This window comes from Siniperca chuatsi, linkage group LG21, assembly GCF_020085105.1.
Source record: "Siniperca chuatsi isolate FFG_IHB_CAS linkage group LG21, ASM2008510v1, whole genome shotgun sequence".
NCBI lineage: Eukaryota > Metazoa > Chordata > Actinopteri > Centrarchiformes > Sinipercidae > Siniperca > Siniperca chuatsi.
In genome coordinates, this window is record NC_058062.1 from 8499950 (window position 1) to 8644128 (window position 144179).

At 38.8% G+C, this 144179-nt stretch overlaps 7 protein-coding genes and 1 non-coding gene across 29 annotated transcripts; 3 read left to right on the top strand and 5 right to left on the bottom strand.

Annotated features, from left to right (window-relative positions):
* Positions 1-7018: 7018 nt before the first annotated feature.
* axin1 (axin 1) lies at positions 7019-40611 on the bottom strand. 14 transcript variants are annotated; one of them, XM_044181345.1, is made up of 13 exons: positions 40464-40608; positions 39545-39908; positions 35973-36155; positions 28566-29537; positions 21960-22100; positions 20857-20953; positions 19399-19536; positions 15542-16083; positions 15305-15469; positions 14670-14918; positions 14348-14455; positions 11595-11744; positions 7019-10920 (listed from the first exon to the last, which is right to left on the bottom strand). In XM_044181345.1, the coding sequence occupies exons 4-13, from the start codon at positions 29459-29461 to the stop codon at positions 10794-10796; spliced, it is 2613 nt and encodes an 870-aa protein (XP_044037280.1). In that variant the 5' UTR covers positions 29462-29537; positions 35973-36155; positions 39545-39908; positions 40464-40608; the 3' UTR covers positions 7019-10793. The 14 variants fall into 14 exon arrangements, with proteins under 14 accessions (XP_044037280.1, XP_044037282.1, XP_044037279.1 ...); XM_044181347.1 differs by having other exon boundaries at positions 35973-36152; positions 39545-40611; XM_044181344.1 differs by having other exon boundaries at positions 39545-40611.
* A 6948-nt stretch (positions 40612-47559) lies between these two features.
* Positions 47560-47631, top strand: trnat-cgu. Its single transcript has one exon. It is a non-coding gene; the product is annotated as a tRNA-Thr (tRNA).
* A 5656-nt stretch (positions 47632-53287) lies between these two features.
* On the bottom strand, positions 53288-59777 carry pla2g10 (phospholipase A2 group X). The gene is made up of 4 exons (XM_044182528.1): positions 56932-59777; positions 55759-55927; positions 54976-55082; positions 53288-54314 (listed from the first exon to the last, which is right to left on the bottom strand). The coding sequence occupies exons 1-4, from the start codon at positions 56966-56968 to the stop codon at positions 54166-54168; spliced, it is 462 nt and encodes a 153-aa protein (XP_044038463.1). The 5' UTR covers positions 56969-59777; the 3' UTR covers positions 53288-54165.
* A 249-nt stretch (positions 59778-60026) lies between these two features.
* Positions 60027-76617, top strand: zc3h7a (zinc finger CCCH-type containing 7A). Of its 5 annotated transcripts, none has more exons than XM_044181760.1 (23): positions 60027-60200; positions 61533-61635; positions 65689-65728; positions 65941-66144; positions 68109-68267; positions 69758-69838; positions 70069-70122; positions 70220-70259; positions 70351-70700; positions 70803-71055; positions 71203-71231; positions 71328-71472; positions 71581-71739; positions 72000-72205; positions 72697-72815; positions 73782-73963; positions 74157-74230; positions 74425-74558; positions 74665-74770; positions 74871-74979; positions 75087-75220; positions 75689-75852; positions 75936-76617. In XM_044181760.1, the coding sequence occupies exons 2-23, from the start codon at positions 61568-61570 to the stop codon at positions 76123-76125; spliced, it is 3000 nt and encodes a 999-aa protein (XP_044037695.1). In that variant the 5' UTR covers positions 60027-60200; positions 61533-61567; the 3' UTR covers positions 76126-76617. The 5 variants fall into 5 exon arrangements, with proteins under 5 accessions (XP_044037695.1, XP_044037693.1, XP_044037697.1 ...); XM_044181758.1 differs by having other exon boundaries at positions 60028-60200; positions 74422-74558; XM_044181762.1 differs by having other exon boundaries at positions 60028-60200; positions 72715-72815.
* A 447-nt stretch (positions 76618-77064) lies between these two features.
* rmi2 (RecQ mediated genome instability 2) lies at positions 77065-80340 on the bottom strand. Its single transcript, XM_044181763.1, has 2 exons — positions 79929-80340; positions 77065-78084 (listed from the first exon to the last, which is right to left on the bottom strand). The coding sequence occupies exons 1-2, from the start codon at positions 80215-80217 to the stop codon at positions 77933-77935; spliced, it is 441 nt and encodes a 146-aa protein (XP_044037698.1). The 5' UTR covers positions 80218-80340; the 3' UTR covers positions 77065-77932.
* A 2064-nt stretch (positions 80341-82404) lies between these two features.
* ubfd1 (ubiquitin family domain containing 1) lies at positions 82405-87467 on the bottom strand. 3 transcript variants are annotated; one of them, XM_044181240.1, is made up of 7 exons: positions 87388-87467; positions 85243-85515; positions 84958-85166; positions 84816-84881; positions 84573-84678; positions 84395-84477; positions 82405-82802 (listed from the first exon to the last, which is right to left on the bottom strand). In XM_044181240.1, exons 2-7 carry the CDS (start codon positions 85496-85498, stop codon positions 82692-82694), a joined length of 831 nt encoding a protein of 276 aa, XP_044037175.1. In that variant the 5' UTR covers positions 85499-85515; positions 87388-87467; the 3' UTR covers positions 82405-82691. The 3 variants fall into 3 exon arrangements, with proteins under 3 accessions (XP_044037175.1, XP_044037173.1, XP_044037174.1); XM_044181238.1 differs by lacking the exon at positions 87388-87467 and adding an exon at positions 87177-87208; XM_044181239.1 differs by lacking the exon at positions 87388-87467 and adding an exon at positions 87177-87200 and having other exon boundaries at positions 85243-85532.
* Positions 87468-88820: 1353 nt separating this feature from the next.
* LOC122868851 (UNC93-like protein MFSD11) lies at positions 88821-101456 on the top strand. The gene is made up of 13 exons (XM_044181234.1): positions 88821-89327; positions 89992-90047; positions 90170-90277; positions 90373-90452; positions 91180-91276; positions 93308-93366; positions 93572-93716; positions 95995-96044; positions 97758-97823; positions 97913-98038; positions 98128-98302; positions 98395-98530; positions 100674-101456. The coding sequence occupies exons 1-13, from the start codon at positions 89238-89240 to the stop codon at positions 100824-100826; spliced, it is 1341 nt and encodes a 446-aa protein (XP_044037169.1). The 5' UTR covers positions 88821-89237; the 3' UTR covers positions 100827-101456.
* A 2078-nt stretch (positions 101457-103534) lies between these two features.
* Positions 103535-119132, bottom strand: kdm8 (lysine (K)-specific demethylase 8). 3 transcript variants are annotated; one of them, XM_044181236.1, is made up of 8 exons: positions 118996-119132; positions 109842-110315; positions 107363-107535; positions 106486-106618; positions 106317-106367; positions 104013-104162; positions 103818-103910; positions 103535-103733 (listed from the first exon to the last, which is right to left on the bottom strand). In XM_044181236.1, exons 2-8 carry the CDS (start codon positions 110289-110291, stop codon positions 103569-103571), a joined length of 1215 nt encoding a protein of 404 aa, XP_044037171.1. In that variant the 5' UTR covers positions 110292-110315; positions 118996-119132; the 3' UTR covers positions 103535-103568. The 3 variants fall into 3 exon arrangements, with proteins under 3 accessions (XP_044037171.1, XP_044037170.1, XP_044037172.1); XM_044181235.1 differs by lacking the exon at positions 118996-119132 and adding an exon at positions 112054-112285; XM_044181237.1 differs by lacking the exons at positions 103818-103910; positions 118996-119132 and adding an exon at positions 112054-112290.
* Between the last annotated feature and the right edge of the window lie 25047 nt (positions 119133-144179).

Below are 144179 nucleotides of genomic sequence, written 5' to 3' on the forward strand. Positions count from 1 at the left end.
TGATTGGAACTATGTATGCAGGGGAAATAGAATAGAATAGTAAACGTACATACTGTATATATACATTTGAAAACGGCTGACATCAAGATCTGTGGATTATACTAACAGGGGAGACTTTCTCTCTACCATTGTTTTTCACTTAAAGTTTTGTTTGTTTTCAATGCCAAATTTTATTTTCAATGCCAAAATCTAAAGTCACTGTCCTGGCTCCATAGAAGGTCGGGTGGATGGGTGGGCCAACAAAACATCTGACTTTAACACAGGAGGCCACTCTTTGTTTACTAAAGACAACCAACATTTTAAGCATGACCACAATCGTTCCCAACCCTTAACCACATGTTTACTACTGTAACTAGACAATAAAGCTTTACTAACCTTGACAAAGTACTTACTTTAACCCAAACCATGATCTTTCCCTAAACCTAAACCTTGTGGCTAAACCTAACCAAATCTTAACCAGTACATTGTCAGATAAAACAGATTTATTTTTGCTACTTTGATTTGTAATGGTTTTGTAAGGCACAGACAAACAATGTAGTCCTGCCTGTAGGGGTGTCAGATCAAAAAACATTTCTGTGTGCTGTTCGAGAGGGCATGGACAAACAATATATTTTGACGTTTCATTTGGAAGACTTGTTGTAACAAGGGAAATGTTTCTGGAAAGAAACAAATATTTAAAAATATAGTTTTTTGTGATTTCAGTGAGACGACCCTTTAAGCTTAGATCCATGCACTCATGGTTATCTGCTGCTTACCAACAGCAGCCTACAGTAGTATTTTTAGAGAGGTTGTTTGCTCCAAGCAATGGTTTAATATACTTAAGATAGCAATGATCTCTAGACCTGCTGCTTCATTTCAGATGGATTCCGGGGTTTAGATTTATTCGTTCACCACATGGACGTCGCAGCTATTATATGAGGTCCCACCCACATTTTAAAATAATTTAGACCCCCACACACACTTTTACCATGTTTTTACCATGTCAAAAATCAGTGCATCGGTCTATCCACTTGGCGCTCTTTTCAGAGTGATGTGTCAGTGCTTCATTATCAAATCCATTCCGCTTGCTTATTGACAGAATGTCCAAATCAGTGAAATTCCATACCACATTTTCACTGCTACCTTGCACACAGGCATGAAATCACACACACACCAGCGGGCCGCTAACGTTAGCTCATCATTGATGCCAGGAAGCTGAGTTGGTGGGTTACACACTGTCACCACAAAAAGTTCAGGAAATTGTTAACTGCATTTAACTAAATGTTCGTAATTTGTTCGCCTGTTGCTTGTAGCCTTCTTGATTTTGTTACAAAGTCTCTATACTGACAGCGTCCTCACTGTTCGGTTAGCTAACTGTTAAGATTAACACCTGCTAATGAACCCTCTCGGTAGCAGTGTTATGTGTGTAAAAAAGGCCTCAGGTCCTGGTGATTCTTCATAGTAGTAGAAATGATGTATGTAGAAAATGCATGTAGTTTATTGGAGAATGCATAGGGCAGGGCTATTCAATTACAAATTCGATTTTAAAACCAAAAAATGTAGATGGGCCAGACATTTTCAGCAGGTATTTAAAACCTTTTCTTTAGTTTTTGGTAATGACAAATTTTAAACAAATGCAAATAAATGTAATAAAAAATAGCAGGCGTTTGAAGATGGCAATAAAATAAACTTGCCAGTCCAGGCAGGGTTAAACTGACTGTTTTCATTGTCAAATTTACGCTTCAGGGTTGACACAGACATATTTTCAGGAGAACACTAGTTCTGACTGTTAATAGCCAGATGTTTTGAAAAGCTACTAAGCGTGATCGGAACTCACACGAGAAAACGTTGATTTGTGAAAGATATGATTGCCTGCCTGATCGGCACTGCGCATGTGGAACTCTCAACAGAGATGAGAAGGAAGCAAGATGGCTCACTCGATAGCTACTTCCATACACTATTTATGTAGTTTACTTATTTCTATTTTATTATGTCAGATTTATGTATGCTGGGCCACTCGGAGGTTGCTTCTGGGCCAGATGTGGCCCGCTGGCCAATTGAATAGGCCGGGCATAGAGGCACTTTGACTATTGTCCTCTCCACTTTACATATTGATTTGATCAAAGAACATCAACATCAAAGAAATTAATTTAACCAAAATTGGAAATTGCAATTGCATGCAAACATGAAGAGATCCTCAAGTTTAAACAAAAAATGAGTGGTTATTGTCAAAGATGGCTCCAAATTATTATCAAATGAATTAGTCATCAAATCAGTTTCTGTACTTTTAGCTTTTTAATATCTTCAAGTATGTAATCTGGGGCAAACCACCTGTTAAAAGATACAAGAATATAGGAAATTAACTCTGTTAAAAATGTTCTGGGAGAGGAACCGTGTTACGTTGTCCCACCCACATTTTCAATGCTTCCTACGCTCATGGTTCACCATTTAATATATTCCCAACAATGATTGGTGGTGTTTTGCTTGGGGAAAGGTCACACTGCCCACACACAGAACAAGGACAATGGCCTACATCTGTTCCACAAAGACAGGAAATATCAATTTGCTTCTTACTGCATATTTACTTGCTGCCTTAGGCTATTTGCTGCTGTTTTCTGCTGCAGGATTGGTAGATGATATTAACAAGTGCAGCACAACAGAGCAGATCCACAAGAGATCACTGCTTCTCAGGGAGAGAAGCAGTGATCTCCTTCTCTGGGAGGTGAGAGCAGAGCTGGAGGCAATACAGGCCATGCTGCACTTAAAAGAAAACACTAATGAATAAATCAAGCTCTTGTCATAAGAAGCCATTGATATTACGTAATGTTCTTCAAACTTTTCAACTAAGTTGTTCTTTTATATTGGATTTCTGTCCACACAGCAGGGCAAAAAAAAAGAGGAAAATGATCAATAACCTGTGATGCTGAACAAGCAAATAACCATGTTACATGCAGCACATACACAAGCTTTGGATACAGACATGTGCTGAATGACCTTCATAAGTGATCAGAGGTGTAAGGGGGGCCATAACAATAAAGACATCTATAAGTTATAGCTGTCTTACAGTCCTTAATGGAAGACCAGAGAAAGGGACACTGCAATAATCCATTGATCCACTAGCTGCACCGCAATCAAGGGTTGTTCATTAGTGTGATAAACTAAAGGATGTTTTGGGACAGCATGTATTAATGTCTCTCACACATTGCCATCGATGTGTCCACAGGCCTGTGGAGTGTACCACTGGAATAATGATTTTAGTGGTTAATGAATCAGTCAGTGAGTTATAGTGTTTTTCAATTGCTTAAGCACATTTTCTGAAGGTTCTCAAAACATTAAGAGTAATCACACATCATTTAATTTTATACTTTCACATTTTCCCTCTTTATGAGCAGCCTGTTATCTTGTCAACAGAGAAGCAGTGTAGTACATTTCGAGCACCAAGACTCAAAGTCAATGCATCACTGGGTCAATTGAAGATATTTGTACAGGAACTCTCTCCCGCTGGATTTAAGATCTGTGAACACCTTCAAAAAGCAGCTCAAGCCCCACCTGTTTAGACTTGCCTTTGATTAGTTTGACTTATTTATTTTTTTATTTCTATTTTATCTGTAATTTCTATATTGTGTCTCTATTGTATACATTTCTTCTGTCTTTTATTGTGAAGCACTTCTAGAAAGATGCTGTATCTACTTTTTTATTAATTTTGCTTACTACAGAAAAACTTCTGCTGGTGATCTAAGATTGAAACAAGTCAGGGACAGAGTGTTTGATGCTCAGCTACTAAAATTAATGTTAAAGAGGTCTTGGTAAGTAACCATCTTGCATACAAAGCCTTTTACAGTGAGATTATGTAAGCTACAACCAACAAGAAATAAAAAATAAAACTGCTGCAAACAAGTACTAAGACAATGAAATTACAGACAACACAAGACACACAAGGGAAGGAGAATACTACAAAATAAAACAGGAAATGAAAAACCCTGAAACTATAACACTCTTGTTAGCAATATAACACAGTGGTACATCTCTGACAGATACCATCTAATGGCCAACAATCTAATCACAATCACAAGTAATTATCTTGTGATTTCAACACGTGCGTTTTTTTTTCTCGTGATCATGAAATAATATTTTTTTTATTTTTGTTGATTCTAACCTAAACTTCTTGTGATCATTGTAAAGGTTCATTCAGGATCAAAATTTGATTGACGATGATTCATGATGTCAACATAATTGTTCTGTGATTATGGCCTCTTCGGCCTTCCGCAGTTCAGACAGCAGATGACATAAAGAGATGCATTGACATCTCCATTATCAGAGAAGTTAGAAGTATTACCACTGAGGGAATAAAGCGTTTACTGAAACACACATGTTCTACTTAGATAACTAAATGTGTATCTACAAAGTGGGGTTAGAGTGGGTGTTCTTTTTTTGAATGTTAATGCCTTATGTGATGTAGCTGCCTGTTCAAATTCATACTCACATCACTGACAACCTTGACAGGGTTTGTGTCGGTGCTATGGTTGCTCTGGAAACCACACTGCAATCACTCAGAGGTTGTTTAAGGGTATAGTCATGTTGCAGTTGGTAGACAGTTTTGTAGCTGCAGTTTTTCATCAGTTTTGATGAAAAAATGAAGGTTTGAAATCAGTCTAGAAAAGCACTTATTTAATGAGTAGAAGTTTTGTAGATGCTGCTTTATTGTCTGCAATTACACTGATGCCATAAAAATAAATAAATAATTCATCGAGCTCTTCAGGTTTTACAATTTGAAAAACAATTCTACTCCCAAGGTGCCAATGGGAAATTAGATTTCTGTTAAATTACATTTGGCTGATTATTCTACCCATTGTGAATAATCTGAATTAGGCTGCAAGTGCATTGCATTTAGCAGTGGGGAAGATTTGATGAAACAGAGTGAACCTACAGCAGGCCGAAGACAAGGAAAAACTAATAAACCTTGGAGGAAGCAATTATCACCTCTGTCTGAGATGCAATTGGAGCTGTAGATGGAAGTGATTGGTTTATGAGGCAGTAGCCAGTAGTGGAGTTAGACGTGGTGCATTGATGTGCTCTATAGGTTTTGGAAAAAATGTCCACTAAGTTCTTTTTCTTTGTACAAGTATCTACATAACATGAAGACAAAGAATTTTCTATATATATTAAAGGTGATTTTTGTGTGCTATCAGCAGTTCCCTTAAACATGATATGAAAACTTTTGGCCAAAATATCTGTTGGACCATGCTGCAGTGAGAAGTGCATGGTTTGAGCATTAATTAATCAAGTTGGGTTTGACTTAATCAAAGAGTTATCTTACCAAAGATACATAAATCTCAGATCTGCAACATCAATTTATGTCACTGGGTGTGATACTGATGAGACAATTATTGTTCTGTCCAAATGAATGATATAATATCTGATGCAATAATTAGAGCATTAAGTACCTAAGTACTTTAGCATGCAGAGCGAGAATCAATACCTGACATTATCTGTGTTTTCTTCACAATCTTTTGATGACACAATACACATTTCATTAGTACACAGTCATAAAGAAACCAGTCAAACTTGGTTCAGTTTTGCCATTGTAAGTTTACTGTATGTGCACTTTAATGACGTTGTTAGAGGAATACAGAGCCAAAATCACAATTATTATCATCATCATAATTATGTTTGGCTTTAATGGGTGATTTAATGGTGAGTCATCTTGACATTTAGTGCAGTGTACTGTATCACATATGGTCTGGGTGACACTTTCAAATCTTTCTGCTTTGCCAGGAAACTGACCTGACCTTATTTAAAAACTCTATAATGTGAATATCTTGTCTTACATTTCCGTGTAGGTCACTGGAACAGCCTCCTGTTTGTCATTTTGTATAAAACCAGTATATCCATTCCAGACCAAAAGGCACACATTTCCTTCATATCCAACCTATTGCCTCATTGGATTGAGGTTACAAGTTCATGCCTACACTCAAAGGAAGAGGTGAGTGAAACGAATGGTGTTTACAGGCAGGTCAGCATGTTGAAGAGATATCTCATCAACAGTAACATTAAGGAACAACAGGTAGCAGGATGAAGTCATACAGCGTCTTCGAGAGGTGTAAAATACTTCTGCGTCAGAACACCTGCACTGCAGCTGTATGACTGTGTTTACGCTGTAAAGACTTGAGCACACAAAGATTTTAATTTAGCTTAAAAAACAGTCTAATTAAAGTCTATTTAACTCCACAAGGTGCTTTAAGGCATTGACTAACCAACATATTGATATCACCTGAAGAGGTCGTTTTTATTAGTCTGATCTGGTTAATCAATCATTAGTCCAATATGAGCCTGTGGGTGGAGAGCACAACACAACATGGCAGCAGCAGCAGAGTAGCCTTAATTGCTCCAAACATCCTGTTCATTTAAACAGCTTTCCCTAGTATTAAGTGTTGATTAGCTTGTATGAGTCAAGGTAAAAGCAGCCTGGTAATCTCGGCAGGAAATTGATCATCATTTTTTATTTTAAATCAATACGTTAACAGCCAGAGAAAGAGACAGCAGTGTTTCTAATCTGCTCAGATATGAGGTCAGTGGAGGCTATTCAGCAGGATTTCACAGGGAAACTCTCTTCTCTTCTCTTCAGAGGAAAATCGTTTCACATACACATTGATCCAAAATTAATTCTTTGTATATCATTCGATATGCTTGTCTTAACAGTTTTGGTGTAAGTATCTCTGAGATGAATACAGTATATCGAACATTACCAGTAAACTAAGAGTGCCCTCTTCAGTCTGAGACATTACACTGCAGTTCTGTTCAACTTCAAAACAAAACAGACGCTGTATATATGTAGCATTCTGTGATTTCAACATGTTGGGGCACCCTTTAAATTATCATCGACACAAATAAACTTTACTAGATAACAAAGACAAGTCATCTGCCACATTTTAAAAGCTCGTGGGTGTGCTGGCAACGCACAGCACCACTGCAGGTCCTTTAACCTGCGTTTGCCTGCAGCAAATTAAATATGACATCAAATACACTCAAAACTCAAGCGCTGGTTTATTGCATGTATTTATTGTCCAGGTACCTTTAAATGGTAACCATGCTAGTTAGTGAACAGAAACAGGTCCAGGGTACTGAATGTGCTGACTCGGCTGCTGGTTGATGACAATTTAAGTTGTACATATTTACATAGAAAAGGTGGAATAGTGACAAACATTAAACAAGACCTTGAAAATCAAAACAAAAAATTTTTTAAAATAAAGCTAGTCCCTGGTATTTATGTCCCCACATCTGTCTGAAAGTCACACTGCAGACATCATAAGCATAGTAATAAAGGCACTCTGATGTTTATTATATACATTTCATTGATCTTAAATAATGGAAGTTTACTTTTGGGGCTTTCACAGAAAAAAAAATCATAACAGATTTGATATATTTCAAAAGAAATAAACAATGAAAATCAAGATAACACATATGGTATTTAACTTGATCATGTACTCAAAAATGTAAAATTTAACGAAGGACCACTGGAGGCAAATGAAGTAAATGTATTTAACGTGAACTGATTTAAAAGGACAGTTCACCCTCAAATCAAAAATACATATTTTTCCTCTTACCTGTAGTGCTTTTATCTATCTAGATTGTTTTGGTGTGAGTTGCTGAGTTTTGGAGATTGCAGTAGAGAGCAGTAGAGATGTCTGCATTTTTGGAATATAATGGGACTATACGGAACTCAGCTTGTGGTGCTCAAAGCGCTGAAATCTCCAAAACTCGGAAACTCACACCAAAACAATCTAGATAAATAAATAGCACTAAAGGTAAGAGAAAACATATTTATTTTTGATTTTGTTTGTTCTGTCCCTTTAAGTTAGGAATCTAAAAAAAGGCAGCATCTCAAAAAAGGAGATATTCCTTACACTGGGTTTCTATGCAACGACCTATATGATACAGCACTCTGGTTTCAAGGTCCACTTTTCTTTCTGTGTATTACTCCATAACAAAAAAGTCTTATTAAAGCACATTCCTCACTATGGACTCAGCACAATCACAGAAAAAACAAACAAACAAACGTGGTGGCCTTGAAACTTAATGTCATGTAGCTTCCCCCACTGACTATATGCAATGTTTTCTAGTTTCATATCAGTTTGTGCTATTCCAGTGCAAAAGAGTCATTTACATTGCCAATTAGAGGGGACAGGAAATATAAATCGGCTTAGACATTTTTTCAGTGTTGCAATAATAAGATCTAAATGCCCTGCAAGCTTCATGAAGTGTTCCATTCGAATGTCTGATGTTCGATGTTTTCAAAGCTGATGTTCATAACAAGACGCATCAGAAAACTGCAGTCATATACACCTTGTACACTGCAAAAAAAACTTTCTGGCCTTTCATGCAAGAGCTTCAATGTTTTAACATAAAAAAAATGTATAACAAGGATACCAAATAATAAGTGCTGCCACAAAATGAAGAGAAATATCAATGTGAAAGGGTTATTCCAGAGTGTGCCTACAGTACCTACCATGTACTTTTTTCTCTTTGGTGTAACGTGATCTATCAAAAGTAGATCATTTGCACTAAACAAGTCATTCCTGCTAGGCGCGAGATGTAGCTGTAATAAGCTAGAGACGGCTACAGATTAGATATCAGCTCTTAGTGCAGCCCCTTCTTAACTGATCGATCTACTAAGCAGTGATTAAAAGTTTAAGATGGTAAGTCTTGGGGATCACAGAAATTAACATGTACGGACCTCAAAGCTGTAAAAAAAACCAACTTGATGTAAACATAATTGCAACATTTCAGTGTCTGTTAGCCCTCATCAGCTCCTGTGGAGGAACTCTACGTGATTACAGAACTTCAGAGAAATCTGAATGTGCTGAACTCTCCTCTACACTGGCTGTTAAATGGTAAAGCACTTACAGTATGTTTAAATATGCCTTTATGTGATCTTCATTGCACAAACATCAACTGTTGATAGTATTCTAATGACATTCACTGGCCTTCTCATTCAAATGCTGCGATATGACCTCTGATAAACAGGTTGAAGGGCCTCTCTGCACTGCAAGCATGAACATGAGTGTGCAAGTCTACAAGTAGAAAAGCTGCTCTTCTGTCGCATTAACAACACTAACCTCTAATGCTGAAGGCAGTACTTGACTTTAAATTCGGAATGAATATGAACCCCAAACAGTGTCATTCAGTGTTAAACTACAAATAATTAAAAGAAAATTGGCAAACCGGCCTCTTAAGAGTAATTTCATTGGCACTGACTATTTTAAAAAAGGTCAAATTACTCATCCACACTCAGATTAATCATCAGAATTGGAAAAAAACCTTTAGAGAAGCCCTGGCGGCCTTAACCCAACTGAAATTTCAGCCTGATGAATTGACTTCAATACCATCTAAACAAACACCTAAATTAAGAGATGTTTTTTTAAACAGGCTTTTAATAGACTGATTGTTCTTATGTGTAGCAAATTATTTTGAAAATGTTTCTAATGTTACTTATTTAGGTTAATAAATGCCAGATGTAGTTTTTGGATTAGGGCAACACAATTATGAACCAACTTGCATAGATATTCAACTTGTGATTTCCAAGCCAATCTTTTTTTTTTTTCTTTTTTTTTTTTTTTTTTTACAGTATTATTGCATCTACTGTTATTCCAAGGCAATTTTCTTAAAACTTCCAACTGGGTTGGGTAAGAACTAATGCAATGCAAGACTGTACATAAACATAGCCATCGGCTGCATTTACATGCAGCATACACCAAATGACCAGCAAAATCTAACAACCTGTACAATATGCAGTAACGCAACCCAAAACAGCCCTACAATAAATAATAACTTTGTTAATCTTATGATGTTCAATTCATGTTGAGACTGTGTGAGTGAGGAACTGACTCCATGGTCATTTCCTATGTTCATTTTTTAAAGTTGAGTTTGTGGTGATGTATTGGATTGCATTAGTGTTTCTTATATGTTGTATTTTTAATCCATTACAACCACCACAAAATTTGAGTCTCAAAAATGACCATAAATCACCATGATCTTAAAAGTACTATTTTAAGACACTGGGCTGTTGACTCTTCAGGGGTTTAGATTTTTCTGGTCACTCATGTTTGGTGCTGTAGAAATTCATGTTGCAGCCTACGTTGAGACATAGTCAGTGGTATATAATACAATGAAAGTGCAGCCTGACTGAATGCCACAAAATAAAGTACTGGTAAGTACAGTATTAATAGCACTAAGAGCAGAAACATTAGAACCCAGAAGGTTTACATTGAATGAAAAAAAAAAAAAAAAAAAAATCAGCCCTATAAAGAATTTTGATCGTCTTCAACAGCGGCAACACTCCTGCTTCAATAGGATTGAAAATAAGCATTTTAAATACTTAAATAGATATAAAATTTTGTTATCTTTTAACACAAACTGTACACATCTGGTACCAATACATATAAAAATTCCAAGTGTGGTTACTTTAGAAAGGACACCCTCTGATACATCTTATCAAAAATATGTAGCTTTAGTAGCACTTTTGCTCTTCATTTATCTAGTAAACTTTACAATGCTACATTACACTCCAAAGAAGTGAATGAGGTCTTTTCTCTTCTAGTCCAACGTCACTGCAGTGGTGCTACAGAGCCTCAAAAGTCACAAGTCATCCTCTGTGGCCGCTGCTTTGCTCTTCACCTCTAGATCCACTTCCACTGTATCACTTTATTCTCTGCTCCTCCAGTCTCAATCCTAAAACAGTTCCTCTTCTCCATCAAGTCGCTCCTTGGTCCATCATACGCTGGCTTTCTGACTCCTTCCTCTTGAACATACACACTTCAATCAATTTTTTCAACTTTTCCGATTATCTTCTCCTCAAAGATGGGCAAGATAGCGTCATCTTCACGTATCTCTTCAAACACCACACCACAGTCAAACTCATCGCTTACCTTCTTGAAATAATACCTAAAAAAGGGACGGAACAAAGTTAACTTCTCCAGGTTAAAAGCTGTGACCTTTACTCTTATCTCAATGTTACAACATCGGAGACTTTTTGAGACAATCAAGTTAAAAGATTTAAGATTCACTTGTAGCACCCTTATCAGGCAAATAAGTATATAATTTTTAGTAGATCATGCTATAATTCATCATGCCTCTATAATTTGTCAAATATTGGATCTGTGATGCAGGAACTGTGGCCTTTCAGAGTTAGAAATTCTAAAATTCAACTGCATCTACTCAAAGACAATTACAAATGTGTTACAACCATCTCATCAGTCAAAATCACTTGACCTTTAATCATAACACCCCTCCGTTAGACCAGTGTTAACCGACACAGCCTGAAGTTATTTTAAGGTTTTAAGCAAACCCCATTCTAAACAAGCTACCTGACAATTTTATTGAACTTGTTTGGATGTACTTAGAACTAATATTCATTGCCATATATACCCCAGACTAAAACTATAGCTCTAAAAACATTTTAAGGACTCCAAATTAGGCTATATTTTGCATTTTCAAAGCTGTTGTAGACAATACAATCTTGATACAATCCTGCTTGCTGATAATTAAAACATTAATTCCAGCTGTTACATCTCTTGAAATGTATGTCCACAGAAATCAAATAGCACCATCAATTTCACCTGTAATTTCCTTTCTTTGTTAGCAGTTCTTTGAACTGGCCCAGTGTGACGACCCTCCCTTTGACAGACGTCCTGTACGGTATCAGCTCCTCACAGAAGTAATATGCCACAGTAATGTTTTCACATGGCTGCTTTTTAGTGGCTTTATGTCTACAAATAGAAGAGAGAGAAAACAATTTTGAAAACTTGAAACGTTATTAACATGTTCATATGGACTAGAGTTTGCTAAAGCTAAGGGGAATGACAATTACAAACTGCTCATATTCATAAGCAACTGTATAACTGAGGAAACAAAGACAATAATGTTAACTTTCTTTACAAAAAAAGAAATCAAAAGACGAAAGAACTAAATAACCAAATCAAATACATGAAATGAACAGAAAATTAGGACCAACTGAAGGCTGATGTCATTCCATACTTCGCATCTTCGCAAAAGGTTAAACTTTCTAATCAATGTGTGTAATTACAGGGAGGGAGGGAGTGAAGAGAGAAAGGACATGGGCTAACATCCTCTTGTTTTCTGGTTCACATGCTGACTGAATGCTGAAAGTTTTGAACAGGTTGGACATTTCTGAGTTCTGGATTAGAACAGTGAACAAAAAGCAGTGTCTTTCAATAATCACTTCTGGAGGAAACAACACTGAGGCTATCTAAGGATAGCTTATATAGATAGAAAGCAAAAATAACATGGTAAACAAGAAAAATGACAAGCACTGTTTCAAAAGGATGTATAGGTGAAAAGTACACAAATGAACTGGAGGGGAGCTAGAAAATTAAACAAAAAAAATTTCACAGATATCACAGTGGACAATTTTTGCCATTTTCTACTTTGGGAGAAAACAGATGCAGATAAAAAGTGTTGACAGCGAGGTCTATTATTATCGATAGATATCTCAAAACCTCAGCAAATACTGGTCAACTCATAAATATCTGCAGGGCTGAATACCACCGAGGGGAATGGGAAAAAAAATATTTTTAAAGTATTTTGGGTTAACTTAACCTTTAAGATGTTTACAACTGGGCATAGGCCTGCTGATGAAGGGTAATTATAAGTCAGCTAGCCAGCAGTTTAAGTAAATGGGTGTACTCTACTATTCACAATTTCCTCTGAGTGGGAGAGGCCCTGAAATGATGATCTTACCGGCAGCCTTTGGGTGTGCCATGATGCACAATGAGATAATGTTATCCTTAGTGATCTCAAATGTTTTTAGCCTGACATCTTGTGTACCAACTTGAACCACATAACTACATCTGTTTTTGTCACTGAAAGTAACTAAATTTGCAGTGACAACAGGCTAGTCTGGGAGTGGGAGTGATATTAAAAGTTTCAGATATAAATGTATTTCTCCCAATTATAGCCAGCAGTGTAGTGGTTAATGCAATGTTTAAGACCAATATTCAGAGTTTTAAGACCAATAAAAAAGCTGAGTGATGTCAATGCCAGTACATTACTGCGGGTGTAAATTTACACAACATTACATCAATCTGTTCTCTTACAGATCAGTTTTACATCGACCCAAAGGGGCATAACGTTTTCATGATATATTCTCTTTTTTAGTGAAAGTGAACAATATAACTCAAAACACCACCGTGTTCTTTCAAAACAAACATCCTTCATTTTTTCAAAATTCCAGTCTCTCAGCTATCTTTCAGACATTTTGAGCTTGCACAATGGAGGTACTGAAAGGTGTAGTTAGTCGTGATCCAGGCCCACACCAAGTCCTGAACCCCAGTCCTCATAGGTCTGACCAGAGGCTTCACCTACTGGCAGTGCCTTTCATCTACCTCTTACACAGCTCCCCTATTCCCCTCCATCTGTTAAGTATCCACCTGAGAGGGCAGTCAAACATCAAACAGAAACATGTTTCTGACAGCACATCAAAAAGGCGAACCTCTCGTCAATACTTAATACTACCTCTGCAAGAACACAGAAAACATACACTTATACTTCCTGTGCGATCCTCTTTCTGGTCTTCCTGGGAAATAACCAGCAAAGGATCTGATATGTTTTCTACTATCAAGTATGATCCTAGTGATTTATGACAGGGTGGAGAAAAAGTACCGTTTATACCATGGACACTGAAAGTCTGAAAGTCTTTTCTCACTGGCTTCCAGGTGTCAAAATCATGGATGGCTCCAGTCAACAGTTTAACCGCTGTTCTAAATCAAAATGCTAAATACTTCAAACTTACGATACTTGTCACAAAACAAGCCACTTTCCTTTAATAAGTGGCCATAGTATAGGTGTGATAATGCCCCCAAAGTGTCCCGAATACCCCTCACTTCACATACTGCCATTCTTTGCCTCCTCTTTGTCCATTATTTTCTTTTTTCTGGACAGCTTGTTGTACATTATTGCTCACTCAACACCCTCCACTGGCTTAACATGCAACAGGCAATGTAATGGCTACTGTCTTAAGCTGATAAGGAGTATGTGGATGCTGGTTGAGTCTTATCCTCACATTATTGGATACAGGAAAAACTAGACAAGATACCACATTAAAACACACTCAAGGATAGAGTGTGGGATACTACATAATGACATTACAAATACAGCACACAGAGGAGGGAATTAGGGAAAGAAATTGCTCATTACTGATTTCTAAATGTCTCTTTTAGTAGCTCTACAAAAACAGACAGTCCTGGGTAACTAAATTACCACTAATGGAAATGGGAAGTGAACAAGGTTGCTGTGACCTATGGGGAATTTGGAGATAGTGGGAAAAGTTACTGGTAGGACACAGTGGACATACTCGGGCTCGGAGAGCTCATTGTCAGAAACGGCGGGCACCACGCTGAGCGGAGGGAACAGTGCAGGCCTGATTGCGGTGCGACCTCTCTGGATCACCTCCATCACATACCTAAGGGACCGAACAACCCCAGTAGTTAGACAGAGAACGGCCCTAAGGAGCACACAGGCTAGAGAACAAAAGGGTAACTGTTTCATTTTAACTAAAGAAAAAGAATAGATCCGGCTTCCTCCCCTTTTGGATCAAGTTAAATATATTCTGTTGAAAAACTGCACCGATTAACTGGACAGATAACCATGGTAATGGGACATGTCCATCCACTTACCTTTGCTTGGGTTGTAAAGTTCCAGACTTAATCTTCTCCTCCTCAAGCCGCCGGCGCACCTCCTCCAGCTGGATGAGGGGGCTGGGAGCTGGGTTGGGCGGCATGGTGGGATCCTGGACGAAAGGGTGAGATGGCTGCACATTGTTCCGCAGTTGGGCGCTGACGCAAGGATGCACCGACCCTGATCGCTCCACTGAGCTGAGACGGGATCCTTCATGGCCTGTGGTCCTCTTGGATCCAGTAGTACTCCTAAAATGTAAAGTCATGACTTTTTGAATATCAACAATAAAACTAAACAAAGCAAGAGTATCCTAAAAAAGTGGCTTTTTTCCTCTTCTTCCATTGTTAGTCAGTGCTTACTCTAACAGTACAAGATCATTCTCTAATGCAGGTGTGTAGGTAATCCTGAACAGAAACACACTCACGGTAGCTTTGTTATTTTTGCTTTGATTAGTGGGGGGCACAAATGAACAAAACTACTGTAGTGGGAAAGGGAAGTTTTCCTTTAAGGTGACCAACCAGTAATATTATAAACAATGGCACAGTTGCGGCTGGAGTGCATTCCTGATATTTTTAACTGTCAAGATTTAAAGCAAAATGCTTGCAGTCATATAAAGTTAACTGTCATCACTGACCCGTATGGGCTCCTCTTATGTTGAACCATTTCTTTCTGTCCTTCCATCAGCCACAAAAGGATCTTCTGGTTTTTCTCCATCTCCTCTGCAGGCCCTGGCATGTCATAAGGCCGCACTTCCTCACTTTTCTTGAACGCTCTTTTACACTGTGTGCCGCCTTTGCTACTGTACAATGGAGGAAAACAAGTAAGTAGGTAGAAAAGCAAAAAGCATTTTGGGTGCATTATTGATGCGCACCTATACCCTGTATGCTCCATAGGGTTGGATCCCATGCCTTCTGCGTAGCTGCGAGACTTTGATCCATAATGACTCGTCTCCATGCTCCAGGGAAAGCTGCCGTGCACACGCATGGCTGCTTCAGCCTCCACCTGCTCTTTGGACTTCCCGACGCCAGTATGGTGGATGTGGTGCAGGTGTTTGTGGTGGTACATGTGGCTGGTGTCTCCCTTGAGACCATGCCTGGATGGATGTTTACCCTGGCCTGAGGACAGCACCATTCCAAGTCCCATCCCTTTGCCCCCTGGGAAACCGTCAGGGGAGCGTGACTTGGGAGAGTGACGGCCTGTACCAGGTGACTGGCAGCCGGGAGTCTTCATGACCCTCTGTACGTGGTCATCCAGGATGCTCTCAGGGTTCTCCTCATGAGCATCTCTCATTAAAGGACCGCTGTAGGTGGTGTCAGCATAGCGGGAGTTGTAATTCTGCAGATAAGCACCAGGGGGGAACTTGTGACTGGATAATGCTGTTGCTGTGGACATGACTTCATCACCTTCCTCTTCCTTTGGGACAAAAATACACACAGAAAACAAAATATCATTTAGCGTAAAAAAATCGAACCTGGAATAAAAATGTGGAAAAATAAATCCAGGTTATAAGGATAAAACTAGTTTGATAAAAGCCATACAAAATATATCTATATGCATTTTTTTCTCATTATTATTCTTTCAGCTTATTTCCTAACACATTTGACAAAAGTTGACAAAAAGTGAGCATATGCTGTACTTATTTCAACCTGCAGGTGGCAGATTTTCACCATATGCTAATATGTGTCTTCTCATTGTTACTGCAGAGGTTTGAAGACAAACCCAGAATACAGCAATATCCGTCAGGTTCGGGGGATACTATTCATGCACACAGGACATTTGTGTAGTTTCATGTAATGACAAGTGCAACTGATACAGTTTCTGCTCTGAGTGACTGGGAGAAAATCCCGCTCTGACAGAATCTGCTCCAGGGGGAATCATGGGGTGGGGTGCTGCTGCAGGCATTCATAATAGCTTTTGATTAGCAGGCACTGTAGGGAGTGGAGGATGTGCAGTGATGAAATAAAACAGCAGTGGGTGGAAAAACTCAGTCATGTAAAAAAAAATAAATGTAATGGTCAAGTTGTAATCCTTATGGCACAAGGACCTCCCACCACCATTACTACAAATTCAATTGAAATTCTGAACCCAATATTTTCTTACCAGAGATGCACATTTGACAGAGTTTGTTGTATCACTAAATATTTAGTTTTGAATTAAAAAACTGTCACATAACACCATCAGAAAATGTTTTTAATGCAGCTGGAGCAGTAAGCACCATTCCGCTCAGCTTTTATCTTTGTGCCTCCTGTATTAAGTTAGAAACACTTCGGCAGAGAAGGAAGGGGAGAGAACAAAGAGATATAGTGGAAAGACAACAGTAGGTGGGGATTTCACTTTTATCTTTTAGCCAGTCCATGCCCAAACTTTTGTTAATAATTAAAAAAAACCTTCGCTTGTGAACATGCCAAACCAACTGAGTTTGCTATTGCCCTGTGCTCAACACCCATTAGCTATAACTGTATCAATGAAAACATGTAAGGGTTTCTCATCCTGCTCCTATATTAACTTAACTTCCTGTGTTATTATTGTAAAAAATGCCAACATGCCAAATATTTCTTGGCATGTTTTTAATAATTGATGTGTCTTCGTATCTCTGCACCAAATCCAGACATTTGTGTTAGCGGAGCCCAGTGGAAGTTATTCATGAAACCATGACATCTTCATTTGACCACATTTTTCTCCATTTTCTATTTGAAAATGGCAGACGACAGCAGATATTTGACGTTCTACAGAATAGCTTAGGTGGTGGATGGGGATTTACTGATAACAGTTTACAGTAGCTCATTTATACAATATCGTGTCTCTCCTTACAAGGAGTATTTGTGTACATGGTTGCATGCTCTGTCTTGTTAACACTAAATAAAAATCCAATTCAGACAAGCGATGACCATCCTGCTCACATGAGTCTTTTTGCCATTGATTTACTTTTGTGAACAGCATGTTGCTGCTCTTGTTTACGTGCATTATCCAGTGCATAGCTGGGCCACAAGGTCCACTGTTCCAAAGAATTACGTTAAGTGAAGCCATAATTTCATTCTTATCAGACTGTGTGACAGAGCTGTGGCAATAATTTAAGTTACTCATATCCTCCTGAAGTCATGTGGACCTTTTCCTCACAGCAATAAGTGATAACATCAATGTTTAACCAGATGGTGGATTTTTGAATCTGATTTTATGCTACAGAAATTCTTCATGCATTTTATTTATACGATTTTTAATACCCTTTGATATTATGGTTAAAAAGCTAAAACCTAAGTTCACATTATTTTTTCAAGATGCACAGAGAATCACTTGATGAAGGTAGTCATGTCATGCCTCCAGGTTTAATAAAGCAAACCTTGAGCTGTGTGATGGCAGCTCCTCTCCTTTCAGGGCCAAACCACATAAAATGTCTGCCTTCAGACTTAATACTTGGCTCTGTGTACTGAGGGAGATTTCATTTGTGGTAGCAGCAACCATTTCATCACCCTTCAAGTGACATCAAACAGGCGGCACACTGTTCCAGGCTTACAAGTGGCCGAGCGTGCAGGTGCTCCATCTGATTCATCGACAAAGCCAGATCGCTGACAGGCCAAGACTGGAATTCTCCAAATGATTCATGATGTTTTTTTATTCCCCATTCAAATAGCTAGCCTCATTAATTTCATTAAGGCCAGGCAGATTTAAGACTCCTTTGTTATTGAAAAACTTTAAGCCCAACGGCCAGATACACATCTCACTTTCTGGCTCAGAAATGGGTTTTGGTGGTATTACTAATACTGCTCAATATACAGTTTGCTTTTCAATGCACTATCTATGATCATAATTGATTTAATCATTCTTTTATTAAATTAAATCAAAGTTATTCAAGTGAGAAAAGAGTCATTTGAAATCAAGATTTGTGGAATGAGAATTTAAAATGAGATACTCATAACCAGAACATGTTCACTGAAACCAGCTGAAACCAGGAGCTTTTCACATATTGTGTTTTTTGAAAGTCTGACAATGCAAAAAATATATCAGGTTTCAATATAAATGTTTCCAATATAATACAAACTGCACTAGAGCTAAGTTTATTACTCAATTAATTGATTAGTTGTTTGACATAAAATTAACCTGCAACTATTTAGATAATCGATTCATCATTTCAGTCATTTTTCTCAGATTCCAGTTTGTCAAATGTCAAAAGATTTGCTGCTTTTCTTTGTTATATATGTTAGTAAACTGAATATCTTTAGGTTTTTGTACTATTGGTCATATAAAATAAGGAATTTAAAGATGTTACCATGGACCATAGTGAATTTTTTTTAATTTTCACTATTTTCTGACATTTAAAATAAGTGACAGATTAAACCGACAATGAAAATAATCGCCATAAACTGAATCTACTTTCTTTTCCCCCTGGCTACTATTATTCCGTTGGTGTCACCAGAAGCTAACATGGTGGCAGGAATAATCAGATCCTTACAGTGCCTCATATGTCTTTAACTTTACTGAGTAAAAGCAGCTCAGAATCACTCTGAGAAAAGCTGAGAGTCAAAACATGTATGTTCCTTTTCCTTCCCTGCACTGCCTCAATTGTATTACGTTAGAGGTCATTTAGTCCACAGACAGTGCTCTCCAGTGTGAACCTCTGCAACAACTCCTGAAAGATGCGGCTTATTCTCACGTTGGACCAAATTAACAAAACAGTGGATCTGCTTGTGCTTTAAACAGTAGACACTGGTTCAGAAAATATAGTAAACATACCAATCGTACTCTCTTCAGTCGCTCCTCTAGTTTCTCTTGAGCCTCTCTCTCCCTTAGTACGCCCTCCAGTCTGCTGATCAGCTCTGCAGCAAACCTTTCCGGCTCCACATGTATATCCTTTGGAATCCGGTTTGTGCGCTGGGGGAAGAAATGTCAAACTGTAAGCACTCTCTGCTAATTGTCACTGCTGCATTACTGTCAACACCACACGGGCAGTTTTACCACCCTGACCCCTTACATCCTGTCAGTGATCATATGAAGGGACTAAAACATAAGCAGGAAACATTAAAGAAGACAGTGTCAAGTGTTAAACAACCAGCTTTTCACAGACTGGACCGACTCTGCTGAGAAGAGTAGAAGACGCTGTAGTAACATTACATAAACACGGACTTTTTATTTCTTTTCTGTGCTAGCAAACACAACGCACAGCCTTTCAATAACTATTATACTGCAACCTGAGCTTATCTACACACTTTATGGCTGATTACGAGCCCTGATGTATGCTTAACCCTTGTTATAAATTCTATCAGGGCTCAACGGCATTCCCATGCCTTCTGTGTGATTTTGAAACAGAGGTTGAAACTAACCTTTCCATCAAACATATATCACCTTGCAAGCTTTAATCACATAACTGTTTACATTTGATAAGCGTGTCTACAGCAAAAAGAATGCATCCTAGATGTGATATTAACCTTTTTGTTTTATTTTACATTTCAAACTAGGAGGATAACAAATGTACTGTAATTTTAAATGACACATAATTCACTTATGTTTTTAATGGCTTATGATAGCATTTTGAATTGCTTTTGTGTATGAAATGTGCTATACAAATAAACTTGCCTTTCCTTAATAAGGACATGACTTATTGCACTGCAGTTATGACAATTCAAAGCTGTTAACTCCTGGTTTGGAACCAGTTTATATTAAAAAAAGGTTGCAAAACAAGTGCCATTTAAAAAATGTTTTACCTACAAGCGCTGTCAATCTTCCTATTACCCATGAAGTGAAGTCATGATTAATTTGTTGGGGCAGGGAAACGTGAGAGTTATGCTTTGGGGATTTGTCCTCTACTACTGTATACAGTCAATTCATGCATCCTAATAGGATGCTACGCGTGGTGTTTTAATTTGATTCTTTACTTCGAGGCCTAATTAGGGCAGGGGTTTTCCTACCAAGAGACAGCGTAAGCTGCAGAGAGAGGCATCAGGCTGTCACAGGAGAGGATTCTGCTAGGCTTCAGCGCACACAGCTTAGGAAAGCATCAAGCTGCATTTAGACAGCCTTCTCTTTCACCATCAGCTATTCTTATACTCCATCACAGGCCCTGCGACACAGCAGAGCTTAAATATGCACATCTCCAATGGTGGAGCGAAGAAAAATAAGGCAGAGACAGACAGTTAAAGAGAGGTGTAGAGGCAGAAAGTGCGAGGAAAGGGAAAGAACCCATGAATAACTCACTGGAATATGAGGTAGTGGCACTCGCCCATTTGCTTTGGCACTTTCGTGCATCTCCCGGCGATGCTGTTTGCGGTATCTATAGGGTGGAACCCCATCTCTGGAATTAACAACAAAGACATTTTCATAAAACATCCTCATGAAGAAACAACACAGGCAGCTTTTAAGTTAAAAGCTTTCCACTCCATTTTTGCCTAAAACGAACACCTCATAAATCTTGATTAATCAGTACGGCAGGACAGGCATTCTCACATGCTTATTGTGTCCCTCCTGCACCACAAGTGGTCTGGAAGATTACAGATACATGTTAACACATCCGTGAGTCTGTAATTCCATTGTGGTACTGGTCATGCTGGTTTTCACACTCTCTTGTGCTGGAAGCTCTGGACCAGTTAGCTGATAACAGCCTCTAATCCATTTAGCTTCAAACACATTTTTGTCCAGTTGCGCAAGCTTTGAAGTTTCTTTGGCAATATTTCCCCAGTGCCATTTCTGCACCTAGAAAACATTATTTTTAAAATTTTCTTTCACCAGCACATGCCTGGTCTGCACACTCAACTGAAATACAAGTCCTGTGTGCAAGTGATCCCAGAACAGTGTAAAAAACATTGCCTTTGGCCTCACGCCAATACAAAGTTACCTGTGAAAAAAGACACATTCTGCTTTGTTCACCCTAAATTAAGAACTGTAACTATAAAGAATCACTTCAACATTTCAAACCAGTTCTTGTGTCACATTTGCAAATGAGGTCAGTAGGTTAGTATTTTCATTTCTGTACATCTATCAGACATGGTTTTATGTGTGCTAAGAGTGAGTTTTTAGGATTCCTAATTAGCATTAGAGATCAATACTAAAACAGGCAAGAACTGCAATGTTGAAGCCAATTAAACTCTGTCTTCAAGCAATGCTAACTTATATGACATGCCTTCCTTTAAAATAACAGGAAATACCTAGTATAGTATTGGTTTCTGTCTTTCATTTTGATGATAAAACTCTCGTGTTCCAGCCAAAAATGCTGCCTGGCATAGCCTTTATGACCTGGTATAACAATTTTATGCATGAAATGTGTGTTTATATGTGTGTGTGTGTGATGAGAAAATACATACACACTGCTGTCGGTAAGGGAAATTGTGTCTGCGTCGCTGGACATACTCTGCTGCTCACTATCGTTGGCGCTGGTGGCAGGAGCCATAGCATAACCAGTGTTGACATAGTACGGGTTGATGGGCTCCCGACATGGTGCATGCCTGGAAAAACGAAGAAATACAGGAAATACAGAAAATTTACCGAAATAGACCATGACGTGATAGACATGCTCGTAAAAATGAATTTAGAAACAAAGATGGTACACAGTTCTTTGGTGTAATTCTTAATTAAGAACATACAGTATTGTTATATTATGAATGGTTAGATATTGTAAAAGGAAATCTGTCCAGAAGCCAAAGGTTTATCTGTTCACCATTAACATTCTCTAAAGACCACAATATACTATACACTATACCAAAGGATTATTCACTTTGTTTGTGATTTAAGACCAGCCAAATGTCTTTCACTTCTGCTCTTTTGGTTTGGTTAAATGGCTACAAGAGAGTTGGTGCTCCAGACGAGATGGATTCTATGCAACACACTTTAAAGCCATGAAAACTATAGTACCATGTAGTATGTAACATGTATGCTTAGGTAAGAAACATGATATGGATGAGTCTTGAGACCACCAATATTCTTGGTCAATGCTAAGAATTAGACTGGCAGTATACTCCAAATAAATTTTAATGTGCCATTTAGCTTCTGTCACCATAGTCTGTGTATGCAGTAGAGCTAGACCAGTAAATCAGCTAATATAAAACTATTATTATTATTTGTCAACCTTTCTGATTCTGCCACTTCCTGAAACTCCTCTGCTTCTGTTTGGCGTAATCCAACAAACCTACAGCCAGAGTGAGTATACTGGCATTTTCTATCAACACCGTATTTTATAGTATTTCAAAAGCCTTTGTGAACACAACAAATTCAATACTGGAGTATTGAATGATGGAGAATAACTGCAGGTCTTATTATGATGATTCAAGAGAGTCTACAGATATATGAGGAAGCTTCATTTGACACCATTTACATTCTCAGTCATTGACTTTGCTGAACACACTTCTTACAGGGCTTTGTATACATGAATTAAAGATGTTAGGCATCATCTCTTTTTATTCAAATTGGAATTCCCTGAAGCATTTATCCCGAGCTTTCTCCCTGTTTGGAATGCAGAAGCAAGTTCAAAATGAAACCTTTGTGACCAACTGATTTTCATTAGCATCTACATTGAACAACAGTGAATAATTACAGAGCCAGGTAGATGAAGAGTTGGGACAAATAAAAAGTGCAGTCTACAGAAAATGACTTTTAATCATTTCTGATGATGAGAAATAAAAGGAAATGACAAGGGAAAGAAGCAAACATTCATCTAATTCAATCTGGCATTTGATGAAAGACAGATGAGATGATTCCTTGAGCGAAACTGTTCTGCAACACTGCTTGCAGTTGCCGAGCCATTTTGGAAACATCGATTTCTCATAATCACAAATAAATGATAACAGTGAAGTACATATAAAATCACTGGACACTGACTTTAAAAATGGTTCAGTGCTGGGGGGTTTTCTGAACTGATTCTGTATTATGTTTCCTTTTTTATTAATCCTTTTGCATAATATCATGCTTGGAAACATAAAAAACAATATAGTGCTTACATTTTTTAATTCCAACTGATAAAAAAAACACAATAAAAACACCAGGTTTCCCATCATCACCTGAGCCTGAACACATTTTCTCTCCAGGCAGGAAGGCCATACAGTACCACTCATTAAAAATAATTAAAAAATCCATATAAACTCTCCATTTATTGCTTTTGATATTTGGAGAAATTGCTCACATACTGTATTTTGTTGCCCACATCTATGTGGATTTCATTTCATTAACTTATAATAAAAATAATTTCAAGTGTTTAAGATATAGATACAGTGTTCTCAGTTGACCTCCATGTGTAATGAAGGACACATGCCATTCCCTGGTCTCTCCCTCTATCCTGCCTGTCTCCCTCTCATGTCAACTGTTAAATACACATAATAATGCCAATTTGAGAGAAACATTGAGCACTAACACAATTGTTCATCCATATTGTTATTCCATGTTTGTCTCACTTTACTCCAGCATGCAGATTGTTAGGACCCTCAAAAGATCGCTCAAAGGAAGCAACAACTTTCATTAAAATTACAAAGGAGATGAAGTCTAGCTTTTGAAGTACACGACTTACTTGAATGAGAACAAATCTGAGCTGTTCACATTTCAAAAGGATGTTTTTCACCAAACATTAATGAATGTATAGGTCATTCTCTTTCAAGTCATTTCATTTCTTAAAGCTGATCAGAAAGATTAAAGATGTCTTTTGTTGCCGGTCTCTGAAGAGATCAGACACAACTGATGTTAAATTTAGTTTCATAAAACCTCAACGGCGCTGCTAAAAGGCTATTTAAAAATGAAGCGTGTCTTTCTGTAATTCCTGCCAAATGCTTGATTGCTGAAATAATGATGTGAAAATAAACTCAAAACTGTGTTTCACTCACTAATTAAAACTCAAGCAAGAAGAGATTTCAAGCAAACATTGGTCTCCAACGAAATTGCCTTTGGTTATGTTTTCAAAAAATAAAAAATCTAAACACAAACAAGAATTTGGTTCATCTTGTGTTCTGCAGATATCAACCAGAAAAACTGCATGCCAACACTGGAAAATGTAATGAGACACGAGACTAGACCATAGAAAGAAAATAAAAAAGGTAGCAGAAGTCTGCGGCTGTCCAGTCTATGGCAGGTCTGATTTTAGCACAGTTGTGATATTTTAACTGGTCAAACTGTAATCAGGACTCTCCACTGCCTGTACTGCACTGTGTAGTGTTTTAGTTGCAGAGAGGGTCTTATCTGGAAGGTATTGTCCATCTGTCAGCTGACGTAAATTCCTGTCCCTCTTCATAACACCGGTGCTGCAGCAGCAGAGGTCAAATATGGTAAAGGTTCTGTAGTGTCTGACAGTGACTTGATTTTCAATTATTCTGTTGAGGACCAACATTATTGCATACTAAACAATAGCTGCAATCGCATTAGAATCATAAATCCCCATTAGTTTTAGTTTGCAACAATGACGGTACATTTAGTTCCAGGCGACCTTTCAATGATGACACCTAATAAGTTGTTATTTTACTTTTTTTTTTTTTTAATTTCCTGAAAGTGGCCTTAATCCTCTGTTGAAGATGTAAACTTATTACATAATAAGCTTTATAAGGTGAAATCATCAGTGACAGTGGTGCAGTTATGGTAGTGATAATTACTTACATTTTCATTTGATCTTTCAATGATACATTTTCATTTCAAAAAGACACTTAAATCATAAGCATGTAATAAATGCTATGCCACTTTTTATTTGTTTAACATGATTACAATTTACAATTTTTTGTGCTGGGACATCACAAGTATGAAGAGTAAACAAACATCCACAGTCTGATTACTTGGAGCCCTTTAGAGTGTCTGTTCTCTCTGAGTGTCTGTTCTCTCTCTACTAGCTGCTGTGTATTAAGCAAAGACTGTATAAAACATGGACTTAGTATCCGTGACATCACCCGTAGGTTTCTGAAGAGCCGTTGTGAAGCTCAAAGTGGGCGGCTCCGGCAGTGGCCATCTTGGCAGTGCCTGATTCCGGCTAATCCAAAAATGACAAACATGTGGAGCTGAGGCAGCCGAATGAAGCCTGGTTGCTTAACCACCTAGCGGATAGCTACCTGAGAGGGCACCCAACTGTCACTCAAAGTGGCCATGTTCTTAATTATGCATAACTTCAAGCCTTAATATAATTTAAACGGGTGAGTTATAAAAAAATGTAACCCCCGTACAGTTGTCATGAATGGGGAAATTAGCTATAGAGAACAAAACCGTTTTTTTGTACCAGGCTGTAAACATGTTAATTTTGCTGTAAAGTTGGGCATTTTAACATGGGGCTCCATGGGTATTGACTCACTTTTGGAGCCAGCCTCATTCGTGGCCATTCGAGGAACTGCAGTTTCTGGCACATCCGCTGTTGCTTTTCAGCCCCAGAGGTTGCTGCTTGGTATAAAGCTGGGCAGACACTCTACGGAATAAGCCCGATTTTAAACCCGAATTGTCACCTACAACTAATTTTAGAATTTCTGCCCGATTGGTTGTCATCTGAGGCGCAGTTTGAGGTCACGACATCTGATTAATTTCCCTGATTGGATGGATTTGACATTCTGTCAAAAGATCTATTATAAAATGTAGTGTGCTTGTTTAACTATTATCGTAGTAGTATTTTACATGTTGTGGCTAAAACTGTAATCTTGAGACTGCTGTGATATAAAACTGAACTTCACTGCAAATAGACAGACCGTAGTCTACAGCTTCAGCGGCTTCAAATTTTTCTTTTTTTCTTCTTACTTTCCAATCATAGTAGAATTGCACACAGTAATGCTACCTTTCTCTCTTTAGTCAACTGTGTTGAGGACACAGCCATCTTGTTTGAATAAACTTTAATGAAATTGTCACTGGACAAAAACGACTGGGGGTTCTGTGTTTACATTCAGTGTTAGCAGCCACATGGTGGCCAGTCAATTGTACAGTGTGAGCATAAAAGTTGCAGGTTCTGGCCATGCAGAAAGGCTGATTAAAATGTGTAGTGTGAGTTAACAAAACATAAAAGATCAATAAAAACACAGCGTGTCTGCCCAGCTTTTGACAGATTCAAAGCGCAAAATACGACTCATATATCCATAGGGCTGCCGCGAGTAGCCGAAGTAATTGATGATGTTGCTGAAAATGCACAACATCAATATTTACCATACCAACGCATGGTTTTTCATTGTTTTTCTTTAATATCACAAAGTAATTGCTGCGTCATGATGACAGCGTGGCAGTGCAGGCGTGTTTATTTGTGCTTTAGAACGTAACCGCTGTGAAACAATCAGAAAATAATGTTATTTCTCTGATTCACCAACTTTCTCGCTACCAGCGCTCCCTCTCCTTATTCATTCTCTATGTCGCTCGACCACAGCTGTCTCTCTCTCTCGGTCTCTCTCTCTCTCAAACACATGAACACAAACCAAAGGACGCTTCGTGGTGTCGCTATTTTTCAGCAGAGCCAGACAGACGTTGAAGCTGGGTACACGAAATAAGTCGATGAGAAGAGTCTTAGTCGACCAAGTTTTCATTGGTTGATGAGTTGCAAACCCTCAAACTTCATTCGTGAGCTGCACCTTCTCTTTATACATCCATGTGAACATGGCATACTGCTTAAGTTGTAGCTGTAGACAGTTTTCACCGGTTGTCTTGTAACTTTGGGAGGATGATTTTTCACTTGGTAAGTAAACAATTGTAAGTAAACAAACAATTTATCACTTTAAATAGTCTGTCATGCCAAAGTCAGCACAGGTGTAAATTATGCAAAGCACCAACATTGGGTTAAAAAGAAGACTAACTGGATCTGCAGGAATCACAAATAGCCACAAAATTCAGACAACTCAGTCATCAAAGGAGAAGAAACAAACAAGGAGCAGGATAGACGCTGGTCATTGAGCAGCTGTAATTAACAAAGTTAACATCTGCATTTTGGCACTGAATGAAAAAAGCAACTGCCCATTGAATTTTAATCTCCTGCCCTCTAATTATGCATCTACATATATCAAGCTGACTAAAAGCTAATGTTTTTCAGCATCAATGCCCTACAGCAAAAAAGTCCAAAGAAATCACAAACTTCTAGACTATATTGTATTGATAGGTTGAGCTATTTGCTCGACATGACCTAGGTATTGAGTTGAGTGTTCTAGTTTAGTTTAGGAAGAATAAAACATTACTTTTGTATTGATTTGAAACAAGAGTATCAAATTATTTAATAATAATAACATTTCCATGTTTAAGGAGAGACATTGTCTTTGATTTTAAGCGCAATAGGAAGTTCACATCAGATGTGCATATTAACGTATATAGATAAGGTCAAGAAGAGGGTGCACTCTACAATGTTTCATTGCTGCAATGTTTTTCTTTTTAAAAATGTGTTTGACCAGATGGTCATTCAAGTTAATATCATTTTTGTGGCTTAAAGATCCAGAATCAGAGGAACAACTATCAAATCAAATCAATATCCATGGCTGGGACTAGTCAACATTCTAAAACAAGTTTGGGATCTCTAGATTGATTAGTCAAACATAACACATTTCATTAAGGAAAAATAAACTGTTTTCTCATGAATGCAGACTTAATATTAAGAAGATGAAGGCAAATATTACAGTTTCCAGGATAAGAGATTTCAGAAAGCTCCTACTTAAACAAAATCATATTGAACTCTTTCGCTACAAAATCCTGTCCAGTGGGAAAACATGATTCCCACAGTACCTGCACAAGAAAAACAAAGAACTCTACTTTAACCTTCTAACAAAAAGTTAACTTCTATAGCCTCTGACATTTCCTCACCCCCATAGGTGGAAATACACCATCTTCCTCTTATCTCAGCTGTCTCTTGTGCTACACTGAGACTTTGTTTTCATTTCAAACTTCAAGCAGCGTTGATGGTATTGTGGGGTTTCAGGTATATTTCTAATTCAGCAGTTTGCAGAGAAAAGCTGTGTAGTTAGAGCTGAAGTGAAGCTTTCTAGATTGCTGGGAGGATTTACCTGTACTCGTGACTGTCCTGGAATCTCGCGCTGTTGGCAACACGCTGTGGTGCTGTCTCCATCAGCAGCTTCTGAGTAAGCCGGTTGCTCGCTGTGGGGTCACACTCGGGCTGCTCCTCTGGCTCGTGGTCACATCTCCATTCCTCATCTTCGTTTAAAGTCGGTAAATAACCAGACAGCCCCTTGACATTCCCAGAAACACAGCTCTGATCGCTGTACAGTTTAGGACTCTCTCCTCCTGTCTGTGTATATTCCAAATATATGTCAGACTTAAGAAATAAAGGATAGGTGTTTTCCTCCATCATAGTCTGTATCTCAGTCTGAGCCTGGTCGAACATAGCAGGATCAATGTGAAGCTTCATGACGCAGTCTTTGATGAAGGACTTGGTAGCTGGTTTGATCTGTCTGGAAACAATCCCATTGTTGTCCAGGATGTATTTCTTGTAGATAGCTTTAGCCAGTTTTACTTTCTTCTCCTCATTACCCTCATTAGCTTCAAGTTTGCGGAAGCCACTGCATGCAAACCAGAAGTCCAACATATCTGCACACTCCTCCTGCTTGAGGAACGTCCTAAACAGATGGATGCCATCTTGGTCATCCAGGAGGGAGTGAAGAGATTCTGCCCACTTTACGTAGGGTGGTGTAGGGGAAGCACTTCCCTCCGGCTCATAACCCAGGTCCAAGTCAGGTCGCCTGGGTGTAGCCACAGACGCCTCACATTTGAGGCTCTCATTCTTTGAGGAGAAGCTGAGGTTGCAGTACTGGCGTCCATCAGTGCACACCAGCTCACCTTCTTCCCCTGGTACTGGAGGTCTGGGAGCATCCTCAGTGAAGCTGCCTCCCAGGTCTGCTAAGTAGGCCCTTTTGTCGCTTATGCTCATAGTCCCAGCATCCATAAACCACGTCCCTGTAGAGCCCGCACTGCACAACTATTAGATCCAGACCTCTACTTATGCCACTGCTAAAAAACTCCTGCAAGGAGGAAAATATATAATGAGATGCAGCTTCATCACATAATTGAAAGGTAGAGTAGTGCTAGCCTTGACAGGACACTATTATGAGAAGATAGTCTAATATCTCAAATTAATGGCAAAAAAAGTCTATGCAGCTATTTATTGATATAAAGTACAAGTGAATTCATATTAACAGATCTAGTGCTGACAAAAGATCGATCGATTATGTGCCATAATCACCATATGCCCGGTTATAAGAGGAATAGTACCTCTTGGGGAATGTTTATAATTTTGCACAGCTTGCATTTTTATCAGATTTTCGTGAAAAACTCATCATGTGGCCAGTTTCCAGCTGAACATTAAAATTAATGCAAACTCTGTGGAAATCAAGAGGATTTGAAAATGTGAGAAAAGCTACTATAAAGCTTTGAAAGCAGAAAGTAGCTTCTGGTTCAGCTTTAAATGCAGCACACTCTGTACAGTAGGCGGGTGATGTCGAGTAACATAACATTACATTCTTTGGCAACTAAACTACAGTGAATTTTAATTGGAATTAGGGAATCACGACAATAACTGTGGAAATTGGTGATGAAATCAACTCAAAAAGCGATAATCCAAGAATATACTGAAAAAACTTTTATGCACTTGATTTGTGATTGCATATTCTGCATAACATCTGCAAACCTAAGCAGAAACTGAAAACTGGAGTCATTAGGCTTATAATGTGGTTTGATAGTCTATGATTGTGCCATACTTAGTCACATTCAGAGTTATGTGGCAGTGTTGTGGTAATCCAGGCCAAGAGTCGTGGCTTCAGTGCTGTCTGGCCTTGAAGGCAGCTTTCTGCTAGGCAGTAGTATGAATATGGTGTAGTGTTAATGTAGTTTGCAGTAATATCCTCTGATTTATATGCATAAGCATATCATTACTTTACACAGCTACTCCAGTTTCATCCAAATTACTATTAGTGTATCATCACAATGATAAATTCACTTGAGGTTTACAGTATGAACTCATTAATGAAGCAGCCTTAGTCTCTCTACTATTAGCTGATATGAGCAGTACTGGAAATGAGACTTTATTGATCCGTGTGTCATATTCTCTCATTTCATTCCCCTGCTATCAGAGTGCAGGGTCAGCTGCAGAATAGCACACCTAATGATTTTAGGGATTGAATGTCTTGTTCAAGGACACATCCTGGTTCTCATGTATTGTCCCTGAGCTTTCTTACTGAGCAAAGACACAGCAGTGCCTACATCTCCACCTCTACAGACTGTTCAGACAGCTTATGATTAAGCTTCCCAGATACAGTGTCAGTAACCCTTTTAGTTCTGATTTCCTAATGTAACCACAGCTTGGAAAAAAAGAGCCAATTTTCCATGCAGCAGCCAATATTTCTTGACAGCTGTGGGCAGGACAAAATCATGGCGCCCAGTAGGCCTGTCATGATAATTATTTTATCGACTTATCGAGGTCAGTAAAAATGATCAAGGTCATGTCCATATATCGTATGATATTGCCCATTGTGTTTACATGCGTGTTTTTTTGGATAAGAATGCCACCAACATTTTAACCAACATGAACATGCTAGAATAAATAGCAGGGTTTTCCCTACATTTTAAGACTTGGGCACAACGCCTGTGTGTTTGTTTGTTTTTCAGAGTGCCTAAACCGAAAAAACTATGCTGAGTCTGAGACACATTTTGCTGTCACCTCTGGTCGCGCTGCTTCTGTCCTCTCATCGTCTGCTCTCTGTGTCTGAGTTTCACCATGGGCGTGGGCTCAGGCAGCTTAAAAGTTCATTGTTCTTTGAAAGGGTGTACTTGCATTATTATGCTATTATATTATCATTATATCAGTGGCATAAAATGTTCTTAAAATGTTAATAATATTGTTTATCGCAATTTTTTCTGTGACAATATTATCATCCAACAAAAGTAGTTATCGTGGCAGGTCTAGTGACCAGTAATGGCTCTGGCCAATCAAAACAAGGAGTGTACAAGTAAATGGTTGATTAAACGATTTTAACACAAATAGTTATATTTTGGATATAAATTAGCTTACTATTCATATCTCTGTGCACTTGGTAACTCTAATGGATAAATCTTGAAAAAAGTAGATTTATAATTTCAAAAAGGTTGACAGCTGGGTTTACTCTAGCTGTGATTTCAAAAGAAATATCTTTTAATGGTTGCCATCACATTCCCTTTAGGGCACACCCACTCTCTGTCTTGTCCAATGCAGATACAAATCATTTTCCTGATTGAACAAAGACAGTAAAGACAAAATTGGCAACAGTGCCTTTTCTCTGCACAATCCTTAAGTGTGAGCAGCACGTGCACTGTGCATAAGGCCAGGTGTGCAGAAAATATGGGCAGTTTTAATACAAGCACATTTCATGCTTAGTTTATCAGTACTGAATCTTCAAACTAGCAGTCATCTTGCTACCTGTAGCCTATGTAATGATGCATCGGCACGAGAGATGTTCCGTTAGCGCATTGATATTTAATTTAACGGTTCTGCGGTCACAGGTGTGTGGCCTGACAGGAATATTTAGAAAGGTTTAGGCGTGATTTCAGCCGGTCAGAGCCGAGTTCAGAAAATGGCCCTTTTTTCCTGAAACTATCCGTTTGTTTCTCTGAAGTGAGCCTCTCATCACATTCATGTCTTGGCCTCTCCAGAATGAGCTGAACAGCAGCGGCGAGTGGGGGAGGGGAGCCAGAAACAAACTCCGTACACACACACACACACACGCAGCCAGGCCTTTCAGCAGCCGACCGACAAGTGCACAACTTTGTCACACTATTCACCTATTAATATCTGTACTGTCTCCGCTAACAGCTGCTAAACTAAACGAACAACATGACGACCGCAAACATCCCCCCTACCGTCAGAGGACACAGAGGGAATCCCACACCAATTTCCGAATAGATTTACAACCAGCAAAGCGATGGCACATATCTCCCGACTACCGCAATCCCAATCCCTGAGCTGGGAGAGAAAAAGTGACATATACTTAACCGGTGGAAATCTTCTTGCTGCTTTCGAGTGCATAGGGCATTTGGACCTGCACAAGTCACCGCGAACAGTGTCATGGTTGCGAATTGCAAGACTTTAAAAATAACAAAGAAAACAGTCCGCTCTCCACCTCTCCATGGCTGTCTCTCACTGTCTGTGCGGAGCCGAGGCTACTCAGCAGATGATGCACAGCGCCCCGCCCGTTCACTACACAAATTACTAGTGTTTAGTTTTGGTACATGTGGTACACTTAGCTATTTTTTTTTTGTCTCCCTCTCTCTCAAGAATTAAAATGAAAATGAGGTTGTAGTATTCTCTTTCTTGCTTTTTGGATAACAATCCACTGAAATATGGCTCATCATTCAAAAAATATTTGATATTTTACAACCAAAAAAGAAAGAGTATGACATATTGGCTGATCTTTGTTATTAACCTAATTCAAACCAATAACCTCTATTGGGGTAAGAAATCAATACATTCAACATAGTAATTTCAGTACCACTGCAAGCATTGAATATGGATCATACGTAAGTAAGTATAGGCATTATTGTGTCTATATTGTTCATATACTGTATATAAACGATGAAGATGTTTTTACTAATGCAAATTAGATTATTGATCATGTCAGATCTACAGCCCACATGACAATAAAGATATACTCCAGCAACTTAGTATTGCATTTTCATATTACATTACATTTAAACTTAGTGGACTTGGAGGATAACATTGATGCACCAGAGGCAGAGTTGGCTTGATTTTTAATCCCTAGTATGGGTCAAGCTCCAAAAATGCTGAATCCTACATTTCCCATAATGCAACTCAATAGCACCTTAGATAAAACCATTCCCCAGTGTGTAATGCAGGCTTTCTATTATAAATCTGTGCTCTCCATGCCCAAGCTGAGATGATGAGATCACTATGATATCAGTTATTATATCTGTTATTTTTTCAGACTTTAGAAAGCTCCTTCTAGAGCCACAGAAGACTGGCTGATTGTATAACTGTTTTAACAGGCTGAGTAGTACTCCTTGTGACTGGTAAACTGAACTTCATGTGTAAAATCAGTTCAGTGCCTCTTTAAAAGATCCTATTTCTCAGGGCTCTACAGTGTTAACAATAGCTCTACCTCGTGTTTTGGGCCCTTTCCCAAACAAAACATAATGAGACATATAAGGTGCATATTTGCTATTTGAGTGTTGCAAATGCAATACTGTTTCAAAGTGAAAAGTGTTTATAGAGCAGGTTGGACAACAGTGTGCTTTGGTGGCAGACAGCCTGCAGGTTTTCATTCCGACCGAAGACTGCACCAGATGACTTCACTGTTTTTTTTACATGGGTTACAAGGGCTGAAGGTGCTTTGATCAGTTAAATGGACTTATCATGTTTTATCTTTCCTGTTAGGTGGTGCATTCAGGCAGCCTTTATCATGAATTTTACCACCAGGAAGTTTCACTATAACAGCTGACAAAGCCACAAATACCAGTGGTAAACTTAGAGTCTTTATTGCAACATGCATAGTGACGTAGTAATTAACAACATTTCCAGGCAATATGTAAAACAGTGAATTTCATGTCTGGTTTCCAATATACACATAAATTAGACCAATGAAAAGGTCATTGCAATATGTGTCATATTTACTGGTCACATGACCACTCAAACCCAAACACTTGCATTCAATGTAGCAATAATTTGTAATGGCTTACAACATTCCTCTTTTCCTAGCTCCTGATGTTGCCCAAAATTTTGCAACAGCCTTGGAATGAATAAAACCAGTACATCTGTGTGAAAACCAAACTAAGCAGTGACGTACCTCTTCTGTATAAACACTGCAGTGTTACAAATAGCCATCAACATGCCACTTTGCACCTTTAGACAAAATTTAAATCTTTATTTTGACTGTTTGGGCTGAGAATATGTCACAAAGCGGGCACACAGAACTACAATAATTTGCCTTTTTACATTGTAACAACTAGTACTGATGCTCAAAACAAGACATTCAATGCAATGATGTTTCAACTCTACAGAACATTGTACTACATTTTAGCAACACTGTTAGACACACTTGATTGTGTTATTCCTTTATGACTTTACAGTACAAAGACTAATGGATAGACCAAATGCAGCAATAAAGGCTGTTGTCAGTTTCTATGCTTTCATGCCAGGCAATCATTGAGCAGTCACACGGTTTTACTATGATGGGTCTATGATGAAAGGCCGATGGAACACCATAAAAACATAAACGCATTTTATTATGTAATTACATCAAACCATGAATGGGAGCACGAGAAAGAGCAAGAATATACATTTCACACTCTGTCTCATCATATCACCTGAATTACCTGCTCAAACTTAGAAACCTCTTAAAGTGTGCAGTGTACACAATGCTTACAATATGTATGCCAGCAAGATAAAATATGAAGACCCAACACACTTCAGCTTCCTCGAGGCAAAATTGATTTTGGGCAGCAACAATTTAAGCATCCTGATACTCAAATACTAGTTTTTCTTTATAGCATCAATTGTTTTCTCTGACCATCTACTGTACTCCATCTACTTCAGTGTTATCACAACATAGATGACAAAGGTCAGGATTTGTTCCACTAGAAAATCTTGACAATTTCAATCATTTCAGAACCTCAGAATGAAGATGTGATGGCCCTCTAAAACATATCACATCATCATCCATGACTTACAGCCATTGATTTATTTACACTCCCTTGTTGATCTCTGGACAGTGTTCCATTATAATCACAAATTACACAAGTAATCACGAAAACGTTTGACTTTTGACAAAATGTAAAAAGAGACTTCGGACTCATGATGTGATGCTTTCTCTCTGCCACTAACCTGGCTGGCAGATCAACTCAATCTCTGGTTTTATGATAGATACAAAACCTCCTGAATCTTACTGACAGCCTATCCCTATATTCTACTGAAACACTCGTGGCTGTTTCATGTGAGGGTGGGTGAAACTGTGCAAAACTAGCCTACTTAGGCAAAAAAAAAAAAATGCAGGTCTGGTTGCTACAATGTGCAAATTCACTTTGGGCAAACAACATTTCACCAATTCCAACACATGTCAGGCATTTTAATGGGTACTCAGAAGTTAAAGTACATTATTTATTAAAAGAGCTCTGGCAGGAGAGTCCTCTCACTGAACATTCATTTTGATAGTCATACTGGGTGTCACTGTGTCACCATCAACAGACCAGTCACACTGCTGCAAGTGATGAAGAGAGAGTTACTGTCTTCCACTTGCAAAGCAGTTGAAAGTTAAAGACGAACCAAATACTTTTGGTTTAGTGGTTTTCTTAAGTATTCTAGAAAAAAAAAACAGAAATGTCTGTGCCTTTGTGTGTGTGCACATGTACCAACTCTTTGTGTTTACATTCTGTAAATGGTTAATATGAAGATGTTGACGAAAATGTTGTTTTACCTTGAGTTTGATCGTCTTCCTCACACATCCTCCAGCAGTACATCCATTTATGGAAGATTCCATTGCATGGTTATTAAACACGGGCTGCAGTAATGGTAACATCCCTCTCATCACCTTGACGTGAGAAGGCCTGGCCAAAGCAGAATGTTGCCACAATAGTTTGTCTTTGCCATCCATTTGCTTCTGAAGAAGAAGAAATATTTGTTAAGTCAGCTTTTGCAATGTTTTAGACATTTCTATATATATATATTTTTTTTTTATTGTCAGATACCAATATTGATAATATCATCTATATTCTTCAATAAAAATGTATTTATAAAGTCGACTTTATTATTTGTGGATAAAGTTTTATGATACCAGTAAAATAGGTCAAGCTCCCAAAGCTTTTTATGCCATAAACTGATAGAGCAGCATGGTGCCCTCAATTGAAACCACTTTCCCAACAGTGGCTTTCTGAATATAATGATTAACTGGATTCAAAATGTTTTCTTTTCTCTATCCCTTTTTTCAACAGCACGCAACACTGTTGCTGTTAAAAACACACACAAATCTGGACAGAATCAAACCTGGAACAACACCCAGGATCATTTTCTTGCACAAGAGTACATTTTCTGTTTAACAACATAGAAGGCATACTGATGGAGACAAAGTATACTGCTTAATACCTCTAGACTTAACATCTGGTAAGACATGACTCATGAAGTCCCACTGTTCACAGTCTAGAGCTTTGAGAATCATCCATTACTTCCAGGTGTCTGGACCCATCAAACTTAGGATGATGTGGCTAATTAAAGAGCTGGATTAATTATCATTCATGTGAGAATTGTGGCAGTGCATAAACCACCAACCCTGACTTCAGTTTTACAAGTTGACATGGAAGAGAGTGTAGGAGTAGACGGAAGAGTCACCTGACAGGAAAATCACATATAAAGTTGAGGTTTACATAGCACCCTCTCTAGCCCATCCCAGCTTTTCTGTTAGCTAGAACAACGCTGAATTATCAGCAGTGCTGTTTTAAACATCAAAACGATGGTCAAATGGCATGATCAAATGGAGGGCAGTACTGATGAAGACAAGCAGAACAAACACATGAATGAGTGCTGCAGACAGCTGGGGTGGCGCTCATGAAGATGAGCGACAGAGGATTTTCAGACCAGTCTTTCACCAAGAGTTACAGTTTCTCAGTTAATCAAGAGGACAGCCATGGAAACTACCACACAAACTATAAACACAGCCTCAAAACGGGTGCGGCTCAAGAGGCCCGATGTGACTACATACTGTATCAGTCAACCCTTATCAACCAAAGGAATGACCAGTCAAAAGCAGTGTTTGATGTTGATAGACTTCTCACACTCAGAGGTTCAAGGTTGCATCACTAGTGATACACTCAAGTACTGCAGAAAAAAATGTACAGTATATACATTAAACTGTGTGGAATTCCATTTTTAAAGCACTCCATACCCACTCACCCTTAATATTTTATCTGTAGCCTACAGGGCATAGTGAACTCCATGGACGCAACACCTTGAACTACTATTCATAAGTGTGCACCCACTTCTTTGTTTTGTTTCAAAATTGGACCATACTGACTTACATATTTTATTTTTTAATGATTACTTTTAGGGCATTTGGGCTTTTTTGATGATTAAGTACTGAGGAAATGCTATCCATACAGATCCCTGACCGTGTCAAACCAAGGATATTGTGGATCTTACACATGGCATGCATTTTACATCACTGATCTACCAGGATTATCATAAAAAGCTTTTTCAGTACAGAGACAGTTGTGAGTACACAGACTTGAGTTAAAATTACAGCAAATAATCAAATCAAGTAATTTTTGGTAATTTTTTACTGTGCCTTTGTCCATTCTATAAAGCTTTATCGGCACCACGAAAACTAAATTAAAACATAATGGACCAGAATTCAAAATTTTAAGATAGCCCCAAATGCATTTTGACTACTATTTGCATCCTATTTAAAAACTACCTACACAAACAGTAAACTGCAGTCATGAAAGGTTTCAGTAATGCAAAAGCAAGAAGTTGTATGACCAGAAGGTTGGTAAATTGAATCTCTTGAACAGCTAGAAATGGCTGGGTGTTGAGGGTGAATGAAAAATACTCTTCCCTTCCTCAGCAACTACAAACAAGAAGCCCTTAAGCAACTGGCCCAGTAGAGCTGCTCAGCAGGCAGAGGAACAATAGAAGACGCTTCTCTGTTCAGCTCTGTGACTGTATGAACAAGACTTGGTTCATAGTTTATATAAAAGTAGTATTTTGTGTAAGAATTGTTAAAGAAATGTATTTGTAAAAATCCTTTTTTGAGTTATTTGTCAATTTTCTGTGTGTTCGCTGATCTGTGATATTAATTTCTGATAACAGAAAAATGAAATTCTTTAGTTTGTAGCTTGTCAAAAGAGTTCTTATGATCATGGCTCCTAAAGAAGGATGAATACAAATGTGTGAATGATTTCACAGTTTCTTATTAGGAATTATATTGATGTTCTAAAATATCTTCAAATTCTGAAACATCCCGCCGCAGTTAAGTGTTACCAGAGGACAACTTTATGTTCCTCAATTCAGTCCTTTCAGTTGTCTTTTGTTCCACCTGTCAGTGTGGATTTAGACTCCCTAGTAGGCCTTGGTTGAAATAGGCTTATCTCTGCTGAAGACTCTCTGATGAACAAAAGCCCATTAAGGCGTTTAAATGAATGCTCTCGTTCTAAGTGCACACAATAGAGATTTCTATTTTTCAAATTCGTTGTCTTCAAACAATTCACTAAAAGTTAAGAAGAACAAAAGAAACAACAAACAAGACATCTTTCAAAGCCCTAAAAACTTAATGTTAACATACATACATACATACATACATAAGGCTTATAGACTATGAATTGAGATACTTGAAACCATTGATATGATTAACCAAGTTATTGAGATAAGAGAGTTTTAATTGACGTGTGTGAGGCATATTAAATGCATTCAAAGTTTGTTTTAAGTTCTGAAAATGATCAAAAGAGTAATATCAAAAGAGTTGTCAGAAAATGTATTCTGGAGTCCTGCTGATGTCCTTTGTCCTGGCTGAATATATCATGACTAACAAGCCTTGGACTGGATTAGGCACAGAGGATTGAGCAATTTGCAGACTTGAGTTTATTTTGATGGATATTCTGGCTCACAGAGCACTACATTCCCACAAGAAGGGAAAAATCTTATTAAAAGGCCCATATTTCCTATGGTGATATAATACCAAAGACATACATCTGTAACCATGTACCAAACGGCGTAGGTACATTGTCAGACATCTGCTGGCTTGAAAAAATTCAAACTAATTTAAGCGTTCAGTCTATCGGGGACTTCAGTAATCTGGTCATGGGATGCACATTCACTGGTCAAATCAAATGATGTGCTTCGGTTATGATGAGAGGGAGGATGCAACAAAACCAGTATGGCACTGACATGAAAAACGATAACAGACATAATAGAACGATAAACAATACAATGGAAAGTTACTGGTAACCATAGTTTTCATCCTCAGAGATTCTAAAGCAGACATCATACCTGGTGGTTTACCTTACTGTGTGGTTCTCGGTTTTGTTGTGTTGAATCGCAGACTACTCCCACCGCTTTTCTATGGAGCGAGTATAGTCCTTCGTAGTCTGCAGTGACGACTGCCGCCATCTTTAATCACAACAGAGTCCATCTGTCGATGGTTCTTCCCTTTCTACCCTCTCTTTCTCTGTTCCAGTCTCTCTGTTCCAGCCCTCTGTTTGTTGTGGGGGGTTCTTATTTTCCATCCAACATCAAACCACTATATCGACAGGCTCATGGGCCGCCCAGTAGGGGGGCAGCTTGAACATGCTGCATTGGCTGTTGTCCTTTCCCAAGCTGCAGATTAACTGACCACATTTATTTTTCTCAGAATGATACAGATAGCCTGCAAAAAAAATTTCAGCTCTCAGGCCTTTGATTTCAACAAGCCTGGCCTCAAAGCTCCTCCATGATTGTCCCTGAACGCATCTTTTCCTCAGATGTTCTGATTGATGGGATTTGGAGCTCTATTTTATTGAGGCCACATCTGTATAACTACTTGCAAATTTGTAAATTATAGATCCTGATTTTTTTTACACCAAAAAAACATTCAGACATTTTTTTTTCTATTTCCAGCTGTTCCATCATATATTATGTAAAATCTTCCATCTTCCTTTTAAGCAAAGTTCAGCTGAAATTCTTTGATCTCACCAATTGAAACTAAATTTGACCTGAGCAGCATCTGACTACATTTTTAAGTATAAGCAGACTGTCTGTCTGCTTTCATCCAACTAATGCCTTTAATTTAAAGTGACACTTCCTTTTTGTTCCTCCTGGTCCCTTTTTGCATTCAAAGCTTGAATGCAAAGGCGTATCTTGTTTACTGTCACTATTTTGTTCCGCCAAACTCTTTCAATGAACAATAAGAGGAGTTGAATTTCAAAATGGTAGATGCTCTCACCTTCCTCTCCTGCTGTGTGGCTCGTCGGATCTTGTTTCTGTGGTCCGCCATGACTGGGTGCAGTCCCCTGCCTGCCACTCTGCAATACTTTCTCGTACTCATAAACCTGTTTCTGATTCTTACTAGTGTGTTGCTGAAAGATGAGCATCTTTACTTTATATTGCAGCTTCAGCCGTGCAACCCTATTGGAGGAAACAAGTACCGGATGATTGTCTGCACAATCGTATTGTAGCTATGGTAACAGACCCAACAGGCATGAGTGATGTGCACCTAATTGCTCCGTACACATTAAGCAACAGAAAAAAAAGAAACATAAACTAAGCAGTGTTGTGCCAAACAAAACTGGCTTCTTAGACATTACACATTTGAGCACAAAAGGCTTTTCAATGAACTGAATCACAAAGTGATATTTTATTAAAACTTTCTTATGAATGCAAAGAAAGGGGGAGAAAGATGGATGAAAAGACATTTTGGAGAAAGGGGGAGAGATGATATTGCCTTTGTTATGTAGCTAAATCAGCTGCTTACCTTTCAACTGGATTTCACACTTGCATGTCTGGTTGTAGCCAGGGTCAGATCCAGCATACCCTTCTCACAATGACCAATTTTCTCCTCACACTGCATCAGCAAAGACCCACGGTGTTGGCTGCCACTTGCATTTGTCTGGATTGTGATGCATTTAAACACATTTTATTTCCGGATTTTGACTTGTCAGCGGTCTGTACAAACATACAGTAAGTTAATATCAAAATTTATTTTTGACAAAATAAAACAATTTATAAAAGACTAGCATGAGTGAGGTCATAACACATCACAAGAAAAAACAGCAAGACACCGAAGGGATGAGCTCTTCAAAATTTATACCTTGAATGATCTGAAAAAAATAAGGATGTCTGATATGTTATTCAGATGGATAGCAGGAACAAATTGTATGTTGTACAGTATCATAGCAAATATTTCTAACTATTGCTTTAAATAATGTTTTTCTTTCTTTCATAAATCCTTGATTTGAGTTAAGCTCAGTATGAGACAGTTAACACAATAAGTTATGTAGCATTGTAGCAAAACTTTCCACAGAACAGAATCCCAGTTTTTTAAAATAGATAATGTTCCCATCAGTAAGTTTAAGATGAGGTGTTATTCTTTTCCCTCGTGGTGATCCAAGACAATGTTTCAGCTTGCTGGAAGACTATGAAGTAATGCTAACATTAGCATTATCTCTCTTATTGCTACTTAGTACTTGGTACTTTCAAGTTGTACAACACAGTCTCTTAACTTTCTAAAATAATCTATCAACACAAGTTTTTAGTTTGTTACAATCATTGTTTCGCCAGCAGTGTTCAGTTCACAGCCTGGTGTAAGACTAAAAAGGAAGAACAGGTGAGGAAGGTAACTGTAATGTTAATTTAATACTCAATACAGAAATACAAGTAGAAGTAATCTGAATCAAAAAATGGAAAACACCATACACAACCATACTCTTTATGAATTGTTAAAGGCATAGCAAGGTTAGTTCGACATTTTGGGAAATACGCTTATTCACTTTCTTGCTGAGAGTTAACATACATCATAGATGAGAAGATTGATTCTACTCTGTAACTTGTACCTTAACCTAAATATAAAGCTACCGTCAACAGCTAGGTGGGCTTAGTACAAAGACTAGAAACTAGGGTTAACATTTAGCCTGGCTGTGTCCAAAGGTAACAAAATCAGCTTACCAGCACATCTAAAGCTCGCTAATTAATGATAACATGTTGTTATCTCGTTTATTTAATCCATACAAAAAACAAAGTGTAAAAAGACAATTTGCGGTTTTCCTGCAGGTTGTGAGCCAAATTTCATGGGCATGATCAGTTGCCAGGCAACCAGCAGAAACTCCAGGAAGTTACTGGTCCTTAAGATAAATTAGCTGGCTGCTGAAATTGAAATTAAAATAGTGAGATCTTTTCTCACATGGTGCCATGAGAAGGAGCCTTACAACTAAGACAATTATTGCTGTAATTTTAAAGCAGACAATTCTATGGATCTCTAAGGCTGAAAGGAATAGAATTTATCTGATTTAATTTCAGTTTTATTTATATAGTGCCAATTCATAACAGAACTTTTCTCACTGCACTTTTCCTATGGAGCAGGTCTAGACCGTACTCTTTATAATATTATTTACAGAGACCCAACAATTCCAGCCAAGAGCAAGCACTTTTAAGAGGCAGAACCAGACTCTGGGTGGGTGTCCATCTGCTGCTGCCGGTTGAGTTGAGAGAGAGAGAGAGAGAGAGAGAGAGAGAGAGAGAGAGAGAGAGAGAGAGAGAAAGAGAGAGAGAGCAGGAGGTAAGAGGGCATGCAGTAGCACAATGCAAATTCCACATAGAATTTTTAAATAACAATAGTCCTAATGTAATGGTAGTGGTAATATTAATATTAATAAAATAATCATAGGAATAATAATGATAATAATAGTAATAAGACTAATACGTTTCGAGCAGGAACATGGGAGCAGTAGGAGGCCTGCAATCATAAATACATACTGTAGCTCTGGAGGCAGAAATACTTGCTGAAAGCGACAGAAGGAGAGAGGAGAGCGACGAGAAGGCACAAAACTACGGGAGAGAGAAGATGTTGAGTTAGTAACATCCAGTAATGGGATAAAAATGCATACAGATGGAGAGGCAGAGGAGGGGAGAGGAGGAAGGTGCATCATGGGAAGTCTCCCGGTAGTCTAGGCCTATAGCAGCATTACTAAGGGATGGTTCAGGACTCACCCAAGCCAGCCATAACTATAAGCTTTATCAAAGTGGAAAGTCTTAAGCCTACTCTTAAAGGTGGAGATGGTGTCTGCCTCCCAAACCCAAACTGGGACCTGGTGAGGTGAGGAGAAGGATTTTAAATTCTATTCTGGATTTTACAGGGAGCCAGTGCAGAGAAGCTATATTGGAGAAATATGATCTCTTTTCCTAGTTCTTATCAGTACACGTGCCGCAGCATTCTGGATCAACTGGAGAGTCTTAAGGGACTTAGTCAGGTAATAAGGAATTCCAATAATCCAGCCTAGAAGTAACAAATGCATGGACTAGTTCTTCTACATAATTTTGAGACAGGATGTGCCTGATTTTTGCAATGTTACGTAGGTGAAAGAAGGCAGTCCTTGAAGTTTGCTTCATGCGGGAGTTAAAGGATAAATCTTGATCAAAGATAACTCTGAGGTTCCTGACAGTGGTGCTGGAGGCCATGGCAATGCCATCTAGAGAAACTATATCTTTAGATAACGTGTCTTGGAGGTGTTTGGGGCCAAGTACAATAACTTCAGTTTTGTCAGAGTTTAACATCAGAAAATTGTAGGTCATCCAGGTTTTTATGTCCTCAAGGCATGCTTGAAGTTTAGCTAAGTTAGTTTCATCTGGCTTGATCGATAGATATGTCGATATTGGGTATCATCTGCTTAACAATGAAAATTTACAGAGTGTTTCCTAATAATATTGCCTAAAGGAAGCATATATAAGGTGAATAGAATCGGTCCAAGCACAGAACCTTGTGGAACTCCATGACTAACTTCGGCGTGCATGATTCATGGTTAACGTGTACACACGTACACGTAGTTGGCAAAAAAACCCTACATCAAAAGTGGGCTTTTAAAGAAGAGGTTTAATTACAGCTACTTTAAAAGACTGTGGTACAAAGCCTGTCAATAAAAAAAGATTGATCATATCTAGTAAAGAAGTGCTAACTAAGGGTAAAACTTCTTTAATCAGCCTAGTTGGGATGGGGTCTAAGAGACAGACTGATGGCTTAGATGAAGAAATCATTGAAGTTAGTTGAAGAAGGTCGAGGAGCAAAGCAGTCTAAATATATATCAGGTTTTACAGCTGTTTCTAAGGTTCCTGTGTTTGAAGATAAATTGGTACCGGTTTAGAGCGATTTTAACTGGACTACACCTGCTGAGGTACACAGCTGTTCAGGTGGGCTAGTTTGGGTGTGGCTGATGATGTCATGTTGTGAGTTATGAAATACATTCAGTTGTGGCCATTTCCTCATTAGCATGATATGCTATGCTGCTTTTGGTTTTGACAAAGTTGTGTTATTGTTGTGTGCTATTGCAGTGCAGACTTTTAAATTAAATCTGAACTTACTTCTGCTTTACCTTATGATAAAAAAACTTGACCTGATATTTCCCTGCTGTGTCCTACACACTACACTTGGCCTATATGAAGACATCTTACAGGAATCTAACTATTTTGAGATGAAATCAACACTCAATAATCACATCAACTAGATGACTACGCTAACATGCTTACAGAAATATAAAGCAGCCAGAGAGGCTTGCTAGATTAGTGCAGTATATTTTCCACTTTGCTGGTCAGTTATCAGAATTCAGACAATTCAGAAAATGTTCTTGAGTCTCACTCTTGTTTACATAACAAAAGAGAAAGCTCTGTACAGAACAAAGTGTGTCTGTTAAACCAAAAAATATCCAGGGCACAGGGGTATTCTTGCACAAGCACAGAAAAACAAGATGATTTTTCAAAGCAATACACCAATAAATAATTAAATAGATTGCTACAGTAATACTTCTTATTCTCTCAGGGAGTGAGCTGCTTGGTGTTCCCCGCATGAACAAAAATGCCCCAGATCCATGTGATCTCTGACTGGAACATATTGTATCTCTCAGGTTATGATGTTGCAGGGGTTTATGATAAAAACCCAGACCTGCTAAAAAGAATCAATTCCATGTGACATTATAAAATATGAACACCTCCAGCAATTTAAAATCCTTCAGATTCCTCATCCTGTTTTATCATCAATGGTACAATAATTTGACAGTTACGTTTTGTTCGATAAAGGATCTTAAAAGCATGAACCCTAAATAATAAAGAAAAAACAAATATTCATTCACTAGAAGGATTACAGCTCAACATTCAGCATTCATACTTCCCCCAAAAACCTTGGGACTTGGGAGATGTAGTAGCATCTAACTGCAAATTATCACTCACAGCAATAAACATAAATGCGATCTAAAAATGACAGTTTTATATAAAAGTTTTGAACAGATGGAACTTTAAAGCAAGGCTGGACTCGGAGAAACAGTGTCACATTTCAAGGTGCTCTAAATTAAATCTACCGTTGTGGTTTATTCAGGAGAAGCCCCTCTTTTGGTCTGTGTGGTGACAACTTGCTGTAAGCAGGTCAAGGTGAATACTCCACATCTGTGATTTTCACTGCTAACTCATTCCCCATGGAAATGAGTCTTATTCATTTTTCAAACAGCCTCTAGGATATCTGATCCAAAAAAGAGAGGGAAAAAAGCCCCTCAGGCAAGCATTCATCTTTGATGTTTTGAAAAGAAAGACAGAGAAAAGCTGCAGTCGGGCTTCATGCATATTGTATTGCTCAGAAATGAATTACAAGCAGCCCACTGGTTCTCATAGTTATTAGCTATGCAAGCTCAATCTCGGCCTGTTCACTACTGATTCAGAACAAAATATTTTGACGGTACTGCAAAGATTGCCTTTCATTTTTGTTTGGATATTAATGGTCCCCAGAAGATTCCTGGTGATTATCATGACCCAACCTTTTCTCTAGCACCATTGTTTGGCCAAATTTCCCCTTGACCAAACTTTGGCAAGGTATGTATTGTTTTGTGTCTGTCGTCATACATTATTGTGGCATCTCAAAAACTGACGGTCATATCACTTCAGTGGCTAAATCCTACATTTCTAAGCGACCCTCTGACCTTTTTCCCCCCACTATCAGCCTTGTAGATAAGACATATTGAAATATAATGAGTAGATTGACTGAGTCCATGCTCCCAAAAAGACGAACCTGTTCCATCATGGATTAGATTAGATTAGATTAGATTCAACTTTATTGTCAATACACATGTACAAGTAACAAGTAAGTACAAGGCATCAAAATGTGTATGTGCATAAATGCAGGATAGAGCAAAATTATGAAAATATTTTACAAGTGGTACTATGGACATTATATATAGATGGCATTACTATAAACAGAAGTATACTGATGGATATGTACAATAATGAATTGGACTGGGCAGAACGGTAGTGCAATGAATATTAAGTAGTGCAATTTATGGAAATAGTTAACAGTGCGGTAGATGAGTTATTGCAGTATTCACTACATAGTACTGGAGTAAGACGGTGTAGTCCCTCATTCGTCCAGGAGTGTTCTATCGTAGAAAAGGTTTCAGTCGTAGTCATCTGGACACTGTTTTCAGAATCAAGACGTTTCGGCTCCCATCCGGATGGACTATAGTACCTTTTCTACTATAGTACTGGAGTGCAAATGACGCAGTATATGTATAAATAAATAGTCTGGTAGTGCAAATGATCATGTGGTACATGTAGCAAAAACAATATCAATATAGCAGCATTTAAGTTAAGGTATATGAGGGGATAGTGGAATCAGCGGGGGGAGGGGGGGCAGAGTTCAGTAGGAAGGGGCACTTTTGACCAAACTCTCAACTTTGCACATTTTCAATTGCAGTGAAATTTGCTGAACATAATGCTCCAGGGCCTTTTAATTGAATGACCCAGTGGCTTTTCTTTTATTACCAAACTTACTTATAAGTAGTGGGTGTAATCACACCAGCCTGTAAGTAGAGTCACCAGTTTTGTTAAACTGGTTTGTTTCTCAATAAGTATAATGTCCGGTCGTGCACTTTAGCTAACGCCAGCTGTACAGAAATCTCGACTGCAGCAATGTAATCAGTTAATGTTTAACAAACAAACAAAGAGTAAAGACTGTAAAGAGCGAGCTCTCACCTTCTTTGTGTCTTTGTTGCCAACAGTGGAAGTAGGAGTACAGAGACCTCTGCTTGTTGAAATCTGCAAAAGATAGACACATTTTGTTCATACATGGCAGATAACAGCCTCCCCTTGTGGACGAATTATAACAATACAGCCACACCGGTGGCTGGCTTGTCTGAGCAGCTCACGTGGTTCATGTGTCTGTTGGAGGGAGGAAGTCGAGTCTCGGCAGTACATAAAGGACAACAGTTAACCTACTGCACCCTCATATTTACACAAACGTGGACAACGTGAATAATCGATGTACAAAAGCAGATCAGGACAACGGTTACAGCGCAGGCGCGGTGGCCAAGTGGTAAGGCGTCGGTCTCGTAAACCGAAGATCGCGGGTTCGAACCCCGTCCGTGCCTTTTAAATACACTACAACATATTTCGAATAGGTGTATGGACACTTGCATAGCTATACCCATATCATCCATTTTCTATACCAAATTGATATTTCTTCATTTTGTGGTTGTTATCACTTGTAAATATGTTTGTCATTAGCTCGGAGAGATTATATATATTAAAAAAGCAGTATTATGGAGATGTTTTGGATAGGTTAAAGAAATTATGTTAATACATTTAATGGTACAAGTGTCTTCTTCAATTTACACCATTAACCAAGTTTCTGATGGCCAAGATGTTTGCATGATAAGTTATCAAGCATTAAATAGAGAGTTGTAAAATCAGGTAGAAATAGGCCCAAAACTGCTACTGCAGAAAGTGGTTAATTCAAGTGGGATGTCAGTCAAAAAGAACAAAATGCGTTTGATTAAAATGAAAGAAAACTAGTGTAGAAATGGCAATCTGAAATACAGTATAGTGCAGTGCAGGCCGAGTGAGCTGCAGTATGTGTTGTGGACACAGTGTGTTTCAAAATTGCTGTTGCTCCTGCAGAGATCTTCTAAACTGAAGGTGAAAGTATATTTCTTGACACACAGTGGTTATGTTTTGAATCAATAACAGCAGATTGCAGGTAAACCCCCCTCATTTTTGTCCAGTCTGCATCAGTCAGCAGTTTGTGTGCGCATTTTTCAGAACTTCATGAAATGTAATGATGTTTTTCACAATATTCCATTAAGTCTCCTATGAAAATGTTTTCACATCACATTGTGATCATTTCACTATAATCCTGTATACTCAGCTGACACTGAACTAGTAGACTAGTACAGTTTCCTGGGTAACGCTCCATGTTGCAGCATCAATGATTCATATCTGGTTCATGCTGCAGCCTATCATCACGTTCCATCTGTTGAAGAGACCCTTTGTAAACTGACACATGATGATAGGAAGGAAACAACTGGAAGCTGCTGCAGTGGTTTGCAAAAACCCTAGTCAGCAACATCCACAGCACGGCACTGGTGGATAATGTCCAACCTCCAGTCACCATCACTGTGAGATGAAATGCTACATTTAGCACATAAATCAGTACCTTTGTCATTGAAAATAAGATCCAGATGGCAAAATGACTGGTTCTGAAGTTTATTCATTATGATGGTGTAAAAGGATATAATCCTTTACGACGCTATGAGCAGCTCTAACCATGTAAATAAACCAACCGCACCATGGTTTGATGTACAAAGCTCCCTTTAGGTTTCCTCAGATGATTGTGGTAAAGAGGTGTAGAGCAGGTTGTTTATGGGGAATCTGTGTTCAGATGGTCCAAAATTATTTTTCACATGAGCACTAAAAGTGGCTCATGTGCATCGCGCAGTCAAGGCAATTGAGATTGACATCTATTAGTAAGCTCATGCTGCAGTGCCAGCATCTTGTTTCCATAGTAACCTGTATGTTTTTTTGTGACTAGTCAATAATAATAAAAAACACTGAGCCCATAATCCATGAAAATAATATGAGAAAATATAGTACTTTATTTTTCATAGTTTTTTCCTCCCCAGGAGGATTTGCTGTCCATTGAGCTTTTGATAGATGACTTGACAAATGGTAAAAAGAAAAGAAATAGGAAATTGTTTTCAAATCCGTCAACCCTAGCCGATATTACTATTTGGTAGTTGGTCAAACAAATCTAGAAACAGTTTAAATTAGAGAAGAAAGCCATCTTGAAAGAATGCTTACCATAAAAGTATATGTATGCCTACGTAACCATATGACGCAATCTCACACTCATGGAAATGAGTGGGTCGCATAGCATTTCGTCCAACAAGATTAGGAAAGCAATTATCAGGAATCCTCAAAATAGTTTTGCGTTTCATAGCTGCTATTTAAATTCCAAATCTAGCAATAGAATACGTGTCTGCCTTCCTTATGTTTTAATGATCAAACTTTTACTGCCTTTCCCCAGTGTTTTTGTGGCACAGATGGGGGCTGTGTGGTCCAGGCCTGGAGAAAAAACATTTAACATCCATCTTCATTGAGTCTCTCTTACTTCTCCAAGCTGGTTAAAAAAGCAGAAAAGAAGCTGCCCTTCCCATTAGGAAACAACACAATACAGGAAATGTGCTGTCCTAAGCAAAACAACATGTACCTCAAAAACTGGAGCTAATTGGCCAGGCCATGGTTCATCACAAGCAAAAGTTAAAACTTCTTAACCTTTTTTCTTAAAATGTTTGACACTGTTTAACAATATTTCCCATATTTCTCACCCTGTCTCCCCTCAGGGCATTTTCTGGCTGCTTCCTTTCTTGAACAACTCATAAAATACTGTAAATTCAGCCCCCTGGTGGAATCCTTAGGTAATGATAGATGATGTCCACATAATTCTGTGTAAAACAGCTTTGTATATTAGCATTTAGTACTGACCTAAATATGTACACAAGCAAAACAGAGTTATATTACCACGTAAATGACGTGCTGAGATGTGTACAAATTTGTTGCCCTTCCCTTCCTATACTGTTATTGATAATTAGTATACTCGCATCATCACCTTGAGTATTATTATCACTAAACTGGTATTATGTCTTCCCCCTTGAAAGTTTCATAGAATATTTATAGATACAATTACATTATTATTCATTTTTACAAAACCTTTAAAACTATGTACATTTAAATCTAATTTCTGAGGCCTTCAGTCCTGAGTATTTATAGTATATGTAATATATAAGTTTATATACCTTTGTGATTGACCTGCACGACTTTCTTTGTTAATTCTTTATTTTAATCTCCTTTAATTTCTCCTGTGCCACCTGCAAATGAAAGGAGTCTTCAAAGAAAAAAAACACAAAGGTGACTAAAGAGTCTTTAACCTGCAGTGTATTGGCAGCAGGTCCAGGTCTGCTGTTGGCTGCACACACATTGATTTCCTTGTTTGTGTGGGTGGTAGCATTCTGAACTCAGTGGAGATTTTCACACAATAAATGCGGGGGATTGTAGCCCATCAAAATCATGTATTCAACTGCATTTAAGTTGTAATTTATGAATTTCATATAATAAAAAGTAGTAGATCAGACAGACCGCAGTCACCTTTGAAACAAATACAAAGAAAATCCTCTGTATTGTGACCAATCATACACAATATGCCTGAACATAGCAGTCCAAACAGGCATACAGATCTTATGCTGGTAAGAAGTCATACTTTGTTCTGCACATGGTTGACATTGTTTATGGTTTGAGCTGTTTAAGCCACGACTTCATTGTGTGCCATCTGGCTCTCGGGTGGGGAGCCAAACAGTTGATTAAAGAACGTAATTAGCGTGGAACAGGTTCTGTCAGCTCACCCGGCAGGGATTAAAGAATGCACTCATTCATTGTGACAGCCACGCTGTCATGCATATGTAGGATAGGTGACCAGCATTTCTTCGAATACAGATGGTTGCTGATGGTTATTGTGAAGTAACATTGGATTATTATGTGGCAAATTCTCAGCAGATAAAATGTAATAAACATCTGCAACTGAGTGTTGACAATTAAACTTGGTGAGGGACACGGTGCACAGGATGCATCTCTTTTGTGAACTTTTCCAGCTCTTCAGTCAGCAATTACAGACAGAGAGTCCAGTCCGAAGAAGGTGCAGACAGGATGCTTAAGGTAACGGCCAAACACTGATGCAGATACAGACGGTATGATGATGGCAACTGGCAAGTACATAGGACAAGTGAGAGATAATCGACAAAGTCAAGAGCTGCCAGAAAACCACTCTGAGGAAAAACCTCATTAACCTTCACAGGCAACAGGGAAAAGAAAAGACCAGGATTCAGGCTGCTTTCATACAGAGTCTCAGGGGTTCACGAGAGAGCTGCCTGGACAGAAATGAAATGGAAACCTTGTGTAATGCAAAGAAACATTCAGAGATTTACCATTCATCAAATTCCCCTTAAAAAAAACACACTTACAACCTAGTAAGAGATGTCAGAGTTATGTAAGTTAATGTTTATTTCGCCGCAGCTCTGATGAATCAAACTGTTCTCTGCAATGTTACTTTTGTGACATAAAGATCAAAATATTTGTGCTTGAAAAAGCACAGCGTGTGTTACACCATCAGTACGCTCAGACAGCTGGTGTATTGACTCATTCTACACAACAGCTAAGAAAAAGTGATTAAAAAAAGTTATTTTCAATTTTAGCCCCACAAAAACAAGGCATGCGCATTTTTTTCTCTCTTCATGCTTATATAACACGGGATGTTTAAATGTTTACACTTTAAATACATGACATGTAATTTATTGCAAGCATTGCAGTGCAGCAAAGCCTCAATTGCTGTACAATACTTTTTTTCTTTTAATTTGCACAGATTAGAGGTAGAACATACACAAACAGGAAAGTGGGACTATGAACCACCCTCTTGGATGAAGCGTAGGACTTCCATAACTTCAGAGCTACTTATTTCCAGCCCTGGACTTTGATCACTGCACCACGGCATCATGTCCCATTTCAGTCCACACTCATGAGCAATGCAACAAAGAAACTGTGTCGACGATGCTCAGGAGTGTGACGTTCACTCTAGCAGAAACATCTGGAGGGTTTACTGTAATTACAGAAATGACAGTGATACTGTTTCAGCGAGGAAATGAAGGTTTTGACTTGACAGCGGGACTTTCACCAATTTGATCTGAAGGAGGTTCCCAAACCAAACCCAAAACCAACTGTGGTGGACCAAAATAGAGACATTTACTGCATGTAAAACATTCAAATCCCCAGTCAATACAGAGCTCCTCGTTTAAAGAAACTTCCACACATAAAATCATTTTTTTACAAATCTAAACAATAATGATATCAGTGATTATTAATTAGTTTAAACCCATTGTTCAGGTGTGTTGCCCATGAATGCTTGGTTCCTGTAGTGTCAGTGTGCTTCAAGTTTAGTATTTGTGAATATGGCACCATCTACAGGCGAATATCTAGACTTACAAACCAGGTGATGTCCTGCTGGTTTGATGACACAATTTTTTTCTGTAGAGGCATCCCACCATGCAAAAGATGCAACGGATGTTGTAGATGTAACACGCTTCTCTTGTTTTTAGTACTGTGAGGAAATGAGCAAACTGTGAAACAGCCAGTGAGATCATGCACTTGGTCATAATATAAAGGGTATATGAGATCACTCAATAGCTATTTAGTGACTGTAACTTATTCTGTATACTCCATGGGGAAGTTCTCTTAAGCACAACAATCTGCAATCATATTGTTATACTACCAAAACCTTAAAAGGGAATGAACATGGAAGTGTAGTGAGTCATTTTTTACGACAACATTCTTCTTCTTTTCCTTTCGGCTGTTCCCTTTCAGGGGTCGCCACAGCGAATCATGTGCCTCCATCTAACCCTGTCCTCTGCATCCTCTTCACTCACACCAATTAACTTCATGTCCTCTCTCACTACATCCATAAATCTCCTCTTTGGTCTTCCTCTAGACCTCCTGCCTGGCAGCTTCAACCTCAGCATCCTTCTACCAATATATTCAGTCTCTCCTCTGAACACGTCCAAACCACCTCAATCTGGCCTCTCTGACTTTATCTCCGAAACATCTAACATGAGCTGTCCCTCTGATGTACTCATTCCTGATCCTGTCCGTCCTCGTCACTCCCAAAGAGAACCTCACCATCTTAAGCTCTGCTACCTCCAGTTCTGCCTCTTGTCTTTTCTTCAGTGCCACTGTCTCTAAGCTGTACAACATCGCTGGTCTCACCACCGTCTTGAACACTTTTCCTTTCATTCTTGCTGAATTTTTTAAGACAACATTGACATTTTTAAATAAGATCTCAGCTGGTTGTCATGTCCCTGAAATAGCACTGACAATGCAGCTGACACATTTCATAGAAAAAGGAAAGAAACCTGTTTATAGCAGACTTTAAAATAGAAAAGCAAGAAACCTCAGTTTGCCTATTAGCTCACTAAATTTCCAAATAGCTTTTTTTAAAACCCCAATGAATGAAGTGTAGTCACAGACATTCCCAAAGCACAGGGAGTCAACTTCAGTTGTAAGGAAGCCAATGCCCTGCATAGTATTTCAACACATAAAAGTACTGTTGTGAGGACCGGCTATCTGATCTTTCCCTCACTGATTAACATTTGACCTTCTGGCTGAGCCTTGACTAAGGTTCAACAGAGGAATGCTCAAGTTGCCTTTTCATTATGAGAACTACAGTTGTAATCCTCAGGACTTTTCAGGCGGTCACGAGGTGTGTGTTTGTGTGTGTGTGTCAAAATGTAGTTTTCATTTACTTTAAACGTTTTATTAGTAGTTTTGTCTTTTATTAAAACAACACATTTGATATAAAGGTATCTGCAAAACCACAACACTGTTTTACTCCTCACACACCTCATTATGTGTTTTCACGATTTCATTAAAAGAGCCTGATAATGATATGAAATTGAAAACACTAAAAGAAAACTAAAGCTAAATATTTCGAGTGTCTTTGAGAATTTTGCAGCAATGCCATTCCCATTATTACTGTAACATGTTATATTTACAAAAGGAAAACGTGACATGCAGATGCATTTATTGTGTCAGTAAATATTACACGTTGGTTGTTCATAACCACAGAGGAAATCTGGCCATAGGGCATATTTCCGGATGAATGGTGCTTTTCTCAAACATTTGGCAGCGTCTCTGTCACACTTGCACAGCAGCTTTTCACATCTGTCCTTCAAATCATCTGCAATGAAGAACATAGATGTCTCCTTTCAGTGACAAGCTGAAAAGAGGATTTTCACTAAATATGCAAATTTTGGAGTAGTTTTCTCATTAACATTGTGTGATTCTAATGCTTGCAAAGTCTTGGTTGTTAGTGCTACAAACAAGTCCAGCTCCTTCATTTTGCTTCCTAATGGTTAATTTGGTGCACTTGCTCTTAAAATTTGTGAATTCTGGCTACTGAACAGAAACGTATAAGGAACAAACTGTCATTCTGGATATTCTGAACTAATTTTACATTGATTTATTTAAAGAATATCATAAACAACCCACTATTTTTGGTACTTAAATCTCAAAACCTCATTAAGGCTGTTGCTATTTATGTACAGAAATTACTGTGGTTTATGGGGGCTTAATAAATACTGTATATGTTATATACATCCTGTCTTTCCCTTACAGTCACCTGCCTGCTTACTGTTTTCATAAACTCCATGGATATTTGTAGATCACACATAGCCTGATCTGTGTCTCACTTTCAGGTTTACTCATGTCAGTGTGTTATACTGGTCAGCATCATGTTTCCGTGTGCTGCCACTAAAAAAGAAAGCATCGTATACCTTATTTTCCAAATAACAAACACAAAAATGTTTCATATAAACACAAAAGCATTAAAAATGCAATACCACACTCAGCTGTCTTGTCCTCACACGTCCACTGATACTGATCTGTTTTGGTTTGGCAGCCAAGACGTTCTGCATCTCCATAACAGCAATCATGTCTGTGGCAACACCTACATACAGAAAGATTAACAACAAGATAAATGTTTTATTTGGAGGGCTGAACTCCAGACTAGACAAGGCAGGGTCAAGAAAGCAATAGGTGGATAGTCACAGCACTGTGGTTTAAATCACACCACGGCTATTTTAAAAGGCAGGGCAGGATCACCACATGAGTTTTCACAACAGATAGTTAGCAGTTAACTGGTTTGAGGGGGTTTGATGTCTTGCGGTGAAGCAGGAAAAGAAGGAGACGGCAATTAGGATTTGGGTGTGGAATTTTTGGACCTATTTTGAAGTACCCATTGGAGCATGTGAGTCTGCTGAATTTGGACATTATTCCCTCCTCCGTCCCATCGCACAGCATTTGTGGTTGAGTCGACTCATTCAGAAACGGAAACTGTGTGTACACAAGCAAGATGTAGGATGACTGGGGAGAACCAAAAGCTTCCAGGAGGAGGAAATAATGTGTGCACACGAGCTGTGGAGTGGAGGGTTAAACATCAGCATTGCCTGCTGAATTATATCTTTTGCATCACATAATGTATAGGTGGGCCATATGTAGAGTGTCAACTGAATGTTTACATTTTGGTACACACTATCATCAGATGTCCAGGTGTGATATCCTTGACAGCGGCGTATTTTCTTCAGTCAGGTTTGAGAAGAGTGTGATTAAAGCTGGTGCTTTACCAGTCTGCCTTGTCTCTGGGCCAGCCTTGACCACCCAGTCCACAGTAGCATCCGTACATCATGTAAGCCAAGGCAGATCTCCCTGTGCTGCATTTGATGGCTCCTGCCAACTCGAGTAACCCTCTTTTTGTCCGCTGGGACCTGCGTGTCGCCACAGAGGCCACGGCCACTACAAAGAGATATAGACAACAAAAGAGGAAGAACAAACTCATCTCTCTCCTTCAAAGTCTCAGTTTCTTTGCACCCATCCACATTATTTAGTACAGTTCTGTCCTCCTGTTTTTGTTCAAAGATTTTGATATACAGTAGGGTATTCAGGGTTGGACACAATAATAGAAACACTACTGTCTCTGATACAGTCTTAACACAATCATTTTCTTTGCAGTATTATTGTCTTGCATTAGACTGTTATGTGTTCCTTTTTTTTGTCCACTCAGTTACCAGTTTATTAGCTACACCTAGCTAAACTAATGCAGTCTATTACAACAGTCCTGAAATAAACCCGACCTTTGTGACGGTTATAATGTTCAGTTTTTGTTGAAACTGTTTTAGAGAGGTGTTAATTCAACTTTAGGATTATTTTGGAGGCTGCAGTTTATGGTGCTGTTGAACTGCAACAAAAACTGAACATTATATCCTTCATGGAGGCAGGATTCAGCCTATTACAGGACTGTTCTATTAGACTGCATTACTTTTGACTAGGTGTATCTAATTAACTGGCATCTGAATGTATGTATAAAGTTCCATTTCTAAGTGGCTTCAGAATCTGAAAAAGAAATCTGAGAAGCCACATGCACATTTTTAGTGTTTCAGCAGTTACTGAAACCCACAGAGCCCCAGTACAATAGTAAATAGGACTCACACAGGATTGACTTTACACTCACATCTCACACCTCATGAACACCAGAAAGCTACACTCAGATACAGACTTGAAATGATGGGAAAGTAGATAATGTTGTAAATAGGTAGGTAGGTAATGTTGTTGCAAAATCAATTGACTTTGTTTGCACTTGCTCCCTTAGAATAACACTTTCACTGAATACCTGTGCACATAGTTTCCCCTGAAGGCTGTTACCTGCACTGACTCGCTCTGTGTCCTTAAAATAACTTCTCAAGTCTATTGCATTTCATCACTAATTGGAGCTGCACTACAAAGATAAATAATCTACTTACCAGATAACAGGATAAGTATCCGGTAAAACGAAGTCATGGCACGCAACAGGCAGCTGAACCCCACACCAAGTGTCGCTCACTTACACTCTGTGAATGTAGCATTGAGTGGAGAGCTTTTTTTAGATGCTGTTTGAATAATCTCCTGAGCATTGCCAGAGGCTAATCCAGTGTTTGTCAAACTGTACGCCCCCTACAGGAAACAGCCTGAAGCTTTTTACTGCTTCTTCACAGCTCTATAGGACCAGTGTTTGTGTGTTTGCATCTCGCATCTGCAGGTTTAATGCTGCAAAAATATGTTTTGTACCAGATCACTGTTATCACTGTTTCTTCTCTAAATGTTCTTTTTGTCCAGGGCCTCTAAAAATCACAGACAGAGAAATTGGGGGGTTGGTGCAGGACTGGGATGTTGCACCAATGGTGCCCCAAAAGCTTGAAGAGATGCTAATTTTAATTCTAGATTAATGGTTCACACATAAAACTCATTTTATGCTTTGTCATTTTGAGCTTTCCAATTATCCTATGTTCATACAGTATATACTGGGTACAGAATAGATATGGGAAACAAATTAAACATATAACAGAAACTTAAAGAAACGTAAAGAACACTCTACTTGAGTTTAGATACAGAAGATTTAAATAAACTTCTGGGCTAATTGCTGCATCTGTTACATATTTGGTTACTGCAAACAACACAATATATGGTTCCACTTCCACACAACAAATGCACCCAAACTTGCAGATTATGGTAATTGTACTCTAATAATATAGTTTTCCCTCCAAACTCATGCCTCTCATCTATCTTCTTCTTCTTGGAAATAAACATGTCAGTGGGGGGTGAATAGAACAGACCTTCACTCCATAAAACAACCACTCAGACATACTGTAGCTATCATTATTGTCAGTATGATTTACTGAGCAGCACTTCAAGTGTCTAAGTTTAACAGCTGAGATTGTTTATATGACAAATTGCAGACCTGATTTGAAAACGGCATGAATTTATGTCATATCTTTGCTTTTCATCTTTTTATTATGTTTACTGAAAGTATATTTTCAGCTCTGTCACACTGGACTCTATCGTCATTCATAATGTGGTAATGTCAGGGCAGCTAAATCATAAGAGACACACGCTTTGGGTTTTGATAACAGGGGACAAAGTCACAGTTTTTTGTGATTCAGTTCCTCAGTTATCCTTCTGCACAGTGTGAGATAAGCGCCTCCTCCTGGCAGTTATTATAGCTGCCAGGATGACTGTACTGCATGAGAGGAGATGCATCCCTCAATCCATGTATATCTGATTGTTTTTAGCTCAACCTATCCATTGCCACAAAACATCCAGTCAACATTTAGATCATATCAAGCTGAACACACCTGGCTTAAAAATTGGAATGTCAATGTGAAGCCTGAATAAGCTAAAAATGTGCAGTGAACTGAACAGAAAGCAAAATCCCAGACAATCTATGGTGTTTATTACTGGTTTTCTTCACATTAGCCTTCCTGAAGGCTGAGGGTGAGATGATATGTGAATGAGAGTAAGCCTGTAGATAAAGAAACAATCCAAAAATAAATTTTTCAGATTAAATGAGAAACACTCGACAAAAGGCGAGATGAGTTTCCGCCTGAGAAACATCCAGAGGATTATGATTTTGATTTAAGAACAAACTGAGTGTGCTTGTGGAAAAAACACGCTTCAAAATACTACTCTGATCCAATGCTGTTAAAATGCAAACTGACTAAACTCTGGACTGTTGTTTTCACTTTGGCATAATGTATTTGACATTCCACACACCACTTACAAGATGCAGAAAGAGGAAGGCACTCTTCAAATTAACAGTTTGTTTGTGGTACCAGAGGACAATTACTGCTGCTTTACTGTTGTTTTTATGTTTGAACTGTTTTTTATCAGTCCCGCTGGGAGTCTGTGGATTAATCCTTCCAGAATGAGAATCAGACAGTAGCTCCAAGCTAATTTGGGGAAAGAAAAATAAGTCAGGAAATGATGAAAAATAAGATGAAGGCAAGTAGTTGGCTGTCTGCCTCCTCACACAGATCTATAGACAGACATCTGCTGCTCATATTCATACTTGTTTTGATAAATCTCACTGAACAAAGTGTAAACCTAATTTGTAGATGACAAAATGAAACAGAATCAAATGCATTATGGAGGAAGAAAGAACAGAGAAAAATGGTTAAAGTGATTCCAGAAATAAGAGGGGGTTTGAAAGAAGGATCATTGCTCATCCTATTCCTAAAGTAATACTAATAATGGTATAGATATATATTAGCATTGTGATACTCTATTTTTATTTCTACATATTTTATCACTGCATCTTATTACTGTGTTGTTGTCCCTGTTTTTATGTTTCACAAATGTGCAAATTAAATTTATATTTAAACTTACATAATTCTCTACAAGGACTGAACTTTTGTAAACAAATTAATTCCTAAGATATGGAAGGATACATATGTTTTATAAATAATGATAATTTATTGTCACATTTCTATTTATTCTCTCTTTAGCATTTGACAATAATGACAGTGGAAGGGTAGAAACTCCTTCAAATTGCTGTGAACTATAGATGGTCAGCCTCTGTAGCAGCTAACTTGACAAGCTTCTAAGTCAATAGAAAGCTTATATTCAGTGAAGGCATGACTTTCAGCTTCATTTCCTTGATGTGGCAGTTCTCTATCATTTGCCTGAAGAAACCATTACCTGTATACTCACTCACGGATTAGTTTTGTTTGCAAAAAACAAAGGAATAATGCACATAATGTGGCTCAAAGACAAAGACATTTGATCCACACAGTCAGCTATTACCCACATGGAAATTATCCTCATTAGCATACACCCAAAGGCAAATTAAATGAAACTACAGCAATGCTACAAATAAACAACTTAAATGCATGCATTTTGTGTGTTTTTTATATATCTATATGATACATTAATAATAAGAACAACATATTAATAATTACAACAATAATGATGTTTACTATTGTTATTACAATAGAAATATTGGTTTATTGATACATGCTTGTTGAAGTTGCATTGTCATTTTTAATGTGAAATGTTGCCATGTCCTTCCGCTGGCTGTAGAGGGCAGCACTGTGCTGGAGTCGATGTTCGCTCAACTTCAGATCACAGAAGAAGAAGAAGCAAAGGGCGGCCTTCAGCGACACAGCACTAGCCAAGTTATTTTAGCTATAACGAAAAATCACTTTCCCTCCTTTTAGAAAACCGACGTAGGGTTTGTTTGAAATAAAGATCCATTCATGTAAGTATGTACAGCAGCAACTGTTAAATAATTTGTGTGATATTTACCAGCTCTCAGGCAGGAGCTAAACATCTACTGCTCGCTATTGTTTGCGTTGGGGAACTAGTTTAACTTGTAACGTTACATGCCTATGCTTTGTTAGGTTCAGTCTACTTCCTAGAAACTTAGTCCGGTAACGTCATATAACTGGTTAGGTCATTGTGTTTCTAGCACCTGAGAAAACGGTCTAGTGTTATCAGTTAAGATTATTTGTGTGTTAGCAGTGGTTAAACTGTGAGCTACAAATTGCTAACCCTTTGCTAGCAGATGATGATTGCTAACGAGAAGTCTACACTCGGTGGTCCCAAGCCGCGGGTAACACACGTGCGCTAAATGTGATGCGTCCATTATCGGACACCTCCTTGTACGGGGTGCTTCCTCATCCATAAAACTTAACAGAAAGGATTTATTTTTCCACAGTCAGTCCGTCGTCTTGATTTAAACATGATTGTTTAGCGATGAAAGCGTCTATGCACAAAAATGTTGCTAGACTAAAGTTAATTTTGGCTTTGCTGACTAAAACAGGATCGGCGCACCCATCTGTGGCTAACATTATCACCATCTTCCTGACTCACGGGTTGAACATTGAGTGGTAACCCAGATCCTCATTTGATTAGAAGCTAGTTTTGAAGAAGTGTAAAGTAAAACGGTAAAAACAATAGTGGGTATTAAACATGAGCTATGACGGTGCAGGGTTGACAGTTTGACTTGGCGGTTTTATGCAGTGTGACTGCAGTCCTTATCAAAACACGAACAGTGGCTGACAATAACGTTATATGCTCCAAAACAAACTGCAACCCAGTGTAAATGTTTTTTATTCCTATTTTGCGAAACACGTGGATTTGCTAGAAAATAGACGTTAAATCTGAAATAATAGTCAGTGCCAGCGAAATGGTGTCCGATAATGGATACCCTGCTTTCAGATGGTATGATAAAACAGTTTCCAGGACTAATAAGTGCACCCTTTATTGTCCACAGCTTCAGATGTGTAGTTTTCAGTGAAGTGTTGATTATAATACACGTTGAACAACTGTAAAGTTATCAGTTCGCAAGCGGAACTACACGTGTGTCGTCATAACTAAATGCGGAAGCTATCAACATTGAAGGCAGGTAGAATAAATCTCATGAAGACTTTCAGTAATACTAACACTGATTTATGATCTGTCAGTTAACCAGTTGGACAACCTGCTGATGGTGATTAATGATAAGCAAGGAGTTTTATATTATTATTGTTTGAGGTTTTTTCCCAGCGACTTTCACCAGTTAATATAATACTGTATATCATCATTTCAGGTGCTGACTGAGGAGTGGATATTAAAACGCGAAACATGTCCGGAGCGTGTCAGGACAGAAGAAGTCGCTGGCAGGAGATTCAGAAAGGCCTACAGTTCATCCAGTAAGTGTCATGGTTTAAGTCACTGGTTGTTAAAGTGGGGGGCTGTCCCTCAAAGGATCCCTGAGTAACTGAATTTTACTAATATAATAGTTCATACCCTAATAAATAAGCACTTTTGTGTAGAGTGTAATGACTGTTGACACTTCTTAATGTTGCTATACCCACTAGTCTTTCTCATCATCCTATCTTGGAAACATTGTAGATGATAACGAAAAAACATCAGCTACAAGTACCTGTCTGCTGCGGTTGCTGCCTGTGTTTGCGGGTCCTTTTAATGAAAAAGCTTGGGTACCTCTATAGACTGGATGATGTAAGAATGATTTGTCAGCCTTGCATCATACACTGTTGTTCAGATCAGTTGGGTGTCAGCGAGGCAGCTGATTACTGGCTTTGCTTTAGTTTTGTTTTTAATGTGGGATATTTTCCTGATCTGATCTGAGCTTTGTATTCATGCATCAGGCAGACTCGCAGTATGTCTGCATATTGTTTTAGAGCTATGGTAGGCAGCGCAGTGTTGCATTTCATCTAATCTGACAGGGCCTTTTTATTCGTAAAACAAAAGTGATACTACTCTGCACGTCATCGATGTGCAGTCAGCTTGAAACTTAACTGATGTCATGATGTGTAAAGTTGTCTAAGATATATACACAAACTGATGCCATATTATTTTAGAAAATACTTCATCATTTACAATATATCAACATACACCCTGATGACTTAATAACTGATGTTTGAAATGTATCGGAAAGAGAAGTAGCAGTGTTAACAGTAATTAGATTTAGTCACAACATGTAGCCATTTACTAATGGGTTTGTAACTGTAACTTCAGCAACTTTTGCTGGTGTTATCTGTATGGTAAGACTCCCATATCCAGACAGCCTTTGTGTTACGGCTGTTTTCTTCATTAGTTGGAATCTGAAAAAGAGTTCAGCATAGGGCTGGACGATTAATCAAAATATTATCGAAATCGCAATATGGCCAGGTGCAATATAGGGTTGGGCATCGTTTGAGTGTTATTGATTCACTGTTTCAGAATCAGAAATACTTTTATTGATCCCCAAGGAGAAACTCTTTCATTACACAACACCAGTAATAGAAATATGACTAAATATCAATAAATAGGGAATTTTAAACTGAAAACAGTATATTGCACAGGAGTATTAAACAGAGAATATTGCACAATTATGTCAAGTATTGCAGTGATGTTAATGATCCAATGTCCAGTTTAGTGACTTAAGGTGATACAGACTAACGCTTAGAGGGAGGAGTTAAAGAGTTTGATGGCCACAGGCAGGAATGACTTCCTGTGGCGCTCTGTGCATTTTGGGGGGATGAGTCTTCCGCTGAAGGTACTCCTTTGTTTGACCAGCACGTCATGGAGTGGGTGGGAGACACTGTCCAAGATGGCATGTAGTTTGGCCAGCATCTTCCTCTCTGACACCACCGCCAGAGAGTCCAGCTCCACCCCCACAATGTCACTGGCCTTACGGATCAGTTTGTTGAGTCTGTTGGCGTCCGCTACCCTCAGCCTGCTGCCCCAGCATGCAACAGCATACAGGATAGCACTGGCCACCACAGACTCATAAAACATCCTCAGCATTGTCCGGCAGATGTTGAAGGACCTCAGCCTCCTCGGAAAATAGAGGCGGCTCTGGCCCTTCCTGTAAAGCGCTTGAGTGTTCTTAGCCCAGTCCAGTTTATTGTCCATGTGTACTCCCAGGTACTTGTAATCCTCTACAATGTCCACACTGACCCCCTGGATGGAAACCGGGGTCACTGGTGCCTTGGCCCTTCGTAGGTCTACAACCAGTTCCTTAGACTTTGCATTGAGCTGCAGATGGTTCTGCTCACACCATGTGACAAAGTTACCCCCACAGCCCTGTACTCAGTCTCATCACCACCGCTGATACATCCCACCACAGTAGAGTCATCAGAAAACTTCTGAAGGTGGCAGGACTCCGTGGTGTAGATGGTGAAGAGGAAAGGATAGAGGACAGTCCCCTGAGGGGCACCAGTGTTGCTGACCACGCTGTCCGACACACAGTGCTGCAGACGCACGTGCTGTGGTCTGCCAGTCAGGTAGTCAACAATCCAGGACACGAGGGGGGCGTCCACCTGCATCGCTGCCAGCAGGGCTGGCCGGATGGTGTTGAAAGCACCAGAGAAGTCAAAAAACATGATCCTCACCGTGCTTGTGTTAATGTTAGCATACAGCAGGTCCCGTGTCCTCTCCTCTCTAGTAGGACAACTCACAAACTGGGTGAAATTAGTCAGTGTTGTTGAAACACTGACATGGTTGAAGTCACCTGAGATTAATATGAGTGCACTCGGGTGTTGAGTCGGGGGTGTAAACAGCCACAACAATGGCATGTGAGAATTCACGGGGCAGATAATATGGCCGGAGTCCCACAGCTAACAGTTCAATGTCTGGGCTACAGATACTCTGCATGATAGTAACGTGACCAGGGTTACACCTTCTTACACGCGCATACACCTACACCTCTGGGCTCCTGCACACACACCGGCTTGCCCCGCCTCTTTCGGTTTCTGCTCTGTTAACTTTCTTTGACAGTTTTATAAAGTTGGCCAAAAAACACACCCCACTTTTTGGATTTTTTTCACCCGCGGTTCTGTTTTCACAACAGCATGTGAGCCTGGGGTAGAGTGAGGGGAGATTGTCCAATCATTAATCTTTTTTATTTTTTCTAAATTTCTGGCGCGCTAGTGTGACCAATGTAAATGTTTAGTCACACTTGACAGATTTTTGGTCACACCCTGGAGCCCTGTACTGGCACTGGTCTGCAGTCTCAACACACTCTAGTTTCTACAGCGTTATAACTTGCAACCTCAATTTACACCGTAAAATCTCGTCACTAACGTTACATTTCTTATCTTCTTTTTCTCATTCGCTTTCCTCGGAGCTCCGCTAGCCGTGGTCGCTTGCTCAACCGCCCTCTCCTCGCTAGCTCCTGCCGCGACTCAGGAAACCGACATTTTTCACCATTTTCTGACATTTTAAAGACCAAACAATCGATTTAAACGTGTCACAACATACCATTTTATAAATGAAGCATTTTGGTGCTACAGAGATGCCCCAGCCTACAAATCATAATCTCTAGACACATGCTTGTTTGGTACAGACCCCAGCAAAAATCACAATCATTTTTATATTTTTTTTAGTGAAATTTAAATGCAAAATGAAGTGCAAATGCAATTTTCTTTTCTTTTCTATTTCCCATTTTGAGTTTCATATTTGATGTTTACCTTTTCTTATTTCTAATGCCATTTTCAATTTCATCTTTACAAATAAAGCTTTCAATTTGAGCATTTCCATTTAAGCTTTTGTATTTTAAATGTCATTTTTTGTCATATTATATATGACATATATTACATTTTCAAATGAGCATTTTAGATTTTCTTTTTCAATTTCCTTTTTCTTTTTAAGTTTAATTATGGTCTGGTTATTCCTAAAAGTGTAATAAAATAATCTTTTTGAATTGTATCTAATTGTATTTAATTTACTATTGGGACTTTTAATTTGAATTATGACTAAAAATATCCTCCGTATGTCAGCACCTGCACACACAGCAACCTATCAAACCACAAACACACACACCTACACACCTTCCTGTCTTGATGTCCCTGTATCTTAAGTTCAGATCTGTTTTTTAATGATGATACAGTATATTGTGTTCTGCATTAACCGAGGTACTATAGATATTAACTGATGAATCACACATATTAAATCAAAATATATTGAAATTGATTGTTTTAAATACATTGACAATTAAGCTCCTTCACTCCTTAACCGATTTTTATAAATATGAAGAATAATATGTGTATGATGACCAAATGATTAATTGAGAAAATAATTGGTAGTTGAATTGATAATGGAAATGACGTTAGTTTCAGTCCTACTTTGCACTGAATGAAACTTTATTATCTCTGAATGCTACTGAACTCTAATCAAAACTGTTACTCATCACTTCAATTTGTTTTGTTTTTTTCCTGCTGACACTTTAAAGGTTTGTAACAAACTTTTTTTTCTTTCAGATCAACCCTTCCATTTCCTGGAAGTCAAGAAAAGTATGAGGTAAGTTATGTAATTTTTTAATGAGGATTGGCCAGCTTCCATCTTGCATCAACACTTGTACTGTATTGAGTTAAACTGACTTTAGGGACAGTGACTGTGTCACATGAAAGGCAACCTGTGATTTTCTTTTTCCAAAATAAAGGTGCCTGAATGAAAGGACAAAATCAGCCGCACTATATGTATTTAGTACTGATTTTCTCTTAAATTTTCAGGTGTTCATTAAGGATCTCGTGTGGAATCTATTTGGAGAAGGAAATGACGTGTTTAAAGAAGGGGAATGGACAAAATCCATCGAGATGTACACTGAAGCTTTGAGTATAGCAGAGTATGCTGACTCAGAAGAAATCTGTGTTCCAACAGGTTTACTGGAAAAGCTGTATGCAAATCGGGCTGCTGCATACTTAAACATTGTTCCGGTAAGTAGGTGGTGACCGTCACACTAGAGTCTCATTTCAGTTTCAGTCCCAATTACATTGAATTCCCTCTCCCTTTGACTCTACTAATCAGTATACAAATGCAGTTAAATAATACAAGTCCAAAATATAACACGCAGTGTTTAGTCTCATAAATCGCTTGCTATATATTGTGGATTAGTAGAACATGCACCTTTTTTGAGGTTATTGGCCAAAGGGTTCCAGGGTTTTCCACTGGATTGCTTGCTCTGTGTAAAACAAATCACCTATACCAAAACACAGTTCAAAATGTCAGAATAAAACGGTAAGTAGTTTTTTAAATTTTACTGCAATTTCAAAAGAAGACTTTTTAGAAGGTTCTTGTGCTCGGGGCCTATTAGGCAACGTTAAAGGGACAGTTCACCCCAAAATCAAAAATACACATTTTTCCTCTTACCTGTAGTGCTATTTGTCCATCTAGATTGTTTTGGTGTGAATTGCCCAGTTTTGGAGATGTTGGCCATAGAGATGTCTGCATTTTTTTGAATATAATGGGACTATATGGCACTCGGCTTGTGGTGCTCAAAGCGCCAAAAAAATGCTTTTGAAAAACTCAGCAATGTCTCTTTCCAGAAATCATGACCCGGTTACTCATGATGATCCACAGACCTTGTTATGAGCAGTTTCATGTAGGAATTATCAGTAGAGAGAAAATTATTCCCGCATGAAACTGTTAGTTAGCTCTGAATGCTACTGAACTATAATCAAAAACTGAAATAATGCCTTACAACTGACTTTTTGTTGAATCTGCACTTCTTAGACCTTCTCTCTCTGCACTCTATCGTCATATCACTGAAATATGAAATTCTCAATATTCCTCAAAACAAAATGGTAAATCAACTGCACTTATATATACCACTTTTCTACCTTAAAGGACAAAACACTTTAAAATTTGAGACAGCAGAGTGTTTTCAAATTTGACTTAATATATCAACCATAAGTGCTAGAACCTCACATTACATCATTATCAAGATCCACAGGCTGGTTGGATTGTGTACTCATAATTTTTACTTAATTTCAAGCACTTAGCACCTTAATAAAACCAAAAAGAGGATCTTTATACCAGCATTACTTTCAGAATTTGCCAACTCTTCCGATGCAAGCACAAAACAATACTTTAGAGGTTCTGGAGAGAAGAGCAGAGAAGGCACATGTCGCATATTTGAGTCTTAAACTCCAACATCCCACATTGACACTGTGAGCTCCTCTAGTTTTACAGTCTTACTTAACCTGAGGACGACCATGGTTGACTTTTTAAAACTGATAAAACAGGTCACAAGTCACAATATTCTGCAGTGCTCATCTGTTAACCCGATACCAAAACATAAGTTTAAAATGAGTATAGACATTGTCACATTACACTTCTATTCTATCTGTTGTTTTGGTGTGACCTCTCTTATTACACAGAATTTAGGTATGGACTGTAATCTGAAATCTGTTGCAATAACCTTAGTTTGACAACAAAATGAGATGCTTTGTCATGCAAAAATGGATAAATAAAAATGCATTAATAATTAATTAATAATTGTTCATCCTTTTTACCCCTACACACATTGTAGTGATAAATTCTAATATCTGTTTCTTTTGGTGCTGCTGTTGGCGTATTTCACATTGAACGTTGTCAAATCCTGGAAATCAGTGGAGAAACTAAGGATCCACTAAGAAAACTTTGGCCATTTGGGGAAAATTGATGCTTTCAGAAGAACATTCAGTCCCTCTACCCCGTTAGTGTCTGTCTGCTTTGAATCATGTTACATGGCAGTAAAAAACACTCTGCTGTCTTTGGGGAGACCACACCCATACCTTACTCAACAAAGTGAACATGTAAAGTCAATTTATGGTCAAAGAGCTTCTTTGTTCTGTGTGTCTACAGCACTATGGTTAAGTATAGCTTTTCAATCTCTGGGACATCTTTTGTTTTTTCTCAGGGACTGTATGACCAAGCATTAGAAGACTGTGAAAAGGCTCTCCAGTTGAATGAGGGGAACCACAAAGCCCTGTACAGAAAAGCTAAATCCTTGAAGGAGATGGGGAGACATCGAGAGGCCTATGAGGCCGTTGCCAAATGCTCTCTAGCAGTGCCTCAGGTAAGGTGTAACATCTGTGTGTTTTTATGTTAATGCATTCAAATGTGCAGGAAATCCACTTACTTTTTTGTCTCAGCAAATTTGACAAAAATTAAGCAAATTGAAATGCCATCCAGGCTACCTGCAGGAACTGCACACGCAGGGGAGTCGTTATTACATTAAAAGATCAGGTCAATATTTAAAGACGTGATTGTTGGTGCTCTACCTTTAGTTTGAATTTGAGGTAAAACTGATGTAGGTCCACCTTTGGTGTAATTAACAGATGTCCGCATCAGGTTTAAGATACTTTAAAAAAATGTTTTATCTTAATTTATTACATTTCCATTAATTGTTTCTTACAAACACACACTTGTGTCTACATAATAATTAGGAAAACAGTATGTTTGCTTTTAGAAGTAATAGCCTTACAGTGCCATCACACTGCATCACTGTCCTAAAGTGTTAATATAATATAATACTGTATATGGAAAGGAGTATCAAGCTAATGATGTGGAGGGAACATTTTAACAAGATTTAGACATCTCTTCATTTCCAGTATGGTAAAATGCTGAAGTTTAAAGGCAAAGGGGTTTTCAACCAACAACAGCACTTCAGATGTATGCAAAATGATGGGATCCATCTTGATTCATAAAAGTAAGTTTCACATAAATATATGTAGAAAAAATTGCCACCTGGTGGGGAAAAAAGTTTTTGATACAATATATACAGGAACATATGTCAGAAAATAATTGGTTACTGCCTATATGTAATAGGGCTGCCACTAATGACAATCTAACAATTAATCTATCAACTATTTTACTGATTAATCTAAACAATTCATTTTCCTCCAAAAAATCTAATTGACCATTTAATTTGAGTTCATGTTATTTTGGCAAACTGTACATCATTGTATAATGTAGCCCAAAACAAAATGTAAACAAAGGTTTACATATTAAAGTGCAAAACTGTAGGTTTAAACTGGCAACTCCAATATGATAAAAAATAAACACACACACTGGCACTGTCAGTCAACGTAAAATAAGCCCAGATTCTAACCTAAACATTTTCTCAGGCAGGCAGACGGCTTTATGTTAAACAGCTACAAGGACAAAAGATGCTGAAAAGCTCTCCTTACTAATGAATAGACAACACTCTAGTTTCTGAAACGCAACCTGATGTCATGCTGCGGTGGCCAACCTGGCTATCGGACCGGTCAAACTGCTCCACTCAGTAAACCAGTTCATGGACCAAACTCTGATACGCTCCCAGTTGTGTCCTCGCTCGGTTTATTTTGTGTACCCAGCTTCAACGTCTGTCTGGCTTGCAGTCAATGCTGAAAAATAGCGACACTACGAAGCGCCCTTTGGTTCGTGTTCGTGAGAGAGAGAGAGAACGTGTACTTTATTTTCTAAATTGGAACGTAACCGCTGTGAAATAAACTTGCCTGCACTGTCGACATGACGCAGCAATTACTTCGTGATATTAAAGAAAAATTTGTTTTGTTTCCCCAGGATTCCAGTGTCACACAGCTGACTCAGGACCTTGCCAAAATTTTGGGATTGAAAATCCGTAAAGCTTATATTAGAAGTAAGGTATGTGTCTCAGGAACTATCTATGACTAACTGGCTATAACTATGACATATTTACTGAAAAACATGTCCTAGAAGTCCCACTGTTTTCTTTTAAGAACTAGTTCTACATGTAATAATTAATGTCATTCAAATTTTAATCTGTAATAATAAATTAATAATTGAGGGCTGTCTTACTATATAATCAACATGGTCATAATATAATTAAGTGGGTGTTTTTTCCATTTTAACAGCCTGCCTTGAATGTTTTGCGAGGATCAAGTTATCAAGATGCACCATGTGACAAGGTAAGCAACATAACTTTTTCCACTGCACAATCGAAAATATGTATCTATACTCTCCAAGGAAATACATTGTTCATGAATTTCTTCTGCATGTGTTCAGTTTTCCCATGGCTCGTCTTCAGTTGAAGATATAGAAATTGGTAAGTTTAATACTTTATACAGCTTTGATTTGATAATTTAAGGGGGGCAGGACAAATGTCATTCACCCTGTTTTTCCCTGATGTGTTTTAGAAGTGCCTCAGCGGACCGAGGATAGCAGTGTTGTGGCTCCAGTCGCAGCTTCAATCCAAGCTCCAGCTCCAGTGGCAGTGCACCCGCCTCTAAATGAAGCAGCGGTGGATGACCTTCCTCCCAACACCAGTATCTCATCTGTGCCCCTGTCTGAGCCACCGGGCTTTGAGTCTATTCCCCTGCCTGTGTCTGTACCCTCGTCAGTCCCTCTTTCGGTGCCCACATTTGTTAATGGGTGCAGAACCAGTAAGCCTTGCCCGATGCTTGAAACCGGTCAAGATTTTGACGCAGACATAATTGGGGACGACCTAGATGATCTACTGGACCAAGCTGGCCCCGAATCTGCCATGGTCAGTGAGCAGATAGGACTGGAGGGTCTCAATGATGAATAAAATGTGACAATGTGTCGATACCTGAACAGAAGCGTAACTTGTGTTTGTCTCTTCCTTCAGGTTATACCCACAGTGAAGGGGCCTCTTCCTTTGCCAACCAGTATTGCCTCGGGCAGTTCCATGTCGAGTCCATTCCTGATGCCATCTCACATCAACCCATTTCTCCACAGTAGTGCCCAGCAGTGCACCGTAACTCTGCCCCCGCTGTATCACAAGTCAGGGTCAAGTACGTATTTTGGTATGGACACTTTTGACGCCCTCCCACAGCCACTGGACTCCCTGGATAGTCTCACCATAACAGACTTTAAAACAGGTATGCTACTTTGTCACCTGGCTCCACCTGCTTAATCAAGGGGTTTTACATTGGTTTCAAATAAATATTATACTTATATTACTATTGATAAAAGTATCAAAAAGCTGACCATTATTAAATTTGTCTTCTTTTTTTAAAAAATTCCAGATTACTCTCAGAGTCCATTCATTCCACAGGTATTTTTTGTTTATGGTATTAATTATTAGGTATGGTCAGTCTAGACATTGTTACAGGCTTATGTTTTATCATATTTCATCTTTTTTTTTAAACAGCTGAACAATAATGAAACCCCAATGGGAATGGCTGTGGGTATGCCTGAAGTGAAGGGTCTTCCTGCTGCTGTGGATTTAGCAAAGAACCCCTTAGCTGAAACACATGAATTCAAACAAGCCTGCTCAATCTGCTACGTCAAAACTGGTGAGGAATTGTTTTTACAGTCCAGTTGTGTGTGTGTGTGTGTGTGTGTGTGTGTGGTCAGTGTCTTTAAGGTTTGGTCTAGTATGTTTTTCTATTTTATATCCACAGGGCCTGGTGTGTTGGATTACACATTTCACACAGAAGAGCATAAATGCAAAAAGGATGCTTTACTCGGCAGAATCAAACATTCGCCAGACAAAACGTGGAAGCTCATTCGGCCCAGACCAACAAAAACCCAATACGTTGGACCTTATTACATTTGCAAAGGTAACATTTCCTTGGTCATATTGGTCAGTTGTTGCATTTGCCATTAACCATTTTCCGTTCTATTTCGGCACGGTATGTATTTCCCGACCTACCCTTATTTATTACACATAAATATTCACATTATTCAAGGAACATTTGTAACAGCTGTTGTGCAGCTGCTGTCACTTTGTTTCTGGCACTTTTTACACTTTGCTGTTGTTGCATGCACAAGTCAAGTCTGCATAACAGCTCATACTAAAATGTTTCCTGTGTTGTTTCAGAGGTGGCTGTTGGGAAAGAGTGCCTGTACCCTGGCCACTGCACATTTGCATACTGCCAGGAAGAGATTGATGTTTGGACTCTGGAGCGAAAAGGGTTTATCTCCAGAGAACTACTCTTCGATCCTTATGGGCCCAACTCCAACGTCAGGTTGACTGTCCCCAAGATCTTACAGGAGCATCATGGGATATTCATGTTTCTCTGTGGAGTGAGTATTTATTTAGTTTCTTATTTCAAAACTAGTATGACCTCTGTAACTGCAGTGGTGTAGTGCTGCTGGAACTTGATGTTGTCAATGATGCCAATTGGCAGCATTGTTTTTCATTCCAGTGAGGAGAAAAAATGTGCTCGTCTCATTGTAAATGGCTATTTACCTCAAAGATGTCTCTTACAAGAAACAATCTTCTGCTGTTAAGACAACAGGTGATTGTTTACAATGAGCCACAACATTTCTAAGCACTGCTTTTGCTTTATCCAGAGCAAAATTGAAATTTAAGGCCATTAAATACAAAAATGTGAGAAATGTAATGCTGTGCTTAATTTTTTGCTTCTGTGTAATAATTGTTTGTCTGGTGCTCATTAGTAGCTTGCATACTTGACCCAGTAGTTAGGGAATTTAGAGTGATATTTAATGGTATTGTCTTCTGTCATTGCTGTAGTAAATCTGCTGTTTTTATAGAATGTAAATTTTCCAAATAGATATTATTTAATTTGCAGGTGTGCTTTGACCACAAACCCAGAATAATCAGCAAAACCAACAAAGATGACTCCTCACTTTGCTCTCATCCAGTGACAAAGCACGACTTTGAGGATCATAAGTAAGTCATTTCACATTTTGCAGCTCTGAAACCATCATTTGGCTTATGGATTTATAGTTTAAGTAATCTACAAAAACAAACAAGACCATGTGCAAATATGTGAGGGAATAAGAGCAGGATAAGATGTTTTATGAGTCTGTGGTGGCCAGTGCTATCCTGTATGCTGTTGCATGCTGGGGCAGCAGGTTGAGGGTAGCGGACGCCAACAGACTCAACAAACTGATCCGTAAGGCCAGTGACATTGTGGGGGTGGAGCTGGACTCTCTGGCGGTGGTGTCAGAGAGGAGGATGCTGGCCAAACTACATGCCATCTTGGACAGTGTCTCCCACCCACTCCATGACGTGCTGGTCAAACAAAGGAGCACCTTCAGTGAAAGACTCATCCCCCCAAAATGCACCACAGAGTGCCACAGGAAGTCATTCCTGCCTGTGGCCATCAAACTCTTTAACTCCTCCCTCTAAGTGTCAGTCTGTATGACCCTAAGTCATTAAACTGGACATCGGATCATTAACATCACTTCAATATTTGAAATAATAGTGCAATATTCTCTGTTTAATACTGCTGTGCAATATACTGTTTTCAGTTAATTTAATTCATTAATTAATTATATTTATTCATACTTCTCTTATTGCTGTGCAATATCCTCAGTCTCATTATAATCTTAATAAGCTACACTTAACTTGACAGTTCATGCACTATTACTTTATACCATATTATTATCATCAACCTCTAAACCCACTTTGTACTTCACACTTATTTTAATTTTATACTTATACCCACTTGGTACTTAATTTATCTCACCTGTATTATAGTGTTATATTTTTTGCTTAATACTTCTATTCCTGTGTGTACTGACTTGATAATGACCTGCTGTAACAAAAGAGTTTCCCCTCGGGGATTAATCTCGGGGAATTATTTCTGATTCTGATAAGCTTGGAGACATTGTTGTCGTGTTTGTCTTTTAGGTGCCTGGTCCACATCTTGAAGGAAAATACAGTCCGTTATTCCAAAATCAGACCCTTGAGTCCTCAGTGCCAGCTGGATCTTTGCCGCCATGAAGTCCGCTACGGCTGCGTGAGAGAGGACGACTGCTTCTACGCCCACAGCCTCATCGAGCTGAAGGTCTGGATGATGCAGCATGAGCTTGGTAAGACTTAAAGCTTTTTAAAATACTCGTCCAAGGGCTGGATGGTGTTGTACCTGGAATAGTTCTTCTAAAATGTTGTTTTATTTCCCACTAGCCAACAAGAACACAGTTTGCAGTATTTTTCACTGCTAAATTTAATATAACTTAATATTTTAGCCATTAATTTTTCCCCCCTTTATTTTGCATCATATAGGTATCACTCATGAAAGTATTGTCCAAGAGGCAAAGAAGTTTTGGAGTGCACACGCTTCGTTGCAGGGAGCCCAGGTAAGCCCAACACTCAGTGTTAAATACATCTCATTGGCTTTGACTTCAGTATTTACAGACTTTGGATTAGAATTTGTCTGGGTTAAAACAGAATCCCTTGATTGGTGTATTTTTAACTAAATCTTTTCGTGGTTTCATTGTTGCTTTGTGTTAATCACAAAGATTTTAACCAGTTGTTCAAATTTTATCAGCAGCTTTCCACTGCCCAGAGGAGGTTTGGGCCTCCAAATCTGAAGATGATGTTTGTTTGTGGCCAGTGCTGGAGGAATGGCCAGCTAAGCGAAGCTGACAAAAACAAGAAGTATTGCTCAGCCAAGGCGAGACACACGTGAGTATTTCAAAGTCTTGAACACATGAATTGTGGACAGGAGGTGAATTTATAAGAGAAACGGTGCAATCCAATACATCACAAACTCCGTTTCTTTCTGTCGCAGGTGGGCAAAAGACAGGCGGGTGGTGCTTGTAAGTTCCCACGAAAGGAAAAAGTGGACAACGGTTAGACCACTTCCAACCAAAAAACCCATCCCATCTCAATTTGAGGTATGTGCCAAACAATTTTCTACTCCAAGGTTGTTTTTCTTTGTTTGTGATTAAAACAAATATCCAGCAATGGTCACCAAATGTTATTTTTCTTTCTTAGATCTGCATGCATGTGACAGCTGGCAAAAAGTGTCAGTACATTGGGAATTGCACGTTTGCTCACAGCGTAGAAGAAAGAGACCTTTGGACCTACATGAAGGAAAACAACAGTGAGTTTTGACAAGGGGATGGTGCCTCTTACTTGGTAGAATTGAATTAGGAGAACTGAATTAGTATGCGATGCACCAAAGGTAATCACAGTCATCCCTTTATTTAGTTCCAGATATGGATCAGCTTTATGAGCAGTGGCTGCAGTCTCAGAGGCCTGGCTGGGGTGAAGAGACCTCCAATAACTCTGTTAGGGAGAATGGCAAACAGATCCACATGCCAACAGACTACGCTGAAGAAGTAGTAAGTTTAAAAGCCCGGCAATTTTGACAGTGCTTTTGTATGGTGATCAACACACAGTTTGTGTAAAAACTGGCTTGTGGTGTTTAGTTTATACTAATATATAAACCCTACAGCTTAATTTTAGTAGCATGTGGCAAAATGCAGTTCAAGTTAATTTCCTTTCCTAGTTTGTAGTTTTCTGTTTTGGATCTTACACCGTCCTGCTATGAAAACAGACTCATTAGCAGCTGTATTGTATTGCTTTTGTACTTTCTTTTGGTAGATAATCACTTAGTGTTTACCGCATCAACAGATTCTGACAACTATTAGTGCCTAACGGTTAAATTGTGTTAACATTTTGATAGAATCTTGTTTTTAATGTAGTTATTTACCAAGTGATTAAAATAAACAGCAAGACATTTGAGTGATTAAGAAACAGAGCAATCTCATTTACACAAATGACTAATTACCGTCTGTGTATTTTTGCAGGCTGGCAATCACTGTTGGCTGTGTGGTAAAAACTGCAACAGTGAGAAGCAGTGGCAGCAGCATATCACCTCAGAAAAGCACAAAGACAGAGTTTTCAACTCTGAGGATGATCAGAACTGCTGGCAGTATCGATTTCCCACAGGCACTTTCAAAGTTTGTGAGAGGTACGTTTATCAGCCACAGAATACTGTATGTCTCTGATTCCAGTAGTTTTTGATGGCTGTCATTTGATCTTGTCTTCTGACAGGTTTCTCAAAGGCACGTGCACAGAGGATGACTTCTGTAAGCTGGCACACGGGGAGCAGGAACTAAAAGAGTGGATGGAGCGCAGGGAATTCCTTTTGATGAAACTTGCCAAAGCCAGAAAAGACCATCTTATAGCACCAAACGACAATGACTTTGGAAAATACAGTTTTCTGCTTAAAGACATTATATAATGATGTGATGACAATACTCATGCTCACTTGCAAGTAACGCAGTATTCAAACAGTCTTGAGTCAGATGATCCTTGAGGAGCCTCTGAAGTGCACAGGATATAGACTGATCAGCATGATTTATAAAGAGGGCGTTCAGGACCGGCCCTCCGATTGGTGGCTGGGTTACTCTGATGTGAACTACAGGAGTGTTATCGTTAACAGCAAATACTGGGTGTAAGACACTTGAAGCTTTGCTATGCATCATTCAGTATCTGAAAATGGTGATGAAGAAAAAAATGTGTAAACCTTGATCAGAGACACGTTCAGATACTTTGACCTAAAAAAGGCATTTCTTTTCATGAGCAGTTTATATGTTAATGACCTTTACCCTTCAATAAGTTTAAAGTACGGAATACTTCAATTGAGTTCAGTTGACATACTCCCTTTCCATTTATCTAAGTGTTACCAGTGTAATGAGCACCACACCAAATAAAGCCTCTTTTTTAATCTGTGTTTAAACTGCTGTGTTAATTACACATCTGTGGTGGAAGAATTATTCATATCTTTTACTTAATTACAGTGTTGTATTACTACTTTTAAAAGTAAATGTCCTGTATTGAAAATCGGAAGGTGTATGTATAAGGTAAAGTGTTTAGAAAGTATCAAATGTAAAAGTACTCAATGTGGAAAAAATGACCCTTGTGACTAATTCTATAATATTGTATGTCATTATTCTTAATGATACAATAATGTGTAAGCAACTTTTAACTGTAGTTGGAAGTGAATCTTATTTTATACACTGTTTGGTAATATCTATAAAATAGTTCATGTTTTATAAGCTCAAATTTTGTATATAAAATTTTGTAAAGTAAAATAATTGTATAGTAAAAAGTATATTTCCCTCTAAAATGTATTGAGTAAAAGTTAAATAAGATACCATGAAATGGAAATACTCTACAGTACAAGCACCTAAAAACTTTATTTACTCAAGTATTGTACTTGTTACATTTCATCACTCTGTCACAGGCAGAAATTAACTGAAACATTTCATTGCGATTTAATTTTCTGCACAATCAAGATGGAGCTTAAAATTGTGTCCTCAAAAAACAGGTTTTTCTAATACAATCTCAATTTGTCAATCCTGATGTATATTTAAATTCAGTTTTAGTCAGCAGAGTACTTGAAAATCTGAGCCATCTTTATTTAAGATTTGTACAACCATCTCACATCTTCTATGTGCTCTAAAAGAATACCAAATTATTACACAGATGATGCTAATGGTATAATCTGACATTTCCAAAGATTAGTCTATGATACAAGAGGTCTCCATATCTGGGTGTTATTTTTCTCCCCAAGCATTACCAGATCAATTATACAGGTAACAATTTAAGGAAGGCTGGAGCACTCATAACCTAGGTTTTACCTGTTAGCAATTGTCCTGAGGAGGTGCACTTCAGCTACATGTGTGCTGCTGTAAATCCTCAGAACGCAGAACTATCAAGCCAGCATTAAGCCCTACAGGTCCACTTCTTCTGTACAAGACCCTGAACTGCTTAGAGTAGGAGCCAAGTGGGAAATGACTTCTGTTACTTAAGCATCACACTTCACAGTGTAAATACTGTTTTCTCATGTCAAAGTCTTTGTCACTCTCACATCATACCTCCCAGTCAGGAGCCCGACATCTAGGGGAACCTGCTGTTCAGTCCTGTGAGGTAGTTTTTCCATTTGTCAAGAATCACTTCAACACTGAATACACAGCTGGACACACATGACAGGCGCAGGTCGTCCTGCCACCAGCAAGGCAACATTTCCACCAACAGCTCCGCATTCAGGCCAGCACCTGCTGCAAGTCCTCCACCTCCAGCTTCCACATCCGTCTGTGAAGCGTGCTGAGATCAGAGAGGTCTGCCATCTTCACTGCACGGATGACTGGCTCCGGAGAGACGGCCTGGATGACACCCATCACCATGACATATTTGCCTGTAAAAACAGCAGCAGGTGGTCAATTGTTCAGTGACAATAGATTCAATTAAACAAGGACGGTGATGCAGGGAAACGTGGCTGTTTTTTAGATAAAGATATTCATGTGCTGTCATTATTTTAAGCTTAATCTTCCTGCTTCAGGGACACAATTTGCAATTCTGAAATTTTAAATATCTGCTGAATAAAGTCTACAGCCTCAGTTACCAATTTTTCTTTTGTTTTGCTGCTTCTTATTAGCAATTTAAGAAGGAATTATTTCTTGACTGACTGATGTGGTAATGTTTAAAAATGTTCACTTAATGGATATTATAGTAAAGTAGTATTGTTTTTGTTCTATTTTTGACAACAACATAAGACCAGATAAATCCAAATCTAGGTCCAATGTGATCTGGATAGAGAATAAAACAGCAAGATCACATTTTTCATTTTCCTGAACATAATAAAGGTTTCACAAATAAATCGGACAGAGAACTGTATACAGTCTTTAGACTCTCCGTGTTCAACTGGTCCAAGTACAGCGTTTTCTTAATGTAGACCTGGACCTTATCTGGAAAAGCAGTGAAATCACCCTTTTGTCTGTTTTCACAAACAGAATAAAGGTTTTAAATTTGATTTAATATTAAGCCACCATGGCTGCATTAACCTGCTTTGGGGACTCATAAAAATCTCTGGGCACCTATTGACACCCAAAGTTTATAATGCAGGCCCTCTCAACACAAAAAGACACTTATGTCAGTTACGCATTAGAGCTGCTACAATTGGTCAATTAATTGATTAGCCGTAAATAATTGGCAACTATTTTGATAATCGATTAATCATTGAAGTAATTTTTCTTCAAATATTCTGTGGTCCCAGCTTCTTATTTGGATTTTCTGCTTTTTCCTGTCTTGTTTTATTTTATATATCTTTGAGTTTTGGACTGTTGGTTGGACAAAACAAGACATTTGAAGACATGACCTTTTACTTTCCGAGACACTGGGATGGATATTTTCACCGTTTTCTGACATTTTATGCATTTAGCATTAACCAATAAAATCAATAAAATAAATGGCAGATTAATAGATAATGAAAATAATTGTTAGTTGAATATTGTTCATATTCACAATTAATGAAACTACCAGAAACCATTTGACATACAGTGGACCTATCTGGGCCCCTGGGGGTCTTGGGCCCTGGGGAAGTTGCTGGCCTTGACTGGTTTAAGTACAGCAGTTTTTATTTATTAAATCTTTTTAATCTAGACCTTATTTGTGTATTTCTGAAGAAAGGTGAAACAAAGGTATACCACACGTTAAACATAAAATCTAAAACAGTCTTCAGCTCTTAAAGGCGGGGTATGCGATTCTAATTCAATACAGGTCTTTTGTCCGCTAGCTGTCCGTTCAGTGTGCACGCTGAAAAAACCCCCCAAAACATTCCGGTGTCTGTACACAGCCCTGCCTCTGTAAATGGGAAACAAACAAAGTGGCTCGGACCGCAGACCACAGCACTATTCCTGCCATGATTTGTGTGTCAGGCAACGTTAAATGACTTGTCCACAGACATTCAGCTTACTTTCTGGTTTGCCAAGACATGCTGTTGCTGTGATGTTAGCTATAGCAGCAGGAGAGTTGTGAGTATCGCTGTCTGGAGCTGGTGTGCTGCTCTGGGAAACCGTCTCCTCCTCTCTGGCTGTAGTTAACTTCGCAGCAGCAACTGTAGCAACAGTTTGCTAACCCACAACCTAGCTAATGTTAGTTATATTACTTGCTGTGTCGTTATTCGCTCAATATCATGGTCATGCCACCTTTAAATATGACTTATTCACGAATCAGAAACCAACTTAAGTCTACTTTATTTACCTTGGGACAAACATGGTTTCCCTTTGGGGATGTTGTTGACGCCTTGAACAGCAAAGGTGCCCGTCTCATCCATCAGCAGCACGGTGTTTCTGTCCAGCTGGACCTCCAGTACAGTTCCCTGCATCCACACCAGTGAGACCAGCAGAGAGCGACCCCTGCCCAGCTTGATAACACATCCATTTCCGCTGTCAGCTGCCCCCCGGCTCTCTGCCGTCCTCAGCTGACCGGACAATACTTTAACGGGCGGCGGGCGTTTCCTCTCTACGGTTGTGTTCATCGTTGTGAACATTACCAACTGCTGGTGTCTTTTAACGGTTGTCCAAGGCTGGAACGCTCTGCATTCATTACCGCGTCCCGCCAAGCGTTAAATTATGCCGGAAGTTGTGGGTTTATTTTTCCGGCAGCAACAAACTCAGTTCCGGTCTGGAAACCTTCACAGTAAAAGCATCACCTCAGGCTCTTGATGCCAACCATACACCGTGCCCAGTGCACAATTACTTTTTAACAGTGGTGGAATGTAACTAAGTGCATTTACTCAAGTACTGTACTTAAGTACAAATTCGAGGTACTTGTACTTTACTGAAGTATTTCCATTTCATGCAACTTCATACTTCTACCCCACTACATCTCAGAGGCAAATACTGTACTTTCTCCTCCACTACATTTGTCTGACCGCTTTAGTTACTAGTTACTTTTCAGATTCCAGTTTTTCATACCCTTCCTGTCCAATGAAAACCATGTATCTCCAAATCTGTTGATTTTGAATTTTTATTTTATTGATAAACTGAAGGATTAAGTGTTCCCTTTATAGGTTGAGAAAATTCTCCGACTTCTCCAGATAAAGAAACAATTTAAAACCCCTTGGATCAGCTAGAAAATGAATCGTCACAAAGCTGAAAACAGGGCTATTTTTCTGAGCTCATGGAAACTTTAAGTTTTTAGAGATGTGTGGTTGTCACAGGACAGGACAAACATATGATGATCTTATGATGCATTACAGTAGATTAAACTACCCAATAAAGTAGTTAAAATGAGCTCAACCTGAAACAACTACAGTAGTAAAATGCAACATACACATTATTGCACCAGTAATATTAATCCCAAAACAATGACAGAGACCATTTTTCAGACTTTCACTTTTGATACTTTAAGTAAATTTTGCTTTTACTTTTAGTGTAGTATTTTCAGTACTAGTGTAGTATTGCTACTTTTACTTAAGTAAAGGATCTGAATACTTGTTCCACCACTGCTATTTGAGAATAAAATACAGGAGTGTTTTTGGATAAATTGTGCATTAAGAATCAAACTATCATTTAGCTGCTTTGCTGTAGGAAGGTCAGGTGGGACCTTACAATGTTTTTTTGAAACCGTTAACTTCCTACAGTTCTGTCCTCTGGTAATTTTTAAACTTTTCATATATGACATGAAAGTCACACGGTAATACGAGTTGCAAGTCATGACTTTACATTTTGACTTCATGTTGGATTTTGACTTTAATGCATTTGTATTGATTGGAATTGGTATGAGATTAAATATGTACATATTAGCCCAAGGGACACCTCAGGAAAAGTTTTTATCTAACTCCATGTGTTTAGAGAAACAGGTTTAACTGTATTGTATTATTCGCCATCAGTCTCTCTTGAGTCTCAATGACTTATGTTGAACTATTGGTAGGAAGTGCAAACATCCATTCCCTTTAATGAATACTGTTGTGAAAATACTGCATTCATATAACAAAATGAACAGACACTACTAATTAAAAAACACAATCAACAGAAGTTGCTTTGACCATACTATCATTTTTAAAATACAGGGCTGTTTATTTATGTCATGCTGTCTTGAAATAATACACCAATTAACCCTGCAAGTCATGAAAATAAATTTGATACATGAATTTATCACTTGAATTTTACTCACCCCAGTATTGGCCAGGGGAACAAGGCAGTTTGGAATACTAGCCTAATATGTTTTATTAAACCCAGTATAATTTCCTCCGTTCAGAGGTGTTGCTGCTGAATAAAGCACTTTATGTGGGATACGTGAACAAAGTGGAAGATAGTTCTGTGGTCTGAGACCAAGATCAAGCACTTTGGCCATAATTCTAAAAGCTATGTTTAATATAAGCCAAACACTACATGTAGCAGCAGGCCTGGAGGGCTTGTAAAGGTAAATACAGAGAAATCCTGGAGGGAAATATGCTGGAGCCTACAAGGGAACTGCTACGACCCTTTAAAACACCAATGTTAAAGTCCTGGGTTGGCCAAGACCAGACCTCAAATCTAATCCACAATTTGTGGCAGGATCTGAAAAACGTTATTCACTCAAAGCCCCTAAACAACTAGACAGAGTTTGAGCAGTTTTGCAACGAGAAACTGGGAAGACCTCCAAATGTGCAAAATTTCGCATCCACAAAAAGTGAATCAAAAATAAATGTAGACAAAGTTTAGGTGGATACAAACAACAATGCCCTTGCGCATTAATTTCATTAAATAAGTTTTATTTCTTTAAGAATAACTGAAGAAAAGTGTTAGCAATTTCTGTACAATTGTTTCATCATTTTCCCTTGCATTTGCTGAAAACCTTGAATGATCAACAGGGCTGAGAAATGTTATGCTGCCACATAGTGCACTTTTAACCTAAAAACAATATGATTAGTCCACAGGCACCCGTCCGTTTCCTTCCAACATATTCCAATAAGTTCCTTAAGCCTCGCTGTTGACTCCAGATTCGTTAATCCCAGTTCATCGTCAAAAAAGAGGCACATTAGAAATACTGCCATTTTCCAAGGACTGTGTCTTTGATTGCATCGACAAACTGTGCAGGCACCCAGTAGACCCAATACTGAGACGCTTCTGTTGGACCCAACTGAAAAGCCTATGAAAGTGGAAAAAAATCGCAAGCACGTTTATTAATGAGTTTACAGATGTTCACATATTCTACAAACATAACTGTACCATACCAACAAATGCAAATCAAACCATGTGTAGGAACCATTTAAAATCATGTCAACTGGAAGGACTTGCATGAAAATTTGGATTTCTGCAAGTTTGCAACATAATGTTTTTAACTAAATCAACATTCAAAGACCTGATAGCTGGGTATACTGTGCTTAATATACTGACTCTCATAAGACCTTTCAATGAAAAAGTCCTTTGCAGTATCTTACAGCACACTTAATCACTCCAAAAGCCACTTAAAATGCAAAAAATAATGCGACTTTCATATTTCCCCATGCTGCTGTTCACCCTTATTGTTACGTTCAACCTGCCCACTGATATGTTAAATTATTTTTGACTCCTCTTCCATCTACTCCTCATCCATTATCAACTCCTCAGTGATGCAGGAACATGCTTTCAGTGAGTAGCTGGCATCACATTTCATTCTTGAGCCAAAACATTACAACACAAAGCAATGTCATTGTAATGTAGGTGTAACAACACATTGATTTAGATAAATAAATTGGTTCTAAAGGCTCTGATTTGAGTGTATCAATCCAGTGTACATACTATGACCCATACCATGAAACATGGCTGAACTGTACAGGAATAAACTCCCACACATTTTTATTGGCTACACAGTCCGATCATGTTCAGTCAGTTGGAGGTGGTAGCAAACCTCAACAAAAAGGAAGCAGGAAAATCTGGAAAGTCCCTCCAATTTCCAATAAATTTCATATAGTATCTTAGACCTTAAATTTTCTGATTGACATTTTTGCTTAAATGCACTTGTAGCCAACTGCCATGAAATTCACAACATTGTACTGTCAGTTTGTACTAAAGTGAAATTTATCAGATGACTTCTCTGGTCTTGTTTAATTCCCATTGGTGTAAAAAGTACATGATACCAACACAAGATATAAGATGCTGTTGGTAAATTAGTTATAGGACCTCCTTCAGTGACACATCAAGTTCAAAAACACATCAGTTATTCAGAATCATCAACTGAGCTTTACTAAATTATCCTAAACTTCATATTCTTTATAATCAGAAAAATAGACCTTGATCTCCATAAGACAGCCTGATTCAATTAAGTTACTTGTTCCGGGATTTCTATCTCACTGACAATGAAGAACAGGAGCGCCTTTAGACAGAAAGGTTAATCTAGAGAAAGCACTGACATTTCCCGCTCCACTGCCAAGCCCAAACAGCAAACAATGACCCCATCACTCTGCTGCACACATACTACAGTGACTTCAGTGAACAGTTCAACCTGCACTGTTCACTTCCACAAAAGACCTTTTATAGACAAAGCATAACTGAACTAAATACATTTTATTTAGTTCAATAAATTTCAACACATATCTGGTTTATTCCTTTGCTGTTTCCTGTACAATGATCATATAAACGTCACCCTATTCATTTTGCTTAGTTACATAACCCATATGCACACTTGCGTCAGCCTCTGAACATGTGACATTTTGACTTTTCACAAAACAGATAAGTCTGACATGCAGCAAGAACAGTTACCATCATGTGATAGTCCTCATGGCCTTCAATGGGTTCAGACACTACGTTTTTAATGGAGCCCATTGGGACTTTCTCCGTTCTCTCTGTAGAGATGAACACACAAAATTGAAGAACATTTAATCATCAGTATGTTTGTGTTGCAATGAATTTGATAAAATGAGGCCAGCTGTAATCTCACCCTTTGTTCCGATCCACAACTGATCTTGCTCCAGTTTAAATGTGAGTCTAACTTTTCCTCCGGACTTGTTATACATTCCGGCTAAAGGCACTGTTGGTAATCGTTCCTGTTAGCGGGACAACGCAGTTAGTCACAGTATCTCGTATTATAATTACATTGTCGACATACATCTGTTAAAACAGCTTTGGACTGCTATGGCATTCAATACAAGACAAACAAAAATGAATCTTAATCTTCTCTTACCTTTGTTCCTTTAATAGCTGGCATTATGTCATCTGGTTTACCTTTGTCCAAAACTTTCCTGTGTTGCTGAAATAACAGTGCAGGTTTAAAATAAAAAAACTAAATATATGACTTTACTCTGCAGAAATGTCATTAATCTTACCTTTTGGCTGCATAAAGGCTCCTTCTTGTTTTCTTCAGCTTTAACTTCCTGCTGAATGACCTCTTTGGGTGTATTCACAGCTAATACATCATTTATTGTAGATCCCACCACCATTATTTTTGCACCATTTGTAACCTTTATTTCACGTAGCGTCTTGTCCTCTGGAAGCAATCCTTTGTACATCACTTTCTGCATTGCCGGTGGAAGACCTTGGAAGACAAAAGAGAACATTAATTTGTTTTTACTATAACATTTAGCTTAAGGTGAACTACTGTGTGCTCTTACCAGTAAGTGAATGGATGCTCTCTTTTAGTTTGGCTCCGGTGTTATCGACAGGAATTTTCAGATCATATTTATTCTTGTTCCAGATAATCTTCAAGTCAACCATCTCCTGCTTGTCATCTGCGCCGTCCCCATTGCTAATACTAGAGTCCTGAGTTGTGGCGTTTCCTGCATCTGTGTGAGACATCATTTCTGTGTCCCCCTTTTCAGCATCTTCTCCTAGTGGTTCAGCTTCTTTTGGCTTTTCCTCAGTTTCCATTATGACTTCTTCACTTCCTGGAAGAGCATGAAAACTTTGATTTTCTGTTAGTTGTCAGAATAGTATAGTCCACATTTCCCCACATATAGAACATGCAGTCTACGCAAGACTGATATCTGTGTTTTTAGGAATCCTATCTGTTTTTCTTTTTGTTTAGTAACCACAATGAAATTTGGCCAAGTGAAGGTTCAGTTTAGTTTTTGAAAATGAAATTAAAACGTATTTCAGCCTGTAAATAATGACCGAAACAAATAGGCAAAACAACAGAAAGGCCAGTAATCGCTACTGAACAGCACAGCAGAAAAAAATACAACACAATAACACAACATAAAAGATGTAGGCTGAAGCTAGAGCTTACTACACCTACTCCTCTTGCAAGACACAAGAAGCACACAATTTGTGTGCTACAACTTTTCAGTTCCCCACTTTACATCAATTCACCACTTTAACTAAAATACAATGACTTCTAATATTAGTCCTCACAAGTGTTTCCTGCAGTGTTTTATACTGGACTACCTTGCCAGAAATAGTAACCACCTCCACTGACATAATAAAAAAAAACACCTCTTTTATGAAATAAAACATTAGAGCAGAAGTGCTGTTTCACACAGCAAATGCCATATATTTAACAAGTGTGGCTAATTTACAAATACTAAATTGATAAGGAGACGAAATGTGTCTGGACCTGGATGACCAACTCTGATAAAAAAAATTCTTGGGGGAAACCCAGGTCACCTTTTGTTTTGTTTTTTACACATTACATTCCTCTCAAGTCATGCTATCTCTAATTTTAAATAACTTTCTGGAAGTAAGTTATTTTTGACTTTATACATGATTTGTACCATTTTAAAATCTATCAAGTCTCTTCATTTTAGAGCTTTTAATTTAATAAAACAGTGGGTTAGTTGGTTCTAAATAAGTAACTAGTTTGTTTACTATTCTTATATCTTTTGATAAAATAAATTATATTTGTTTTATATGCATGCACAAAATACATAAGCTAACTAAAGTATGGAAATGTACTATGAGTCAACAGCATAAAGTGTGTAATGAAGTCTAGTTTCGCTTTGTCTGCTCATCCCCTCTCCATCCCTCTCTCTCTCGTGGTCTTTCTAGCTCTTTCCATCGCTGATTTTTTTTTTCCCCATCAAGGCAGCAATTCTTACTTGTGTGTTGGGTGAGGGGATAAATAAGAGCGAACCACGATTAAACCCAGACAGACATGGTTTTTCAACGAAAATATGTACTCACAAAACACTGGATGTTGTAATACGTTTGGCCTTAAGTTACTGGTTACAAAACTGATAACGTTAACGTAACATACTGTACGTTGGTACTTCGTCGTTACCATTCATAACCTAACCATATTTAGTTAGCCCTTTAGCAGCAAAAGTTAACCAATTCCAACCTAATACCGGTTAAACTTTCTAACATTAACTTTAGTCCTCCACAAATCTGGCTAAATTTGACTGGTGTTAGCAATCGTTAACGTTAGCTAGCTACAACACTGGTGAACATTTAAAAAATAACGTTACGGAGAGACGTAAATGTACATTACACTGCAATAATAGCGTCACATACTAACATGTCAATTACAAACACGTGTTATTTCATTAATAGTGTTTAGGCTCAATGTAAAGTTATCAAGGAAAAACTGCTATATTTTCTCAATACCCACCATCCTGTGTCGCCATGATGATTGTGTACAATCTGTTGTAGGTTGTGGCAAAGAGATTACAGAGAGCAGGATGAGTTCTGATATTCCGGAAGCAAAAGTCGACTAGCTACAACTAAAGTCGTTCTCAGTCGCACATTTACGTTTGACAACATAGCAAACAGAAAAAACAAGACATGTTTTAAAATGGCATAACAAGTGTAACTATACTTACCGTCACAACGTTAAAACATTTGTAGTTTCAGTTAGCCGGTGGAAAGGAAGACAGAATGGAAATACGCATGCGTCATCGAAAATAGCTGCAAATAAAGTTTTTTTTACAAAACCAGTTACATTTAAGATTATCCAAATAATGTGTAAAGATAATGTAGTCAACAAAGCCTGGTGCAAAACAAATATTTTCATTAGAATAATTGAAAACACGAACTGGATAATGTAGCCACATACGGGCATTTTGGCAAACACAGAAGTGAGTGGAGGTTGATCCTCTCGCTTTGCTAAGCTTCTTTGTTGTTGTGGCAGCAAAAGCAGACACCAAGAGGTGGCACATTACTCAATGGCTATTGGTTAAGTTTTTCTTCTCCCTTCATATTGTATGAGGTTTGGGGTTTAAAATTATGCATTATCGCCAACTATTGGATTCCATGAAACATCTCCAACCATGACAAATTGAAATCCCACCCCCAACCATAAGACAATCATGTGGTACCACCTATCACAATACTCTATATCTTTGTGTCAAGTTCAATAGAGGGCTTTTTTTATTGGCATTACAATAATTTGAAAAATTTCACTTACCCAGGCCTATATGATTCATATAGTATGCACAATAGTTGGAAAACGAACTGGCTACCAATTTTGTATACACTCAATTAATTATATGAATCTGAAAATTGTGCCAGAAAAATGGGTCAAATAGTCCAAAAAGCATTACATAATATGCAGGTTTAACAATTTCAGATGAGTTACCCCATTAATGGACTCATATGACCTGAACGTCTCATCTCTTTTACCACATATTTCTTGTAAACAAATTCTAAGAGTGATTTTTAAATCTCTTTGGCTTACTGACTTAAAATACAACTCATTTTACTGTTAAGTTGGCATGCTTTTCCTACTTGATCTTTCACCAGTGTTTTATGGTTCTTGTCATCATGTGAGAACTGCAGGCATTTGATTATAAATACATACTGGGTTCTATGAGCTTGGTCATTAAATTTCCTCTAATTATTAGTCAATCAATTACACTGAAATACATTTAATAATAAATACAAACTTAAAATGACATCACTGCATAGTTCCCTTGAGTTATTTGGTCAAAAAGGAAGTGATCTCATCCCTCTTGATGATCTTATGTTTCATCTTGGTTTAAAATTCAATCAATTTCAGTATCTATATTTGCAGAGCCAAACTCTCCTGATGTCAGAGTCTCTGTTTAGACTGCATTATTAAATGAGGTTTTATTAATTGTGCAGCACATTGTGTAACAGTACAATAGAAATAAAGTTTCTTAATATTATACCCTGTGCAATGAACACGGTAACACTAAAGCTCAAAAGTCTTCGGACTTTTTTTCCGTTTCATGGGAGAATATTCCTCCTGGTTACCTCTGGAAGGCAGCAAAGCTAAATGAGTGTAAATTACCGCAAATTGCAGAAGAAGCAGCAGCAGCAGGAGCGGGTGAGGACAACCAAGTCGAAGAAGAAAAAGGAGGACCGCAAAACATTGCTTTTAATTTAAGTCACAAGTTGTCATGCGTATAGCCTACTTAGTATGATAGGAGGGAAGTTCCCTTATAACAGTGCCACACTGTTACTATCTGTGTCCCACACTCTCCACGACACCTCTGCCATTTTATTAATGCTATTTGCGCATTAAACTGTAACTAAACAGTTAGAGAAGTCAACTATAGTGGCGCGACTTTGTTAAAAATGGATATATCCGAGTCGTTAATGAATCCGTATGGGACTCTTTCCTAGATTTATAGTTCAAATGAGTCGACAGCAACACAGTATCGGCGGCAATAAATGTCAGATGTTTTTCTAGGACGAGTAAGAAAACGCCATGGCAGACAGAAGGACTTTCAACGTTGTGATTTTGGGTGTGGGATTTTTGTTCATTTTTACTGCCTTCACCACCTGTGGGAACATTGAAGTAAGTTAACAAACTTAATTACTGAGTTTTTACTCATCCAAACCAGTGCTTCGTATAGCCTAGGTAAGGGACATTTGTTTGTTCTGTTGCATCCAAAAGCTTATTTTCCGACACCCTGCACTGAGTTCAGATTTCTTTTTTTTTTTTTTACTGGATTGGACAGATTTCCTGACCCTCAACTCTGTAAAACTCATGGAAAACAAATAATCCCATGATGCATTTACACACATCTGTATCTGTTATCTGCATTTAGAAATATATATTTCGGCAACACACAAAACCATTTTAGCCTATTTTTTATGGATTTAAAGTTGTACAGTCATTAGGCTACATTTCTATTTTTGTGTATTTGTATAGCTAATTTATCCCAAACAAATTACTAAATAGCCTACCTTCATGCAGAGAACAATAAACCATAAAACTAATGCTTTTTTTGAATGCTGGAAGTTAGTTTTAATCTAAAAAAATCAAACCGCAGATGTCTAATGTGCAGTTTGAAAACAGGCCAATCAGAGCTGTATGTCAGGCGCACCTCGTGTTTCTAATTTTCTTCAATGGTCAGTGAAATGATCAAACCGGATGAATGACTTGAGGACATACGTATGACCCATTTTGTCTAATCTAACCTTGTGCTTCACTGAGTTTCCCCCCATCTTATTTTCAGCAAACAGTGGTGAAAAGCCTGCAGAATGACACTTTCACTGGGAGTGGGTACCACAGGTAGGTGTGCAGGTTCACATCTACAACTCAGGATGGAGAAAAATGAAAAATCTCTTCATTTTAATAAACAAGTACATTTTAAAGTGGAACTGGAATAAGTATTCTTGTTGCCTCCTTTACAGTCTTGGAATCATCTATGGGGTCTTTTCGTTCTCCAATTTACTTTCACCAACAGTTGTTGCAGTAATTGGACCAAAAATTACTATGTTTTTGAGTGGCCTACTTTACAGGTAAACGTGGTCATGGTAATTGCACACAGGATGTTGATGAAGATCCTAAGGCTGTAACATGTTGCTCATTACTGTTCTACATGCTTTCTGTCTAGTGGGTACATTGCTGTGTTCATCATCCCTTCAACATGGTCCTTTTACTTGACCTCTGTACTGATCGGCATAGGAGCAGCCAGTAAGTTCCTCTCCAAAGGCTACCATACACGACAAAAGAAAAGCATCAGATCCTCAAACGTTGACAGAAACTATTAGTCAATTATCGAAATAGCTGTCAATGAATTTCTTGTAAAGTGACTAATTGATGAATCAACTAATCGTTTCAGTTTATATATATGTCAGTTTTTATTCAGAATAGGCAGGTTTCCAATTTTTTGGTTTGGCACATACTGAATCACATCCCATTTACAAAAAACACATCAACATTTGAGCAGGATACGGTGTGTTAACAACAGCCCAAGATACTGAGGCACAGAAATACTTCAACTTGGTTCCTGCAGCCTATGCATGCTCAGTTTCTTTGTTAAAATCCAAATAGTGTTTAATCATGCATACGGGGATTATCATGACTGGGATGTGCTGATGTGTATAAACAGTATATCCCAAATTAGACCTTAAGTGGGTTAGGAGGTGTTTCTGTAAATAGTGCGCATCACTTTGAGCTTGCTCTTAGATGTTAGTGAAAATACTGAGAAAGCAGCCCTTCGCTTAGCATTTACTGGAAAAAATTAAGAAAAATGATTTGGGGCAGTTTTTAATGCAGCCTGAAATCATTGCAATGTGGTGATTTTTTTATTATGCATTACTTACCAACACAGAAAGATAATTTTTCACTTTATGCAGGCAAGTAACTGACTGGTCATTTTTTCCCCTTCAAATGACGTCTCTTACTCACTTTCCTACAGTGCTCTGGACAGCTCAAGGGTACTTTCTGGTGGAAAACTCAGAGGCTTCCACCATCAACAGGAACACAGGGATGTTCTGGGCTCTCTTACAGTGCAGGTATGCAGCTACTGACACATTAATGTTAGACTCCTATCTTTCAGTCAATTCAGTGGTAATAGATGCAGCCCCAATGCCATTACCTCCATGCATTACTTCATTTAAAATGTCAAAGGTTCATTTAAACCACACTGCATTTTAATACTCGGATTATACTGTATGTGATTCTCTGAAAATTATTTAACTATGGCCTTCAGTGAATTAAATATACATTTTTTTATTTGAGAATGTAAAAATCATCCTACTAATTTGCTTTCTAAACCAACCCAAGGTTGCTATTAAATTAGCCTGCATTATATTATTTCTTCACATCATTACACTGAGTGCCTAAAACACAACTCACCATGTTTTTTTTCTCTTTTTGTTTGATGCAACTATTACAGTTGAGCAAAGATATAATTACACCGCAGCAGTCAAAATACTGTCCTGTCTGTATTTTTAGCCTGACAGGATATTACTGTATGCTTTATTTAAAAATATATTTAATAAAATGTTACAAATTGTCATATCTGTCAGTGAATCATTAGTTTCTCTGCAAAACATGAAAACACCCAAGCCTCTCAAAACAGAGAGTTATGCAGGTGAGAGTTTTGGCCTTTTCATCTCTTGTATTAGGCCCTCTGGTCATGCACACTGGCTTGGACAACTAATTTGTATTTGTTAAAATATGCAAATTGATTTAGTATAATAATTACATTGGCTGTCACCTGCGCCAAAGCTCACAATAGGGCAATGCTAATCTGACTCTGCAGTGGTGATCCCTGCCACAGTAAACTTATGAATCAGTTCTTCACAGCCTGCAGACACACACACACACACACACACACACACACACACACACACACACACAGAATGTTACTGTTATCTTTTATGAATAACCCCTGTTATCCCTCACCGAGGCTTTGAGGCAGAGTAATTGCTCATCTACATTTTTTAGTTTAGGTGATATGTAATTAAAGACAGAAATAGCTTGCAGCGTTTTATGGGACTGCAGTGTTCACCATGAAAGGCAAATAAACAGCTTTAAAAGAAATGAAAAAAGCATCCTCAGAGGCAGAAATGCAGATTATTGTATTTAGAAAGTCAGTGTTTGAGCCAACCAAAAAATAGTCCACGGTACTTTTTCTGTCTGTCAGACATGATTTCTCAGATGGCATTTCAGATAGCACTGTATTGCCAGTGTTTTATTAATTACACCGATTAGGGGAGCACTTCAATTAAAGGTCAACATTTTAAACTGAAAGCCTCTGAGTCCCACACAAGAGGTTTGATTCACATGAAACTTGCGGTACACAACAAATTGCAATTGAGGGTATTACAGTTAAACTAGACTAAATTAGACTGCTTAACTAAAATTGAAATCTCAGACCTTATTGCTCTGATTAAGACAAACATTCTAAGAATAATTTATCTGGTCCCTGATTGGTCCGAGTGGTGATCATTTATGGGTAATTACGGTCAGAGGTTTCTCATGCTTTAGTTCCAGAATGATGGATGACAGGATGGTGGGTTGAATGTTGCTGTTGTCAGGTGAAAACCACGTGTCTTCAAAATGTCACCTTTTTAGTAAGCTCAAACACAGATTGAGTTTCATAGTTCTTTCTTGATCTCACAAACAGCCTCACCTCAAGGTCCATTTAGTAGCTGTTCTGGACTTTTAATCATATCACATGAGCTTAACCTGAATATCTATGATTCAATGACATGGAGCAAACTCTGTCTGCTGATGAAGATCATGTTTTATGACTAAAAGCTCCAAAACAGCTACTAAATGGACCTTAAGGTGGAATTTGTTTTGTCATATTACCCAAAGAGTTTAAAGAGGGTTTAATGAGGCAAAGAAAAATTGAAAATAGTCCCATGGAAAAATATATTTCTTTGACTTACCTAAAACGTGAAAATTCCCAACACTGGAGATACAAGGTTTTCCCCCAGCAGCCATGAAATGTTATGTGAAATGCCTTTTTTATTTATGCTAAAGTCATGTCCGTCATTTACTCACTTGATTGACCTATTTTCTTTTCTTTACAGCATGCTGTTTGGCAATCTTTACATTTATTTTGAATGGAATGGAAGAACAGAAATACCAGGTATGGTTAAACTTGAGTAAGTACTGTCATGACTCTAATAGCAAAATCTAGTATGATGATGAAAGAAAAATATCAAGAGGATTATGTGAGTGATTGGATATTTTGAATATTCTCTAGCTTAATGTTGTTTATATATATATATATATATATTATATCGAGAGAGTGTATTTTAATTAAGAAGCTTATTTTAATCTTCCTCTCTCAGACAGCAGCAGGAAAAGCATTTTTCTGTCCCTGCTGGTCGCCTCCGTACTCGGTACACTCAGCTTCCTGGTGTTGAGAAAGAGCCATCATGAACAGGAGATGCTCTCTGAAGAGGAAGGGCAATCACTGCTCTCAACTCGCATGATGTAAATTAATATCCTTTAGATTATTACACATTTTTCACTGTAGTCTCACAAAATCACTCAAAATACTGCTCAAAAAAATTAAGGGAACACCTAATCATCACAGTATCACCAAGTAACACCAAGTCAGTAAAATTTCAGGAATATCAATCTGTTGAGATCGGAAGCATAAGCAATTGTGAATCAGTTTCACCTGTTTTGGTGCAAATGAAAGTGACAACAGGCGCACTGGAGAGGCAACAGCAAGAAGAAAAGGGAACGGTTTTGCAGGTGGTGGCCACAGACAATTGCTCTCTCCTTATCCTTCCTGACTGAATCTTCTCTCATTTTGCGTTTTGCTATTGTCCTGGTCACTACTGGTAGCTTGAGGCGAAACCTGCAGCCCATTCAGGTTGCACAGGTAGTCCAGCTCCTCCAGGAAGGCACATCATACATGCCATCGCAAGAAGGTTTGTAGTGTCTCCCAGCACAGTCTCAAGAGCATGGAGGAGATACCAGGAGACGGGCCGTTACATGAGGAGAGCTGGAAAGGGCCGTAAAACGGGCACCAACCCTGCAGCAGGATCGGTATCTGCTCCGTTGTGCGAGGAGGAACAGGAGGAGCACTGCCAGAGCCCTACAAAATCACCTCCAGCGGACTACTGGTGTGCACGTTTCTGACCAAACTGTCAGAAACAGACACCATGAGGGTGGCATGATGGCCCGACGTCCTCCAGTGGGACCTGTGCTCACAGCCCAGCACCGTGCAGCTCGATTGGCATTCGCCAGAGAACTAGCAGGTCCGACCATTGGTGCCTCGTTCTCTTCACAGATGAGAGCAGGTTCACACTGAGCACATGTGACAGACGTGAAAGAGTCTGGAGACGTCGTGGTGAACATTATGCTGCCATCATCCAGCATGACTGGTTTGGTGGTGGGTCAGTGATGGTCTGGGGAGGCACATACTTAGAGGGGTCGCACAGACCTCCACGTGCTAGCCAACGGTACCCTGACTGCTGTTAGGTACAGGGATGAAATCCTCAGAGCCATTGTCAGACCTTACGCTGGTGCAGTGGGCCCTGGATTCAATTTTTGACTTTGATTTTTGGTGTGATTTTGAATCCAGCCCTCCATTGGTTGGGGATTTTGGTTTCCATTGACCATTGTTACATAATTTTGTTCTCAACAAATTACACAATGTACAGTAACGATTTTGAACTTGAATATTTCGTTCCATCGAGATCCGATGTGTGATTTAAGTGTTCCCTTAATTTTTGAGCAGTGTATATAAAAATGTCCGAACCATTACTGAAAAAGGACACAGATGGTTTGAACCTCAAGTGATGAATAAAAAGTGAAATAGACTGTTTTATGCTATATATACAAATAAAAGCTGTTAATTTACCATTCATCCAATTAACCATGTTAAGCTAAAACCAAACCACCTAAGAGATTATTATTTTTTCAAATAACCTACTTTAAATTTTGCAAGGGTTTTCAAGATGACATACAGTGGCAGTTCTGCAGGAGTTTTAAAACACTCATTCTTCACAAAAATGGCTGATCACTGCAAGCCTAATCATCGCACTTTATACAAGTAGGATGCAATCAGGCAGATTTGGGGCAGCTGGGCCAAGACTTTCTCTTTGAGAGTGACGGTGGTTAAAAACCCCAAATTCTCCAGGCACGGCCCTAAACATTATTTCACACATATTTCAATTTTTATGTCTTGAATCTGGACAAGGTTTGACTCAAATCATGAGATGAAAAAATATGAAAAATGTAGCTGTCATCAAAGACCACTGAAAGTCATGAAAAAGTACATGACCAGAAAAAGCCCAGGTGCAAGAATATTTATAGGACATTTTAACACTAACAAAATCAGCTTATGATGAGACTGAAATTAGTACATCGTATACAAATCTTGGTTTGGACCAAACTTATTCTCTTAGCTTGTTTCTGTCTGTCTTATGGCAGCAGATTGTGTTTACAAGCTGTTTTGGGTATCTCCTAGATGCAGGTATTTGATCCTTGCTTATTGAGTTTGATTGTGTATATGATTCCAACAACATAACAAGGAATCCTATAGGGAGCCATCATTTACTGTGGAAAAACACCTTTTCTGCATTGTGTTGGGATTTTCAGGAATCTTTATGCAGCCAAAGTCTTGTTGGATTTGTAAATTACTTCACCTGTTCTTCCCTTGAAGGAAGTTATATCATTGTTCGTGTGTGCAGTTTTTTTCCTATCGATTAATTTCAGCTTTGTAGAAGTTAAAATGTATTTATTTTCTGTTGTTTAGGTATAAGCACAGAGCAAACACTGCCATGCAGGATGCCAAGTCAGAATTCAGTAAGTGTTATCAGTGCTTTGGAATACCACACTAGAGTGTACATCACCTGTTTTGTAATACTTGGGATTTGCTAATTAACACTGTGCATCAGCATGCATTTACTGTATTCATATTATCCTTATATACATATATATGGGTACATAATGAACTATTTGTAGTAACAAGACTAATGTTGTGACCCAAATCCATACTACAAACGCATTCTAGGCAGGTTTTTAGTATGTATTGTGGTCACACTGGAAAAGTGACAAATTGAAGTATACTCCAACCAAAAAGATTTTGATGTCTGTTTATGAAGTTTATCTGGCAGTGACATACCAAAGTCGCAGTTTGTGTTGCACATATAATTTCCTTTTAGTATAAAATGGAAAGTATGTTGATTTCCGTGTGCACTGCTAAAACTATTTACTACGACGATTAGCATGTCGTACATATGGTATAGAATTAGTATGGATTTGGGACACAGCTTAAGAGTTGTAGCAATTCTTAGCATGTTAGCATGCTAACATTTGACAGAACTGAAATTCTAGATGAAAAGGGGAACATGAATGCACGTACCAAATTTCACAGCAATCCATCCAACAGCTGTTAATTTCACTTAAAAACCACAAATTTAAACCTCAGGGTGGTGGTAGAGGAAAAGTCAGGGGGTCACCAAAGTCTTTAGGATTCACTGTCTGGGAACCATGAATGCCTGTACAGAATTTTGTGCCAGTCCATCCAGTAGCTGTTGACATATTTCACTGGATAAGTGAAAACTTGCTACAGGAAAAGTCAGGGGATCACCACAGTCAGTAGGATTCCTCCTCTGGGGACCATGAATTACTGGAAAAGAATTATATATCGTTGAGATACTGTATTTCAGTCTGGACCAAAGTGGTGGCCCAACTGACAGACTGACATTGCCATCCATTGAGCCACTAGCATGGCTAAAATGCGCATGCAGTAGAACATGTATTTTTTTCCTTGCAGCGTAAATTTGTGTCATCTGAGATACGGATTTTTCACAGTTGATGACACCAATGATTTTACAGAAATGTGTTATTTTCCTTTTCTTTCTCAGTTATTTGGCATACTGCAGGTAACCTCTAGCTCTCCACACTTCACTGCTCTTAGTCAGAAACTAGCAGGCAGTCACAGGCATTTTGTTTTTCTTCAAGTGAAAATTGCTTTCATGTGGATAAAAATCTTCTAGCATTACAACAGAGTACACAAAAACTGCCTGTGTGAGACTTTTATTTCAGATTAAATCTCTGCTTGTCAACAGGAAACTTGCACTTGCTCCCGACTTCAGTGCAGCCTGAAGTTGGATGATCAGATTGCTCTTTGTCTTGCGTGTATCTTGTGTGCATGTAGACTTGTGTACACCTGCCTTAAAGGTATCGGGTTTATTGAAGATGCACACTGATTTATGTCAAGAAAGGGCATCCAGGCATATATAAACAAACCTAAATCTGAATTTCCCTAACCGCCTGGGGGAAATTCTCTTTTGGGTGTTCTTCTGCCTGCATTTAAATGTGGATTTCTGGCTTATTGAGACAAATTATTTTCCCATTTTCTATCTGCATTGAACTTTAATTGTTAGAAGGTAATGGGGTTTTAATGTCTGCATTTTTATCTGAGCTCAGTCCAGATGTAAAAGGTATATAAGTGTTAGTGAATATGTATTTATTAGCAATTCAGATCAGTGTATTGTGTGTCCTCTTGTTCAGAAACCATCCTACAACTTCTGAAGGCTAAATCTATACTGCTCCTGAGTCCCTGCATGGCATACAGCGGTAAGTCAAATGTAGAATGCATTAATGTAATAAGTATCTTAGCCTCCAGCGAAGGCTTGTAGCTACAGCATGCCTTCCTTGTTCTCCAGGCCTGGAGCTATCTTTCTACAGTGGAGTGTATGGGACGTGTATTGGAGCAACTACACAATTTGGAGAAGCAGCTAAAGGCTTGATTGGGATCTCTGGGATTGTGGTAGGCATTGGAGAAATTGTGGGTAAGTCTACATTCCTCTATCAGAGTGTGTTTAGGTGATTGAAAGTCACTGGAGGTAAGTGAATTCATAAATATGTTCTTTCTCATCAGGTGGAGGCTTGTTTGGATTGTTGTGTAAGAATAATCGTTTCAGACGGACCTCTGTGGTGTTTCTGGGAATGGTTGTCCATTTCGTTGCTTTCTATTTGATCTTCCTCAACATCCCAGATGATGCCTCTGTCGTCTTTAATACCACTACCCAAAAGAAGCCATATCTAACTCCAAGGTAGTTCATTTATCTAACAATTTAACAATAAGGCAGAGTGGACATGGGGAAGGCCAATTACGATTTAATAAGAACTATATTTTCTCTCTCAGTGTATCAATTGCCCTGCTGTGCAGCTTCTTGCTTGGACTTGGGGACAGTTGTTTCAACACACAGCTCTACAGCATATTAGGCCGTATTTATGCTGAACAAAGCACGCCTGCTTTTGCCATCTTCAAATTCATCCAGGTAATCCCGAGTTGCCAATTCTCAGACATTGTTAGCAGAGCAAAGCTGGGTTAAAATATTGTCTTGTCAAGTATGAAACAAATTCACCTGAAGCCCCATTAAAAAGGAAAAGAACAAGACCCACATACACCTCTTAATCTCCCCTTATCTTTGCTGCAAAATTGGTCTCTAAGAAGAAATAAATCCTAAAAATGATGGTATTTTCTTAAAGTTCAACTGAAATTAAATTGCATTTTATTTATTTTTTTGTGTACTACAGCATACATATCTGCTCTGTAAATCATTTGGCTTTGTTCTCCTTTGAGAAAAAGGAAAGGAAATGTTTTGGTTTCTGGTCTGGTTTGATGCTGGTGTGGTTCTTACTCTTCAGTACCACTAACAGCACGCTGTCCATGACATGTAGGTTACAGCGCAAGTTTGTTGAGCAGCCTGCCAGCTGCTGTCATTCAAACACAGACACTGACACACCAAGCTGAGATGAAAAGGAACATTTCTGATAGACCTTTTTCCTTCCTTTTAATAATAAAAACACTTAACAATACATTTAAAAAAACACGTTATTATTTTTGACTACAAAAAGGGAAGACTAAATGTGATGTCAGTTGGAGTTTAAAATATTTCATAAATATTAAAACATGAACATAACTGTAATTTAGACATAGTATATAAGAACACATACTTAATAATAATAAGCGTATTGGTACATGGGTCTAATAAGCAGAAGATGCCATTTTCTGATAGGTCTTTTCATGTTATAAATTAAGTGCACAAAACAAGTAAAGTTCAATCATTAAACTTGTTACACGTGACTTCTGGACCGGTAACACTACTGTCATCAAACCCGTCCCATATTAGAACGGCTGTGATTGGCCCGACCAAATCCAGGACGGGTGGAAATCTGTTTGAAAGGGAGAGCGGCCAGACGTACCTGCCAGAGCAAACGAAACATGCTCTGCAGGTGCGTCTGGTTCCCAGGCTAGAAACTTATGAACAACCTATGAACTTTCTAGCCAACCACCATTGACTTTGCCGGCTGAACTGTTGCTAGCAGATTTGATCAACTGTAGCTAGCTAGCGTAAGCTTATGCTAATGCTTAAACTCTGTGAGTTGGTTGAAAACTCTGCCAGCTGACGTTTTAATACAGCTGATTCATTTTACAACAGAAGGCCTGTAAAATGTCTTAAATCTGCATACAATGGCTGTGTCCATGATGCAATGCTAAAAAACTAAGGTTAAAGCTACGTTCTGATGACCAATGTAGAAAACATGTAAATAAGTAGCAGCATTGTTTGTGCATTGCAGAGTAAAGCTAGTTAGCCCTAGTATTATATTACAGTATTTTAAATAAAAATGTAATTAAAATGTTTCTCATTCTAACATACTGCTTGGATGGTTTGGCTGATAACATACTTGGACAGGCAACACAGTGGTTACATTTATGCTTCAATGTTTGTATTTTCAAACAGTATGCTTCACCTTTACTAGAGAAAAGACTTTGAGGATGAGAAATAAGCAATGAGTTTGGTAAATGTAGCGCTATCTAACGCAAGTTACAGGAGTATAAACTTCCCCAAACCAAATTGCAGGACAGGGGCACCGTCGTTAAATACAGTCTGATATTGTAGCATCTGAATCCCACAAGGTGAATGTTTTCATCCTGAACAGGTATTGTTCTAATGTCTGTAACCCCACAAAATAATGCAGTTAGCTAGCTATTGTAAGTTGTAAGCTAGTTAGCCTGACATGATAACATTTGCAGCTTGTTAGAGATGATAAACACACATTCCTTACACTTTTGCTGTTGTGTTTTTGGTTTTGTAAAGGTGAGGGGAAAAATACACCATCCTCTGAACTCTTTATTCCCATAAACACAGCTTCAACATGCAGAGAAATCCAAAGCTTGACAGACCTGCCATGTTATGGTTGCGAAGCTACGATTGGATGATTGCTGTTCGAGGGAGGGGTTTAGCGAATGGTCATGACAGTAAATGTACCATTGGGATCTGTTGGTTTGACAAAGCAATGGTAGATTGAGAATAAAATGTGTTACCTCCTACAGTCCAGGGGTTAGCTGTTGTGCAGTGTTGTGGGAGTAACTTTATCTATTAAACAACAAAGTCACATCTATTATCCTTTTGTCAGTCTGTTTTTGCAGCAGTGGCGTTCTTCTACAGCGGTTACCTCCTGTTGATGTGGCAGCTCCTGCTGATGGTCATCCTGGGCTTCACTGGAACACTCTGCTTCTTCGTCGTGGAGAGGATGCAGAACTTCTCTGTAGATTTGCAGGAATATTAGAAGGAAGACATTTTCTGTATCAGCAATGATTGTTTTGTGGGGCAATCCGGTATCTTTCATTTCATGAGGGGTTATTTTAAAATTTCTTTTTAGTATAATGCACTGAAGGTCACATTTGGATAACATTTACACTCAAAATTGTTGACACAACTGAAACCAAGTTGCCTTAAGAAAACTTTTGAATAGCATTACATGGTTATTAATCAGCCTGGATTGTAGGCTACCTTGCACATCTTCTGTTCTAATTACCAGACAATACACAGTATCATCGTTAATCATTAACATTATTTTTCTACTGCATCATTGCACTGTTGGTCTTACTGTAGGATTTAAAAAATAACCACTCACCTTATCTCATACTTATCTGCATTGCTTCCAGCTCAGGTTTGTTATTAAAGACAAAAGTCACATTGCTGAAAATATTTTATGCATCTGTGTTACTTTATAACTTTTAAAGCTGTTTATAGTTTGTCAGAATGATTGACAGTTTGATACAATTAGATGAGAGAAAAGAATGCAATATTGTTCCTGTCATGTTTCAGAAAAATGTTAACTAATTAATGCCTGACAATCATTGTTCTTAACTTGTTTTGTGTGAATATTTGATGAATAAAGTTCTTTGCATTTTCAGTGATTTAATTGAAAGTGGCAAGCAAAAGTATTTACTGTAGTAATAAGCATTTTGTAATAGACGTAGTTCAGATGGTGTAGATGTAAGAGTCAAGGTCACAGAAAACAAGTGAAATAAAAGGTTCGATCAATAGATAAATATTAATGTAGCGGAATGTTTATTGAGGTCATGCTTATTGATTAAGTTGTGTTATGACGCAACAGACAAATTGAGGGCCCACACTTGAATTTTATGTTCATTGACTGACTTGAGTTACAGAACTGCTTAAATGTCCGCACCCTAACACTTACATTTTGGCCATAATACTTTGACAGTGAGGCATTCCCAGAGCAGGGCCCTGTTTGAAGAAGCAGGTTTACTGAATTATCTGGATAACATTACTGAGAAAAACCTGGACCTGTTCTTTCTTACATCAGTCTGTGTTTCAGACTGAAGTAGACTGGGGGTTTTACTCGCCATAACGTTACCAATGCACATCCAGTAGCCACTTTATTGTATCACAAAACAAGATAAATCTACCAGATTTAATCTTGATTTGCCAGATTTATTTGAAAATCCATGAGGCCATTAATCAACAGAGGAGCAGGAGGAGAGGGTCGAGGTGGAAGAGAAAGGGTTATAGGCCCAGAGGTCCCACATTCACTGGTAATTGAGTATTGATTACATTATAATGAGAGTAAGCAGTTATGTGTGATCTTAAGTCAATTGTGCCACTTACTTGACAACAACAAAGCACTGATGAGCTAAGTGAAGTATACAGCATTTACTCACAAAATTAAATCATGGCAGGGTTCCTATTATTGGTTTAGAGAGATAACCTTGTAAGGCAAGTAACAAGGTTTGGACAAGTCTATTACCTGAACACTGGCTAATGCATCGGCTATTATTCCACGTTTCTCAAGTAAAAATTATGTAATAAATAAAAACTCATTTTATCTGCAGCACTGTTAAGATAAGTAAAACTTAACTATTCATCATTTAATATGCATTTATGACATTAGTCACAAAGCGATTCCTCATAAAGTTAGATTACTTAAACCCATTATGTTTTACATTTGCAGCCAATTGAGTTTGTTTTAGCCATTTCCTCATGTTTTACTGTAATTTCTTTGCTCATACTAAAAATTCTCTCATCTTTTCAAACAGCACATTTAATTCAATTTTCTTGAGCTGTTTTGTTTATTAAAAAAATTCCCACACAACTCTTCACCTCCTCAGAAGTATTCTGCCATGTGCAGCCTTGATTTCCCAGAACACTACTTTAGCTGACTGTGGATTTGGTTGAAAAGCAGATCAAATGTGTACATCAGTGCTGATCTACTTCATTTTGTCACATCCTCACAAACTTCATGGTTCTAATTAGAGGGCTTGATTGAAATGGACCTACAGGATACACAACTGGGGCTTGTCATAGGTCTGAAATCTGAAATGAAGCGCTGCTGTCTTTGTAGTCAGGTATTGTGTTTTTGGTACTCGACAAGAGTTGTACTGTCAGGGTACTTAACCAATGAGACAGTTTTAATTTCAAAGTCTGTCTGTGCCCAGGGGATTAATTCATTTAATTTATTAATTTACATCTGTGACCTGCTTGATTGCCTCAGACAGTTTAACCAGAGACCCGTGTTTATTACCACGTTTTTGTACCTGTAGCTCACTCGGTTATTAAATTTGAAGACTTGCCTCATTTCCATGAATTACGGAAATCACACATCTGAGGATATTTGTAGGTATAAGGTTGAGAACACAATTAAATAAGACAATCTGAAAAGAGAAACATATCCTATTAAATTAGATGGCTAACAACCCTCCGTAAATTATATGCAGGATGAAATGAGCACAAACAGTTTTAACTGCTCATTTGTTTTTTTTCTGCTGCTGGTAGCTTTCCACATAATAGATGTTGCAATCATCAGCAGCACAATTAAACTAATCATTCAGCAGTGTGTGTTCATTGTTCATGGATCAAAGGTTTGTGTGATCAGTAGTTGTGCTAACGTTTATGAGAATTAGCCTTGCATTAGTTGAAAACTCCAGATTGATTTCCCTCCACAGCAGCAGAAAACAAGCTAAACTCAAATTTGACAAAAAACATTTTTATTATGGATCTGCATTCATGACCACCAGAAGCTGACAGAGAAACTAAGTTCTAAGGATCGGACATAATGCCAGTGTCGGACAGGGATGAACAGCACGTCTCCAGGCTGTAACACACATTCAAGATATGGAGCCTTGGCAAACTCTGGGAACCGCTCTGTGTCTGGATTCTCCACCTCCACCTGCATGGAAGGAGTCAGAAATTGGAAATACTGCATATATTTGCAGGCTCAACATGTGCTATCTCTATGGCCTGTCAGTCCCACCTGACTAGTATTGTGAAGAAGCTGTGATTGATGAGGGTACAGCTTGTCTGTGTCCTCTGGGGAGTATACGCGAATGTATTTGCTTCCGACCACCTGATGTATATACAGGGGAAATCCCATGTGGTAAACAAACTGCGATCACGTGACAGATCTTTGACACTAACTGAATTCACAAAGCAGCGTTGTTATCATCACCTGAGCCAGGAAGTTCTGCTGAGGGTCTTGGTGAAGAGGAGACACTGTACCTCCGGGACCAAACCACGCATTTACAGTAATATTGTCTTCGTCTCCTTCACCAAGGCAGCAATAATCAGGGAGGCGGATGTCTTCCTTCAGCTCTGGTATCTTAGGAAACATCAAACACATCCCATCAGGAGGGCATTTAAGACTAATTTCACTGACTAAACAATATCTTGTTTTGTACCAGAACATTTGCCAACATTTCCCAGCAAGTCCTTTTTACTCTGCATTTGCTCATGGTATTTTAAGTATTTTTTGTCACGCTAAAAATGCATGGCTCTAGGTTAGTCTGTCAGTCTGTCCAGACTTAAATATCTCAACAACTATTGGATGAATTATCATGGATTTTGGTGCAGATATTCATGTTCCCCAGAAGATGAATCCTACTGACTTTGGTGATCCCCTAACTTTTCATCTAGTGCCACCATGAGGTGGACATTTTTGGTTTTTAGTTAAATATCTCAACAACTATTGGATGGACTGCCATGAAATTTGATACACACATTCATGTTACCCTCAGGATGAATTGTAATCATTTTGGTGAAACCTGTAACTTTCATCTAGTGCCATCATCAGGTCAATTTTTTAATATGTCCAATACTTTGGTTAAGGGCTGTCTATAGTGCGTCGGCGCGTAGCAATGAAGTATGGCTGCACCCGGTCAAAGAATAAATTCCCCTCGCTCTACCCCTCCTGTGCGGTCTGACAGTCGCACTCGCACATGCTCTGCAGAGAAACAAAGAGAGATTCTCCTGTTTATGTAGGCCTACTTATCCCGTTGTTTTGTAAAAGCTTGTTAGTGCACCTGTTTGTGCCAATGTCATTCGGTGGCATGTCGGTTTTGACCATTTCGATAAGCGACGTCATTAACAACAAGCCTCCTCGACACGCGGCTCACCTGCTTTTGTGAAAACGGAATCGTGGGTGAAAAAATCCAAAATGGGAGTTGTTTTAAAACATAGTGCTGACAAAGAATGTCAACAGTGCAGGCGGGGCAAGCCGGTGTGTGTGTGCAGAGACCAGAGGTGTAGGTGTGTGCATGTGTGTGTGTGCGTGTGGGGAAAATAGAACTGTGGAACTGAAGTGAAAAGCAAGGTGAGCAGATTAAAGTAGTTTGTGAGTAAACACTAAAATAAGGTGGTGAATTAAGTAAAATTAAAATGGTGACATAAGAAATAACCTACTAGAATAGGGTAATATATTAATTTATTATTAATTTATTGTTAGCATGCTTAAATTAGCAATTAGCTTAAATCACCGCTGGCTGTGGACTCTTAGTCTTTTTAACATTTATTTATTTTTTGGATGTTTTTAGTGCCATTCATTCTTAAAGATATGTATGCTAAATGCTGTCTGATTTGTAATGCGATTTTCCTCACAACTTTTACTGTAACAGCAATTAGGGATGCACCTATCCAACTTTTTCCCTCCCAGTACTGATTCCGATTCCTCAGTTTAGGATATCTGCAGATTCAATACCAGTGCTCTCTTTTCTCTAAATTTTAAATCTGTTTACCTAACTGCGTGGAACTCATTGTGATGATTTTTATGCAAGGTAACATGAAGCTGGACATTGATGTCACACTAAAATAATAATGAAGAGTGAAGAGATGGCCCAGACATCAATATTTAGCTTTCAAATTATTTAGTTCATAGTATGTCCAATTAGATATGCACTTCAAAATCCCAATTCTATGCACATAATATAACTTTTGGTCAGATATTCTTAATTAATTAATAGTAAGAAATTAAATAATTATAAAGATCAGATTGTAATTAAGATGTGTTATCTGAAGAAAAACATCAAATTTGTCTTTTTCAAGCAATAATATGACATTGTTAAGTCAGTTCCTAGATACATATAAATAAACAGCTGATTACAGGTGATTCTTGAAGGATGAGGACATAGTGTGAAAAATCAAGAGTGATGACTCCTCATTTGGCCTCATTCTGATCTATCAAACAGCCAAAAATACTCAACGTTTAGCTTGACAAGGTGCCCTTTTTGTAAAGTTCAATCCAGACAACATATTGACTTGTATGGTAAAATTAGGACTAAAAAGACAATACTGTTCAAAGCAAAGTGGCGTGAGGATGAATGCTGGAAAAAAGGAGAATTCTATTCTTCATGGTGCCGAAAAATATGAATTGAATAATCAATTAGTAAACTGACAAAATTAATAGATTATTATTTTCATAATCATGTAGTCATTTCCAAAGTTAAATTTACAAGGCAATAACAAAAAGACAGTACCATACCTGGTCAAAAAGCTGGTGCTGAGCGAGATAACCCAAACCTTTCACTCCATCCTGGGTGATTTTGATCCGCAGAGCAAATTAAAATCAAAGTACCGTGTTAGAAATCACATGGAGGTGTTTTATCTTTCTTTGTTTATGTTAACAATGCAGGAGCGAGACTTGTACTTACTTTATTTAAAATGTATTGATCAATGAATTCATTGACTGTAAGCAGTGTTTGTGACCATTCCTCGTCTGTGTACCGGGATCCCACCTCAACAGGAACAGTCCGACAACCAGCAACAGATCTCAAGTATTCTATGCTTTGCAGGAGGGAGAAAATGAATGACTTAAACATTACTGTAATACTACAGCATAATTCACACCAAAAAAAAAAAATCTAACACTGCTCAAAAATATGTCATGAGTGCACTTCTGGACGTTCTCCTCCATAATCAGAGCTGAGAGTCAGACACCAGGAGCCGTATGTCAGATGTCAGAGTGAATAGTCAGCTGTCGGGAGTCAGCAGTGAGAGGGAGGACAGTGAAGGATATTCTTAAATGGAGAGGCAGTTATAGCAGACTGATGTCAGACATCAGAGTCAGGAACCAGGAATGTTGTGACAAGTAAACCAACCTAAATTCAGTTTATGTTCTTCACACTTAGCCACATTTTAAGGCGTTACAAGTGTAAGTCAGTCTGATTACATGGCTAGATTGAACATAAGTGGGATTGTAGTGTTTAACCATGATGGAGGACTACTGATGTATATGCTAATAGTAATATGTGAAGCCAGTGCTTATTGACAGAAGTGGTTTTCTAAATTTAAATTTACTTTAATACCTTGTGACTATGATTTAACCTAATTTGTAATCTTCTGGCAGACCTTTGGTAGAGAGTTTGACTGAATGAGTTTAACATACTAATAATGATAAATGGGTTCATAATACTGACATTGTTATGTGGACAAAGATATTCAGAACGATACTAATGGATGATACCACGGCATATCATGCAAATAGCACTCTTTAATTGAATAAGAACACACACTAAAAAAAACCCAAACCTCCAGGGGTGTTCGTTGAGGGCGGGCCAGTGGTCAATGATCCCTTCTAAAATCAGTGGTTTGAGGGGGAGCAGGTAGTTTGTGTTGAAGCTCTCCAGTGAAGGACACTTTATCCTGGGAACTGCCAACTCTTCTTTGATCACAGGAACATGTGGGCACTCGATCTTTATTCTCTGTTAATGATGCCAAAACAACAAGGGTTTGTCAAGTCTTTAATTCAATTCTAAAGCTTTAAGGAGGAAAATAAGAAAAACTGTGTCAGTAATCTTATTTCTCGACAGTAGAGCTGAAAGTCGACTGACTAATCGATTAATTGGTGATTGTACTGAGGGTGTCACTGCTTGTGGCGGTCTAACTTTATCCCTTTTATGAGACACACACTGAGGTACTTGTGGCTAGCTAGCCATGTAGCAAGCTGCGTTGAGCTCAACAGCTACGGTCACGTTAAATTAAAACTCTGAAATTACTGACATGCTCACACATTCGTCCTTTCTCCCTGTAGCGATTGTTGCTGTGTGGCGCTCAGCTGTTTTTTATAATGCGCTATGAGGTTTGTTTTCAGCAAGAAAACACTACGCTAACAATAACGCTAGCTGACGTCAACTTTTACTGTAGCTGTCTATCTAATGTGGAGCGCTGTGGGTTTTAACGGCATCCCTACAATGTACTGTAATGTACTCTTTGATTGGATTAAAATATTTACCTAATGTCTTATAGTGTTATATAACTGTTGCAATATAGGGCCCCTGTAATTATTAAATGATGGGGAAAAAAGGGTTACCTAAAGCTAGCTAGCCATATCCAGATTACCATAGATAACGTTACATGAAACACCACCGCAAAAAGTAACCTAAATCTATAGCTAATGTATAGCTATATGTTGCAAAATGAATTCATTACTCTATCACAAAAGATTCATCACTTGACATGACTGAGTCTCACTCCATCGACCATGAAATATACAGGTTGTGCAGTTAACTGGCAACCACTGGAATGGAATGGAAGGGGGGAGAGGGAGTGCGTCATCTAGAGGCTGGATGTTATCATTAGCACCTTTAAGTCATTTTGCAAGCTAAAATGTAAAAAAATTATCTGCTGATTTTCTTTGTCTTATGTGATATTAATTCATTACCATTAGGTTTTGGACTGTTGGTGTGGCAAAACAAAATTGATTGATTGACTGAGAAAATAATTGGCAGATTAAAAGATAATGAAAATAGTAGTTAGTTGCAGCCCCACTCTAGAGTGCAGTTAGACATGGATAGTTATGGTGTTTGAATATATTAAAGGCATTTTGTAAAAAAAAAGAGAAAAAAAACATGGAATCCAAAAAAATCCTGCTAACCTTACTCTTAACTCTCAATCTCAATTTTGCTGGTGTCTAAACAAAGTGATCTGACATTTGAGTGTTTGTTGCACTTTAGTGAGTGACATGAGATGCAATGCAACAAGATGAAGAGTAACAAAAGGAAATACTTCTCTAAAACTTTCGAAAGGCTTATTCTGAAATGTCCTCATCGGTCGCTGTTTGTCGCAAATTTTGAATCATCAAGAATCTAGAAAAGAACATTTTCTTGGCTTGGCATACCATTGATGTTTTTGTAACTTTGATAATAAATGTGCTGTAGCAAGTAGTTTTAAGCCTCAAGAATTCTAAGAAAACAATGTTAAAAAAGTTGCATTAAACTCAAATCTTATTGAAGCATCACGTTACTATCCCCACTTCAAATCCCTGTACACCATTTTTTATGGCACCACTGAAGCAACAGTGTTGCCAAGTCCGCGGTTTTCCTGCAGAATTGGGCTAGTGTTACCGCAAGTTGAATTTTTTGTCCGCTGGTTGGGTAGACCTATTTTGCAAATTACATGAATAATATCTAGAAAGAAAAATACATATTTTAAATAAAACAATTTATTTATACCCAAATCCTACTAAACAGACTCCTGATAAGCACGCACACACGGACATGGGACACATCATGCACACATACACACAAACACACACACGAAATGCCTAATGTGCTCTCCGCCTGCTGCCCATTCATGTTGTCCAGGCAGGAAGAGGGGAAGGGGAAGAGAAAGCGCTACATCCATGGAAAAGACAAAGCAACAGGCTAGTTCATGCACCAGTGAAATGGTCTACACGTTCACAGAGATATATTTTATTTATGATAATATACTGTATCTAATAACACAAGGCCATTTTAGGACCTCGGTGAAAGAACTGTTTAGGGAAAACTGCTTTTAATGCTGGCACACTAAACATGTATGGTGTTACTTTGTAGATATTACAATATATTTGGCAATGATAGCAATGCTATTAGACTTTAAAAGCAGTGTATATGGTTTTGAGTTCTGGTATTGGGCTGGTTTTTGGGCTGGTTTTGTCACACAGACCTGGCAACCATGGCTAATAACCTATGAAAAACTAAAGTGGCAAACTCACATAGAATAATGTTTAAATAAAAAGACCACTGACCTTGACCTCAGCATGTTCATCTTCTTCTTTAGTGGATTTCCTGACTTCACCCTGCAGAATCCGAACAATAACCTGAAGTATATTATCCATGATGGCTGCACCCATGAGTAAACCCATGTCACAAGTTCTTACAGCCTGCAGGACCTCGTCTGCTGACGGATCTTCACGACACAGAGCGGCCACTTTGAACAGGCAGCCGTAAGAATAAACACGTCTCCATTCTTTGTCCACGTGGCGCCATGTTCCTGTGTTGAGTTTCTCCCATGAAAAATCCAAAATGATCTGAGCATTAAGCATTCGGCTGGTACTCGTACTGTCGCTGTACAGCTGTTGCCTGGACCTCTTCAGCATTTCCACCACACTTGACTCCACTTTGTCACTGAACTCCAGTGGAAACTGTTCCTCATTAAGAGGCAAAACAGCAGAGATCTTTGACCACACCATAGCCATTGATGAGGAAGGTCTTTATTTATGCTGTGGGACAGACAGTGAAGGTGAGTTAGGACAGCACTTGTTCAGACTGAATCCCTAATATTGATGCACTTACTTTAAGCTAAATTTCCATGTGCACTGTTTGGAGATTTTTGGAGCAGTGATTTTGGGAGGCAAAGGTTGTCATTTAATCACTTGTTCTGTGCTCAGCTGGTCATGATGTCACAATTTGCTAAAACTGCCCACCATCGTTACACACATACATAGGACAGTTGCTTTCTCTGTCGCTGACAGCCTCTTTGCTGCAGTGAAACAGATGTATGCACCTAATTTCCAAATTGGCAACCACAAAACGCAGGTGAGGACATCATGGGCCAGAACTGAGAGTGTGACACATGCACAGTGACGACACTGTCACATGGTTTCTGTAACCGCCAACTCTGCCTCCATGTGACTCCATCCACGTTTGGATGCTCTGATTAGCTGGAGACATGCCAAAGCACGAGGCAGTTTGAGCACCTGAGTCATCTGAGTACAGAAACCTGCCTTGTGAACTTTGAGACAGACTAACCAGAACCAAACTTTAATGGTTGCATTAAATATGCCACGTGCCTGAGGTCATCACCAGTGCCAGGGCAGTTATGACCCTGCAGTGCATGCCAACAGGACTCATATCAGTCTGATATCCTGCACAGACACATCAGCTGAAACATTAGTGCAACCTTTGACTTTATGTACATTTTGCAAAAACAACGAAGCAAGCAGAAACTTATTTAGGATGTTTGAGGAATTACGGTGCAACTGTCAAATTTTATTTTGAAAGTCATTAAGGAAGATGGGCAGAGTGAAAGTGCATCGCATCCGTTTTCTAATTCTGTTGTAGGAAGAAGATAATGATATTTGTCTTAAGAACCTCAGAAATTGGACTCTAGCATTTTTAGATAACCGTGTATCCACTCTATATGCTCATGTTTATCCCACAATCTCACAAAAAACATAGAGATTCCCTGACGGACTTGATGTTAGCTTTGTTGCTGCGAGGCTGGATCATAATAACTTTAATTAAAAGGTAAAGTTTCCACTGTGTAAACTAAGTATTCGGAGATGACAATAACCACAGCTCTAACATATTAGATGAGGAAACTTTTGAATACGGCATTCAGAGAAAACACTCTTTTGCAAACAGCTACGAAATATGAATCGTCTCTGCAACATTTAATGTGAAACGTGACACAATCTGTATTCTGCCCTCGCATGTACGACGTCTGCTTTGTACAGCTAGACAGATAGTTAACAGCAATGAAGAAGAGAAACTCCATTTGTCATTTTGAGGATTGACGTTTTATCTTTTGTTCTTTTTTTCTTCCTCAGTTTTATTTCTTAATCTTTTCTCCATTTAAGTCTGTAAGACTGGAAAAATAAACATAAAAAGGACAAATAAACATTACAAAAGTGTAACGTCTGTTGTGTCTATTACAATCAAATATAAAGTTACCCAGTAACTCAGTAAAATTAAACAATATTCTCTATATCACCAAACTAACTGCTACACTGTTACATGCATAACCTATGCAAATCAGCAGATGAAAACAAACCAACTAAGTTAATTAATCTGACGCGAAGTGTCGATGCCCGCTGCTGAACAGATACATCAGAGCGTCAGAAAAACAAAGGAGCATACGCGAGAAAACGAAAACAGCCACGCGAACGTAGTAAATACGTTACTGAATGTAAACATATACATATACAAGAACTACAATCCTTACGTGTAATTACTTACAGACACATATTTGACCAAGCTGTGTAATGAAGCAAACTCGTGACTGATTTCTGCGCTATTGCTCTAACAGGTCCGTCACTGAAATGAGTCCGACTAGAAACTATAACTAAACGCCAGAGGGCAGTACACTCCTCGCCTGGTATATTATTATACCACTATCAATATCTTTTAATTACTCAAAGACTAATCAACCAAATGAATATACAATCTATCAGTAGTTACATTTATGAACATTATTGTCATTTATCAGAATGCCCTTCAACTCATGAGTCCTTAGACATAAGAAAAACAAGTTCCGAGATGGGTCTGATGTAAGTTTTTGTTGATCCTTGCCTCACAACTTTAACTTCAACCTTGCGGACTTTGTTGTCTTTGCTAGGCAATGTCCTTACCACAAGTCCAATTGGCCAGTCGTTACGTTTAGCCTGGCTGTCTTTCATCAGAACTACATCATCCACTTGTATGGTAGGCTTGTCATCAGTCCACTTGTGACGTTTCTGCAGAGTCACCAGATACTCCTGTCTCCAACGTTTCCAGAATCTCTCAGCCAGACACTGCACTTGTTTCCACTGATTTTTGTGAAGATCCTTATGATCAAAGTCACCTGGAGGCGTTGTCACTGACATCATCTTTTGCGTGAGAATCATCGCGGGTGTCAATATAGACGGATTGTCAGGGTCAGTTGACACTGGAATCAATGGCCTGGCATTTAGAATTGCCACGACTTCTGCCATCAGTGTCGCCAACACTTCATGAGTGAGGTGTTTCGTGTTAGATTGTAGTAACATCCCTTCTAGAATACGACGTGCTACTCCTATCAGTCTTTCCCAACAACCTCCCATATGAGATGAATGGGGAGAATTGAAAGTCCACGTACATCCTTGTTTGTCAAGGTAGCTTGTCAGTTCTGGATCACTGGTGTTGAATTTCAACTCTTTGCACGCTCCAATAAAGTTTGTGCCTCTGTCAGAGCGAAGCTGTTTGGGCGCCCACGGATAGCAAAGAATCGTCGTAAAGCATTTATAAAACTTGAAGTAGACATGGATTCTAATACCTCGATGTGTGTCGCTCTCGTGCTCATGCATGTGAATAACACCGCCCATCGCGCTACTGTCAGAGCTACCTCCACGAGTGCGCCGAGTGACAATGTTCCATGGCCCAAAGACGCCCAGGCCGACATGAGTAAAGGGGGTTCTGCAGTGAGTCTGTCAGCTGGTAGTGGTGCCATTTTCTGTTCCATTAACTTTCCTCTCAGTTTTTTGCAGGTCACACAGTTATAGAGGACTCTAGACACCAGACGTTTACCTCCCACTATCCAGACTCCAGCTGACCGGACGGCTCCTTCAGTAAGATGGCGCCCTTGATGGAAAACTTCCTCATGGTAATGTCTCACTATGAGAGTTGCGATGTGATGAGTTTTTGGCAGTAAAACAGGATGTCTTTCATCTCTGGGTAAGTCAGCATTAGTAAGGCGTCCTCCAACCCGAAGGAGTCCCTCCTCATCGATGAAAGGATTTAACTTTCTCAATGGACTCTTTTTTGAGAGTAGTATCTCATCTCCCAAACATTTGAACTCTTCTCCATAGAACTCTTTCTGGACACAACGAAAGACTACAGTTTTAGCTTGCCAACGTGCATCAACAGCGTCCACTTTTTGAGTTTTGGCGTGTGTTCTTGTTACTTGAATAAGTTTTCTGATGGCTTGCAGCAGTCTCTTCCAGCTAGAAAATCGTTCAAAACGTGCTGAGCTGAACTGACCTTCTGTAGCTTTGGTGTGATTGACAGCAACTTGGGCCCGAACTTCAACATCAAGTTCTGGGTCGACAAGATCAAAGCTGTTGCTTTGTGGAGGTTCAATGCCGCTTTTCAAGAATTCAGGGCCTGAGAACCAGTTAGAGGCTCTGAGGATGTCAACAGGCGTTGGTCTGGTGGCATGATCTGCCGGATTCTGTTCGGTGGCAACATACTGCCATTGTTGTGGATGACTTGATTTCCTGATGCGATTGACTCGATTAGCAACATAAACATGAAATCTTCTGGAGGTGTTATGGATATACCCGAGAACAATCCTGCTATCAGTGAAAAATCTCACGGCATGCATCTCAATGTCCATCTCACAGCAAATTGTGTCCGCCATCTCGGCTGCCAGGACAGCGGCACACAACTCTAAGCGTGGAACGGTATGGGCTGGATGCGGTGCTAACTTCGCTTTGCCCATAATGAATCCTACGTGGCACTGGTTTCCAACATTGGTGACACGCAGATAGGCTACTGCAGCGATAGCCTGAGTGGAAGCATCAGAGAATAAACAGAGTTCTCGACTTTGAGATGAGACAAGGGGATAGGCACATACCTTCTTATGATGTGTAGCTTCTCTAGTTCCAGAAGAGACTCTTTCCACAACTTCCAGGACTCTTGCTTGTCTGATGGGAGAGGATCATCCCAATCATATTCTTTGGACGACAGTTCTCTGATAAGAGCTTTTCCTTGAACTATGATGGGAGCTCACGAAGCTCAGTGGATCATAGAGGCTCTGAACGGTTGATAAGACGCCTCTTTTTGTGAACGGTTTCTCTTCATGGGATACTTGGGAACCGAAACTGTCGCTCTCCAGATTCCATATCATTCCAAGGCTCCGCTGAAGTGGGAGAGGATCTGCACGAAGTCGAGGTCTTTTAAGTCTTTGGCAAGGTCCTCGGAGCAAATGCTGACATGACCTTGCTGCTATTGGAAGCAATTTTGTGGAGTTTTAAGTTCGATGCTGCTAACATTTTTGAGTCCTCTTCAGAAGGCTGATAGCTTCTTCTTCTGTCGGAACTGACATCAAGCCATCGTCCACGTAGAAATTCCTCATGACGAACTCCTTGCTGTCTGTGCCGTATTCATCCTGATGTTCTTGTGCAGTTCTCCTTAGACCATAAATGGCAACTGATGGTGAGGGGCTATTGCCAAATATGTGCACTTTCATTCTGTATTCAGTGATGTTATTGTTCAAGTCGTTATCCTTGTACCAAAGGAACCGCAAATAATCACGATGATCTTCTCGAACAACAAACGCGTAGAACATCTGTTGGATATCAGCGGTGACTGCGATGTTCTCTTTCCTGAAACGGATTAATACACCAAGCAGATTATTGTTTAAGTCTGGTCCGCTGAGCAGCACGTCATTCAGGGACACACCATCATGTTTGGCACTAGAATCAAAAACCACTCTTATTTGATTTGGTTTTTGAGGATGGTAGACCCGAACAGAGGTAAGTACCACCTTTCTTGATGATCCTCAAGTTCTGATGCTAGTTCTGCGTGGTCATTCTCAAATACCTTTTCCATGAACTCCAGAAAGTGTTTTTTCATGTCTGTGCGTCTGTCTAGAGTTCGTCGGAGAGATAAAAGTCGTCGCAGAGCCACCTCTCTGTTGTTCGGAAGACGGCGGCGTGGTTTACAGAATGGCAATGGTGCTACCCAGTTGTTTGCCTGATCCATATAAACCTCTTTGTTCATGATGTCCAGGAATGTTTGATCATCGACTGACAGAGCTACCTTTTCATCATCCGGGTGGCTGTCGAAGACCGTGGCTCCAAGTTTTTCTGTCTCCTCACATTTTAATTCGCATTCCAGAATTCTTGGTTGGTGAGGGTTGTTTCTCTTAAGTGTCTCTTTCACTTGAATTTTGTTAGGACAGGGGCTTAACATGGATGTCCGTCCATTAAGCAGTGTGTGTGTCTTATACACTCTGACACTGGGTGGTTTGTGAGCCCGGTCCAGACAAACGTCTCCTACTATAACCCACCCGAGATCGAGACGTTGGGCATAGGGGTCTTCATGATCTCCGTTATACTGCTGCCTCACTTTATGCACTCGCAAAATGTCTCTCCCTAGCAGGATAAGGATCTGCGCATTTTCATCAGTGGTGGTATCTTATCTGCTACATGTCTCAGATGGGGAAAATGGCGAGCTATTTCGGGTGTGGGAATTTCGGTTCGGTCATCTGGAATCATTTCACACTCAATAAGGGTTGGAAGCTTGATTTTTATCTTTCCATCATGGGATTCCACCACAAAGTTTGTTGCTCTCCTCCTGAGGTTTCCATAACACCAGAGCAAGTCTTTAATGTATAGGGAGATGCTTTTTCGTAGAGGTCAAAGTGGTTGAAGAACTCAGGGTGAGCAAGTGACCGATTGCTCTGGTCATCTAACACTGCATACGTCTTAATTACTTTTCCTGGTTGATCCTCAGGGTAGACTTTCACTAAACATATTTTACAGCAGGATTTGGCGTTGGTGTTTCCCCACAAACCTCAGTACATTTTGATGTTACTGCAGGGAGAGTTTCAGGAGGAGTCTCATGAGTCTCCTTCTCCTCGCCTTGATCTGCTGGAACTTCTGAGAACCAGGGTGCTGGACCAGAATGTAAAGCTGATGTGTGAGTCTTGCTGCCACATTCTTTACATACTATTTCTTTGTCACAGTCTTTTGCTCTATGTTGAGTCGAACTACAGCACCTAAAGCAGATGTTCTTCTCTCTAAGGTAGGTTTTACGTTCCTCTATTGGCTTGCTACGGAAGGTACGGCATTTTCTGAGTGCGTGGGGTTTGTTATGCAAAGGGCATATGCGGTCTGGATCTGTAGCACCTTTTTCGACACAACCTGTAGAAGCTGCCTTAGCCTCGGGAAAACACGCCAGTCTTCCTTACAGCCACTGATGCTTTATTGTTGTATTTTGTGGGTCTCTCGGACTTGGTTGGACCCGGGTATTGAGCTTGAGATATCATAAAACTAGGGTCGTTTCTGATTTTGGCTTCAGAACGAATAAATTGTGAAAAAGAAGGTGAAAAGCGGATAGGAAACATGGTTGTATTCTTTGTACTTAGACCCTTGTGAAATCCACTTTTCTTGGAGACTAAATGGGAGCTTTTCTAATATGGGTTTCACTCCACGTGACGTATCAAGATATGCTAGACCAGGAGGTATCCTCCTTCTTTTGCATATTCGAGTTCAAGCAAAAGGTCTCCAAGCTCTCTTAATCTCACATTGTCTCTGTTTGAGATTCTGGGAATTCCTCTATCCTTTTCAGAAGTGAATGCTCAACTGCCTCTGGGGTTCCATAGATCTCTTCTAGTCTTTGCCAAACCATGTCTAGCCCTGCAGCTGAGTTGTGGCTGTGTATGGCTCGTATTCTTTTTGCTTGTTCCTTAGATGTTGGCCCGAGCCATCTAATCAAGAGGTCTAACTCTTCTCTTGGAGTTAAGGTGAGTTCCTCAATGACGCTTTGAAAGGAAGTTTTCCATGCCCAAAAGCTTTCCGGGTGGTCGTCGAACTCCGTTAAACCAGATGTAACCACTTCTCTTCGCATTAGGTATTTCGCAACATCTGGCGTGGCTGCTGTATGCTTCACGGAGCTGACAGGGTCCCGCCTCTGCAGTGCAGGCTGTCTCAGGTCAGTTGCATCTACATGTGGATCTAAATATCTCTTTTTCTGTGTCTGTACAGAAGGAACGTTTCAGGAATATGTTGAGTTGTGTCCACTGCTAGTTGAGGTTTCATATTTTTAGGAGCTATTTGTTGATGAGAATCTTCATTGTCGATTCTGAGGTTAATCATTTCTCGTTTGACTGTTTCTACAGCAGGTTGTAAAGATGTGTGCATAGATATGGGTTCTGATGCACTACAGCTGTGTTGCCAAACATACTCACTTGTCCGTTGTGCAGCGTTGGCTGGCAAGAGTGGTAAGTCAATGTCATGGCGAGAGTCTAGATCTGGTTTTTCCACAGCAGCCACGAACACTGCTTCTTCTGCGGTGGCTGTAGCTGCCTCCTTTTCTTTCTTTAGAATGTGCATTTTTGCTTTTAATGTTGCTTCTTCGACCATCATCTCTGCTTCTTTCTGAGCGAATGAAACCTGCATGCGAGCAGCCGGCTCTGGCTCGAGCTCTGAGTGCAGCAGAGCTTGTTGTTGATGATTTGCTACTTGCTTGGGCGATGGATCTAGTCACCAAGGACTGATGCGTTTCTTCTGTGTTACTCCGTTCATCCATCCTGGTTGCTTGGATGACAATGGGTCAGCAACGCTGAATCAGTGTAGAGAGTTGAACTGCTTCGTGATGAACTTAGTGCATTCGTGTCTTCTTACTATTCTGCCCTCGCATGTACGACGTCTGCTTTGTACAGCTAGACAGATAGTTAACAGCAATGAAGAAGAGAAACTCCATTTGTCATTTTGAGGATTGACGTTTTATCTTTTGTTCTTTTTTTCTTCCTCAGTTTTATTTCTTAATCTTTTCTCCATTTAAGTCTGTAAGACTGGAAAACTAAACATAAAAGGACAAATAAACATTACAAAAGTGTAACGTCTGTTGTGTCTATTACAATCAAATATAAAGTTACCCAGTAACTCAGTAAAATTAAACAATATTCTCTATATCACCAAACTAACTGCTACACTGTTACATGCATAACCTATGCAAATCAGCAGATGAAAACAAACCAACTAAGTTAATTAATCTGACGCGAAGTGTCGATGCCCGTTGCTGAACAGATACATCAGAGCGTCAGAAAAACAAAGGAGCATACGCGAGAAAACGAAAACAGCCACGTAACGTAGTAAATACGTTACTGAATGTAAACATATACATATACAAGAACTACAATCCTTACGTGTAATTACTTACAGACACATATTTGACCAAGCTGTGTAATGAAGCAAACTCGTGACTGATTTCTGCGCTATTGCTCTAACAGGTCCGTCACTGAAATGAGTCCGACTAGAAACTATAACTAAACGCCAGAGGGCAGTACAATCTGGTAAATAAAGTAACAAGTGTAACATGTGGGTGGATTTGTAAGGCATGCTTATAACGTTACATAAACATATAGCAAATCCAGGAAACCGACATTTTTAAACGCTGCTTGCTAACCGAATACGTGTGAATAAATGTTATATTTACCTGTGATATTTAACGCTACACTGTTAATCCAATACAGTCTGTAAAATAGGAGACCGTAACCAGTACCGAAGTTGCAACAACTCCAACCACAACTTTACTACCTGTGGGACAATAATAACACACCGGAAGGGAACTCGGACATGGGAAAACATTGGTTCCACGTTTCGTTTAAGGTGCCCAAAACAGAGTAAAAAGATTCCCAATATGGTGCAAAAATACGTGAGTTCATCGTTATACCAATTTAAGCAATTTCAAGGATGTCGACGTTTTATGTTTGCTTTATTTGTATAGCACAAACTTTAATCTGCATTCACTCTGTGCTCCTGCAGAGGGTAGTAACATCAGCGTATCCTCTAATCTGTAAAATACTCTATCAGACACAATATCATGTAAAGATTTAGCATTGAAATGAATGACATCTTGTGTCATCAAGTATCCTACTGTGCATACACCCTCCTACCTACACTGTCCCATCTGTCCACAACCTCTCAGCCTTGTAGCTGCACAAAAATCTGTCTCTCTCTCCTTTGAGCTTTCTTTTTTAGATTGTCAACCAACTATAGTAAATCATTCAATTAAAATAAAAAACAGTGCTCCTGTGACAGCACAGCCTGATTTATACAGAGACACGTTAAATAAATAACTAGAAGAGTGCACTCAGTAGAGTGTAGATCTCCGCCAGGTGTGTCATAGGGGACATAATAAAGTGTTTTTTATAGTATAGTATAGTTTTCTTTGTAAGATACATAGAATAGTGTAAGGGCTGTAACCAAGCGTCCTGGGTTCGCCTAACTGTATAAACTTAACAAGGAAACAATAAACGGGACCACAAACTTCTGAATTTAAACTTTTTTATTTATTAGAACATTTTGCTGTAACACACCACACAAAAAAGCCCACACCCCTCCCTCTCCCCTCCCAAAAAAAGAAGAGTTGAATCTCACTCAGTTGTCCCTTCCGGCTCCCTTACAGTCAAGATGGCGGCGACGATAACAAAAATAATTCATCTTGTATCGTGCCTAACTTTAGTGGATCATAACGTATTGGGTATCGAATTAATCTGCAGGTGCTCTGGTTCAAAAGTCCAAACTTTTCTATGGATGTCAGTTTTTGAGTCACGACAAAAAGGCCTGCAACAGAATAAGCCTTGTTTTTTAGCCTAGCCGATTGCCGGAAATGTCTTTTGCTATGTGGTCGTAACACATATCCTATAATGGCGAATACCGCTGAAAATACGAAAGTCTAACCTTTACCATAGGCGAAGAACTCACATTGCTTCTATACTCTTTGCGATAGGTTCAGTCAGTCAGTCAGATTTTTCAAAAATTGTAAATCACTGCAACCACGAGAGGTCCTTGAGCATAGTCATAAATGTGCACAAAAAATATTATGCGTATGCAAGATTAGCTGCGGACAGACAGACAGACACACACACACACACACACACACACACACACACACACACACACACAACCCCATACATCTGTCTCAACAGGTGAACAACATCCAGGCCTAAATACATATTCCTAGAAGGCTGATTGATATGTATCTGCTCACACAAAGCTAAAACAATAACTGGGTTTGTCTCTTTGATGTCACACAGAGATATTTGAGTTTTTTGTATTCAATTGTTTTTTGGGGGGGAAGCCTGAACAAACATGATATGAAACCTTTGGGAGGGAAGTCTAGAATCTAAAAACACACGACACTATTATCAAATGTCAAACACTCTATGAAATTCAAATAATCTCAGTGTAAACCATGGAGCTGTTCCTGTATGTAAAGCAGATGGAAACAAGAGAGAGACAGCCTGCCTTTCCAGGAATCACAGGGGATTTTAAAATGTTTCATGCATTTCTATTCATTCTCACTGTGTAAACGGCAGAATTCTTGTGGCTCGATCTATTGTTCACTTACTCGCATGGAGGTGAGAAATAAAGGGACTAAAATAAATTTTATGTAAAAGAACAATATGCGCAGGGAACGTCATTAAAGGGACAGTTCCACACCAAATCAAAAATACATATTTTTCCTCTTACCTAAAGTGCTATTTATCCATCTACATTGTTTTGTTATGAGTTGCTGGGTTTTGGACATATCGGCCAAAAAAATAATCCCTTTAAAAAATAATAATTGTGTATAACATCAAAAAACACTAATAACAATCAATTACAATAAAACTTTGGGCCAAAAAACATCTATGCCAGCTTAAAAGCCATTGGATAACATAAATCCCTGTGTGAACATATTGTAAGATACAGAGACCTGGCCTTAGCTGGCCAAACACACTGTGTTCATTGTTGTATGGGATGCTGTGAGAGACAAACCTCACACCATGATGTGAATGCTGTGTTTGTGTACCTCTGCTTGTGTGAGTGGTGGGGGTGGTCCCAGCAGGAGAGGCCGATGTATTATTATGTGTCTGACTCTGTGGTTGTAAGATGGTGTGGGGCTACACTGAAGGTCAGGAGGCCCAGCAGTGTTATTCCTCCCTGTGCTGTCAGCGCTGACTTCATGCGCAGGCCGTCCTTCCAAATCTCCATCTGCAGGGGTCAGTGACCTTTCCCCGCTTTACGTGGAAGGGGAGGGCGATTGCTCTATCTGTTCCTCCCAGGGCCTCATTAGCTGGTGTCACTCTGAAGAAATTGAAAAATTAAATTTTAAAATGTGTGCTATTTCTTAATTTTCTTGAATTTAAGATTTTTACACGGGAAGGAATTCTCAACAATTTAAAACTCTGATGATTGCATCCTCATCAATGACATTATTTTGTAAATCAAATGACTTTGGTGAGCTGAGAAACTAAGAAGAGGTTTTCTAAACACCATCAATCCACTCTGACCAACTGATAAAATCTGTATTTTTGTTTACTTTAAGTTGGTATAGTTCTTTTCACCCATAAATGTTTGAACTTGGGTTGCACGGTGGCAGAGCGGCTAAAGCTCCTGCCTCCCAATAAGGAGATCGTGGGTTCGTGGGATCGATTCCCGGACCAGACCAACATCACACAATCTCTCTGGGTGGAGTCTGCATGTCCTCCCCGTGTTACCGTGGGTTCTCTCCGGGTTCTCCGGCTTCCTCCCACCGTCCAAAGACATGCATGTGTAGGTTAATTGATAACTCTAAATTGCCCGTATTGAATGAATGTGAGAGTGAATGGTTGTCTGTCCTTGTCTGTGTCTGTGTTAGCCCTGCGACGAGTTGGCCACTGTCCAGGGTGTACCCTGCCTAAGGCCCAAAGTCACTGGGATAGGCTCCAGTCACCCGCGACCCCTAACGGGACCAAGCGGTAGAAAATGGATGGATGGATGGATGTTTGAACTTTTACATCCCCTTAAATGAGATCTTTTATATTTTAAAGCAATAATTAGACACTGGGAAATATATCTTACTGTTCCCATTCTTTGTGCTAAGCTAACTGGCTGCTGGCTCCAGCTACATATTTACTGTACAGATACGAGAGGTGTCGATCTTCTCATCTAATTCTCAGCAAGAAAGCAAAAAAGCATATTCACAAAATGTTGAGCTAGTCCTTTAATTCACGATTAATGTCCTAATTTATATGACAATTAATTCATAACAATGTAAAACTCAGATGATTTCATCAAAATCAAATCAAATTATTTTTGAGAGCCAATAGGAAATTAAAAATGTGTTTTCTAAACACATTCAATGCAGTTGAAAAAATAATCCCACTACAAGGTCCATTCTTTACCTGTTCGACCGCCTCTTCATCAGCAGATGGAGTTGCCTGAGTTGCTGAGGAAGATTGTGTGATATGACTGAAAGCTCCAGGATAGCTACTGAATGGACCTTGTGATGAGATTGTTTTGTGATGTTTTCACTGCTGTTTTCAAGGTCAAGAATGAACTTTCAACCTCACCATTCAATCCACTCTGACTCTTTTCTCCCTGAATAAATGTTTTAATATTGTTAAAATTCACTATAACTATGAGTGCTATGTGCTTGGGTTGTTTTCGAAACATTCTAAAGTGAACTGATTGTGTTTCATAAAAGTTCTCTCAAAGTAAATTTAATTTCCTTTGAAGTAAACAGTTTTAATTGTATGCCTCTAAAAATAGTAGTCTTTCTTGGTATGTTATTTGGGATCTCGACTGTGCCTGAGTTTGTGCAGTAAACAATTAATTTGGTTTGTATTATCATGATTCCGTTTGAACCTGCTTGTCTCAGCAGCAGCAGCAGCAGCAGCAGCAGCAGCAGCAGCAGCAGCAGCAGCAGCAGCAGCAGCAGCAGCAGCAGCAGCAGCAGCAGCAGCAGCAGCAGCAGCAGCAGCTCAGGGTTTGCCAGCAGCCAAACAGGGCAGCAGGGCAGCATGGACCGTGACTGTCAGCAGCGTATTCCCAGAGGCCTGCGAGGGCTGAACCACTGGGACACCACAGGAGGGAAGCAATCACCACCATTACGCTCCAGGTGTTGCTGAAATAAAAGATGGAAACATGCCTCCGGTGGTGTTGCCATGGATCAGAATCCAATTAAACACTGTTTAGCTTGACACAAACTGCCAGTCGTAGCCTGTTGACTCATGAAATTAATGTATTGTCATGGCACAAAGAAACTGTTGCAACAGAGAGTACACGACCTGAGGCAGGACCCATTCAAACCGCTGCAGCTTCATTCTGGTGTGTGATGTAATTTTCATTAGGCAATTGAAGTGTCAGAAAGGCAAAGCAGTGTTGCATCTGTAATTCCACAATCTGGGCATTTTTGTCACTGCTCAGGTTTTGAAGGTCATCTGTTTGCTTAAGCTTTTACACAAACACACATCATGTCACTACCTCCAAATGCAGTGTCACATTTATCCCCAAGGCAATCTATGCATACATAAAAGCTAGTGGAGGTTAAGGGTTGCTACATTCCTTGGAAACCTGGTAATGGATATTTGGAAATACCCTGAGGAAGTAACAAATGAGAGGTGTAAAGTTAAATGTCCTGTGAAATCATCAGGAGATCTGAAACAAGCTGCCTTTACAGCCTACAGGTTTCCACAGACAATTATCTTGGGCACAACCAGGCCTCAGCTCAGTGTGACTACAGGTCAGCGTCGCAAGTCTGCTCACTTACGGATGCTGCTGGTAAGTCAGAGGCAGGGATAACGGAGCCGTCCCCTGGGTCACTGCGAAGACATGGACTCACCAGCTTGGCGTACCTCCACAGAGCGGTGTTAGTGGAGCATTCTTGCCCGCTCGCTCCAAGCAGGTGCTCAGTTCCAGTGGCTTAATGTGGGACGCCAGAGTGCAGGCAGTCCGTCAAAACCACTTTGGATCAAATTAATGCAACCAGGTGTGCCCCTGCAGTTGGGGCTCAGGTGACACCTGCTACTTCCCTTTAATTAGAGCTCAAACAGCTGTTTCAGGATACACAGAGAGGGAGAGGGTCCCCAGGTTAGTCTGCTGCCTCACAGCTTAATACTGGTCACATTTGATTATTGCTGCAGGTTTTGGGAAATGCTGATACATAAATCAATACCTGCCAGTGATGAAATATACATTTTCACCCTTTACTGGGGCTTTACTGGTAATAATGACATGGAATGTGTTTGCTTGTTTGAATAATCCCATTTTTAACTCTCCCCCCAGTGCATTTATAAGAAGAGTATGGCCCTTCAGGCCAAAAAGACTCAATTCTGACAAATATGACTCACTTGCCAAAGCAAGGTGAAGATAAAAGTGGAGGCAGTCTTCACCTCGTTATTCTAGTACTGTGAAGAATCTTCAGGGGGCTGCAAGCTCTGAGGGTAGTTTAGGTAGCTTTGATCTTTCTTGGATGCAGTAATAAGCATAGTGCAGATGAAGAGAGAAGGTATCCATCATGAAATATGATTTCCCTTTGGTTCTTTAACAAGGATAAAAAGAGGTGGGTGGTCAGCTCCAGGGGCTCTGTGGGAAATTCTAAGCTCCTGACGGTGAGTGTAGAACTCATACATATGACTGTTGGATCTGAACAAAGTGATATTACTCAAAATGTTTGGGAGGCCCCTGCAGCTGGGGATCCTATGAAACACTGCTTAAACTGCATGCCCCCCACAGTTTGTAAATCTGCAAGTCACAAGGTGGAGAATCTGTATCGTAAACCTACATGAGGAGACGACAGAACATTTCTAAAATAGTCTCTACAGAGCATGCCTGATGTGCTGCACTTACAGGAAAAAAATAGTTAATGACACCGGTTTGATGATTAATTTTTCTTCATACATATGCAAATATACAGTATATGCATTTTTAATTATATGGTAACAGTGGACTCTCATCCAGGGATTTGAATTCATGTGTGGAATCAAAACAGGTCTTTTTGAAAAGAGATGTCTTTAAAACAATTTACTTAAACAAATAGAAACCAGAATGCTCATTCTCTCCCAGCTCTGTTCTGAAACAGTTCAAAGGTCATTCTAATATAAGAAGTTAATTTACCAGCAGAGAGCAGTATTGTGGCAGCAAAGTACTCCCCCATCACGGCTTAATAATTTAGTATGCAAAGAGGAAACAGAGACAGTCGCGTATCTCATGCCTTCTTTGTTGACAGTGTTTTGACTCCAAAGGCTTTTCATTAGGTCAGATTTATGAATGACATCCCCAACATTACAGAGAGAGGCTGTAAAACAGAGATTAAGACTTCAAAATCCTGTCAAGAAGCAGAGAATTATTATTAGCTAAGTACACTACAGAAAATGTACTGTTTGCTATACTACTTCAATATAAAGCAGAATGATTACCTCAGGTAAATAAATAGGTGTGTCTGCAGCTATAAACAGAAAATGGTCAATAAAGAGCTACTTATTGAAATAATTGAAATTTTTAACAGTAAGTTCAATGCATCCAATCTCCTAAACAAAATGTATCTGGAATAAAGGTTTAAATCTCTTTTTCCTGTTACCATATTTGTTGAAATTAATGTTGGATGGTTAAAAAGAGTGATTCTGTAAAATGTAAAATATATATTTTTTTGGTTAAAAAAAGGATCCTTTATCATTTTCTTTGTATTGCACAGGCTCACAAAGGTGACAGAGGATCAGATAGACATCTAGAATTGAAAATGAACACACACAAAAGCCACATAACGGTATATGAACCTGTGTCAAGAATGCCTTTTGACGCTTTGTGAACAAGTAAAAGCTGTGGGTGTCTGACCTTGGCACACGTTACCAGCTCCAAACTGGGTCAGTAGTCACCTCTACTTGTGAAAAGAAGTCTATTCTTCATTTGTGTGCAAGTTGAGATGTAATGCACCGGGTGAATGCGTCCACAGAGTTGTGTGTTAGTGTATGGGAGGGTAAATGTTTGCACTTGTTTGCAGCAGAAAGAAGAAGATTGTTAATTTTCGTGGCACCTGTGACCTGCCACTGTTTCTGCCACAAACAACTGCCTCTGTAAATAAGGAGGCTGAGAGGAAGATGTATCGTGGCAGTCTTGTTTTTTTGTCCCAACAGTGTTGGGTCGACGTATGCAGAGCACTGCCAAAATGTCATCACATGGTATTGATTTAGGAAACCTGAGGAGATGATTGATGATTTCGGCTCAACATCAATGAGCTTCCCTTTCATTGGCTCTCTGTTTGGTTCTGTATGTGTGACAGAGATGATCCATATGGAGAGAAAGTCACTGTATTTTCTTTTGCTTTTAATAATAATCATTATCATTCCAAACAGCCTTCAAAATGCACAAATATGCATTCATTTCCTTGCATTATATCAAGAATGCTTTGTGGGACCTGGAGCCAAAACATGAATAAAGCAGAGCGAAGTAATTCAGCCCTTCAACCACCTGCCTCTCCGATGAGCAAATACACAGACACATCCCTGAACATGCCCAAGGGCTCTTATCACATCCAGCTGTCAAATGGGTGCTGATACATCATCCAAGTTCTGTGTTCACATTCTGACACATTGACCTCCAGAATAAATCTTTAATATGTCTGAATGAGTTGGATGTTCGTGGTTTTTGTGCTGGAATTTACGGGGATGAATTTCCATATTACAAAAAATGTGTCACTTTTCTTTCATACACGTTTATATGGTGTGTGGGTTTCAGTGTGTATATGTCACAGTTTATAAGGTCATCTTATTGAGGGACGATTCAACAAGGACAGACACATTGTGGCCAGTTGTTGCCAGTCTTTATTTATTTCACCCAACACAGAAGACTTTTACAGATTTCCTATTACAAATTTTTTCTCCTCATCAAATACAAATTGTGATCTATTCCCAATTCCTCTTACCTAAAAAAACAAAGCTGCATTACTGGTAACCTTGGAAACTGCAGTCTTGTTTGAAATGGCTGTAGCACTGTTCCTTCAAAATTTCGAATGATTCAACCATCCACAACTTTCATGTATTATGTTAGTTCTTGACGTTGACATAAAATGTGGTAAATCTATTTTGCACGTGTTCTTGCCTCATCAGATTTGTCAGGATACAGTGGTAGCATGTTTGATCAAATGTTTATGAAAAAGTTTAATACTATATGTCCTATGTATTCTCTGAAAAATCTATTAAATCTGTTAAAAGAGGAATCAATAAATGTCTAAAATAATACTTAGGACACACAGCTGAACTGACTGAAGGACTGCTGTCCTCCATAAGCTTCTTATATTTCCTTTGAAATCAAAACCCAACCGATTCATTAGTTTCCTCTGACTAGTTCAGAGAAGATTTGCCTTGGGGGGGATTTGTCCTGCCTTGCCTGTGATCCTCACAGTTTGTTTCATGTTAACTTGATTATATTTTTGACATTGATAATTGAAATACCTATATGAGAAGTTATTATATAAGTTATACTTATTCAACAGCATTTTAACTGCACTGGTTTCAAAAAAAGGAATTCAGTGTTAAGACACTGGTGGTCAGGATATCATTTCCTCAGCAAAAGTGTAATTTTGATCAACATAATTCACAACACACTTCTGTTTGCAGCAAAGTAAAGAGGATTTAGCAGTTCTGCAGTAATCAATAACAGACTTTGTGGACTTAATCCATAAAAACAGTTAAAATGTGAGTGGGAAGACCCTTTGATTCTCTGTCTGGCCACAGAAAACATTTCCAGTTGCCATATTTTCCGCTGTTTAAACACTGAGATGAATCCTTCACTTGTAGGATGTGGAAGATTTGGCAGTTCACTGACTCCAGGCAAACTTGGCAAGCCTCACTAGTTTGTATTTGAGCTTGGATAGACTAGAATCTATCTGGTATAACAAACTCAAGCCTCTCCCCTGATATGCACCTCTAATCTCGATGCTAATGCTAAGTAAAACAAATAAATGTGATTCATTATGGTAATGTTGTAGCAGAGAGCAGCCTGTGAGAAATCATGAAAATAATAAGAAAAAGAAAGAGAACACATTTTTCAAAATACATCATGACTTGAACACCTAATTTCTCCAAGACTTTGTTGTATCCAAGTTCCAGCTCTGACAACAGGAAGATGAGATATGCCCCAAGCATTAAAGGTCATTTTGTAATTATTCAGATATGATACATTAGCATGTGTGGTCACTGTAATCATCATCATTATCTCATCACTGGCATTTTCACAATGAATGAAATGTAACTGTATAATCAGAACAATGCAAACACTACAAACACCATCAATCAATGAATGCACTGTACAGACACACAACACCTCACCAAAAGAAAACAAAAAAATTACGTGAAACAAACAATATCAATCATGCATAAAAAGATATATAAACACATGTATAACTAACTAACTGCGCATTTATACACACAACATACATACCATAGATGTACTTTCACACTTGCACAGTGCATATACTTGTGGCTGCAAAATAAACACATATCCCCCAATATAAATAACAATAAATCCAGATTCCACCTATAAATTTAGCACCAAGCAGAAAGTTAGGAATCGGCCATGAATGCAAAAATATATTTTATTTGAATTCCCCTGGGACACTCAAAATTAAATTCGGAAACCCTCCAGCTCTGTTTGATTTCAGCTGGAAGTGATGAGTTCAATTCTGGGAGAAAATATAAACAGTAGACACTGCTCCTGAGAAAAAGAAGAATGATGCAGATCTCGCAACTAGTACACAATTCTTCTTACCAAGGGGCAAATTTAATTTCTTTCTTTCTGATCAAAACATACTGTATTTTCCCCATGATTCATTCATACAATTCTTTTCACCTTAAAGGATAAGGCTAGTGTTACTAAACCATTAAATGCATGTTTTGCTAAAGATTCCTTTTAGAGACTACAAGAGAGAAATAAAATAACATTGATTGTCAACTTTTCAGAACATTGTATCACCAATAAAAAACCCCCAAAACATATTTCTTTCCTTTATTTGTTTTTTCCAATCATTTATAGCCTGTGTACAACCGTTATATTCTATATGGGAATGGGTCAACAAAACAACACAAAACTTTAACATGGGAGGCTGCTGTTCATTTCCCATTTCCAACCACAAGTCAACGTTGTTTTTAAGCATGATGACGATCATTCCCTAACCTTAACTACATAATTATTATTGTAACCATTATGACAAAGCTGTCCTAACCGTAACAAAGTACTTATTTTAACCCAAACCATGATCTTTCCCTAACCTTAGTGAAGTAGTCACTTTAACCCAAACCACAATGTTTCTCTAAATTTTGCCTGCTAATAGGGGCATCAGATCAGAAAACGCTTCTATGTGTCGTCCTAGAGGGCACGGACAAACAACGTATTTTGTGGTTTAATTTGGAGAACTTGTTGGCTGGTGAATATCTAAGATGGTGTATCTGGGATTGGCTCAAAATAGATTGCAGAGGCCATGAGCATTGTAATAAAAGAACATGTCACCGCATGCAACTGTGTGGCTCATTAATGTGTTTTTAATCGTTTTTGGAAAACTGGAGATTGATGTCACTGGGGAATTTACTATATCAGGCTTTGGCTATACAGGCAATACTTGTTAGTTGGGTTGTTGTTTTGTGGCTTTGTTTTATCAGAAAGACATAAACTTCAGATATTATTTACACCACAACATAGTGTGCCAACTCAGTCCACAGATCTGATCAGAGGTATTTCAGTCTCTCCTTCAATTTATAAGCTTTGCATTGTTGCCACACATTTCATTTTTTCCCAGAGTACAATACACAGGGCTATGATTACCTCTCTACCTGTGTGATGGAGACATTTCCTCCATGACTTGGGTCCCTTCATGCTTTCATTACAACACTACCATACATCTTCCCTGTATCTTGATGGTGTTCGGGGAGTGCAGCAACCACCTGGGGAAGCATACAGACATACAACACTGTATCATTTGTGGCAACCTATCAACACCAGCCTCACCTTTTTAATTCTGATTTAGAGGGAGAAGCAAGCGCTTGGGCGGAGGTGCTGATGATACGATCCCCTTCACGCCGGGCCTACGGAACAAAAGAGACCATGGAGCCCAACTCTCCTCCAAGAGACACATGAATCATCTCTGACAAGGCTCCTCCCCCCGAGGTGTTGCCGCCATGAATTATCTACCTCTGTAAAGGCCTTGATCAATTAGTCAATCTCTCAACTGCGGCCCTCAATTAACAAGGTGATTCCCAATGCTGCTGGCTCCTAACATGTTGTGCATTACTTGACGCTGCCAATTAAAGCGGCGCTCCGCCACAGCTCTCAGAGCTGATACGGTTAAGTATACTGAGTGATTCATCTATAACCACTCTGTGTGCCTGTGAGGCTGAAAATGAGGGGGTAGAAAGCATTGCTCTTAGATTGATGTGCTCAGGGATGCTGTTAGAGAATTGATTTTGTTATAAATTCAGAGAGAAGGTGCCAATCACCTATGTTGGCAGCCAAAAACACCCAGTCTGAACCGAATTTGAAACGAAAGCAGGGGTAAAAGGAGATGTCTGAGGGTTCAAACAGAATACAGATTGGCAGTGGGATGTGTGGGCCCCCAGTGCTCCAGAGCAACATACCACTACCCTAAGTCCACTCCAATAGACCGTTGCATGTGTCAAGGGGACTCTGGTGCGTGAGGCTTGCAGTAATTGGAGCAATCTGTTCCCTTGGCCTGGAGCTGCTGAGGCTGTTACATGTTTGAAGTCATAACCCTGGCAAGATGTCCTCCATTTCCCACTGCTGGTGAGCTGCGCTGATCCTTGTCCGAGAAGCTCCAACCTCTGCTTGCTCTTCACTGCATCTAAACGCCCTTTGACATTTGCACTTATGAAGTGCCAGACTGCTGCCATCATGTTTGAATGCTTGGTCTGTCCAAATTCTCGTTTCTGTGCAGAAAGTACAGTAGGCGCTACAGAGCTTAAATCCACATGTGTTTAGCTGCCTTTAAATGTCTTATTTTTTAATGCTAAACGTAATATGTAGCTTAATATGTAGCTTACAGGAAGGGCCAGAGCCGCCTCTATTTTCTGAGGAGGCTGAGGTCCTTCAACATCTGCCGGACAATACTGAGGATGTTTTATGAGTCTGTGGTGGCCAGTGGCTATCCTGTATGCTGTTGCATGCTGGGGCAGCAGGTTGAGGGTAGCGGACGCTAACAGGCTCAACAAACTGATCCGTAAGGCCAGTGACATTGTGGGGGTGGAGCTGGACTCTCTGGCGGTGGTGTCAGAGAGGAAGATGCTGGCCAAACTACATGCCATCTTGGACAGTGTCTCCCACCCACTCCATGACTTGCTGGTCAAACAAAGGAGCACCTTCAGCGGAAGACTCATCCCCCCAAAATGCACCACAGAGTGGCACAGGAAGTCATTCCTGCCTGTGGCCATCAAACTCTTTAACTCCTCCCTCTAGGCGTTAGTCTGTATCACCTTAAGTCACTAAACTGGACATTGGATCATTAACATCACTGCAATATTTGAAATAATGGTGCAATATTCTCTGTTAATACTACTGTGCAATATACTGTTTTCAGTTTAAAATTCCCTATTATGTTATTGATTATATTTATTGATATTTATTCATACTTCTATTACTGCTGTGCAATATCCACCGTCTCATAATCATCTTAATAAGCTACACTTAACTTGACAGTACTCATTATTGCACTATTACTTATTACTAATATTATTGTATTGTATTATTATACCATACATACTTATCAACCTATCAACCTCTAAATCCACTTTGGTACTTACATCGTAGAAAAGGTTTCAGTCGTAGTCATTTGGACACTGTTTTCAGAATCAAGACGTTTCGGCTCCCATCCGGAAGTCATTCTCAATTGAGAATGACTTCCAGATGACTAAGACTGAAACCTTTTCTACGATAGAACACTCCTGGACGAATGAGGGACTACACCGTCTTTGGTACTTACACTTATTTTAGCTTTTATACTTATATCCACTTTGTACTTAATTTATCTTACCTGTATTATAGCGTATTATATTTTGATTTGCTTAGTACTTCTTTTCCTGTGTGCATTGACGTGATAGTGAGCAGCTGTAACAAAAGAGTTTCCCCTCTGGGATCAATAAAGTATTTCTGATTCTGATTCTGATTTCTTAAAGGTTAGTCTTTGAGCAGTGACTTTGAAATGCTATTGACCATGAATATATTAGTCTACTGATAAATCTAAAGGAATAGTTTGACATTTTTGGAAAATACCCTTATTGGCTTTCTTGCTGAACATTAGATGAGAAGGATGATACCACTCTCATGTCTGTATGGTTAAATATGAAACTACAGTCTGCAGCCAGTTAGCTTAGCTTAGCACAAAGACAGGAAACAGGGGCAAACAGCTTGCCTGACTCTGTCCAAAGGTAACAAAATCCACCTAACAGCACCTCTAAAGTTCACTAAGCTCACACTTTATAACTAGTTTCTTTAAACTGTACAAAAACCAACGTGTAAAAACGACAAGTGAGCTTTAGAGGTGATGGTAGGCGGTAGGAATTTCTTTACCTTGGGAGAAGGCTTAGCTGCTTCCACTCATTATGCTAAGGTAAGCTAACCTGCTGCTAGTGGTAGCTTCATATTTACGATACAGACACAAGAGAGGTATCAATCTTCTCATTTATATTTCGACAATAAAGAGAATTAGCATATTTATTAAGCTGTCAATCTATGTTTTTAAGTACTTTGTATTTTAGCCCTTATATTTTAAGCTAGTTAGTGTCTCTTTCATTGTGTGTGGATTTTGTTACTTTTGGACAGAGCAATATATTTATAATGCATATTTGAGAGTGGTATCAATCTTCTCGTCTAACTCAAGGAAAGAAAGCGAATAAGCATATTTCTTTAAATGCCAAACTATTCCTTTAATCAAATCTAAACAAAAAGGGAAACAATACAGAATCCATGCACTAACTGTTGCTTCTATTTCTTTTTGTTTGGTTTTCAACATATGCTCGAGCTTTATTTGCTTTTTTTATTGTACTTTTATGAACAAGAACATACCCCCATAATTTTCTGAAATCAACTAGGGTACTGTTACCATGTCTACAAATCAGTTTCCCATTCACTGGCCATGAAAGAGCTCCATAATTTGCCTCTTGATGACATCATGAAAGCTCTTAAGTGAGTCGAAAAACAAACAGTATAAATGCCATTTTCAGGCTTGTCTCAACTGCATACAGTCAGTGTTATTTGTTTGATTTTAGTTCACGCAGCACAGCGGTGACAATGTGGGAAAGGACATGGAGGGAAAATGTCCAGCAGATCTCAGGTGATCTCCATAGAAGTGCTAACCCATGTAATAGAACAACTGTGTACTCTCTCAGCTGCAGAGCACGACACATGAATGGCCACTCAAATCCTCACATTAATATTGGAGTTGATAGACTCCCATCAAAGCTGCTGGGCCAGATGCATTACATTTCCTGGCTCATTGAAATAGCTTTTTCCCCCTTCATTCTTTTTCAAATTAGACATGCTTTGTTGGAGGAGTGTCTTCTTCAGGAGAGAGATGAGAGATGTAGATCTTTTTCAGAGCCAACTGCTAAAACAATCCTGCTTACACTGTGATATATCTGCCTTTACCTTAAGTGGTTGTGATTCTTTGAAAAGATGTGAATGCAATTTGACGTAATGGATAGCTGTGGCACCTTATTCTGCTCCTTCAAATAAACAAGCTAGAAGAATCTCGTCTAGAGAGATTTGTTTTATCTGTGTCTTACTCTCAGTCAGTAGGGTGCCTGAACAAATCAATAAAAAAATGTTTCGCATAAAAATGTTTGGTGATTAAACCTTAAATTTGTAGTAAGTTGCCATGCTGTGGTTCTGTTCGGGGTATAGTAATAATACTGCTACCTCCTCCTACAGTATATTCGTACATCCAGAGCAGCTTACATCCGTAGGGCTCCATGTGAGGCCATCTCAATCATTTTGTACGTGTATCCCCATGTGGCCTGAATTGTACCTGACAGCCTGCATAATTGCAGAACTCTTGTGGTTCTTACAGGTCCTGGCAAGTCGGGAAAGATATTCAAAAGAGAAAAAAGAGAATATTACAGGTGTGATGAGAATAGTTAAATGTAATTAGCATGCACTGTTGCTTCAAACTATATGTATAGTTTTTCCCTGATGTGGTCCCACTGGTAAACTAGGACACCACTGATGCTCTGCCTTTCATCCATCTAGTCTCCAGCCTGCTATGCACTAATGTCACCTCATGATATACATCAAGACTGAAACCATTTTGCTAGATTTTGATCACATAATGAAGAGGCTTAAAAATCAGAAAAATGTCAATTAAGTTGGACATCAAAGAAGAACAACATTAGTGCGTATTGCAATGGCATAAAGCACAGATTTTAGGGTTTAGACAACAACTTTGCTTAAAATGTTCTGTTCATCTATGTCTCTACTGCACCCTTGTACATGGTATTTAATATTGAGTCATGTGTGTCAATACAATGACAATTAAAAGCGACTGTAAGTGATATTTTTATAAAGTGTCAAATGACAATGTGAAAGCAATGTGACAATGTGAAATTGGTTGCTTGTAGTGATGAAACTACAGGGAATTATCACCTGAATCTGCAGCTTCCCTCGGCTTAAAAATTGGCTTTATATTGAGTTTCAGCTCGTTGTTTTGGTTTTCAGGCCAGTAACTTTACTGTTTTGGTTCATTCTTTCCACTCTAATAGCACTGTTTTCAGCGAGAAAGCTCCAAAAACCCATTGTACACTACCTTCTCAGCAACAAACGGCAGACAGGCACAGTTAGTGACTAGCTGGTGAACATAGTGGAGCATTTAGCAGCTAAAGAGCCAGATATTTTCCTCAGGAATCAGTAGAGACCAAAAAATAGGGCTAAAAGAGAGTGAATGTTACAAACACAACTCCAAATGAATGATAATGTTGCTCCATAACGGCTGTTTAAATATACAACTGTTTACTAACAAGTTTGTCTTAGTCACTTAAAACATGATAATATGTTGTGTTCACAACTTGTTTCCGCTGCTCCCAACTGGCCAGAAAAATAAGTTATTGTAAGTTTAAGGAATAAATTTAATTTAACTGTGAACATGTTTATATCTTCTGCATGCAAACACAGGCTGTTAGGTGCAGGTAGTGCCATACATACAATAGTACAGCATAAAATAAGCTAAAAGGAAAGAAAGTTTTTTATAAACACAGTGATTCTGCTAAAATGATGCTGCATATAGTGTCCTTGTTTTGTTGATATGAAAGTGTTTTTGCAGGCTAAGTTAATTGTTTTTTTCTCCCTACTTTTTCACAATGACAGTTGTGTCCAAATGAATATCTTATGCTCGCTGTGTTGTCCTAAACCATATTGTTTTGTTTTAGGTTATCGGGCAGCACGACATGGCTAGTTTTATCCACATGCACTCAATACACACATAACATACTAAACACTATTTACTAAAACTGCTTTGCTATAGTTCTAATTTTCTCTCATTTACTGTAAATATTACCTCCAGCTGTGTAAGACAACAGCATTAATTACACATCAACATCCAGATAATATCTGGAGTCTGACACTGCTGTTCCAGAGCCATGCTGTTTATATTGTTGCCCCCTAGGGTCTTTTTAACCTGTTTATATGAATAGACTAGGTGGAATATCACAAATATTATTTATATACAGATTTCTTTTACCAGTGTGAGGGTACCATACTACAGAAATACATACAGAAATAATACAGAAAAGCTTTGGTCAGTCGATGAAATCTTATTACTGCTTTTTCAAGGATTTTTCAGATTCTTTTTTTTTCTTCATACAGTCAGAAGACAACATGGTGAACTGATTTGTGAGGAGGAAACACCTCATAAATCAATTTTACCAATGGGCATAATCACACAGATGAATACTCAATCACCACAGTGGGGGGCAATCAACTTCATAATTATAGTGTTTTACCACTAGGTGTCTAGTATGTGGGTGGTCACCTAATGGTAAATACTACATAGCAAAAAGAGAACATCCAGACTAGAAACAGGAGAACCACATGTTAGGTTTGACTTGACTTCTCCCATTTTATGCATTTATATTTATATTAACTGCTACAATGTTTTGTTCTTTTTTTTGCCATTTTCTCACCTATAACTCATATTGCAGCCCAGCTGTCAGAGGAAGGGGAAGCTCTCACTTCATGTGATATTGGGCTGTACAAAAAACTTGACTTGACTTCACAAGGCTTTTCCTCTGGGTGCTCCAGTTTCCTCCTGCAGTCCAAAGACATGCAGGTCAGGCTGATTGCAGCCTCTGACTTTTCCCACATGTGTGAATAAGAAGTGTGAAAGTGTGTTAGCCTGTGATAGACTGCTGACCTGTCCTGGGTGTTCTCTCTGCCTTATGCATAGATACAAATAGAGACAAAATGTGAGTGTAGACAATGGATGGATGGGTGGATGGATGGGGGGTGTGACACTAATTGTTGGTGTCCTCCCACTGCTCTGAACCTGGAGAGATTGAAATCAGCCATGTTTCATGTAGCAGATGGTCAGACATAATGAATGAAGAATCTGTGAGCTGGAAAGCAAACAGATTCATTTGGTTTACAATGAAATGACAAATCCAACTCACCAACTCACTGGTATGGTTCATCAGATAGGCCTTCACGGGCATTATAGTTTTGACTAACATACCTCAGTGTTGTTTTGTCTGTCACATAATTTACACAGGAGATTTGTCAAGCTACACGCAGCAGCCAGCCTGAACACAGAGCACCACTTCTGCTTTGTTTTAATTACAAGTCAAACTCATTTACTGTATTCTATCCTGCACATTTTCAGAATCAGGTTATTTACTGTGAGTTCTCCATACACAACCCTGTCTCCTAGCTGTATTATATACAACTAATTAGCAACAGAAAATATGTTTTAAAAGAAATGTAATGTCGATCAGATTATGTTTGCTATTAACATAATGAGGAAATGCTGTTAATTAACGTATCTGATAAGTTGCATAAATGTTGGTATTGAACGTATCAGTAAAATATCTAATCTCGCAATACAATATCCAACTGTAGTGGCTACAGCATTATTAAAGGTTTTTATGGTTATGTTTAGGCACTCACAGCACTTGGTTAAGGTTAGGGAAAGATCATGGTCTTGGTTTAATACAGAAAAAGTCAAAAGACTTGAGACATGTGTTTATTAACATTTAACCGAAACCACAGTCTTCCCTAACCTTAACCAAAGTGCTTTTGTTGCCTAAATCTAACCACAGATGGCACTCTGGATGTGAACCCTGGTGTCTAGTGTCAAAGTTCTGCACGTTGTACGCCCACCATCCACCGCGACCACGTCCCTCGGAATCCAGTGAGGTGCATTAATGTACAGAAACGTCGCCTGTGAACATAATCCAGGCAGCGATTATGTTTGCCACCACAACGTAATTAGGAAAACAATTTTGTAATATAGAAATGTAGGAAATTCTAGAAGACAGGGTTGGCATATGTGACTTGACAGTAACAGTTTACGTTGCTTCACAGTTTTGGATACAGAATTAGACCTTTCTGATTAACAAGCTGGCTAAATGTTTTTCTTCAGTTTCACAAGACTCCTGTTTTTGTCTTTTGTATGTTTGTTTCCTTCAAACTACAAAACGGAGGGATCTCTGAACTCTCAAACAATGCATGCTGGAAAGTCTGCTAATATGCTAATATTGTTTTTTTAGAAACTTAATTTGATGAGTTTAGTGAACTCTCAGCTGTTCATTCATTCATTCAACTCATCATTTCATCACTTCATCAAGTCAGAAGTTTATAAGTTCTGAAATGGTCTGAAAAAAACTAGGAATTTTAAGTTGAATTAACTTGAAATTAATAAAACGTACATATTATATTAAGTTAATGCCAAAAGCATAGTTGAGTCCACTAAATTCCTGTATGATGTATAATGTAGGCCTTATAGCTTCATTCACCATATTCATAATGTGCATGGTTATGTTTTTTCATCTACCGTATCTTATTAATTTCAATTATGTTACTTTTTGTCATATTAATCACTTTGATTTATTTAAAATTTTATTTCAGGTTGGATATATATATATATATCCACCCCTTTGTTTTACCCCATGTTCATTGATGATTTACACTTTTGTGTGTGTGTGTGTGTGTGTGTGTGTGTGTGTGCATGTATTCACAGAGATGAGACGGAGTGTATAGAGAAAACAAAGTGTACAGGAAGGTTTGCAACATCGTCATCAAAAAGAAGTTGATTATTTTCACTGGAAGAAGAATTTGTTCAATTTTAAGCTTCTATAAACCAGACTTTCCCAATTTCCTGACCGTGCACTATTATACATCTGTCGAAAAGCTCAGAATTTGTGTAAAACAATATGAACAGCAAGTAAAAGGCTGATAAAACTGTAGTTAGTTAAAGCTAGAATAGAGCCTTTGCACAATATACTGCAGGTTTAAGGACACTGAAAGTGGATTTATATCTTCAAATATTATCCTTTACATAAATGTATTGTATGAAAGGATGAATCATTGTGCTAGTAGCAGAGGCCATCTCTGAGCACAGGATCAGTCAGGAGCTCTGTTTCTGATTCCTGAGGTGTAAAGCATCTCTAATAGCCACCATAACTACACCTGCATACTAAAAATACTCTTTTATTCATCCAAATTACTGTGCAGAGGAATCCAAAAATATCGCTCACACAGCTCAAATTTGTAGTGAGTGATAAGCCAAATATGCCACTCAAAACATAACTGATTTATCAGTAATCCATTTAACAAGCCAGACAAGATCCAAGGTGGTAGCGGCTAGCATGACCAATGAGCATTGATAAGAAATGAGTGCTCACTCTCAACCTTTATCCTCCTCAGAAAAATCCAAATATGCTGACTTGGTCTATTTACATTTTGCTGGCATTTTAAATAGGAGGTTCTCACATTCAACCCAAGTCCAATTTCTATTAGGCAAATAAAGCAAAGCCCCAGGACTTATATTATTATAAAAAAAAAAAAAAAAACCCTATTGGATTTAGCAGAATTCCACTTTTTCTAGGAGGTGACCCCGTCTCTGTACTTCCTTATTATTTGACATTTATTTTGTCCAGTTTTTATGGTGCTCCCCCTTGTTGTTTTTAGTGAAGCCTTCATATATCTTTTGCATGATCATCAATTAATTTTTTTCATTCATATATGACCTATCATTATTAAGTTTTAAAAGACTGAATAACAGCATGGTAATGTCAGTAGAATGGTGGTGGATCTGTCAATTATGATGAAGTTACATTTTAGTTGTAGCTGCTGCCATTATGTGTCTCCAATTAATTTGAAAGTCACCCTATATTTATATCTTCTTGTGTTTTCTAAGTAGCTCTTTTGTGTACTGCAGCTTGAAATGTTGCATTTTGGAGTTTATAGAGGTGTTTGTTCAAGGCTTAATGGATCTCTGTGAATCAGCAGGCTGTATCTTGTCTTGGGCTTGCCAAACATTAAGTATCAAAATGTGTGTGACCAGGAATTATGGGGCCACAAACTTTTACTGGCACCAGATTCTAATTTTCAACATTTCTCTCGTCATTTTTTAAAAACAGTTGTTGTTTCAGTTGTATTATTACCATCTTATTCTAGCTTACTTTATTAATGCAGTGTGTTACCTTTACTATGCTATGTGGGCTTGCTGGTGCACTTATGGTTATTAATGTATAAATGCTCTGTTGTTTGCACACTGGTGTTTTGTGACTGCAAATTTCTGCCATGATCCAGCATGGGATCATTAAATTCATTTCATTTCATTTCCACCATATATATATGTATATATATATATATGTATGTAAAAGTGACAGTGAAATAAACACTTGGACATTTCAGAAAGTGAGGCTTGAAAACAACACAGTTTAGAGTATTGTTTACAGGTCATGAAGCCTGAACACTGAGCATGAATAATAACAACCGACACCATCTGGGGAACTTCAAAGTTTCACATTAGCCCATAATGAACATTAGTGTTATAAAGAGGGTCACTGAGCAAATCTAACTCACACAGAGTGTTCCTTCATTCGATGCACCCTTCGAGAAAGCAGCAAATGCCGCAATAAACCAGTGAGTGAGTATCAGCTTTATAGCATGTGGATGAAACCACATCCATTATAAACACTGCGGCTGCAGCTCCCTGCCCTGATCTTAAACTGCTGTAACTAGAAATCCAGACAAATGTTTAAACGCTCCGCACAACACAGATATATACTTCTGTTTGGACCAAAACAAAACCTGACATAGTATGTAGAGACTCATCCTTTGTTTTAATAATTGTTAATGATCGGCAGAAATTGTTAATGTTGGGATGATGAAGTTTAGGACACTGAATTTCCTCCCTACAAAGCATATGTAGGCATGAAATACACTTAACTTTAATAATAAATATTATTTGCCTATAAAATTCAATGCAAAATTAAACAAACATGCATCAACATGATTTTAAAATGGCATTAATGTTACTATGTCATTATAAACAGAGGCGCACAGCTCCCCCTGAATCTGATTGGCCACCCCTGGTTTTCAATGTGAGTCTAAACACATTTTACAGCAATAGGCTGTAACTATCTGGGCTAAGTGATGGCATTTTTCTGTTTTATGTAGCTTTTGCACACTGACACATGCCGACTCGGATGGTGTATTGATTCAGATCAAGAAGCTGCACATCTAGATGAGGTGAGAAAGAGGCAGAGTCTCTGTTTGTTGAATACTGAGCAGCATATTTGGACATAATTAATCCTGCTGTGTCTCAGAACGGTTTTGCTTGAATTTGTTTGGTATCATAACTCTGACAGAAGCTTCGTGTGCAGCAGCAGATGTGTGAAAACAGACTCCACGTCGTGAGAGCCGAGCAAGAACAAGAACAAACTTGAATGTTTCTAATATGTCGCGTTTGCTTTTCTCTCCTCTCGCTGAGTGCTCTGCAACAACTCAAAACATTGCATTATTTATGAGCATGTGATTTCTTTCTGTCTATCGATGAAGAAGGATGACTTTATATACAAATGCTTGAGGGCAGTGCCATGTCTTTTAACACTTCTTCTTCATACATGCAAATGGTAGAAATGTTATTGAAAGTACAGCTGTAGGTTTAGAAACAATGTTGAAAAATGCAACAAAAAAATGACACATTTGCCTTATGTCCATTTTGCAAAAGAAGAGGCGTCTCTATACAGCAAAGTGTACAACTGATCTGCTACTGGGTCTGTTAGGAAAATACTGTTGGATACTGACAGTTAATGAGATGGGAAATCAACATTGAGGAAATGTTTTTCTGTCTATGAACACCCAGTAAACAAGCAACATCTTTTTTCTATTCAAGTAGTGACTCAAACAATAAAAGTGTAAAGAGTGTTTTTATAATATGCTGCAGCAATGTTTTGTTTTGAGCACTTAACACAGTTTTGGTCAACTGAGGGAATATGTTGTGAACAAGTGTTGTTACTTGCTCATGAAAATGTCATTTTATAGTGATTGTTACCTCAAAAACCTGGTGATCTAGGGCCTCAAGAGTCACATCATGTGGGCAAAGATGAGCTTCAGCAAAACAAGCTCTCTGCTGTTGAAGATGGGGAGTGTTTTCACTGATTTCATCCATCATCCATTCCATGCTTTGACTGCAACCTGGAGGACGTAGCATCCACCGTAGATTAGTTTGGTGTTAGACCCATATTTAGGGGCAGTGAGGAAATCAAGGCTGCTAAGCGAGTTCAAGACCTGGATTTGTCTGCAAAATCCTGCTGTCTACTGTTGAGGGCTCTCAGGGGAAGATCGAACATGAGAAAAAGGACAAAATAAAGTTGCATTTTGTGTTAATTGTGTAGTTACTTGTGGAAAAGATGCCCTCCAGATCACACAGTCCAGCTATCCTGCCGGATGGATACGGTATTCAGCTAAATGTGTTGAGCCACAACTGTGCTGCAGTATTCATATGATACCGATGCCATCCAGATGGACAAGAAGCAGTAGTTCCACTGACAACTGGTTCAGGAGAAAGTGCTAGCAGCAGTACAAGAGTTACACACCAATAAGATCATAGGAATAAAGCAGCAAGGTGGGTGGACAGCATGGGTGCAGGTGATGGACCATAAGATCTCTTGTTCTTAGCACTGATAGGCCAGGCATCATTGTGTCAAGTTCATGATTCAGTCTGTTTATATTGTCTTCCTCTGCCTCTCCTACTTCTTCTGCTGAGCGACTATTATGCCCTCTGTGCCTCAAAAGAGAAAGACTGTAAGACATCTTAAGCTCTAAGCGCTGGGAGGAGAGAGTCATCACTGGTGTGACAGCCAGGTGCTGAAGGCAAGATACTCCCACCAGCATGGCATGGCTCCACTTTCATCAGAGCAGGAGAGAAGCCGCAGCTGAGAGGGTCAACTTAAACTGCAGTTTAAGACAGACAGTTCAGAGTGTAGCAGTATTTCAGCACAAATTCACATCCCTATGACCATGCTTAGTCCAAACAATGTGCTGCTGTCTTACATATCAGCACAGGTACTTAAAGTGAGCTGACTGTGTCCTGGGAGAACCTGATGATGAGATGATGACAGAGTGTCAGGGCTTGACAGCACAGCTGGGAGTGATGTACACAGTATGTGCTCATCAAGGAAGGTCACACAGTTGTCTTTCCACAAATCCTGCTGTCTACTGGAAGGCTTGGATTAACTGAGAAGGCATGCAGGAGACCTCTCCCTGGGGAGGTGGACCTCCGGGAGGGAGGTGGGTGCACAGGGCAGCAGCCCAGGGATCTGTAGCAGGATCATTTGTGAAAGTCTCCTGGGGCATCACAGATGTGCACATACTGCAGCACAGGCTGCAGGGAGGGTTTTATGATGGTTGTGGATTAAGATGAGTCATTCATAGATTATACATGTTGCCTGGACACATTCCAAGACCTGATCAATCCTCCTGTTGTCTAGCAGAGTGGTTGATTTAAAAAGACCTGATAAGACACTGACCCTCATCATAACATCACTGATTATATAATTAACTGTGTGAGTAAATGCTGTTCACTGAAAACCAGTTGAAAACATGTATATAAAAATAAATCAACAAACAATTTAGCATTTGAAACCGTTTTAGCAAATAAACAAGACTAAATTAAATATTGGACACGTGATTTTTTGTTATGACGTACAGATTTTCAGTGGCAGAATGTTACTGAGTACAATTACTCAAGATTTAAGTACATATTTGAGGTACTTTACTTAAGTATTTTAATTTCAAACTTTATACTTCTACTCCATTAAATTTCAGAGGAAAATATTGTACTTTTTATTCCACTATATTTGACAGCTGTAATTACTAGTTACAAATTCTGATTTTACATACATAACATATGAAGAGTTTATAAATATGATGCATATTTATGGAAATCACTGACACCATTTTTCTACATTAAGTACTATTACTTTTGATACTTTAAGTACATTTTGCTAATGCTAATTTGGTAACTTACCTAAGTAACATTAACTTATAATGGATCATTTTATCATGGTGCTATTGCTACTTTTACTTACATAGGATTACAAGGATCTGAATACTTCTTCCACCACTAAATATCAAGTGCAATGATTAGACATATACAGTGTAAGTAAACTTTCAATACTGTTTTTGTCTGTCTTGATTTTGTTAATTGATAAATTCTGCATAAATTTGACAAACAAGATGTACTAATTACTGAAGTATGTTATCTTGGATTCTGTTTGGACCAGGTCTGATCACATGAATGTTCCTGGATCGATCATTAATTTTCCACTGTAATAAAAGAAAGAACCACTTAGTACTATTCTTTTCCTAACAAAATAT

Coding starts and splice junctions, on each gene's coding strand:
- LOC122868851 (XM_044181234.1), top strand. CDS start 89,238: ATGGCAGACAGAAGGACTTTCAACGTTGTGATTTTGGGTGTGGGATTT. Junction 93,367..93,571: donor TGGAAGAACAGAAATACCAG/GTATGGTTAAAC, acceptor TTCCTCTCTCAG/ACAGCAGCAGGAAAAGCATT. Junction 93,717..95,994: donor CTGCTCTCAACTCGCATGAT/GTAAATTAATAT, acceptor TCTGTTGTTTAG/GTATAAGCACAGAGCAAACA.
- zc3h7a (XM_044181758.1), top strand. CDS start 61,568: ATGTCCGGAGCGTGTCAGGACAGAAGAAGTCGCTGGCAGGAGATTCAG. Junction 70,260..70,350: donor AGTTGAAGATATAGAAATTG/GTAAGTTTAATA, acceptor GATGTGTTTTAG/AAGTGCCTCAGCGGACCGAG. Junction 73,964..74,156: donor GATGATGCAGCATGAGCTTG/GTAAGACTTAAA, acceptor TGCATCATATAG/GTATCACTCATGAAAGTATT.
- rmi2 (XM_044181763.1), bottom strand. CDS start 80,217: ATGTTCACAACGATGAACACAACCGTAGAGAGGAAACGCCCGCCGCCC. Junction 78,085..79,928: donor GAAACCATGTTTGTCCCAAG/GTAAATAAAGTA, acceptor CTGTTTTTACAG/GCAAATATGTCATGGTGATG.
- pla2g10 (XM_044182528.1), bottom strand. CDS start 56,968: ATGACTTCGTTTTACCGGATACTTATCCTGTTATCTG. Junction 55,083..55,758: donor CCCAGAGACAAGGCAGACTG/GTAAAGCACCAG, acceptor TTCTGTATGTAG/GTGTTGCCACAGACATGATT. Junction 54,315..54,975: donor GGACAAGACAGCTGAGTGTG/GTATTGCATTTT, acceptor TCTTCATTGCAG/ATGATTTGAAGGACAGATGT.
- kdm8 (XM_044181236.1), bottom strand. CDS start 110,291: ATGGCTATGGTGTGGTCAAAGATCTCTGCTGTTTTGCCTCTTAATGAG. Junction 106,368..106,485: donor ATCAATACATTTTAAATAAA/GTAAGTACAAGT, acceptor AAAATCACCCAG/GATGGAGTGAAAGGTTTGGG. Junction 103,734..103,817: donor TTCTTCACAATACTAGTCAG/GTGGGACTGACA, acceptor CCTTCCATGCAG/GTGGAGGTGGAGAATCCAGA.
- ubfd1 (XM_044181238.1), bottom strand. Junction 85,167..85,242: donor GAGCATCCATTCACTTACTG/GTAAGAGCACAC, acceptor TTGTCTTCCAAG/GTCTTCCACCGGCAATGCAG. Junction 84,882..84,957: donor AGCCTTTATGCAGCCAAAAG/GTAAGATTAATG, acceptor CTGTTATTTCAG/CAACACAGGAAAGTTTTGGA.
- axin1 (XM_044181347.1), bottom strand. CDS start 29,461: ATGGATGCTGGGACTATGAGCATAAGCGACAAAAGGGCCTACTTAGCA. Junction 22,101..28,565: donor CAGGACAGTCACGAGTACAG/GTAAATCCTCCC, acceptor TCGTTTTTCCAG/GCATGCACCATGTCGGGAGC. Junction 11,745..14,347: donor AATGAGCTCTCCGAGCCCGA/GTATGTCCACTG, acceptor TTCTATTTGTAG/ACATAAAGCCACTAAAAAGC.